At 44.4% G+C, this 134,875-nt stretch overlaps 1 protein-coding gene and 1 pseudogene across 4 annotated transcripts; one reads left to right on the forward strand and one right to left on the reverse strand.

The window, feature by feature from the left end:
• Nucleotides 1-1,378: 1,378 nt before the first annotated feature.
• Nucleotides 1,379-2,057, reverse strand: LOC308417526 (large ribosomal subunit protein eL14-like; annotated as a pseudogene). The gene has a single exon. The product of its transcript is annotated as a large ribosomal subunit protein eL14-like (transcript).
• Nucleotides 2,058-8,178: 6,121 nt separating this feature from the next.
• On the forward strand, nt 8,179-102,476 carry TJP2 (tight junction protein 2). 3 transcript variants are annotated; one of them, XM_080911479.1, is made up of 23 exons: nt 8,179-8,300; nt 61,156-61,209; nt 64,657-64,781; nt 66,572-66,674; nt 67,638-68,259; nt 73,690-73,793; nt 74,751-74,904; nt 76,591-76,699; nt 76,829-76,962; nt 78,151-78,217; nt 78,981-79,131; nt 85,005-85,113; nt 85,752-85,962; nt 86,925-87,112; nt 87,389-87,484; nt 88,700-88,779; nt 89,598-89,808; nt 95,380-95,480; nt 96,483-96,695; nt 97,890-98,000; nt 99,170-99,484; nt 100,754-100,839; nt 101,437-102,476. In XM_080911479.1, the coding sequence occupies exons 2-23, from the start codon at nt 61,165-61,167 to the stop codon at nt 101,600-101,602; spliced, it is 3,501 nt and encodes a 1,166-aa protein (XP_080767605.1). In that variant the 5' UTR covers nt 8,179-8,300; nt 61,156-61,164; the 3' UTR covers nt 101,603-102,476. The 3 variants fall into 3 exon arrangements, with proteins under 3 accessions (XP_080767605.1, XP_080767604.1, XP_080767606.1); XM_080911478.1 differs by lacking the exon at nt 8,179-8,300 and adding an exon at nt 25,834-25,909; XM_080911480.1 differs by lacking the exons at nt 8,179-8,300; nt 97,890-98,000 and adding an exon at nt 25,834-25,909.
• The last annotated feature ends 32,399 nt before the right edge of the window (nt 102,477-134,875 follow it).

Genomic DNA, 134,875 nt, shown 5'->3' on the forward strand with positions numbered 1-134,875 from the left:
TTCCATATCCTAGTCAGCACTCCCTGAGCCTCGGTAGGAAGAGCTTTGATATAATTGTCCCATTTAAGGCTAAATATTCTCAACACTTTGGCCAAGTATATGTATTTGTATTAATCTCTACTCAGTGCAAGAAGAGGCCTCTCTGACCAGAGCTCGGATCAGCACTAGTTTACAGGTGTAAACATATTGGGTTGAACCCTAGGCCTATAACTTTTTGAGGCAGGAGCTTTTGAGTAGATTTACAGTACTAGATTTACATGAATTTGTCTTGTAGAGCAGGCCTCAAATCAGTCAGAAAGCAACTGGTTACCCCCATGTCTTAGTTAGGGTTTTATTGCTGTGAACAGACACTATGACCAAGGCAAGTCTTATAAATGGCAACATTTAATTGGGGCTGGCTTACAGGTTCAGAGGTTTGGTCCATTATCCTCAAGGCAGGAACATGGCAGCATCCAGGCAGACATGGTGCAGGCAGAGCTGAGAGTTCTACATCTTCATCTGAAAGCTGCTAGCAGAATACTGACTTCCAGGTAGCTAGGACTAGGGTATTATAGCCCACGCCCACTGTGACACACCTACACCAACAAAGTCACACCTCCTCATAGTGCTACTCCCTGGCCCAAGCATATACAAACCATCACACCTGATAACCTTCATGCATCTGTGGCACTAGTGGTGGCCATTAGGCATCCTGGCAGAGGTCAGTTTTGTACAATCGTCATTGCTGGGTAGCCCTATTTGGTCACACTGTCAGAAAAAAAGAAAAAAATACACATGGCTTAATGTTTTCTTACTGAATTCCAAGGAATTTGAGAAACCACTAATTTTAAGTATGGGGAGGTCCGGGGGGAGGGAGACAGAGGGGGGAGAACATTTATAGAAATAGAGTTCAAGAGAGGAAGGGGCAGGGAGGCTGAGACGCCTGGACACCTGTGCTGATCTGAATTGCTATTCGATAGTTCCTCCTGGTTTTATTTTCCCTGTATATGTGGGTTTGCTTAGACAAGGACAACATGGTTCCTATATGTTGCTATAGCATAGCAAATGGGAAAAACCTCAAACCCTCACAACTTGAAGAAGCTGGTGAGGGAGGAGTGTGTGAGACGTCTCTTTCAGAGTGACAGGACACAGCTGAAATCAAAGTTCATGAAAGTCAGCTTGTTAGCTTTAACGCAGGTCTAACGGGGAAATCTCCTGGGATGGAGTTGCCTTACACATAGCTGAATCTTGCCCAAAGGATGCTGTTTCTTTTGATGGTGTTTTTCTCAACCTCTTGCCTTTACGAGGTAGGATGTGTGACTGCTGTTCTGTCTACCTGCCAGCTTTCATTACTGACTCTAATGCAAGAAGGCAGTCCTTTTTTTTTTTTTTTTTCCAGTCAAAAAGAACCTTTATTCCTTGTGTAGCCAGCTGACTTTGGAGCAGGTGTTTTCTGGTCTGGGGTCTTCTGACCCTTCTGACCTCTAGCAGGGGCCGCTGCCTTCTTGGCCTGCAGCCTTCTGCACAGGAGCCTTCTGGGCTGCAGCCTTCTTGCCTGGTCCTGTGGCCTTCTTGGCTGGGACTTTAGCTTTCGCAACCACTGCTACCGTTGCTGCCTCAATGGCAGCCTTAGCAACAGCTGCTTTTTTAGGAGAAGCTTTCAGGATAGCCGCTCTTTGAAGTTTTCTTTTTTTTACTTCAGTCTTGATTATTCTGTTTCTCGTTTTCTTTGCCTTCATGACTTTAAACCGACTAAAGTCTGTCCTCTTGGCTTTCCTTTCTCTGGCAGCAATTTTCTTGGCCCTTCTTGTGGCCACACATTTTGTATTGGTATCTGCCTTCTCCCAGGCTTTCTGTACATACTTCTGGTAGGCACTTTGTGGGAACCTGAGGATGAAGTCAGTGAGCTGCATCATGCATTTGAAAGGCATGGCCTGTCTCCTCACTGGAGTGCAGGGTCCATCCACTGAAGCCCTGTTCTGATCAATAACATCTACAGTTGTGACCAGCTTTTCAGCATGGGGCCCAAAGGAGATGGAAGCAACCTAGACAACATCCACAAAATACCTGAACACCATGTAGGAGGCACTCAGTGAGAAGGGACAGCCCCCTCTTCAAGATTTATTTATTTTCTTTTAAGTGTATGGGTGTTTTGATTATATGCATATGTGGACCACATGCATACACGCATGCTGGTACTCATGGAGGTTACAAGAAGGCACCAGGTCCCCTGGAACTGGAATCATGAGCCACAATGTGGGCACTGAGATCCAAATCCAGGTCCTCCTCAAGTGCCCGTAAGCACTGAGTTGTCTCCCCAGTCTTGGCATTCCTCTTTTAAAGTCATGTTCATCTCAGAAAGGATCGATGATAAAGTCCGGGTCGTGTGTACCTACCATGAGCCACAAAGTGGCTGGATGGAGTCCACAGAGGGTGAGGAAGGGCCTTCAAAGGGGAAGTCTTAACGAAGAGGAGGAGGGAGTCGGTTTCTGAGTATCTCTAGTCCAGATATTTTCATTCAAACAGGGCTCACCTATCTTGGGTTTTATGATAGTTCAAAAGATACTAAGAAGGATCAGACAAGATGGGGTACACAGACCTGTAATCGCATCACTTAGGAAGCTGAGCTGAGATACTCTCCATGAGTCTGAGGCTAGCCTGGGCTACCTAATGAGGCCCTGTCTCAAAACAAACTAGTAATCATAAAATAGTCTGAAAATACCACGGTGACACCTTATTTACAAATTAATATACATTTTTTTAAATGAAAAAGATAAAAATAGTCATTCAATTAAAAACAAACCAGAATTGTTTGCAATTAATTAGACTTTGCTGTTGGTCTGAGTAAGCAGTTCATAGCAGAGGTATATTGCTATAAAATGGCAGATGGAATTCCTTCCTCATTTGCCAAAGCACAGCTTTCTGGGAGGGATTTGCAGAAAGAGCAAATCTGTTTCTGACTTTAATACATCCAGAGGCAAGTAGGCTTTTGACCAATTACTACCAGGTCCCGAGATCAATCACCTCCTACGCCATTAGTACGTGAAGGATTAGTGGCCTCAAAGATTTATGTGCGGATTAATCGGGGAGTGTACATTAGATGCTGTGTTTAAAGCCGCCCGCATCCCTGCAGATCATTTCTGTTAGTGCTTTTTGCAGACTCTTTAGCTTTACCTAATACTGACGTCGTGGGATCTGAAAGACCTCTGGCCTGGCTTCCCCTCACCCCTACCCTCATTGACTGGACAGGTCCAGCTAAGGAGACACAGAGCACAGGGAGGACAGGAGCAGGAGCATCGAGTAGAGCAAATGTTGAGTTGCTCTAGTTGAACAGTGACCAAAATTTGTGGGACTGTGTACCGAGAGAGACAAGATGAGATACAAGAAATACATGGCTGTTCTGGAAGCGGCGGTGGGCATTACCCCACTTAACAAAAGAGAGCTTCTCCCCGAGAGCCGGAGACACGTAAACCTTTGGCAGCACCCTGGGTAAGCAGAGGAGGCCCGAGCTTCTCTCCTAATGATGGAAAGCAGTTTTGGCTGTGTGGGGAATGAGAGAGAAAAGAGCCTCTCCTGGGCATGACAGTGTTGAGTTCAGCACCGAGAATGGTTTTTCCTTCTTCCTTGATATACACAGTGCCCTCAAACAGATTGCAAATATCAAAAGCAGACAGCTGAACACCAGAGAAGGTGAAGTAATGGGCGTGTTGAGAACCTCTTTTACTACCTAGCCTTTTAATGTTCTAAGTGTGTGTGCCTTGGGACATCCATGGCATAAAACACATGTAGAAGTCAGGAGACAACCTCGTGAGTACATTCTTCCCCACCGCCCTTCCATGGGTACTGGGGATTTGCCAGGCTTGCATAGCAAACACTTATGTGCTGAGCCATCTTCCCCCGTCCTGTTTTTGAAAACAAACATAACATAGTCTACATATATATATAGCAATGCTTATGGCCAAAGACAGCGTTCATATCTGTCCTTTTTTCTTTGTGTGTACAGTGCGAATGTTTCATTATGGTGCAGTTGTGGGCTGTAACCCAGTATATTCTAACACTTGGTTAGCAGAATGGTGAGGGCCAGTGTGTGTGTGTGTGTGTGTGTGTGTGTGTGTGTGTTGAGTTCAAGTGTGTGTGTGTATGACTATACTGCAGGGACATTGGCCTGAAACAAGTCTTCCTGTTCCTATTCTTCGTAAAGCCTGTTGATTTGCCAAGCTGTTTTTTGTTTTGTTTTGTTTTGTTTTTTCAGGGTCACGGGTCTCAGTGCAAACATTTCTAAGGTCCTTCTTTTGTTTCTTTGCATGATGAACAGCTGTTGCCTGCAGGTAGACAGTAATTTTAGGGCCCTGGATTTTATTTTTAAGCTGCATGAGTTACACAGCAGCAGTCAGCATCCCACGAGGTGTCGTTAATAACTGGGATTTCTCCTTAAAAATTAAAATTACCAGCTTCAACATACACTCACCATGGAAGATGTAGAAAATATAGAAACATGCGTGGATTATTTATAGTTTCAAGTCTTGAAGAGAATATTTAGAATCATGAAAGTCAGTGCTTTTCAGCATAAGAAAGGAATTTTGCTGCTCCTCCCCACCCCAAGGACATTTTGAACTGTGTTGGGGCATGTTTGGTTGTGAGAATTCGAGGTTGGTGCTGGCACTGGGTAGAGAATGACCAGGCCATGCCTACCTCCTACCCTGCGTACCACAACTGCTCCACCACCTGAGACTCAGCTTCAGATGCTCTCGAGAGACTTCTCTCTGTCTATAAAGAGAGTTTTTATTAGATAGATTCCCCCCACACCACACTTTGGTAATCCAGGTCCCCAGTTGAATTTGGAGACATTATTATTTATTATTTTATCACATACCGTTTTCCTTTCTAAAGTGCAGAGAGGTCATGTTGTAATGAAAAACAGATGTTTGTTGTTGTTTCTTGTCTTTGAGTCAGGTTCCCCTATGTAGCCTGACTACCTAAGGACTACCTCAGGACTAACTATGTAGCTCACGTTGCTCTCAAACTCGTCCATGTCTGTCTGCCTCAGCCTCCTGAGCACTGGGTCTGAGGGGCACACTGTCACACCTAGCATTTTTTTTTAAGGTTTATTTTTATGCCAAGCAGTGGTGGCTCACGACTTTAATCCCAATGGGAGACAGAGGCAGGAGGATCTCTGAGTTTGAGACCAGTCTGGTTTATAGAGCTAGTTCCAAGACAGGGCTACACAGAGAAACCTTGTCTTGAAGAGCCAAAAAAAAAAAAAAAAGGTGTATTTTTATTATTGTTGCTTTCTTCCTAACCAAATGTAGCTTTACTGGAGTCCTATCAAATTTATTTTCTCTAATTTTTCAGAAGTATTTGTGTGTCTGTGTGTGTTTTGCCTGCGTTTATTTCTATATATCACAGGCATGCCTGGTACCCATAGAGGTCAGAAGAGGTTGTTGCATTCCAAGTACAGCTGGATTCACAGAGAGAGTTGAGAGCCACACTGGGTGCTGGGAATTGAACTTGGATCCTCTGGAAGAGTAGCCAGTGCTCTTAACCACTGAGGTATCTCTTCAGCCCCCAGATTTTTCTTAATAAAGCTTTGAAGCATCTGAGCAGGAGCAAGGCCACAGGCAGCACCAGATTCTGCAACCTGGACCAAACTTTCAGCTCACACTAAGCTTAGTGTCTACTCCTTTCTGGGTAGCCTAAGAGGGTTGATTTCCTGTCTATGTGTTAATTGATTTTGGTTAATTTTTATGTGTGTTGGCATTTTGTTTGCATATATGTCTGCACCATAGGTGTGCCTGATGCCTTTGGGAGAGAGGAGAGGGTATTAGACCCCCTACTATTGAAATGGTTGTGAGCCATCATATGGGTGCTGGGAAACGAACTAGTTCCTCTGGGAGAACAACCACTGAGCATCTCTCCAGACTAGTACTCTTAACCACTGAGCATCTCTGTCAATCACTCTGCTGAAATTTAGATTCCGGCTGTATCTGCCAGGGAGCCTTACAGTCCGTCCGCCTGTCGGCTCTGCCATCCCTGATCTTTGCAGCACAGATTTACTGTGCGGTGTAAGTTGGGCTTGAACTCTCAGTGGTTCTTCAACCTGTTATTCTGCATTTGCAACACACTCGAAGAGGCTGCTGAAGAGCCAGGTGCTGATAGGGGTTTGGTCCATGGGTCACACAGGAAGCAGCATCAACTGGCTGGCTGTCAGCCTTGAGACCTTGTACTTTCAAATTATCCTGCTGGCTTTTTATCCCAATTTCCTCTCTTCCAAAAGCTGTTCAAGATCTCAGAGGTAGGAAGGTAGATTGTTGGTGGCACAGGTAAAATTTCCCATGAACATTCCCCACAAACTGGGTGTATTGGTGTTGGTGTGTAGCACCAAGAGGACCATTTATTCTCAAAAGCTACAGAGTAGGTTTGAGGTCAGCCTGGACTATATGAGATTGTTTCCAAATTAAAAAAAAAAAAAGTTAAATCCAGGATGTTATAGAAATACAAACACACAGAAACACACACACACACACACACACACACAGAGAGAGAGACACGTTTAGAACTGATACTGGCAGGAGAAAAAAAAAAACTCACATCCAGGCCAAAGGCGTAACCAAGCTCATCTTGATTTGCCTGCGTTTATTTATCTTTGGAAGTAATAATAGAAAGTACAAATGGGTTGGGCTTGATCTGCTGCTTGCTTTGTAGGATGTCCAGATGACCTCAGGTTAGCCTCAGCCTACATTTCCTGCTGATCCTTGGAGAGGGGAAATGGGCCTCTTGTCTGAACAAATAAAATCAACACGGTTCCTCACTTCTGGTTTGGCGGTATTGGAAGGAGAGTACGAGTGAAGATAGCCCTCCTGCCCCCACAATGCAGGATTCCCCAGGACTGCCTCAGGGGCCCCAGTGCAGTCACCCTTGGGGCAGTGGGCAGGCTTGTGTAGGGCTAAATGTTTTTGTATTGAGAGATAAAAAGAACCTGTCTCTTGAGAAGATGGTGGTCAGTAACATAGATCTAAAGCTCAGCCAGTTTTACTGAGGCCATGCAAAGGAAATCCCTTCTTGGTCAGTTTAAGTGTCTTCTCTTTGCATGCTTTAAAATGCAAATTTTTATGTACTTTTTACCATCTTAAAGTCTTCTTACCAGGCCTGGGAGATGCAGCTGTAACCCCAGCCCTTGAGGGAGGGAAGGGGAGGATTATGCGTTTGAGGCCAGGCTATGCTACATATTGAGACCCTGTTTTAAAAGGGAAAAAGGTTTTTCTACTCCTTGGTTGTTTTCCTTCTTTCTTTTTCAAGATTTATTTATTATATATAAATACACTGTAGATGTCTTCAGACACACCAGAAGAGGGCACCAGATCTCATTACAGATTTGCTGTGAGCCACCATGTGGTTGCTGGGATTTGAACGCAGGACCTCTGGAAGAGCAGTCAGTGCTCTTAACCACTGAGCCAACTCTCCAGCCCCTCTCAGTTGTTTTCTTATCTGCTAAGTTTCCTCTCCACCCCACCCTCCATGCACCAAGAAGGAAAAATTTCTGAAATTCTTGTACTTGACGATTATACTCAGGTTGGTCGGGGCCTTGCCCAGTGTTTATCTGATAAATAAACTAATGGACTGTGGTATGTCTATGTGGTGGAATGTTATTTGGCTGTTAGAAGTAATGGGTTATTGAGGGCTGGAGAGAGAGCTCAGTGGTTAAGACTGTATACTGCTCTTGCCAAGGACGGGTGCTCAGTTCTTAGCACCAATATCGGGACACTTGCAACCTGTTGTAACTCTAGTACAAGGGACTCCAACACCCTCTTGTGGCCCCCACAGGTATTGCATACACACAGTGCCCAGTCAAACATGCCAGCCAGAAGAAACCCATACACATGAAATAACAACGAATAGATTTTTAAAAATGATTTAAAAAAAAAAATCAGGTAAATCTCCAGAAATATAAATAAGATTGGGAATTGCCTAGGGTCAGAGGGCAGGAGCAAACTGTGGGGCTGTGGAATGACTATTCACGGATGCTGAGTTTCTTTTTGGGATAATAGGTGTTGGGTGATATTACAGTGCCTGCTGTATAAGTCTGTGTCTAGTTACAAGCCATCCTATGGGATGAACTATGATATTCAGACTTCAGTGTATTCTCCAGGAGCTCATCAAGCTAAGGGTGAACGCTTACATCTAACCCATCTATCTTCTCCAGGGCGCGGAGTACTGCCTTACTCTCTTCTCCCTGTGAGTGGGACTGGTACCCAGGCTGCAGTTCCAGGCCCAAGCACTCAGCGGGTCACAGACCGGTATCCACCTACAGCCTGCTCTCCCAGGTACTTGATGACTTGTGTCTTAGTAACCCAGTCACTGCGTCACACCAAATTCGATATATTATTTCACAACATAGATAAAGAGAAGGCCACTATTTTCCAGGTTGCCAGATGTTTATGCATGTTTTCTGAAAAAAATCTGATTGCAATAGCTTTTTTGTTTGTTTGTTTGTTTTTCTCTTTTTGAATTAGATTTCCCTGTTTGGTTCTGGTCACCCTGGCACTTACTCTGTAATGAAGCTGGTGTTGAAATCAGAGATCTACCTGCTTCTGCCTCCCTAGTGCCAGGATCAAAGGTGTGCCACCACTCTCTGCCCACTGGCAGTAGCTTCTTTACTGGGTGGAGAGCTGAAGTCCTATCTGGGCTGTTCTGGCCCTAGGCTCAGTCTCCTCAGTGAAGGAGGAGGAAGGATGGCTTAGCCTTGAAAAGTGCTGTATCCTGCCAAGGTTGGGTGATGATGCATTGTCTTGGCTGAGGCATGTATGCAGGTAGATCTCTTATGGTTCATGATAAACCAGCTACGACTGCTGGGAGTAGCTTTTGGTATACCTGGGGTCTGGAGTTGGAGATCATTTTGGTCGGTCACATTTAGTTCATCCTCATTGAGATGGAAAATTATTTTGATACTGAGAGCTACTTGGGAGTAGATTTTAAAAAAGAACACATTGGCTTCTAAAGATAGCATTTGTACTCAGTTTTAGCGAGTACTAAGTGTGGGTATTACCTATTTACTGACTCACTTTTAAGGATGATTTATACAATTTACAAGGTATTATTTCGACAGATGTTTGGGTATATTTACTCTTAGTTGGGGTTTAGCCCTGAGGTAGCCTATCTGTGGCCCAAATGGGGTTGGATTTTCCTTCATGTACTTGGTTCATAATTCCATCTGCTCTAGCGGGTATCTCCTGCCTGGGTGGAGAACTGGGGTCTAGTAGTGTGTGCACTGCACACTCTTGAATGACAAGTCACTATTCGGGGTCCAGGCTGTATTGTGTGGTCTTAGATACAGGCCTTAAACCTCATGCCTATGAGCCTCAGAACCACAGCAAAGTCAGCATGGAGCTAATGACTTACCCATCAGCAAGGACCAGGCACATACCAAGGTCTTTCTTGGAGTCTGGCTACCTGTAAAAGAAATGATGACCCAGAGGTTGTTCGATTATGTGATGAGGAGTCTGACACAAACAATTAAAGAGGAGAAATACATTGATTTTGCCTTACATTTTTAAAGATTTTAGTTCATATTCATCCTGCTCCATGGTTCTGGGTCTGTCTGTGGTGAAATAGAACATCGTAGTAAAGGCTGTTCATGTCACAGCAGCCAGGAAACAGAGAGATGGGATGGACACAGGACAAGATACAGTCACAAGGACTTGTCCCCATCATCGAGTTCCCACAGGCAGGTCCTACCTCCTAAAGCGCTGGTTTCCAACCTCTGGGTCATCACTCCTTTTTCAGGGGCCACACAGCAGATCTCCTGCACATCGGATATTAACATTACAGTTCAAAACAGTAACAAGATTACAGTTGGGAAGTAGCAACGAAATAATGTTATGGTTGGGGAGTCAGCACAGCATGGAGAATTGTTATTAAAGGGCCGCAGCATTAGGAAGGTTGGGGAGCACTGTGCTAAAGCTTCTAGCACCTCTCAAATCTAGAGATAGTTTCTTTAATACATGGAAATGTGGTGGACATTTCATATTTAGATCCAGTGAGCACACTTGGATGGAAGTAGGTCTCCACTGAGTCACCAGGGGTATGAGTGAGGTTTGCTTGTTGGGGTGTCCTGTATAGGGTTCTGAAACGTCTCAAATCTGCTTATCCAGACTGCAGAAGTACTTTTTCTGAAGTGAGAATTGAGAGTTCTATATGGAATCTGCTAATTTAGTCAAATCGGTTGGAAGGATGATATAGACTATGGTAGAGTGTGTCTTGGTCATTCCGAGATGCTGTAACAAAACTTAAGCTGAGTAACTTTAAAAACAATACATCTTTCCCTTTTTCCCCTCCCCTCGTTGTCCTCCCTCCCCCTTCCTCTTTGTCCTTCCCTCTCCGTCCCCCCACCTCTCTCTCTCTCTCTCTCTCTCTCTGTGTGTGTGTGTGTGTGTGTGTTTGTGTGTGTGTGTGTTGAAGATTGATTCCAGGGCCTTGTGCCTGCTAGGCAAACTCTCCAGCCCACAGAACCAATATCAAGTCAATTGTATTCTTAAATCTGGTGAAGGACCACTTTTTGAGAACCTTTTTTTTTTTTTGTGTGTGTTGTATGTAGTTTTCTGAGACAGGGTTTCACTGTGTAGCCCTAACTGTCCTGACATGCACTCTGAAGACCAGGCTGTCTTTGAACTCACAGAGATCAGCTAGCCTCTGCCTCCTGAGTGTTGGGTTTAAAGGTATACATCACCACTGCCTGGAATCTCCTCCTCTCCCCTCCCCACCTGACTCACTCTGGTTGACCTAGAACTCAAGTAGGCTGAGTGGCCTCGAATTATCAAGATCTGCCTGTTTCTGCCTCCCGAGTACTAGGATAAAGGTTTATGCCACCATCCCCTTTATGACTTTTGAGATAGGTCCTCACTGTGTACTCTTGGCTGACCTGGAACTCTGTTGTAGATCAGGCTAGCCTTCCTGCTTGACTCTGAAATAGCATCTCTACAGCACACAATGGTAACTCACCTCAACCACAGTGTGCTTGTCCAAACACACACATTTTAGCCACCTGGGCGTGATGGCACTAGGAGGTGGCTTAAGAGGTGGTTAGTTTATAGGGACTCTGCCCTCAAAACTAATGCTCTTATAAAGGGGGCTCCAAGCTGGCTATGGGAGCATCTCAGAAGGCAGGCTTTCTTAAAAGTTGATCAGGAGAACTGAGTTTTAGGAAAGCCTGGCTGCTATGGGGAAGACTTGTAAGTCACAGATGCAAAAAAAAAAAAAAAAAAAAAAACAGAACAAGGAAGGACTTCCCAGAATGGAAGCTGCCAGGAGGTAAGGATTCCTAGATGCTCCCAAGTTCTCTGAGCAAGGACACTATGATTAGCTACCATTGTCTGGCCCGAGGGGAGGAGGGTGTATGTAGAGCCTGCTCTGGATAACCATCTATCTTGTTCTTGGGCTTTCCTCTAATCAGCACGGTTTGAAGGTGGATTTCTGACTTCCACCAGCCTGTCTACCTAGTGAATTTCTGTCTATAAGAAAGAAAGGGGCAGCGTTGTTAAAGGTTGGTATAGTTTTATGGCCTGCATGTTTGAGGCCCTGGTTTGGGTTGATGATGGTGGCTATGTTCTTCCAGAAGATCCTCTTGCTGAGTTTTAGGTGATTTTGGTTTTTGTTTTGGTGTCTGTGTGTTTCTATCTGTGTATGCTCACAGAGGCCAGAACGCTGAATCCTCCTAGAGCTGAAATCACAGGCAGAAGTGAATTGTCCAACTGGGGTCATCTTGACTGCCGAGCCATCTCCCCAGCCCTACACTTGCATAGAGATAGTGTCTTGTTGAGTTGCTCAGGCTGACATTGAGCTTCTTCTGCCTCCGTTTCCCCTGTAGTTGGGATGGTAAGCCTGTGTGCACCAGTCCTATCCCTTTTCCTTTTCATCACTGGTCACTTGTAATGTTTTTTTCCTCCACCAACGCCAGCTATGTTGGGTACCTGCCACTGGATTGGGATCACCTACAGGCCACGCCCAGTTCTGTCTGAGGAACTTCAGATGGACAGGACACGCACTTAGAGCTGTGGTAACGTGCTGTGTGCAGCTGTCCTTTGGGTCCCTCTTATGGTGGCTCTGTGTAGGAGCCTAGAAGAGGCTGTTCTATAATTTCACCTGGGAAAATGGCACCAAAGCTTCTGGCTGTTAGCAGGTCATCACTGACCCCTGGTTTTGATATGGCCCATAAAGCAGTTGGTGACAACAGTTTTCAGTTTGACCCCAGTTTGGATTAATCAGAGGTCATGTGTTACAGTGAGGGTAGAAATGACCACAGGCAGATGCTCTCTCACACCTTATCCCAATTATTAATTTGAATTTTGACCAAACATGTAAGACAATTTGATTGTAATTATTGTTGTTTGATATTGATGTTAAGATTGTAATAGTTGATATTAAGAAGTCAAAGTAATAGCATATGACTAAATTTTGTTTTTTTTTTTTTTTAATTTAAGCTTTGTTGCTAAAATAATTAACTCCATTAATATACTTTGCAAGAGGCTTCTTGTACAGGCTCATGTCTACAATCCCAGCACCCAGGAGTTAGAACAGGAAAACAACTGCAAATTCAAAACCCATAGTGAATTGCAGGCCATCCAGAGCTATGTAGTGACACCCACATTCCAAAAATCACAGCTCCCAGCAAACAACAGCAAACAAAAAAAAGAAAGAGGCTTCCTCTTGTATAAAACTGGTCTTTTCTGATAGTGGCTTGTGACAGGAGATAGACGCTTTCTCAGCCTTTTCTGAATGAGAGATGCTAAAGGAAGCCTTTAACTGGATTATGGTTTCAGAAGATGCCAAACTAGATATGGAAGAAAAAAGATACACAAACAATAAGACCACTAGGATAGTAGCTAGACTTAATTCTGACAAAAATAGCAAGATACTGGTTTTGGTTTGGTGTTTAGAATGTAAATCTCAAGGAGTTTGGGGATCTCTTGGAAGTCACCCTTGGCTAGTTTGTTTTAAAACACAGCCAGGTGGTGGAGAAGCGTCCCTTTGATCCTGGCATGCAGAGGCAGGGGTGGAGGCAAATGGTTCTCTCTTGAGTTTAAGACCAGCCTGGTGTAAGAGTTCCAGGACAGCTGGGACTCTACAGAGAAACCCTGTCTCAGGAAACAAACAAACAAACAAAAGCTAGTAGTAGTGCTGGCAGTGGTGTGCTAGAGGCAAGCAAAGTGGGTGCCCAGGACAAACAAAACAACACTAATTATCACAGACCAAAGAAGATTCTCCTCTGATTGGCTGGGACCGCCCTTGGGTTTGTCTTATTTTCTCAAGTCTCTTAGAGGTACTCCTGGGTGTGTCATAGCTGACTTCCAGAGCACCTTCCTTAACCCTTGTGCTGAAACCTATGTCAGACATCTTTGTTAAGTCCCAGCTGCATTTACAAACCACTAGACCGTAAGCTGGGAGGCGGGAAAGGTGGCCCTGCATTTTGGAACTTGAATAACTTTTTTATTACTGAAGTAAATGTGATAGTACATGCCTGCGAACTCATCACTCAGGAGGAAGATTGCTGTGAGTCTGAGGCCAATCTGGGGTACATAATGCCATCCTGTCTAGGGAAAAATGTTCTATTGTATCTTTAACCTAGCCTACACATCCTGGATTAGGAAAGAATGGATTTGACCTCTTGCACACCTTTCTTAGGGCCCTTACCCTACCCACTCCAGGAGCGTGGGAGTAGCTCGGTACAGTCAGCCTCTGAGAACATGTGAATACTGCCAAGCAAGCTCTCCCAGAAGTCCCTGGGGCAGAGACAAAGACACTCAAACTAGTCATCCCAATTCCCATTTATTCCACTTAAATGCACTTGGAGGAGAAGCAAGGAGAGAGATGGGCCTTTTGATACAATTAGGATGCAAATGGGACGGTCATTTTATAAAACCCCACCTTTCCAAGTTGGCATGGACCACAAAGACTAGATTAGCCTGGGCCACCAGTCCTGGCTCTGTTATTCTTCCTTATCCATCACTCACCCTTCTTTGTAATGGTTTTTCCTCCGACAATGCCAGCCATATTGGGTACCTGCCACTGGTTTAAAATCCCCTGAAGGCCACGCCCAGTTCTGTCTGAGGAACTTCAGATGGACAGGCTGTGGTAACATGCACTCCAGCACACAGTCATGCTGCTGTGTGCAGCTGTCCTTTGGGTCCCTCTTATGGTGGCTCTGTGTAGGAGCCTTGAAGATTTTCTTCTATGATTTCACTTAACCTGGATAAATGGCACCAAAGCTTCTGGCTGTTAGCATGTCATCACTGACCCCTGGTTTTGATATGGCCCATAATGCAGCTGGTGACAACAGTTTTCAGTTTGGCCCCAGTTTGGATTCATTCAGAGGTCATGTGTTACAGTGAGGGTAGAAATGACCACAGGCAGATGCTCTCTCACACCTTATCCCAATTATTTATTTGAATTTTGACCAAACATGTAAGACTGTTTGATTGTAATTATTGCTATTGGACAAGAGGCTTTAGCAGAGGGCAGGTGTCTGAGGCCAACTTTGCTTACCTTGTGGTAAAGACACAGGACAGCCTGCCTGGTCAACAGCTGTGACCCAACAAGAATCAGTGTTTTGTCTGCAGTTTAGGGAGGGAAGTCTATTTGGGGCCAGGATATGATGTGGGCCCTCAGTGGGTAGCCATTGTAGGGATATCAGCTGTCAATCTGGAGACAGTATGAGTTTGGTTTTATTATAATACTAATGCTTATGAAATATGTTAACACTTTAAATAGTGGGCTGCGGAAATGGCTCAGTAGTTAAGAGCACTGACTGCTCTTCCAGAGAGCCTGAGTTCAATTCCCAGCAACCACATGGTGGCTCATAACCATCTGTAATAGGATCTGATGCCCTCTTCTGGTGTGTTTGAAGACAGCTACACTGTAATCATATAAATTAAATGAATAATTTTTTTTTTAAAAAAAGCATTTGCTACCACATCTGGCTATTCTGTTATCATGAGATATTACACTTAAATACAAATACAGTTATCAGCTGGAGAGATGGCTCAGTAGCAAAGAGCACTGGCTGCTTTGACAGAGGTCCCAGGTTTTATTCCTAACCTCTTCAGTCCTCCATTAGCAGCAGGCCACACATAACACACAGACATACATACTGGCAAAGCACCCAGACACAGAACAGTTTTAAAACATAATTATAAGTAAAGTGTCTAGTAAATTATTTAAACTTACTGAATAAATATTATAAGATTTGAGGTTTATTTTCTTGTTATATCCCTTCTGTTATAACATCTGGTACAGTCTTTAAATATATATCCCATAGGTTATTAACTTATTTAATTAGGTTATTGTACACACTTATCTAACCATATTGCTTATGCCTGATTCTTAAAACTGCTTCTACACTATCTGTATTAAAATAAATCTGAAGAGTGTCTTACATCTTTTCTTCTAGGTTTTCATGCTAGCTTATTTCTCTATGTTTAAATTTTTTATTTATTATTATTGTGTGTGGCTCTCAACAACTAGGTAGAGTTGTTTTTTCCTTTTACCTTTAAGAGGGGATCAAACTCAGGCCATCAGGCTTATGTAGCAATTGTTTCATATTCCATGTGCTAGTCTATGACCATCATGGTAGGGAACAGGTAGCAGGCAGCAGGCATGGTGCTGGAGCCATAGCTGAGAATTTATATCCTTATCCGCAAGGAGAAGGCTAACTAGGAATGGTGCTAGCCCTTTGAAACCTCATGGCCCTCCCCAGTGACATACTTCCTAATCAAGGCCTCACCTCCTAATCCTTCCATAACAGTTCCACCAACTGGAGACCAAGCATTTAAACACATAAGCCTATGGGGGCCATTCTCATTCAAACCACCACAGCTCCCCATCACTGGAGTTGACTCAAGCCATAGCCCCAGAGCCTTACAGACAAGACTGAGTAGTACTTTGGCCTCTGTCTACAGCCTGAACAAATCTGATACTTTGCCTTGGAAGTCTCCCCAAAGCAAGGGCCTATAAAGACTATAGCTGCCTCTTTCCAACTTAAAATGTCCTCCAAATAGCAGTATAGACCTCCTCAGAGGGTTTAAAAATATGTATGTATGTATATATGTATGTATGTATGAAAGAGCACACATGTGTCATGGTTCATATATGGTCAGAGGACAACTTTCAGGGGTCTGTTGTAGCTATGGATTTTGCCACCTATATTCAAATTCCTCAAAATAATGACTCTGAGACTTAATATTTTATGAATAAATGTCTAAGTCAATAGATTTGGTTTGTTCCCTGATTAGCTCATAAGTTAATTACCCATTTATTCTATTTTATGACTGTCATATGGTTGGTTACCTCTCTTCAATTTCAAATGACCATCTCCTTTCCCTGCCTTTCTCTATCTTAAAATGCTCTTTCTCTCTGCCTCAGCTTATTGGCCATGGGCTTTTTTTATTGACAGATGAAGCTTCCATATATTGCACAAGAGATTCTCTCTAAAGCCCAGTCTCTCGTTCTACCATGTGGGTCCTGGGGATAGAACTCAGGTTGTCAGGCTTAGCTACAGGACAAGCCTTGCCCACTGAGCCATCTTGGCAGGCCTCTTTCCCAGATTCTTAAAGGACCCAGGCCAAAGCGGAATCTGAACTGCTAGACCAATTCTTTTGTTACTTTTGAAGTTAACTAAACCCGCCATACTCAGAAATATTACTGATCCTTAACACCAAGCGGTAGATGCTGGGGTTGGAGATATTTCCTATGGGCAGGTGTAGGAGAAGGCGGTGGAAAGGTATCATCTGCTAAGAAGTTATCCCTGTGAGTCTGACTTCGTACTTACAGTAACATTTCTTCACCACAGCAGTATCATTCATGGTGATATTCTGCCAGTGATAACAATGAGGTTCAAAAGAGGGAGACATGGATAACCAGCTCCTTTGCTTTCTTTGGCCACAGCCTTTATATTGTGCTCCTTAGACTGAACTTTCCCTAGCCAGACCACCCAGGGCTTCTGGCCATTTCATACCGGTCCTGTGTTCCAGAAAGGCTTGTTTATTAGACTCTATTAACTGTATCTATAACTTAGATCTTTATTCTGGGCATGGCTTGCTGGTATCCACTCAAGTGGGTGCTTCTGACTTCATGCAGAGAAAGGAATCAGAGCAGGATTCATGCCCACTTGTAAATGTGGAAGACTCAGGCGGGAAGATCACAAGTTGTAAGCCAGCCTGGGTTACGAAGACCTTGTGCCCCAAACACAAACCAAGAAGGAGGAAAGGAAAAAAAGGAAGGAAGGGAGGGAGGGAGGGAGAAAGGAAGGAAAGAAGGAAGGAAGGAAGGAAAGAAGGAAGGAAAGAAGGAAGAAGGGAAGGAAGAAAAGAAGGAAGGAAGGAAGGAAGGAAAGAAAGGCCTAGTGAAAAGATTCTGGAGCAGGAACAAGTAGGGCAGAGAATCAGAAACCACAGCCACAAAGAAAGCCAACTGTAACTATAGCTTGCCCATGAAAATGGATAAGGTGGGGTCACCTCATGCAGGTTGTTTTAGATCTGGCTGCTGTAGCAATGGGGAGGTGGGGGACTCAAGGCTCAGATGTTTCTCACAGTCCTGGAGATGAGGCAGTCCAAGATCAACATGCTGGATTTTTAAATTAAAAATTTTAAGTGTAATTTTATTAGTTTGTGAATTTTTAACCTGCATGTATGTCTGCACACCACTAGTGTGCAGTGGATACCCTTGGAGGCTAGAGAAGGGCCGTCGATCCCCTGCACCAGGAGTTGTAGGTAGTCGTGAGCTGTCCTGTGGGTACTGGGGACTGAACCCAGGTCCCTGGAAGAGCAGTGTTGTGTTCTTAATTGCTGAGCCATCCTTCCAGTACCTCAGATTCAATTCTTGATGAAGACCGTCGTATTTTGCATGCCTGTGTATGCGCACATGTGCATGCGCGCGCGCGCGCGCGCGCGTGTGTGTGTGTGTGTGTGTGTGTGTGTGTGTGTATGTGTGTGTGAATTCATGGTGCATGTGTACAGAGGTTGATGTTCGGTTTCATTCTTGATTGTTTTCTACCTTATTTACTGAGATGCTTCTTACTGGGCTCACAGCTTGCTGATTTAGCTGAGTTATCCAGCTTGTTATTAATTTCCAAAGTACTGCAAAACTGTCTAGGGGATCCCTTTCTTTATTCTTATATTTTTTGGACATTCATCATGTTTTGATCAAATTTCATTGTAGTGGTGGGTCATGTGTGTGTGTGTGTGCGCGCGCACGCGCGCGTGCGTGTGTGTTTGTGTGTGTTTCTCGCAGCCTCTGTTGGTACAGATTGAGCCTCAAGCCTCACAGAAGACTTTTCTAGTGAGCTATAACCTCAGCCCACACCCAGGTTTCCTTTTTCCATCACATCAAATAAAGTTCTATTTACTATTTTTAAGTAAAATAGTATAATCTTATTTTTGCTAGTTATTCAGCTTTTCTGGGTAGTCATCCTGTGACCTTTCTGTTTGTGTTTATGTCTAGAATATTTCTAATTTCAGATAAATTATTAGGTCTTAGATGAGTTGTAAAAGGTTCTTGGGCAAGTAATGGTTCCTCTTGTAAAGAAGCTGGCCAGTAAGCCTGACCGTCTGGGCTGGAACCCAGGACCCACAGGGCAGAAAGAGAACATTGACTCCTACAGGTTGACCTCTGACCTCCGTACCTGTGCCACGGCCTGCGCAAATGTGTGTCAAATCACATACAGATCACAAACGCACAAATCACATGCAGATCGATAAATGTATAAAAAGAGGAAAACTTGCCTGTGTTTTTTTAGTGAGGATTAACCATTTTTCACAGAACTCACTGGTATAAAAGTTTAACAAAAAATGTAAATCGTCCATAGCAACTATTACACAGTGTGAGCATTCTGACTTATCGGCCAGAAGAATGTTCTTGTTGGGGGAGGGGGAGCTGCACTGTGCTTTGAAATATCTGGACGGCTTTCTGTTCTTTCCCTGTATAATGACAGGAGAGCGATCAGGAAGGTAGGCAGCTGCAAATTACTCCCCAGCCAACTAGAAACACTGCAAAGGTGAATCAACCATTTTCAGTCAGTCAAAACAGCAGGGAGGGGGGGAGGAAGGCTTAGAACATTCTAGTACTTTATAATGTGCTCATGCTTAGTTTGCCTACTTCTAACGACTGCAAATGAGTTTTGTCTGCTGTCTTTAAAACCCAATGACTCAGAATTCAAGTAAGCTCTGCCACACTGTCTTATTTCCAGAGCCATTTTTTAACTTGACATATTTATAATCATGTTAGATGACTTAATGACCATAAAACATATTGATTTTTGTATAATGAAAGGGTATTTGTATAATGAAAGGGTAGTTCTAACTTACTTTGGAATCTCCAGTGTGTTGTGTACAGACACCTGGGCAGAACTTTTCTTATCTATTTGAATGCTGTGTCTTCACGAACACCTGAATGTTAGCAGAGGGCATTGGATCCCATTACAGATGGCTGTGAGCCACCGTGTGGTTGCTGGGAACTGAATTCAGGAGCCTTAGAAGAGCACCCAGTGCTCATAACTACTGAGCTATCTCTCCAGCTCCCTCTTTTCTTAATGTTTAAAAAAAAGATTTATTTATCTTATTTTATGTATATGAGTATGTTTGTATATGTTTGTGTATGTGTATATGTATATGTATATGTATATGTATATGTATATGTATATGTATATGTACTGTGTGCCTGTCTTTGGAGGTCAGAAGAGGGCATCAGGTCTATTGTAGTTCTAGATGGTTGTGAGTTCTAGATGGATGTGGATGCTGGGAGTTGAGCTTAGGCAACAACTCCTCTGCAAGAGCAGCAACAAGTGCTCTTAACCACTGAGCCATCTCTCAGTCTATGGGCAGAAGTTTTCATCACTTAATAGATAACATACTTTATTTTTAGACGCTAGGAGAATTTTTTTTTTTTTTTTAATTGCAAGGTTTGGGACACAGCAGTTGAAAGCATGTATTACTCTTAAAGAGGATCTGTCAGAGGGCTCACAACCACATTTAACTTCAGCTCCAGGGGATCTAATGCCCTTTTCTGGCCTCTGAGGGCACTGTATTCATGTCTTTGTCTGTCTCTGTCTCTCTCTTTCTCTCTGTCCCTCTCTCTGTCCCTCTCCCTGTCTTCCTGTCTCTCTCTCTCACACACACAGAATAAAAATAAAATCTATAAAATCTTAAACATTTTTAGTGTCTTTTAAATTCTAGCCAGGATATCATGTAGCCTGAAATCCTACCCAGCATAGTTCTAGCAGGTGTGAAATCACAACAGACTACATCAATTAAAATATAGCCAACAAGTATTCTCCAGCCATGCACCTTGTAATCTTTTTTGTTGAATGTGGACCATTATGTATGACATAATGGCTTTACTTTGGGAATTAGATCATCTCCCTTCCTCTGGCTTTCTCTGGGTATTTATCATGAATTTACTTTCTTAATTCTCCACCTCTATTTTTAAGTTTTTAGCCAGTGTGCAAAAAACTGAATTTCACTGACACACACACACACACACACACACACACACACACACACACACACATTATATCTTGCTCATATTTGCAGAAATATGGAATACTTCATGGTTCTTTGTCCTGGGGTTGTGCCCATCTCTGTTCATCTCTGACGTTGACTTGAATGAGGACCACAAAGTTCTAAAGCCTGAGGATGTAGCTCAGGTCGGGTGCATGTCTGGTATGGATGTGCTGAGGCCCCAGGTTCTGTCTCTGGCACCATGGAGATGGGAAGGGAGGAATACATCATTATTCTGCCAGGATCAACAGGTTGGGCAAGAACTACAAGTTCCACGTTCAAGTAAACAGTTCTTTAGGAATGTAGGATTTAGAAAGCTAGATAGCCAGTCACCAGCCTCTAGTCTCCACAAAAGAAAACAAAATGAATCATAGATGAGTAGTTTAACCACTTTAGGGAGTAAAAGAACCAATGTGTGATAACGAGCCAGGAATGGTAAAGTTGAGATGCCCCACCCCACCCCACCCCCAAGTAACTTTAGCAGGTGTGGTAAGGTGGCGCTGTAGAAGCCATCCTGAAAGGCTAATGTTTGGAGTGAGGAGGTGCAGGAGCCAGGGTATGTGTTCAGCAGGAAGGTAAGGGAGGCATGTCATCATTTTGAGAAGTGTCAGGGATCACATGGGGCTTTAGCTGCTGCTTGGGCAATTCTTTTGGCCTGTCATTTGTCATCTTTTATGTGTTGATCTTTCCCTTCATCATACTGTAGGCACTCTGTTATGTGTGGTCCTTATCTCTCTCTGCCTACCCTAGGGGACAGTGTAGGCATTTCAAAAATGTTTGTGGAAGGGGTGGGTCTGTATGATTCCAATCTGTCTTAGGTGCAGAAAGCAGCCTAGAGACTTTTCAGTGTGAGTTTACATTGTTCCCAACTGAAGAAAGAAACTAGGTAGCCATGTTGTAAATATACACACAGAGATACATATGTATATAAATACATTCTCTGTATATGTGTCTGTGTGTATGTGTGTCTGACCTTGAACTGGAGACTTTTCTGCTTCAGCTAGTATGAATGACCTGGTTTCTTGCTTAGAGTCCTTTCTCTGCCTGGTAAGAAAATCTTAACATCCCATGGGAATCTGACTAAATGCATTTTGTTACATTTGATTGAGTTGATTTATTTATTTATTTATTTGGGATGGAATCTTACTTCATAGTCCTGTCTGACTTGGAGTTCACCATGGGGACCAGGCTGTCCTGCTCTGCCTCCAGAGGGCTGACGCAGACTTGTTTTAACTAATTTATTTCAGAAACCTTTATACATCATAATTTACAAACTACAGAAGCATTAATTTTAAGAGGAAAATTCTATTCATAATGCTGTCATCAAAACTCTTACTTATTACGCTTTCTGATTCTTTTATGAATTTTTTATGCTTTATTATTGTTATCACAACTTAGATAAAACGTGTGTTCATTTTCATTGACAGTTTTTTTTTTTTTTTTTTTTTTGGTTTGTTCGTTTCTCAAGACATAAGTTTCTCTGTGTAGCCCAGGCTATCCTGGAATTCGCTCTGTAGACCAGGTTGGCCTCAAACTCACAGAAATGTGCCTGCTTCTGCTGGGATTAAAGGCTGCGCCACCAGCGCCTGGCCATTGACAGTTAACATTGTCATTATTCTTTTTGCTCTATAATTTTTCTCATACTGTAGTTAAGCCCCTCCCCTTTTGTCTCTACTGATGACTAAACTTGGCCTCATACATGCTAGGCAAGCATTCCACCTCTGAACTACATCCCCTGTCCTTGAGACAGGATCTTACTAAACTGCTCAAGCCAGACTTGAAGTAACTCTCTAGCCTATGTAGGCCGTGACCTTGAACAGCTCCCTCCCAAGTAGCTGAACAGCTAGGATCACAGGCCTGACTGGTTTATGTGTTTGTATTTATATTTTTGTTTTGTTTTTCATTAAGGCAGATCCTCTCGGGGAAATTGAGGCTGATCTGTAACTCAAAATTCTCCAGCATAAGTGACAGGATTATAGAGATCAGTCACTCCTGCTTCCATTAAGTTGGGCTTGATAGCTCTTTATCACTGGGCACGGATGACTTCCATCTCGCCTGACATCTTGGAAGTGATGAACCTTTGGGATAGAACAGCTTTGGCCAACCTCAGCAGTGGGTCTCTCTGAAGCAATTAGGTTCAGATTCAGTATTTCCTTTTTTCATTTTTGAAAGAGAGATGATGTCATATAGCCCAGGCTGGCCTGCATGACATCACTGTATAGCAAAGGTGACATCTAATTCTCCTGTCCCTACCTCCTGAGTGTGCAGTCACATTGTGTATGTTGTGCTGGGTATTAAACTCAGGACTTCCTGGGCAGCCTAAGCAGTCTACCGTCCGAGCCTCCAGTCCCAGTCAAGACCGATTTCCTCCCAGTTTTGTGTTAATTATTCCTAAAACTCACTCTTCCCATGGCTTTTTGACCACTCTTTTCCACAAAGTGTCTTCTGTCCTTTCACTCAGGTTTGCTCTGATTTTTGTCCTGCAGAGTCCGTGATATAGGCATTCTTACAGGCAGGCCCTGTCTTTGGTCCACCTTGGCCTCTAACTACATCAGCTGTCCAAATGGCCTCATCCCTTCTCCTGACGGCAACTTTCACAGCTAACTCACTGATGATCTCCAGAGCTCTCTAGCCAGGTGCTCATTAGTCCCTCCTGTGGCTGACACTTGCTCAGTGGGGAATTACTGAGCATTCCACCTGGATAGTGCATAGCCCTGGACTGTTGTGTGCCCATAAACTCATTCATTATCCTTCCTCGGGCCCCTCCCAAGGTAAGCTCCCGCTCCGAATCTCCACTGTGGTCAAAGCACTGTCTACTTAAATAGGCTACTCACCTGAGAGTCACACTGGGCTCACTTCCCTCTTGTCTCTCACAGCTGATCCGAGTTATCCAGCCTATTGAGCCACTTCCTCAATTTCTTTGGGGTCTGGCTTCCTTTCATCTAATACCTCTGACTTCAGAGCTGCATCCCATTTTGCCTGCTTGCCCACTATGGTAGTATGTACAGATTAAATTCTTACCCTGCTCCGCAGACCATAACTGAGAACACCATCTTCCCAGAATACAGCAGAGAGATCTATAAAATGCTTACTAAAGCCCACTTCAGGAAGGGTGCTCAGCACCTGCTGACCTGGCTCACTTCACCTCGTCGTACACGCAGGGAAGCCTGGGGGCTGTGGTCTTTGTTTCTTCACATTATTTTCACCAGGAAGACCTTTTCCTTTAACTTTGTCTCACACCTGCATCCTTACTTCTTAGTTTGTATTAGCTAGCCATATCCGGGAAGATTCCCATGAACCCAATCTTCCCATATCAGTAGGGAAGCACTGCTATTTTCTCTTTGCTTGCTGACTGCGTGCTGTGTGGACTATCTGAGGCAGGAGGAAGGCTAGCCTGATCCGAATGGTGACATTCTGCCTCTAAGGGGCAGGGGGGATTCCAGGAGTAGGTTTGAGATATTGTATCACTATAAAAACATTGCTTCTCAGGAAAGTGCAGTTAATTTCACTGTAATCTCAATACTCCAACTCCTCAGGCAGGCACATCTCTAGGTTGGGGGTAGCCTGTGCTACATCACAAGAGCTTGTCACACATACCAGAGTTGTATGGCTTATACTGCCATCACAAAGCCGGTGTAGCAACCATTTGTGAGATGCCTCCGTTCAGGTGCTGTGTCAGAAGAATTGGTATTAAGGTCATCATTTGCCACGATGTGAATATTCTTTATTCGTTCTGCCTAGTCCAGTCATTAGGCACATGTGGTTGTCATCCCTGGAACTGTAGGTAGTATAACCGAGAATTGGAACGTCCATTGCCTCTAATTTTAGTTAAGTGAAAGTGGAATGTAAGTAAAGGCAGGTAGCAAAGGTCTGCTCAAATCGGACAGCCCCACTCCCGGGAGGAAAAGGTAACCATTCAACAGGCATAACTGCTGCGCTCTGGGCCCTTTCCTCCTTTGTTGATGCTTTGTTGACGTAATAAGCTCATGAAAGTAAGGTGTGATCAGTTTATAAGTGTAGTCAGTCATTACCACCGTAAGTCAGCACCCCCTAATTTGGAGAGCCATTTTTAAATAGGTGCTTAGATCAGGAGGAGAGTAACACAATGTGCCAGTCAGAAAGACCAGCCGGCGTCCCTGTGGAAACTGGAGATAAAGTGGGAAATGTTACTCACGGCGCTTACTCAGAGGCGTGGACTTCCTACTCCAAAGGAGGCCAGCAGCAGCAGAACGCTTTGAGGGCAGCATCTGCAGGACTTGTTTTTCCACATATACTGCCAAACTTGTTCTGATTAGACAGGAAGTGAAGCCACTTTTCAGAGAGCCCGCCAGCATCTGGATCTCGTCATGGGACTATCCAGACCTTTCTACCTTTTACCTTTCTATGTGGACCAAAGCTAGGGGTTGCTTTCCAATTTAAGGGAAGAACGGCGCGGGTTAGGGGCGCAACTCTGTCTTTTCTAATCTCAAATCACGTGTATCAGTTTTGACTCTCAAAATAGTCAACGTGTTTCTTTAATATGACAGTTTATTTGAGTCTCACGATTCATGCACAAGGGGGACTCTGAATAAATCTTGTTAGATCAGCCTTGAGGCCACCTGTCTTTTATACCAGGCGACGGAGAGGGATTTCAATCCTTTTATTGGAGTTGCTGTTCATAAGCCAAGGAGGTAACCTGGCCAGCACTGCCCTAAAAAGTCCTGCTTTACTATTTAATCCAAACACCTTTGTATCCTTGGAATCTGGGTCAACAGTGGAGCTGCGAAATTTGGGGTGCAACACTTGTTCAGGGCTGGCTGGCCCCGCAGGCCACCTCCAAAGCAAAGCTTCGGGGTTTCCCCAGTTGTTCTCCGAAAGAGAACGCAAGCGCTGCCTGTGAGAAGCCCCGCGATGCTCTTTAAACTGTGTTCCCTCCGGACGCGCAGCGCTTCCCCGGGCGCGCGCTCGGCCGGACCTGCTGGCTTCTAAGCGCGCGGCGGAGCGAACCATCCGGCCAGCGAGGCGGGGGTGCAGGCGGGACGCGAGAGCTCGGGAGCCTCCTGTCGCTTCAGGTTTTTTGCCGCCGGCCGGGAGGCAGAGCGCATGACGCTGTCCGCCGCGGGGCCCCGGGCGCGGCGCCGGCGAGCTCTCCCCCGGCGGCGGGGGTGGTAGCGGCCGTTGGAGTTTCCCCGGCGGGGTGGCCGGCGTGGGCGCTGCTAGGCGCGGGGCGGGCCGGCTGCGCCGCGGGAGGAGGGACAAAGGGGAGGCTCCCCGTGGTGGCGAACGGGGTCCGCCACTGCACTCAAGTACTTCTTGAGCCGCGGCGAGGAGGACGTGCGGGCAGCGCGCGCGAGATGCCGGTGCGGGGAGACCGCGGGTTCCCACCGCGGCGGGAGCTTTCGGGCTGGCGCGTAAGTTTCCTCCCGGGCCAGGCGGCGAGCGGTTGCGTGGGAGCTGGTGGATTCCGTGAGGCTCTCCACTATCCGCCGGCAACTCTTTGGGCTGTAGTTAGCAAGGGTCCTCTCGGAGGGGAGGATTGGAAAGACTGCGCCGATGGCTCATGGCCTCTTGAAGTCACTTGGCTTTGAGTTGAAGTCGCAAGTAGGGGAAAGTGTGGAGTCCAGCGCCCTGGTGTCGGCTCCCGGGACTTTCTGTGTCTCTGGTCACCGACTGGACGCCTGTGTATGTGTGTGTGCTCTTTTCAACTTCATGCAGAGGGTCTAAGCCTTGTACCGTGAGAAACGGAGGACTCTTTGGTACCCAAGTCCTCACTCCTTTTCAGTCAGCTGCCTCTGCGTTACAGCTTATTTTGCAGTAGGGAATGGAGAGGGGGTTTTGGAAGAAGCCCCAGAAGGGAGTGATGAATGGTTTGTATTCCGGTAGTATCTTACCTGTCATCGGCCCCTTTTATTTTATGCCTCCATTTGTTAAGTTTCCGCTTTTACACAGTAGTTTATTTTAAGGTTTAAATAATCAGGGGTTTCGGCCTCAGTCTTTTTCACATTCTTGAAATGTAAAGAACTTGGGAGGGAACCTGCCAGGACCCAGTAATGGAATACAGCCTTCCCCTCAATTTGAGTTTGAGTTCTAAGGCTGAGTTGCTTCTCTGACGACTGTCTGACCTGAGTAATAATGGTTGTGGCTTTCCTGAGGTTCCCAGTGAAGAGTCATCCCCTCCCAGAAACTGCCCTGCACCGCACACTCCCTGCCTCCACTTTGGAATCTCAGCAGAGGCAAAGGCGCCTGTGTGGTCTGTGTTTGCTGCGCCCACAACCCTTTACAGAAAACAGGTCGGTCCTGGGAAGAAGGTAGTTTTGGCTGACAAATTAGTAAGTAGTAATTGTATTTGTCCCAGAGGGCCATTCAATAATCCTAGCTAGGATAAGGATTACTAGCCAATTCAATGCATTTTCTTGAATAATGCCCCTTCGCTGTGGGGAATGCAAAGGTAACTAAAGGCCTTGTGTTTGGTCCACAGTTTTGTTAGGGAGATGTGCAAGGAATGGATGCTCAGTAGTGCCATTTAGGGAGCTGGAGAGATGACTCAGTGGTTAAGAGCACTGACTGCTCTTCCAGAGGTCCTGAGTTCAAATCCCAGCAACCGAGTGGTGGTTCACAACCATCTGTAATGGAATTTGATGCCCTCTTCTGGTGTGTTTGAGGACAGCTACAGTGTACTCATAAATAAATCTTAAAAACAAACAAACAAACAAACAAACAAAAAAAACCCAAAACCACCAAACCAGTGCCAGTTAGGAATCTGGGCAGGGTGCTGGTCTTGGGAAGAAGAGAAGAGAGCGCTTTAGTCAAGTTAACGGTGGCCTTTGAGTATTTTGTTCTTGTTTTCCCTCTACAGAGATTCTTGCAAAGACTGAGTAAAGGGAGGATTTTTCCTTTTGAGATTCTGCTACAACCCTGTGTGTACCAGGATGGTCTGACTTAATACCAGCTTGGTGTGTGTGTGTGTGTGTGTGTGTGTGTGTGTGTGTGTGTGAGATTGTAATTGTTTTTGTATGTTTTGTAATTGTATTACAATTGTAATTGTAAGTACTGGGGATTGAACCCAGGTCCTTAAACGTAGTTTGTTGAGTTGTATCCCAGCTGCAGCCTTTCAGTACCAGTGAGCTACCATTTAATGAGCACCTACTTAGTGCTAGTCACTTGGAGGATTGACTGGATTTCTGCTTGCAGGAGTCTAGTGCACATCAGTGTGGCACACTGCTGTAGTTGGCTCTGGCACTGAGGGAGGAATTTGTAACGCAGATGCACACCCTGCTATTCAGAGATGCAACAAAGGGTGGGATTGTCTTCTCTTCCTCCCTTCGGGGATTCTTTCGGGGAAGAAAGCATGTGAGTAGATACTTCCTGATGTCAGTCACTAGAGAGAATGGCTGGAGATGCATTTGCCTCACTGTGCACTGACAGTGAGTGGGTGCCAGGGACACAGTGATCATGGGACCCAAAACTTAAGTGTGGGCGTTAAGTGAAGGGCTTTGAGTTGATAAGGGAGGTGAGGTCTAGAAATTTTGGTAGGAAGTGCCAGATCGTTGCCAATGAACAATCTGAGATTCAAAAGGGTGGTGCAGCTCTCTCTTTGGAAGGCCTCGGATGGTTGTCACAGAACCTAGGGAGGGAGAAGCACAGAAACTCCTGATGTACTAATTAGTGGCTCGGCTCTCCTAACAGCCCAGCGAGCTGCGTTCATAGTAAAGGGCTCTCCACTCCCAACACTCTAATGGAATGGTTCTAGTTTTGAGGTGTGCTTAGGACTAAGACCAGTTTCATCTTTGTATTGCCCTCTGGGGAGTTAGTTCATTTGCAGTGACTAATGCCTTGCTTAACCCTTGATCTAGTTCCTTGCACCAGCGTGCTCCTGTCTGAGTGGTGAGCAGTTCTGGAACGTCTCTGAGTGACACTGTTCCCACCATTAGTTTTCTTTTCACTCAATTTTCTTTCCCTCCTTTGGAGGTTATCTTTTAAGGAGACAGGTTCTTGAAAGTAGGTGGTGAGGGGGTCACTTTAGGTTACTGTCGCTGTGTGCTATAGTAGTTGTTTAAAAAAGACCTTTCGATTTGATTGGGCTGTAGCTTGAGATGTAGGTGCTGTAGGGCAGCTGTGGAACTGGGGGAGGACCAACAATCATTCGCCTTTCAACATCTTTTAAGATAACTAGCCATTAGGGAATTCCTTGCCTAATCCCCTAAACAAATTCTTAAGCCAGCCTGGCCATATTAAAGATTTATCTCAGTTGAGAGCTATCTCCCAATAAAATGCCTGGTTGGTTACATCCTAAGCAACAAGCAAGGATGCAAAAACTTGTGGCCACAGTGACCTTGATGTTTCAAGATAAAGGTGTTATTGGTGTGGTGCTATCTTGTGCTTCCTTTCCCCAGTCTTGGGTGGAGGGAAGATGAGTTATTGAGTTAGCTGGTTCATCGGGAGTTACCAGATCCCAAGTCCTAGAGTCAAGGCCATAGATTGAGAGGTCCAACTTAATACCAGTTTGGTGAGTTTAAGCACATCCGGTTTAAGAATTAAGAGCTGGGGGGCTGGAGAGATCGCTCAGTGGTTAAGAGCACTGACTGCTCTTCCAGAGGTCCCGAGTTCAAGTCCCAGTAACCACTTGGTGGCTCACAACCATCAGTAATGTGATCTGATGCCCTCTTCTGGTGTGTCTGAAGGGAGTGACAGTGTACTCATAACATATAAAATAAATAAATCTTAAAAAAAAAATAGAGAACCATTTAGTGGCCACTTAACCAGTATAGAGAATATTGTGATGCCCCGCTCTCCTTTTTAGTAGCAGCTCATACACCTGAGACGTTCTATGGAGGTGTTAGTTTTAACTGCTAAAAAGAACCATCCCTGGTATCCATTACTGTAACGGCTAGTGCTTATTTGGGAGGGTACCTGGGAAATCAGTCAGGCTTGCAAGGTTTTGTGTAATGCTGGACTGTGAGTTGGAAGTCTTCTCTTTCCACTTGATTCAGACTGTACTTCTTAGAGTCTGGCTACTAAACTCATTTCCTAAGCCCCAGGAGGTCATTGTGTGCTTGGGCAGTGGTGTTGCTAATCAGAAGATAGAGTCTGCCTTGTGATACTGGGCTGCACCCTCAGGCCTCTGTCCTGGTGTTTCTGCTGGCATTTTGTTGGTTTTTGTTTTTGTTGTGATGGGTGCCTATTATCTTGGCCATTATCCCCAAGCCTCTCAGAAAAAACACTAAGGACTTTGACACCTCCGAATACTTAGCCATTTGATTTTCCCCCCCAGAGTATTTTATCATTCGTTGTTCATAAAAACTTGCAGTAAAAAATATTTTTAAAAATATAATTGTTAATTTTATTTGTATGCTGCCTTGTTAGTATGGATGCCTGTATATCACTTATATGTTTGGTGCCAGAAGAAGTGGGGATTGGATTTCCCAGGACCATAGTTACAGATGGTTTTGAGTAGCCACATGGGGACTGGGTCCTTTTCAAGAGCAGCAAGTGCTTTTAATGTTGAGCCATCTCTTCAGCCCCATTTTTGTTTTGTTTTTGTCTTTCTGAGACAGGGTTTCTCTGTGGAGCCCTGGCTGTCCTGGAACTCCATAGACCAGGCTGGCCTCGAACTCAGATCTGTCTGCCTCTGCTTCCGTGAGTGCTGGGATTAAAAGTAACACCTTTAATTTAAATAATTAATAATGTAATTTAAATAATGAACCGGCAATAAGGAAGTAAGCCAGCCACTTGTGGTAGCACATGCCTTCAGTCCTACCACTCCTGGATGCAGAAGTTCACAGATCTCTGTGAGTTCTTGGCCAGCCTAGGCAATATAATAAGATCCTGTATCAAAACAAACACAAGCAGAAAACCAAAACAACAACCACCACCACCACCAAAACTAACCCAATAATTCTCCTCCATAGGGATTACATTTTATCTTTTTTATTAGTTTCTTGGATGAGCCATAATTCTGTTTTCCACATTACTATCATTTTAGGAATAGAAAGCAAGGCCAATCACCAGCTCCACTCATTTGAAGATCGGGTAGCTTAGGACAAAACGAAAATAATTGTGAAGTAAAACGGTATTAAGATTTGTGACCTTACCTCGGTAAGTTAGTAGTAGACTGTAAACATTGAGAGTGTGAAGTTTACTGCTATCTGAGCCCTGGGCGTTACTGTGTAAGACACATGTGACTTGATTCTGGAGAACTCTGAGTGTACCCTGACCCCCCAACCCCCCATACCTTCAAGAGCAGCACATGCAGAATTGTCCTGGGAGACCAGAAGTGTTGAACACCATGGCCTCTTGTCTTGAGCCTATGGACAACCCCCATTTCTGCACTTCTTTTGTCTGTGTGGCTCGTTTAACATCTGGCTGGATTCCCTTCCTTTCTCTGCTTTCTCCAAGTTGGTGTTGCATGGCCAAATGCTGTTCATTCTTTTGTGATAAAGTGGAGGGGCAGGGAGGAGGTGCTTCGGGGAATATCGCTTTGTTTTCAAGTGGGGCCTGAAGAATGCAGATCCCCAAATAGCTGCCATATAAATGGTTTAAACTTGTCAGGGTCTTTCCAAGATGTGTTGTATGGAGGGATCTTTATTTTCAGTTAATGAATTAGCTTTATGGTGCTGAGGATGGGAACCCATTTTTATACTTCTGGTGCATATTTTGGGCTGTAAAAAGGGCTCTAACAAGGATGCTGTAGGAACTGGAAAGTTTGAGGTAGAAACCAAGTCCTTGCTTTGACTTAAAAAGAGTAGTTGAGATGCACGTTGATGTGAGTCAGAATGAAGAGGAGACCCTCGGAATCACAGGCGTTCTCTAGGTGTGTGCCTGTTTGTTTTGTGTCCTAAGCCTTTGCCTAGTGACTTGTATTTAGTCATTTCATATCTGCACTTGCTGTTTGTTGAGTGCCACCTGCCAGATGGTTACAGTTGTGTCTTGAACTCAGATGCAGGCTGGCATCCTTCCTCAGTAGGTTACATTTTGTAATGTGTTTACTTGAACTTTAGACTAATGTTTTAGCCTAACTAGACTTTGATGGGTGTGGCTTTTATTTATGTTTCTCCTCTTCCTGTCCTATGTGAGGAATAAATATAGTAATGATGAAAATGTAATCTTGACACATCTCTGAATGAATACCTCCAGTCCCCTTTGTTGTTCCTGGGAGCTGGGGGTGGAACCTGGGGCCTGGAATATGCTAAGGACCTGCTGTGCCAGGTACTTATTAAAATTAAAATTATTTTATTATATGCCTGCACTTATATTGTACAACAATGGGTACCTGCTCCCTTGGAGGCCGGAAGAGGGTGGCAGATCCTCTGGGTCTGGGCTAACAGGTGATTATGAGCAGAGAAGTAAGTTCTGGAACCAAACCCTGGTCCTCTGCAAGAACCACCAGTCCTTTTAACTGCCGAGACACCTGTCCCGACCAGGTTTGTAGTTTTTCATGGTTGTTACAGCGTTTAGACTATATACCTGTCTAAAAAGAAAGTTACATTTTTGCCATCATAGGAAAACTTTGATAATGTTAACAGAAGCTTTAGTTCCTTGAGTTGAAGATAAGGTTGTGTGATAGAATTTTTTATTGGGTAGACAAAACACTGCTCAGTCCCAGATCGGGAACCCGTGATAGACCCCCAGTTTTTTTAGTGGTAAGGATACCACCAAAGTTCTATTTGGAGATCCAATGAGTTTTATTGGGGTTCCCTACAGGAATATGGATTCAGGATTACAAATGAGCCCTCATAGGGATGAGCACAAATCACTCCAGAACAACTCCATCACCAAAGCTCACCCCAGGATGGGTGACAGCTCACAAAAGCTGGGGACCTGGACCACCCTGGACAGCCTGCAGGCAGCTCAGCAGATTGAAGGGTTCTTTGCAGCTGCAGTAGCTGAAATGTCTTCCAAGCAGCTCTTCTTGCCTGGGAGTCTTCTTCCCTGCTGGGCTCTGCTTACTCGGGCAGAAAGGGCCTGGTGAATCTGGTTAATTTCAGTGAACTTCTGAAGAGTGCTTGCGTGGGTGTGCTCTTTCTCTTCCCCCACCTCCCCAGTGTGTGTGTGTGTGTGTGTGTGTGTGTGTGTGTGTGTGTGTGTGTGAGCGTGTGTGAGCGCGCACGCGAGCGTGGATGTGTGTTTGTTTATCTCCCTGCAGGATGGAATGTTTTTAATCTCTAAATTGACTGTTACACAACACAAGGAGATAATGCTTTCTAGTAGTATTTGGTCCTTCCAGGGCTTGGAGGTTCTAGGGCCTTTGTTCTCAGGAGGAAGGAAAAAGAAATTTGTCAGCCGGCCTAACTGCTTTAATGTCCAACTGTGGCAATTTGTTTACACAATCTGAGAGCTGATCCTACCCACGTCCGGAAGGAAGGCTCGGCTCTACTTGTCTCTTCTCTTTGCCTTACAAGGCTAGCAGGAGCACCTGAGAACCTGGGTGGGTGGAGTTTCACCCTGGAGAGTCATCCACGGATCCCCGAGACGTCACCCGCCACTCTCGGGTCTCTGGAGGATCCGACCGACCGGGCAGATGAGATTACTGAGGGAGTTGCTTAGCAAAACTAAAGGACTTCCTGGTGAGCTCAGTTTCGGGGGAGCAGGCTTCCTCCTCTCTGGCCCTCTGCAGTCGCCTGTGTGGGATTGGCCGGTGTACACCTGCCGCGTTTCACTCCAGCCCCGCATACCGCCGGTCCCTTCCCATTAGCTGTGAGCCCTGCCCTTGTGTGAGTCAGAGCGGCAGGCACAAGGGCTTTCGGGGCAGGGCATCGGATGTATTCACTGTGTACTTATCAGACTGACTCAATTTGGAAAGGCATGAGCATGAATCAGACTAATGGAGAGCTTAATTGAGAGCATTCCTCATATTTATGTAGCAAATGGATGATAGATGATGAACAGAAAAGTCAACAACAACAAAAAAGTGCTTTTGGACTTCTCTGTGCTGTTGTTGAGATGGGGCTGTGTTTAGCTCAGGTTGGTCTCAATTAAAATTGTTACCTTGTTGCAGAACTTTTGGCTTAGGCCGGGAAGCAGCAGGAACTGCAGTGCTAATGAACGGGTCGCTTTATGGGAGTCGCAGACCTAAGCTCTACTTAGCTTCGATGGCTAATAAAGTCATCTGTGGCCTCCAACTTTCTGAGGGCTCTCAGTGCTTGAGTAGAGAACATTCTAAGGAACTTGGAGCAAGATACTCCAGATTACTTGCTCTTTCAGCTATATTTGTGTGTGTGTGTGTGTTTATTGTTGTTGTTATTTTTTTCTTTTAAAAAGAGATCCATTGGATTCTTTCAAAAACACATTTTAAAAAAAACATACTGTTGAAAGGCAAAGGTCTCAGAGTGCCTGGTAGTTGCTTAGTTCACAAAGCAACGGAAAGATCTGTTATTAAATCGCAGCTTGAATAATGTACTATCCCAGAGCCGGCAGGTTCTCTTCCCTCCTCAAGCCAGAAGCATCTGTTTTGTCCTCCTCCCTCTTCCAGATCTTAACTTTTTTTTTTCCCTGAATGTATGCTTTGCCTTCTTAAATGTCTGTGTATTGTGTATTTGTGCCTGGTACTCTCAGAGGCCAGATAAGAAGGCCACATCTTTGGAACTGGAGTTAGAGATTTGCTTTCCCCCCACCTCTGGATGTAGTTGGGGCTGTGTGTCCTGCAGCTCACTACGTAGATATGAGGCATCGAACTCAGAGATCCTTCTGACTGGGATTAAAGGTCTGTACCACCACAGTCAGTTTATAGACACAGACTTGTTAAAAGGAAAAGTGTGGACCCAGGACCCCCAAAACCAAATTCTCAGCACAAAGGATATAAGGAAATGCATTTGCTCTGGAGAGACAGAGGGCAGAGGTAAGGGATAAGACAGGAGCTAGAGGAAGAGGGAGAACAAAGAGGAAAGAAAGAAGAGGGGGAAGGGGTATTTGTCCCAGAGTGGGAAAAAGGACTGCTCTGGATGGAAAGGGGACAGGCAGGTGATGGTTTATAAAGGTAAAATGGGAAGCCCTGTGTTAGGATAAATGCTTTAATTCTAATTGTTCATGTTAATTAGGTGCTTCGAAGGGAACTTTAGATTGCTTGACTATAAAGCCTCGGGAAGAGAAATGGGCAAATAAGAAAATAGACCTTGGGGATTAGCCTTAGGAATGTAATCTAACATTTGTTGTTTGGTTGTTTTTATCAAGGCAGAGGGGGTGGGAGAGAAGGGCAAGAGGTCTGCTAGAGCCATGCTCACTCAAGGTAGCCAGAGTTCCTTCAGTTGTGAGCTGCCGTGTGGGTACTAGAAAACGAACCCAGCTTCTCTGTAAGAGCAGAATCTCTTAACCACTGAGTAGTCATTTCAACCCGTATTGTTTTAAAAAATGAGTTTGGTTTATTTTTAATGTATCGGTGCGCGCACACACACACATGTTCCTGGAGGCCAGAAGACATGTCAGATTCCCCGGAGCTGGAGTTAATAACAGGCAATTGGGATCCACCTGATGGAGTGCTGGGACCTGAACTCAGGTCCCCTGGAAGAGGAGGAAGCACTCTTAATCAGTCCTGGAGCTGCAGTTAGAAGCAGTTGTGAGCTGTCTGCTGTGGGTCCTGGGACCCGAACTTGGGTCCTCTAACAAGCAGGAAGCGTTCCTTTCTGCCCAGCCACTCTCCAGCCCCACTCCAGCCTCCTTGGAGGGCTACTTGAGACTCCCATCTTCATTCTCCTCTCCACCCTTTCCAAGGCAAAGCTGCTTCGGGGGAACCTCTCACATACCCTTGCCTTTTGCCATAGGCTTTTCCCCAGGGATGTGCACCAGGATGTGCACTGGGAGCCTTTTCTGACCCCTTCCAGCCAGACCAGAAACCAGACCCCTGATGGATGGTTGGGAGAGGAGCTTCCTCCTTCACCGGCTGCTGTGAAAGTGCGTGCGTGCGCTCTGTCGCATGGCCGCCCGGGGAAGCACTGCCCCAGCCTCAGGCTGCTCTGGTTAGTGTCTGGGTGAGTTTTAAGAGGGGAGAGAGATTTGTGGCATCTTAGACACTCCCTGAAGTTTCCCAGGTATGAAACTGAAAAACGTTTTGTTTCTTTGTTCCCAATGTTATTGTTACCGGGCAAACCGGCAGCTGGAGACTCTTGGAAAGTAAGAGGCCTCCAGGTGGCCCAGAGTTGCCTATGGCCTGTAGCAGGATTTATTTTCTTTCCTTTTTGGGCTGCTGGGAAAAACTCTGGGCTCTTCTCCTGTGAGGCAAGTTTTCTTCCTCAGAGCTACTCCCCACCCCTAAGCAAAGCTTGGGGTTTTTTGTTTGTTTGTTTGTTTGGTTGGTTGGTTTTTTTGTTTTGTTTTCATCCTAAGACAGTTTTCATGTGTAGCCCTGGCTGTTTGGAACTCACTCTGTAGACTTCAAGCTCAAGAGATTCGCCTGCCTCGGCTCCCAGAGTACTGGAATTAAAGGCGACCCAGCCTAAATGAAGATTTGAATCTAAGGACTGGAGGAAGACTAGTTGGATGCATTGTTCAGATTCCCAGTGTGGCAGATGACTCTAGGAGGGAGTGGTTGGGAAGGGGAAGGAAAGATACTCTGAGTTTTCTTAAGAACTGGAGTTGAAAACAGTTTGTCTGGAATGTTTACATACAGAAAGAATTTACCAAAGAAGCAGAAGAATCCAGGAAAGATCTACCCTTTACTGTTTACATAGTCATTATCAAACATTTTCTATATTGTCATGTTTATGGTGTTGAAGTATCATTTAGATACAGATTTGTGTTTAAATTTCAAATAAAAGGCTTAATTTTTTTTTGTTTTGGATTTGGTGCTGAAAGTAAGGGTATTTTATTGCAGTAAAATATAATATTAAATTTAATATTTTAAATATGATTCAGTTAGTACTTGTTCTGTGTTGTGCCGTCTAGTCATAAGCTTCCAGGAAGTCAGTGGTGTGCTTACCTTTTGGATAGAAAGATAGAACCTTATTTGATTCCCCTCTGCAGGGACTAGTTTTGTTTGATATGAAGAAGTCAGTATGTCTTCCTTCTTTCCTGGGAGTCTCTATGCCATCTGTCTGTGTTGTTGTGTAAAACTCACTAGTTCTTTTGTTGCTCACTAACATTCCGTGTGTATGCATGTGCATGTTCAACCTCAGTCCACGTGTGCAATTCAGCATCATTCTATGCATATGTACATGCAACGTCATCCCATGTGTGGGTTTGCACACTCAACATTTCATGTATATACATACATTGTCATTCCATGTGTGTGTGCACACTCCACATCATCCTGTGCACGTGTGTGTGTGTGTGTGTGTGTGTGTGATCAGTATCATCCTGTGTGTGCATATTCTGTGTGTGTGTGTGTGTGTGTGTGATCAGTACCATCCTGTGTGTGCATATTCTGCATCATTCCATGTGTGTGCACACTCAACATTCTATGTGTACACACACTCAGCATTTTATTCTTTTGATGTTTTTAAAAGTTGCTATTATGAATAAAGCTCTTTTTAAAAATAATTCCTGCACATTATATTGCGCACATGTGCATATTTTTCTTGTGTGAATTACAAGTACTAGAATTCTTGTGTTGTGAACTAGGGATGGTTAAGTGTCAGTCTGTAACTCAGACATCGCGTAGACCTGACCATGGATTATTTTATCTTGCTGCTTCTTACCCTGATCTTAAGCAGTTGATTATTTTATTGTGTCCAGTCCTTGCATCTAAAAACCAAGCACTGTGTTCAGAGCCTGTAGGTCAGGGTTTAGTGTGTGTGTGTGTGTGTGTGTGTGTGTGTGTGTGTGTGTGTGTGTGCTGCTGGCATAAAAGCCAGGGTCCCATCACCAGCATTCAGATTTGCCTCACAGACTCAGTGTTGTGGAAGGCTCCTGAGAACCCGGCACCTCCTCAGCCTTGGCGGTTCTGAGGCTGCTGAGGGGAAGGGAGGTGAGGACCAGCATGCTGCTGCTGGCGAAGGAAAGAACACGGAAGGCTTCTGCTGTCATGCTTTCAGATCGTCCATGTGTACTTCCCTTGCCCGAGGTTCCTCAGCCAGAGATTTGGAGGTGTCTGGCCTCTGGTAAGAGCTCTCTGTGCCGGAAAGGCCTGGGTGCCTCTTGCTATGAGGTACTCGGTAGTCAGTGGAAGTGGCTGTCATTTCTTATTTCCTTCATCATTTCGGGGGAGCACTAGACTTTGTGTTTCCATGCTCCCAAGTTTGTCCTTTGATACAGTCCAGGTGGCCGGTGACAGCTACCTTCTCCTTAAGGTATCCTACCTTGGGAAGGGCCTACATCCTATAGTTTAACTCTGTTTCCTGCCTCCCATCACACTATATTGCTTGCCTAGGCTGGCCTCAAATTCTGTGTTTGGGACTACTGTCATGTGCCGCCATTTCTAGCTCTGGTTACTTTGCTCTAGGAAGAGTAAGTTTGAAAAGTGAGTGACATTTAAAGGCCTGAGGGTGTTGCTTAGTGACGGAGCTCTTGCCTAGCATTGTGCTAGGCCCGGATTCATCCCTAGAACTGGAAGAAAAAGGGAACAGATAGCCTTGTAATATCAGCACCTGGGAAAGCTAAGGAGAATTAAGAGCTTGACATTAGCCTGCGCTACCTAGCAATTTTAGGCTATCGAGTGAGACCAAAGATATAATGATTTTGAAGCTTACAAGTTAATGAAGAAATAGAAGATGGCTTAATCCTACTCACTTAATTCTTTGATGAGTAACTTATCAACCCCAGTGAGTTGTCTTAGACGACTTTCTCATCTGATAGTGTAAGTGAAAGGTAGTATATAAATCTGACTTTTTTTTGGTAATGGGCTCCACCCATCTTTAGCTTCTTTGGAATTTTGTCAAAGGAAATGTGAGGAATTCTATTTTTCCCAGTGTGTGCTTCAAATCTCATGCTGACGGAATAGTCTGTCAAGACCTTGGGCAGTGAGCTCAACCACTGAGTTTGTTTTATAAAATGTAAGTTTTAAAGGTCTTTAGTCCTTTTGACAATGCCCTCTTTGACCCCTGGAGAAAACTTGACTTGTTCCCCCCCCCCCCCAACTTTGGAATATTGGTGAATTTTCTGCCTTCATTCAAATTATCTTCTCTACCACTCCAACATCCTCTACCCTGCCTGTCCATTACTACTTACTACTAATTATCAGCTGGAAACAGTGGTCATGTGATTCACCAAATACCGTTTGTGGCTCCTGGCCACAACACTGCTTCTCGAGAAACTGGAAGTGCTGCTTGGAGAATAGTCATGCGAGCACACCGAGAATGAGAAGCACAGGACCCTTGACTTTGCTCCAGCCCTGGATTAGCTGGAACTGGCTATTTGCAGAGCTTGTGTGTAGATGTGAAAGTACCAGAACTCTAGTCACAGAATCCCATTTTATCTCTTCAGACTTGGAGTCAGCCAGAGCTCACAATAGATGTGCAAACAGTTTACAGTGCCTCAGACAATGAACAAAGGGTCTCACTGTGTGGAGGGTAGAAAGTGGAGCTGGAGGGAAACTTCTGGGTAGTGACCTAGTTCATTCCCTGGCACTACTCCCTGTGCCAGAGCTTAAATATATGTGTGTACTTTATTTTATTTTACTATTTTATTTTATTTTATTGCTGGCGATGAGACCCCAAGGCCTCATGCATGCCAGGGAAGCATTCTGCTACTGCATTGCATCTCTAGCCTCCTGCACATACACATGAGTGTGTATTCAATCGTTCATATTCCCCCCTCCCTAGATAACTAAATATTTAGGCTTAGTGTTATAACTCGAAGAGGGATCTGACCTGTGGCTTTATATATTTTTGTATAGTACAGTATTTATTTTTATCTTTATTTATTTTAAATCAAGTTCTGGAATTGACTGGTCTTCGCTGCACAAAAGTCAGGAACTTAAGAAAGGCAGCTGAGCTTCTCCTCAGTTTCTGCAACTTAGTCCCTGTTGGGAACGAGGCATCTGTTGTTCAAAGGAAAAAACATTTGCTGGGCTTTTCTGCTGAAAAAGATGGCCGAACAGAAATGGGTTAAAAATAAGTTTAGCTTGGGTATTGCCAAGTTTCTAAGTGTCGTGTTTGTGATTGACTTGTCTGGCAAACATAGGAGGTCAGCTTGTGGTCCACACTCTTGGCAGAGAGCACTCACTGTCATCTGGGTAGCACCAGCAAGTCTCTCTGGCCTCCAAATAGTAAAAAGCAAAAGAACATCCATTTAGTGTGGGTTCAGACCGTCACTAAAAACAACTTGGGCCGGGGAGATGGCTTGCTAATTAAGAGCATTAGCTACGTCGAGGTCTCTTCCACTCTGAATCACCGCTACACAGTCTCCTGCATCATCTGGAGTGTAATTTGAAGAATAAATGTCAGGACTGGCTCACTCGGATCATGTCCTAGCAATGAACTCTCCTAAGGACACAGCGGTAGCTTATCCTTTCCGACAGTTCCCAGGCGTACGCCTTTGGCCTCATGCTTGGGATAGCAGTTTATGGATTGACGTGTTATACACTAGGAAGCTGTCATCCCTGTCTTTCCCTGCGTCTCGATTGTTCCCACCTGGCTATCACTCATCTCGTAAACAGCAGAAACCCTTTGACAGGGGAGAAGTTGATTATAACTTGCTCTTTGAGATGATGGATTATAAAAATGTCCTCAAAAGTAGAAACCCGAATATCCTTCGGAATGTGTGAATATAATCAGGAGATGAGTTTTTTTTTATTATATTTTATGTGTATATGTGTGTGCCCGAGCGTCTGTACATGAAGTCTGTGGCAGTCAGAAGAGGGTGTTGGGTCCCCCAGAACTGAAGACACAGGTGGTTGTGGGCAGCCATGTGGCTGTTGAGAATTGAGTCTAAGTCCTTTGTAAGAGCAGCCAGTACCCTTAGCTCATCTCTCCAGCCCATCTTTCTAGTCTCTGCGCTGAGTGTTTTAAATGAGGGTCTGAACTGCACTGGATCTACATAATCCTGTTGGAGGAGGCTTGCTTTTATAGTAGGAGGGATTGTTTGGGGGAAGCGGGCAGATCTGTGTCTTTGCAGTCCTAGGGCAGACTTACCCTAGTTACGGCTCAGGAAATGAAGGAATATGAAAGGAAGAGAAAGGAGGATATGGATCCCAAGGATTGGGATCTCTCACTCTCCTCCCTGCTCTCCTGCCTCAGCTTCTTTCTTTTAGACTGACAAATAAAAAAGTGTGTACGGTATTCATATGCTTATGTGTATAAATATGTACACATACATATATGTATAGATATGTGTATGTATAGGCATATATATGTATATATGTTTATGGCCTGCATACAGGTCAGTTCACCCATCCCCAGCCCTACCCCCATACCTACTCCCACATCCCCCCTTCCTAAGAAGAACCTTGCAGAAGGCATCTCTGGGGTGACAGGTCTCAGATGCTCCTGAGAGAAGCTTGCAGACGACTCCGAGTCCATGTCCTGGTTTTCACAGATGCTGTGGTGTTCACTGAGGAAAGGTTCATCTCAGCTCAGCTTCCAAGCAAGCCTTGGGCAGAACTCTGCAGAGATGCCTCGTCAGATACCCACAGAACAGGGTGAGGCGCCCTTCTTGCCTGGTGCTCTCACACTGCATTTGGTTGTGTGGTTTTATTGGTGAAGCTGGGCCAGGAGGTCTCAGGGCTTAGTAATGGTGGGTCCTGGGTTTAGATTTCACTGAATTCTCCCAGACAGTTGGGAAGAAGGGGTTGTATTCATTTTATAAGCTAGGAAACAAGGCTCAGAAACAGTGAACACTTGCTTGATGTATGTTACGGGAAGAAATGTGAGCCCAGGTTCATTCGAAACCTGCAGGTAATCTTGATTCTATCAGCTTCTGTGTCTTACCCTTAGACTGGGAGGAAGTGTGGGGGGAGCTCTTCTAGCACATTGAACCTTCAGCCCAGGGTACTGTGAATACAGCCTATAAATTGTAAACATTTTTAATACAAGATCCTCCTCCCCTCACCTCAGTATCTCAGGAGGGTCCTAAACTTTGTAGCTAAGGATGGCCTAGAACTTCCCATGTGCTAGGCTGACAGGCATAGACCACACAGCAAGCTTAAGTGTACTGGGATTGGAGCCTAGGGCTTTGTGCACACTTTGCAAGCAATCTAACTAACTGATCATGTCCATGATATGAGATATATTTTGATTTGCTTTTATTATTTGGTAACTCAGTTGTGCAATATTTAGATATGCAGTTTGTAAATGACAGTTCTGTCTCAGGTCAAAAGGTTTCATATTCCCTGTTAATCTCTAGGCTATAAGCATTATTCCTGAAAATATATAGGAGAAATTTTTACCACTGGGCAATCATCTGTGAAAATTATACATTAATACTCCTTTTTTTTTTTTTAAATAAATGAAACAGGGTTTCTTTGTGTAGCCCTAGCTGTTCTGGAACTTTCTGTAGACCAGGCTGGCCTTGAACTCACAGATTCACCTGCCTCTGCGTCCTCAGTGGTGGAACTTAAGCCATGAGCCACCACAGCCTGGCTAATATGTCAATATTTTCCTGTTTTAAAGACTTATTTATTTTATGTATATGAGTGCTCTATTTGTATAGTGCATCAGATCCCATTATAGACGTTTGTGAGCCACCCACCATGTGGTTGCTGGGAATTGAACTCAACCTCTGGAAGAGGAACCAGTGCTCTTAACCGCTGAGCCATCTCTCTGGCCTGATACAACATTTTTAAGCGCTGTTTTCTTCCAGAGACTCTGTGTCTCCATTACTTTATGAGGTCCCAGAGACTCAGAGATGAGTGAGATGCAGCCTAGAGGAGGTAGGTTACACAGACACCTGGCTAAAACCATACCTTTATTACAGAAATATTGTCAGCCCAGTGTGCTTTCTTCAGGTCTTCACGGCTTCTGCCAGAAATAACTGTGCACCCCTCAACACAGTTTGAAAAGTATTATTGACAGCAAGGTGTGTTGTGGCTACAAAATGTGGATTGAGAAATAGAAAAAAATAACTTATGTGTGCTGGCGTGGCTTGTGTATTGAAGGTCACAGTTCTGTAAGTTGTATTGACATCAGAGTATAGCTCATAGAACATCAGATGCCACTAGGAGATTTATGTCCGTCAGACACTAATACTTTACAGCAGAGCTGCCTGATTTCTTCTCATTGAGCTGAAAGCTCGATGTGTGTTTGAGATGTTTGTTTGAGACGTGGTCTTACAATGTAACCCTGGCTGGCCTGGAACTTACTCTGTAGACCAGGCTGGCCTCGAACTCACAGATCTACCTGCCTCTGCCTCCTGAATGCTAGAATTAAAGGTGCATGGTCTCACCACAGCACTGGGCTATAGTGGGAATTTTGACTGGAGCCAGGTCATTGTGGTGACAGAGCAGATACAGACACCAGTTGCTGCCCTAGGGTCCAGGAAGGAGGCCCATGAAACCTGGGCCAGCCAATCCAGGGGCTAGGAGGAAGTAGGAAGACTTTCCTTGGAACTTAGCCAAGGCTGTTTGTATTTCTTCCTGGTTTTCTCACAGCATGGTTCTCTTCGTGAGTTAGTGGGTTAATTGTGTTTGCATGGGCTGCTTACAGTTGTTGCACTATTTAGAATGTTGCTTCTCAGTTCTAAACTCTGCTGTGGCCATCAGTGGACATCCAGTTATGACCGGATTCTTGGGTGGACTTCATGGAGAGCAGAGGCAACAGCTAGATTTATGCTTCTTCTTTAACTGTGTCATCTAAGGCTTTGGGTTGTGAATGTCACTTCTTTAGTGTCTTTATTTGAGAGAATAACAACCACACTCTGGCTTGGGATCAAGAAACGAAGGTTTGTTGAAATGGGTCAGAGGGTAAAATGCTGCATTGCCTTGTAAGCCCAGTGACCTAAGAAAGTTCCATCTCCAGGACCTCTGTAAAGGTGGAAGGGGAGAGCCAACCCCAGGAAGTTGTCCTTTGACCTTGTGTCTGTTCATGCATGCATGGTGGCGGGCACACACACACACACACACACACACACACACACACACACACACACACGTACGTCGCACATAAACTTAACGTGTTTTTAAAGACCAATGTATATAATATGTATGTATGTATTTTTACTTATTTGCACCCAGTGTGTTTCTTCCACAGAGTGAGTGCCTTGCTGAACCCATGTGTAGTGACAGGAGTTAATGATCTACCTGGAGGATTATGTAAAGCAAGATTTTGCTCTCAGCTAGCCTTCTCTTGCAGTATGTGTTTAGAAGCTGTGCACACTTTGGATTTTAGTTTAAGGGCAAAACCATCCGGAACTTGCATTGTTACCCAAACCAAGGGAGTTTACTTAATTTTGGTGGATTATCTACACACTGAGAATTTATCCCTTGATAGACAAATGAATGAACAAATAAAACCATTGACAACAGGATTATCACTTAACGGCTGTACCTTAAGGACAGATAAGCTGTTTTTGGGTGTAAGTTGGAAAGAAAGCAGCATGGAGGAGCCCCGAGGTCCTCTTGTCGGTGGGCACTGCATCTTGGAAGGTGATAGCTTGTGTGTCCATCAAGTCTTGCTGAGTTCTGTCATAGATGTCTGCCAGGGCCTGCCAACCCATAGCCTGTCCCTTGCCTTTCTTCTTGTCCTCTTAGTAAGAAACACCCTCAAATGGTTTTTGAATTAAATTTTAGTTTAAGTTTTTAAAATGTGTATGCTTGCCTCTGTGTGTGTGTGCATGTGTGTGTGCGCATGTGTGTGTACGCATGTGTGTGTGTGTGTGTGCATAGTGTGGGTGCCAGTCTCCACCTTACTTGAGATAGTCTCATTTATTTCTCCACATACCAGGCTATTGCACACATCATGTTAGCTGCTGCTCCACGAACATCTGGAGTCCTCATGTCTCCGCCTCCCATCCAGGAGCTCTGGGATTGTAAACACAAGCCAGTACAACAGGCTTTTAGGTGGGTTCTGGAGATCCAAACCCAGATCACAGTTTCTGTGGCAAGTGCTTTACCCACTGAGCCATTTGTCCTTCATTAAAGCGTTAAATTTGAAATGGTCATGTTTGAAATGGCCATGTTTGTACCTGCGGTAGCTTACACTCTCTCTGTGGTTTCAATTTTAAGTCTGGTATCTGAGAGTATCTAATGAAAAATTCAAGAAAGAAACAAGTTTTGAGTAATCTTTAGGGCATACTGTTTTGGTTGTTATTATATTTTTAAAAATAGTTCCATTTGACTATTAGTAGTGGCAATCTCTTACTGTTCCTTAATTTAGAAATTGCATTTTATCATGTACATGCGCTCTGGATGGGCAGGAAGAAACATCATATTTAGGATTTTGTGCTGTCTGGGGTTACGGGCATCTACCTGGAGTCTTAGAATGTGTACCCTAAGGATGAGGAGGATCAACTGCCCCCAAGTGCCAGAAAAGCAGGATGTATGTGGCTCAGTTCCGAGCCATGGCCTAAGGACAGAGGGGAGATCTCGGGGCTCAGCTGCTTTGTGATGGGGTTTGCCGACTCCATCTTGTTGTGCAAGTCAGTTACCCTCTGTCTCCTTCACACTGTGCATGATGGTCGTGACAGTCTCCACCACGGAATGCTTGATGACAGCCTGGAGCATCAGGTCCCGGTCGATCATTCCTCCGACCGTCCCTCCGCAGCAGGTCACTCTTGCTGGCTGCAGGGAGTTCACTTACTCGAGGATCTTGAGTCAGTTGTCCCCTTCAAGTTTGCAAGGTTGGAGTTGGCACTGGGATTGTACGTATGTCCTTTGGCAGTCGGATGCCTCACTTCTGCTGGTGCTCCGCCACGCCTGTTGCTGCTGTACCAGGGAGTGAAGGTGCTTAATGTAGCTGTGGCTTGGTCGCTCATCTTTGGGCATCTCCAGGCTGTACTGGATCCTCCAAGACGCCACTGCAAATAGGGCAGATGAGATTTTTCACCAGCGCCCCTTGGAAACAGGTGACATCATACCTCATGTGTCATCTCGGACACATGGGTCCAGTTAAGTGTTGGGGGCAGGGTCCCTTTTTACAGAGTTCCCACCCCTTGACACGTCCGCACAGTGCCACTCAGGAGATGCTCCAAGTATCCCACCTTGTTGGTCATTCCCCGGCTGAGTTTCCTAGTGACAAGTTTCACGGCCAAGGGATGGGTGTGATGTCGCAAGCAGGAACACTTGCCCCAGATAAAGCAGGAAACTGACTTGCTTGCCCTAGCCTTTCTTAGATGGCTTCTGTCAGAGGCCGGGTGGTCAGCAGGTGAGGTGGGTGCTAGGTCTCAGGCTTTCCCCATGGAGGAAGAAGGTTGAAGATTCTGACCGATTCTGACTGTCTTGGACGAGCCCTGTAATAGCTCTCATGTTTACTGGGGCACATTCGTGCTGGTGTACACGGATGTTAATCATAACATCTTTTTCCTTTTTCTTGTGCTATTTGTGAGTCTGACCTTTGATCTTGTGAGAGTTTTTAGTGTACTCAGTGAAAGCCCATTTCTAATTTCTTCTCAATTGACTTTGAAATTCTGCATTTGGTAAACCAGTAGACTCAGTTTCTGCATTCCTGCGCCCCCTAGTGGACTTTTACATCAGTGACCAGGCAGTGGCCTTTTCCAGGTTTCTGGTGAAGGTGAATCCCACCAACAGGAGAGGTTGGTGGGTGTCTTCTTAGGTTCTAAAGTGATGTGCTCATTCTGTGTGCTAGCTTTGTTGCCAGCCATGTATGGATTCTTTGAGAGGAATTTAGTAATGTGTAACTGGGAATTGAAAAAAAAACGGCCCCTGTTGGCAAAATCTCTCATGATAACCTAAACCAAAGAAACCTGTGCAGAGACGGCTAGCCACTGGCTCGTGTGCTAATGCCATTCAGAGTGCTAGATTCCTTTTATTTTATGTGTGTGGTTATGCTACCTGCATTATATATGTGTACCACGTGTGGCTCAGGTGCTCAAGCCACCATACGGTGACAAGTGCTCTAAACCACTGAGCTGTTTTGACAGCGCATACAGTCCAGGATCAGGGCTATTTCAAGCTCGTGGGTTTTTGTTTGTTTGTTTGTTTGTTTGTTTAAATTTTGTCATGAAAACTTTGCTGTTTGTTTTCTGAAGTCCTGGTCATTAGCAAGACAGGCTGGTGTGCAGGCCCAGTATCTTCAGCAGCTTAGACTCTGAGCCTCTCTCTGTGGAGGAAGCCTCAAGGTTCCCCTCCCCACCTCTCTACAGTCTCCTCCCCTGATCTGACCCTTAACCTGCAGCTCTTCATTGGTTTTCCTAATTGGTTTGGTAGGCCCTCATCCTTGTAATGTGTGCCCTTCCCTTCCCGCCAGAATACATTCACTTATGAATCAAGTTAGGGCTTTTCCTTTTTCTAGGTAGTGATTAGTCTTTGAAAAATCTTACACAATGTGTGTTATTCATGTACATCACACTTTATTGTTTTTTGAGACAGGAATTTACTAGGAATCCCAGGCTGGCCTCACATTTTCCTGGTAGCTCAGGCTAGCCTTCTTGAACTCACAGTAATCATCCTGTCTCAGTCCTTCCTGCTCAGCAGTAGTTCTAGGATTATAGATGTGTGTTATCTTGCTCAGCTAACATACGACATTTTAATTACATCACAAATACTTATACAGTTGAAACCACAAGCTTTAAAAAATATCATAGGGTAATGGTTTAAAATAAAGTTAATGAGTCTTTTTTCCCCTTGTGCTGTTTGAACCTAGGGCATTATACATGCCAGAAAAATACTTCTTCACTGAGTTATATCCCCAATTTTATTTACAACTTTCAGAAACACCATTTGCTAAATTTTGTCAGCGTATCTACATTTTTTTTATTTTGAGGCTTGGAGGGACAACCTTAATATTACTAAAAGCAATCTTAAAATGCTAAACTGTTTTCAAAAGGTCTTTTCCCTCCCTTTGTGGATAAAGCACAGGAAACATCACATTTAGTTCATGATGTCTATAAATTGCTAGAACCTGTCTCATATTGATTGATTGAATTTTGAGATAGGGTCTCATTTATGTAGCCCTGGCCAGCCCAGAACTTCTATGTAGATCTGGCCTCAAAACGTTGATTTCCCTCCCTCTGTTCCCTTGTGCTGAAGTTACAGGTGTGTGTCACCAAGCCAGGCTAATACTCGGTGAGCGTTGCTTTTTGATTTATTTATGTTTTGGCAGAAGTGGGAATTGAACCCCAGATCTTGGCATGTTGGGAAGCAACTTCTGACTATGAGTTCCGTCACAGCCCTCGGAGCTCCCTTTGAATGCAGGGCAGCTTTTCACAAGTGGTTAGGAACAACTGCTTTTTAATCTACACATGGCTAGCCTTGGAAGGGGAGTGCGAAGCCGTCCATTCACGTATGTGTTAATATTTTTGTAAGGATGTGTTTTATATCTGTGAGTATTGGGCTTACGTGGATGTGTGTGTACTTTGTGTGCCTCTGGAGGTCAGAAGAGGGTGTCTGGTGCCCTGGAACAGCAGTGATCACTGTGAGCTACTGGGAACTGCACTTGAGTCTTCTGGAAGGGCATAAGTGTTGAGCTATCTTTCTAGCCCCTGTAATATATATTTTAGTAGTAAAGCATTAGAAACCACTTAAGCCATTGTTTTGGTTAACAGTTTGTAGTAGGTTTGGCTATTTAAAGCTTTTTAACTAACTGAAATTAAATTAAATTGTATAATTCAGTTATCTGGTCACAGTGGCCCAATGAGGTTAGTGGGCTCCACTTTGGACAATACTACTGTGCAACATTGTCAGGGCAGAAAATTCTTGGGTGCAAAAAAAATATAAATAAATAAAATGGTTAAGCGCGGAGGTCTTCAATGTTAATATGCTATGCAGGGGCTCTAGTGGCCCTCCGTAAGTCCAGGGCAGGTTGGAGGCTCTGCAGTTCCAGCAACTTCCATCTCTTGGTACTGCATGCAGTGCAAGGGTGTGTTTTCAACTTTCCTGGATCTCAACCTCCAGTAGGAAAGTGTTTGTTGCAGGCACCAGCTTGGCAGCCTTAACCAGACTCATTGATAAAGGAGAGGCACAAGGTGTCTCTTTTCTGTGTGAGCCATCCTTGGATGGTGCCTCGGGTCTGGGAGGATCAGTTTACCTTGTGTGTGTCACTTGGGGCCAGCCCTGCAAAGCAGCACTTAGGGTGGTTTCTAAACCTGCCTTTGCACAAGGCAGTTTATAATTTTCTTTATCTTAGTGTCGATTATGGGGTGGTGGTTTATATGTGTGTTTGCTGTTCTTTAAGTGAAGCTGTATTTTAATGATAAACGGGCTGAGTCAGATTGAAAATCACACCTTGGACAAGGGCTGTGCCTTTGTTGCCAAATTAGCACCTTTCTTTTGGGCTTATTAATGGCTTCTTTGTAATTACAAATAAGGATGGTCTGTTTAAATTATGCCCTGCAGCTTCGTGTAGGAGAGCTGTGAACATAGAAGTCTTACGTGTAATTATCTGCAGGGGCGGGCGTGTGCCTTTGCGTGTTTGTGTGTGTCTGTGTGTTATTCAAATGGGATATTTGCAGATTCGTGATCAAATTCTCACCAGTCTCTATTATGGGGCCTCACCGTGAACAATCACAGGACCCATTGTCTGGGTCTGAAGTCCAGTTCCGTTCAGCAGTAGTTTTTCAGGCTATGGTGGGTATGTGGTGGAAGTGCTAGCTTCTTCCGTGGGGAAGAGACAGGCTGTGTGGCCCCACTCTGCGTTTAGTCCCTAGCCACTGTTTACTTATATGGCTGCCAGCAGGTTTCTTTAATTTTACATGCACTTGTGCGTGTGTGTGTGTGTGTGTGTGTGTGTGTGTGTGTGTGTGTGTATGTGTGTGTGTGTGTGTGTGTTGGGGGAGGAGGTTGTGTGTGGATACCAGAGGACAATGATGAATATAGTTCATGTGGAGCCATGTATCAGTTTTTGGTACAGGGTCTCACCTGGAGCTCACTGAACATGCCTAGACATACTGATGTGCGATGAGCCCCTTCCTGTCACCAGCTCCCTGGTCCTGGGATCACAGACCATAAAGCCCCACCTGGCCTTCTTACAAAGCTTCTGAAGATGAAACTCAGGATTTCAGGCTTACATGGAAGCATTTTACTGACTGCGCCATGTCCTAGCTCAAGCTCCTGACTTCAGTCTCCTTTCTATGTAACCTGTCTGATACCCTGAATGTAGTGCCTGCATTGTCGGAGGGGAATCTTACAAGAGACCTAGGAGGGTGTGAAACAGGCAGAGGAAGGGTAAGTGACTGGCTCATGGCATAGGTTTGAGACCCCGCTTTCAGATGCACAACCTGGGAGACATAGCTGTTTTGTTTTGAGACAGTTTCATGGAGTTTCGACTGGCCCCAATTTTTACTTAGCAGAGACTGGTCTTGAATTCCTGATCTCTTGCCTCTACTTCCCACGTGCTAGAATTATGGGTGTGCACGATTATACCTTGTGTGTTGTTTATTAAAACCCATTTTTATTAAGGTAGTAGTTAATTTACTGTATCATCAGACGTGCAGTTAAGAGCTTTTGCTTCATTCACGGTTGTGTGGCCATCACCACGCACACAGAGGCCATGAGTAATCATGTTCTAGGCAGCTACTCTACCTGGCTTCCGATGCAAAGAGAATCATTTGGTGCATCCTTTTACAAGGTTTCAATACTACTGAAAGTTTATCTGTGTCTTAGCATGTGAAGTCATGGCCTTCCTTCTTATGCTTAGACAGTAGGGTGTGATAAGAATAGATTACTTGTGTGCCCAGCCATGAATTGTACACACTTGGGCAGTTCCCACTAGTTTGTTCCTTCTTATAATGCTTTTAGGAACATTGTGTGTGTGTGTGTGTGTGTGTGTGTGTGTGTGTGCACGCGCGTGTGCGCACATGCATGCACGTTTTCAGTTCTTTTGGGTTCTAGGGTGATCTTAGTACTCTCATGAGAACAAACATGAGAGTACTAGAGAACGTTCTAGCCTGGCTGCAGTGTCGTGACGGGTAGTTATGGAGGCCACTTCATCTGCAGTGGGCATGGAATACACTCTGTACAAAGGCCATGTCATCCAGTCTTCATGGTTCTGCAAGGGCCAGGATCTTGACCCCATCTTAAAGCTGAGGCAGCCGCCCCATTGTGTGTGTGCTTTACAATGTGAGGATGGAGCAGGGGGCTGTTCTGAAGCTGGGTATGTGTTACCTGCAGAGTGTGCAGCCGTGAGCAGGCACTAAGCTTACAGGCGTATGGAGAAGTCTTGACTGGAAGTCTAGGGTGTTTGTTTGCTTTAGTTGTTTAACTTTTGAGACAGAGTCTCAGGTAACCCAGCCTGGCCTGAAACTCAAAACACAACCCAGCCTGGTCTCACGTTCCTGACTCTCTTGCCTTAACCTCTGAAGTACTGGGGTTGCAAGCCTGAACCATCACAGCTGGCTTTAGAAGTCTTAGCTAGGGTGCTATTGTTGTGAAGAGACACCATAACCAAGGCAACTCTTATAAAGGAAAGCATTTAACTGGGGCTGGCTTGCAGTTTCAGAGGTTCAGTTTATTATGAACATGGTGGGGAGCAAGGCATCCTGCAGGCAGGCAGACTTGGTGCTTAAGGAGCCAAGAGTTCTACATCTTGAAAAGGCAGCCAGGAGGGACTCCTCTGCGCTGGGCAGAGCTTAAAGCCAGCATGCAAGGTGACACACTTCCTCCAACAAGGCCATACCTCCTAATAGTGCCACTTTCCTTGGCCCAAGTATATCCAAACCATCACCACACTAAGCTAGTAGCTTTTTTCAACATATATAATTTTATTTATTTATCTATCTATCTATCTATGTGTGTGTGTGTGTGTGTGTACGCACATGCGTTCAGTGACCAGAAAAGGTTGTTACATCTCCTAAAGCTGACGTTCCAGGAGGTTGTGACCCTCCCAAGAGATTTCTGATAATTCAGCTTGGCTCCTTTGAAGAAAACAAGTACTCTTAGCCCTGGCAGACCTGGAACTCACTCTGTAGACCAGGCTGTCCTTGAATTCAGAGATCCACCTGCCTCTGCCTGCTTTGTGCTGGGTTTAAAGACGTGTGTCACCATGTCCTGCTCGCCCCTAACGTTTCTTAGAAAGCATGGTTACTTCAATACTAGTGATCGTGTCCTGTGTGATGGTTTGTATATGCTGGGCCTAGGGAGTGAAGGTGTGGCTGTTAGAGTGGGTGTGTCACTGTGGGTGTGGGCTTTAAGACCCTCATCCTAGCTGCCTGGAAGCCAAATGAAGATGTAGAAAGAACTCTCAGCTTCCCCTGCACCATGACTGACTAGATGTCTCCATGTTCCCACCTTGATGACAATGAACCTCTGAACCTGTAAGCAAGCCCCAAACCCAATAAAATGTTGTCTTTATAAGAGTTGCCTTGGTCGTGGTGTCTGTTCATAGCAGTAAAACCTTAACTAAGACAGTAGGATTAGGTTAAAGAGGAAAACTTCATAACAGTTGTGCTCAGCAGTTGGTCAGAAATGCCTATCGTTTATGCTGGGGACCTGCCAGGAAGCCTTCTCTAATACTGTTTTGAGAAATAGGTCTTGCTGTCTTGAGACTTTGTCTCAAGAGGCCTGCTGCCTCTGCACCCGGCTGCCACCTTTTGTGTGTACCTTTACATGTTCTCTGTTCTTTTAAGAAAACATGGAGTTGGTCCTCTGGTCACACATGCAGTCCTACAAGAAGGGTGTTGCTGTGGACCTCAAGGGGATGGGTACTGTTTAGAAAGGAACACTCCATAAAGGTTACCATGGTGAAATCGGAAGAGTCTACAGTGTCTCTCAGCGTGCTGTTGACATTGTTGTAAACCAGCCATGTCACAAGATTTCAAGCCAAGGAAATTGTTATGCAGATCAAGCCTGTGAAGGCACTCCAAGAGCTGAGATAGCTTCCAGAAATGGGTGAAAGAAAATGACCAGGGAAGAAGGAAGGAAGGAGAAGATGCCTGGGTTCTGCCACAGCAGCACCAGCTTGCTCAACCTAGGCCCAGAAAGAAAGCAGGATCTGAGAACCACTGGGAAGGTTCGAGAGGGTGGAAGCTTCTTCTTCCCAGTGACCTAATGAATAAGAGATACAGAAGGCAGGTGCTCTAGATTACACATGGTCTTTTCTTACTAAACAGAACCAAAGTCGGGTAAAAATCCTGCTCATTTTAGGACGAAGAATAATTAGAGTAGTTTTCTATCTTGGGAGTGGGGCGTGGTATGTGTTGATTTATTTGACAGGTGCTTCAAAATTGTATCTCATCAGCAGAAGTTTTATTTTTCAGACATAGCCCCAGACTGGCCCAGAGTCCTCTGAGATCTTCCTGCCTCAACCCACTGAGTGCTGGGATTATGGTTTGTGAGGGTGCAGTACCCTGGGTTATAGGTAGAGACTCCCAGTTTTCCCAGCTAGAGGGAGGTGGGCTGTGGCTAGCAGGTGGTTCTTTGCAATCCTGTAGATTGCAGTTGATCTCCTAATGATCCAGCTGGCACGGATAAAAATGCCACAGGGGTGCTGTATATGCAGAGTACATGGATGGTGTCATGGGGTTTCCACTTCAGGGTTAGTTAGGTCGGTGGAGGACCTTGATGATTCAGTTTGTGCTCCCCTCCCTTCCCCCTTTATTTTGAGGCAGGATCTGAATATGTCGCCCAGGCTGTTCTTGAATTGTTGGTCCTACTGATTCTGTGTCTCTCCCAAGAGCTGGGACTATGGGCGTGGTCAGCATACCCAATCTGCTCTCCTCCACTCTTCCTTCCTTCTCCCCAGCCTCTTCCCCACACCCTTTCCTCAGTTCCTTCTTTATAGCCACTCTAATATTCACCAAAGGCTTGGTGTGTGCAGCGTTCCCATCACCTCCTGTAGTCAGACTCAGATTCATCTGTGCCAATGGCAAACCACGGAAAGTCTGTGTAGAAGCCTTGAGTGTGATGCTTTGCTCAGTGCTGGTGTCTTCCTTCCCTCCCAGTCTTTGTAATCATCTTGTGGTCTATTGCCTGAGCAGATTTATATTTCCAGGGCGCCCAGGATGTAGACTAAGCTGTTTCAGTCTGTTCACACAGAGAACGTGCTAATAAAGTGTACTCCCCAGCCACCCTCTTGAACACACCTCATGGGTTTGTGACCTTGGATCAGAACATACTGTTCCCTCGTCACAGAATGCCTTTCTAGTGTGTCCTCCTTCAGCCAGGAGCTGCTGTGAACTTGGGAGAAGGTGGTTCTATGGTCGATGCCTTCCTCCACCCCAGCTCTCTCCAGTTCACTTTCTCTACTTGTTCTTATCCCAACAATTTACCTGCCACAGCCAATCCCACCTCAGAGAGCTGCCTTCTTCTGTCTTCTTCATCATCTTTTTCATCTTCTCCTCCTTCTCCTTCTTCTTCATTGAATATTTTCTTTATTTACATTTTACATGTTATATTCTTTCCAGGTTTTCCCTCTGGATTCTTCCTATTCCTTCCCACCTCCCCCTGCCTCCCCCACCCACCCATTTACTCCCTCTCATCTCCCTGCCCTGGCATTCCCCTACACTGGGGCATCCAGCCTTCACAGGGCCAAGGGCCTCTCCTCTCGCTGATGCCCAATAAGGCCATCCTCGGCTACATATGCATCTGGAGCCCTGGGTTCCTCCGTGTGTGCTCTTTGGTTGGTGGTTTAGTCTCTGGGAGCTCTGGGGAATCTGGTTGATATTGTTCTTCCTGTGGGGTTAAACCCCTTCAGTTCCTTCAGTCCTTTTCTAACTTGTCCATTGGGGACCCCAGTCCAATGGTTGGTTGAGAGCATCCGACTCTGTATTTCTCAGGCTCAGGTACAGCCTCTCAGGAGACAGCTATGTCAGACTCCTGTCAGCGAGCACTTCTTGGCATCCACAATAGCGTCTGGGTTTGTTGACTGTATATGGGATGGATCTCCAGGTAGGGCATTCTCTGGATGACATTTTCTTCAGTCTCTGCTCCACACTTTGTGTTTCCCTCAGAGAGCCTTTGTACCTACCTGCTGGTGCCTTTCCCTGGACAGCTCTCCAGACTTGCTTATGAGTGATTAATTCTTCTCCCTTTCATATCCATAGCATTCATGGGACATGGCAGCTATGCATATGATCCCAGCTCATGGGAGGGAGACAGAAACAGGAACATAGTTCGAGACCAGCCTGGGACACAGGTTCAAATCCTGCCTCAAAATAATATGCAGATACTGGTAGAGAGAGAGAGAGAGAGAGAGAGAGAGAGAGAGAGTAAGAAAAAGTTGCATTGCTTCCTCAGTTAAAACCTTCCTTCCCTCCAAGGGAAGGGCATTTGGTGCATATCCCTCAGTGTTTGCAGCAGGGTCTGCCATCAGGTTGGTAGTGGCAGAGTATGTTGAGTGAATGAGTGTTGTGTTTTCCCTTGCTGTTGCCCTTACACTGGGCTAGAATAATTTGTAAACAGCCCACCTCCCCACTGACCGGGACTGCCATAGGAGAGTGACTCACAGTGTATGGAACCAGTGGAAGGCCTGTGGCAACAGGCTGTGGTGGTCCTGATGTTCCCAAGGCTGGGCTCTGCTGTTCTACACAGTTGCAGGGGACTTGCCTCATTTGTGACTGTTGCTGATCCTCTGAGGTGTATGTGGGGAAGGGCGTAGCACGTCTGTGTTCTAGAACAAGAATCGTACCTCAGGATTATGGCTTTACTTCTTAGGGCCTGAAGAGATGGCTTAGCAATCAAGGGCACTGGCCTGCTCCTCCATAAGGCCTGGCTTCAGTGTTTAGCACCTACACAGCGGCTAACAAAGTGGCTGACTTTGGTTCCAGAGGAGCTTATGCCCTTTTCTGGCCTCCATGGGTAACCCTCAGGAATACAGTTGGTACACGGACATGCATGTAGACAAAGCGCTTTACACATGAAAATAAAATAAATCTAATAAACACACAAACAAAATCAAAATTCTCAGACTTAAATTGCAGCCGGTACTTCAAGTTGTCTCCATGATGTGGTTCCAATTTAGATAGTGTTCCAGTTTCAGACAAACCAGGAGGCACATTCTTGGCTTGCAGACAGCTCAGCCTGTTGACATGACACTCAGTGTTGGCAGCAGGAGTTTCCCGGGACTGCCTAATACCACCCTTTTGAAAACCTGGCCTTGGGTTGCAAGCCTGGGCATCCTGGTGTTCAGAGTCCAAAACTACATAAGAAACAGTGACAGGGCTCTCTGTCCTTTATCTATGTTTATGGTAAGGTTGGGAAAAGCAAGAACTTTCTGAGCTCGCTCTCCTTCCCCGACGTGGTGCCCACCTGTACCAGCTTTTCTTGTTACCACCAGGAATATACAGTTTCTCTGTTTTGCCTTTTGATTGGTTGAGACCAGTATTCTAGCAGGTCAGTTTACCTGATAGTTTCCTGCTCTTCGATCCTTCCGGGATGGAGTGTCAGTGGACAAGTGTTTCTTCTCCATTCCTTTCTGTAGCCTTGCTCTTGTTCAGTCGTTCCCTGTTCCCCTGGTTCCAGGAGTCCCCTGCACACTAAAACCTGCAGAAACGAGGCCCTTATAGAAATCGGTGTAGCGTTGGTGGAACGCTGTAGATCTTCCAGCTAAGCTCAGGGTCCTTATAACACCCAGTGTGGTAGAAATGGTGCTTAAATAGTTATATTATCTAGGGACTAATCACCCAAAAAGGCTGTACATCACAGGGTACAGTCGGGCCTCACATTCCCATTGCCTCATCCTACCCAGATCCAAGGGGTAAGGGGGTAAGGGTGTTTTGTTTTGTTTTGTTTGGTTTTTTTTTGTCTTGTGTGTGTATGTGTGTCTTAAATTTTAAAAGGTCACTTATATTTTCATTCATACGCACTTCTGTCCGAATGTATGCCACATATATGTCCGAATGCATGCCACGGAGAGAGAGTTCTGGAAATCAAACTCAGGTCTGTGAATTACTAAATCACCTCTCTAGCTCCTAAGACTAGTTTTGAATCATACTCATAGGATTTATGGATATGGAAGGTTAGTGGTACTTAATAAGTTAGAACTAAATACCCAATGATTTTGTGTGGCTGGAAGAAATCCATACCCCAGGGCCACGGTCCCTGTGCGGAAGAAGGGCAGGAAAGGCTGTTGGAGTGGTGTGGACCCAGACGGCTTTCTTTTTGCCTCACAAGGAGAGCTTTTCAAAGCACTTGGCGTCCCTGCTCTATGGATGTGTCACTGTGAGATGACAACAGGATTTGCTGGGAATGTGGGCTACTATTGTATCCGCCTTACGTAACCACGTGGAGTGGTGGAAATGGGTGAGCAGCCCAGAAGGTAGGCAGTGGCCAGCCCCGACTCTGCGGAGCCATGAGGGCCGCTCAGGTCTTCCAGAGGATGTGGATCCAGGCAGTTAAAAAGTTGGAGAGATGGAAAGGCCACGTGAGTCCCGTTTAAGCTTTCCCCTTTCTTCCCCCTGCCTTCTCTGCCGGGAGAGGAACAAGCCCTACACACAGTGGCACAGTGACTCCTTTATCCTCGGATTTATTTGTGTCTTGGCAGCTTTCAGTAACAAATTGTGAGATTGCAGAATGTGGCTTGCGGTCAATGGTAGAATTTTAAATACTGGTCTTATTTTGAGCAGACCTGGGTGGGATTGATAGCCGGTTACTGGATTTGCGCACCAAAGACTGCCGCTTCCCATGTGTTGGCAATCCGCTGCTGAGCCTGGCTTCTCGGTACAGGTTAACATACCACTTTGTGTGCGTTCGAGAATTTTGTATTTAGGATCAAACACTTAACCTTATCCCGTAGAAGCCCATATCCCTATGTGGGGGCTTCTATGTTCCAGAAGAGATTTCTCACGTTACTTTCGGCATACAGGGTGGTGTGGTGTGGTATTTGTTGCATTTGCGGTATGGCTTGGACTATGGGACAAGCAGCTTGGGATGAATCTTTGTTCTTTTTGGTCTCTCTCACCGGGAAGCAGCCGTGTAAGGACGCAGAGCTTAAAAGTTGGCTGTTCAGGGTCACTACAGGCAGTCAGGACTTAGTTATCTGCCTGCGTTTGTTTTTAAATGTTTCCTTCTGTGTGCCTTGGGAGGCGGAGTGCTCGTGTGTGTGAAGGGGGCTTGTGTGTGGAGTCCAGGGGTCTGTTTCCAGTACGAATCCTCAGGAGCTGGTGTTTGAGACAGGGTCTCCTAGAGCCAGGAGTGTGCACATCGGCTAGACTGGCTATAGTCACCAGGTCCTTCTGTCTCAGCTCCCCTGTGTGGAGATTTCTGGGTGCTTTGTCCTCAGTTCTTGGGATTGAACGCAGGTCTTTATGCTTGAACCGCAAGCACTTTTACCAACCGAATTGTCTTCCCAGGCTTAAAGGACAGTTATCTGTGTAGTCAAGGTTTTCCCAAGAAAGTGAGCTCTGCAGAAGGCATACAAATAACAGGCCGAGAAACTCCCTGCCCCAGTTCAGGGTCATTCTTAAAATAACCTGTACAGAGAACTCCCTATTTGCACGAGGTCACATAGTTCTGAACTTTCCATGGCTTCTAGGAATGACTTGTTCTAATGTGGAGGGTGTTATCATTAATGTTCCTTCTGTGGAAAGTCAAGTCACCAGAGAAAAGTCACAGAATGCACGCGGAAGCTGCTTTCTGGCGGATGCAGTCTTATCCCCAAGGTTGACAAGGAACCTGGGCCTGTCAGTGGAGTCCAGATCTTTGCGGACATTGGAATTGCACATCCTTCTGGGACTTCCCTGTTCACGATTCCATGCCACCCTCATTTTTCTAATAATAAGTTGATTTTAGCCTTTAAAAACTGCCAGGTGCTGAGGTGTGAGACGTCCCAACCCTCCGATGCTCTTGTTTTCCTCTGTCCTCTGTCCCTGTCCCTGTCCCTGTTCACTGCTCACACTGTGCCTACCTTCCTTCCCTCAGGGGAAGCTGTTAAATGCTCCTTTTCCCCCCGTAGAATTGAAATTGTATTAAAATGTCTGGAATCAGGTACGACCTTGGATGTTATGTTCTCAGCAGCCCAGTACCCCTTGGTGTCCTGAGCCCCCAGCCACCCCTACTCTTGGACTTTTGAAATGACTGGTTTCTACAGAATGCTCAAATATTGAATGTCTGATGCATCCCCCCTCCTCACAAGATGTAAAACTCAGTCCCCCTTGTGTCCTACCTCTGCCTCCCTCCCAGGCCACTTCATCTTCAGTTTTGTGGTACAATTCTTTGGTTTTTCTTCTTTTGAGACAGACTCTCCCTGTGTAGCCCCAGTGGGTCTGAAACTCACAGTTTCTGTCTCTGCCTCATGAGCGCTGTGATTAAAGTTGTATGTCATCATGATCAGCTGACTTTCATTTATTAAAATAGAAAAACTGGGCTGGGAGTATATCTCAGGGTAACACATGCTGCATGTGTACAAGACCTTGGGTTTGAGCACCCAGCATGGTGAAAGAAAAGGACACCCCACCCTGACATAAGCACCATATATCAAAACAAAGTACAAGCACGAGTGTGCGCATGCACACACACACACACACACACACACACACACACACACACACACACACGTTTCTTCATTTCTTGATCGGCTTTTTAGAGCCTATTGCATCGTGAGGACCCACGTGAGCTCTTTCTTAACTTCAGAACCCTGCCAACCCCACCACCCCGCCCAGTCCCATGCACACTGAGACCCATGACTTGGCATGTCCTCCTACATCTTCTTACCTTTGTATCGTTTTGACCCTAGATGTAATATAAATTGTAGTTTTTCTAATCTTTGAGAATTTTGATTTCCTGGAGCCAGACGGCATGAGCCATGGGAATGTCCCAGAATTGAGTAGACTGGGAGCGGGAGTGGGGAGCAGGAGGGAGGAGCGGGAGTGGGGAGCAGGAGGGAGGAGCGGGAGGGGGGAGCGGGAGGGAGGAGCGGGAGGGGGGAGCGGGAGGGGGGAGCGGGAGGGAGGAGCGGGAGGGGGGAGCGGGAGGGGGGAGCAGGAGGGGGGAGCGGGAGGGGGGAGCGGGAGGGGGAGCGGGAGGGGGGAGCGGGAGGGGGGAGCGGGAGGGAGGAGCGGGAGGGGGGAGCGGGAGGGGGAGCAGGAGACAAATACCCCTCAGTCTGAGTAATCAGTCAAGTCACCCAGCAGTTGACTGTTCCATCTTCTGTGCAAACGGGACTGTGGCTTCTTAACCTCCTGCTTCCAGAGGGAATGAGTTCCCTGGTCAAGCGAATCAGTTGGCATCACCGTTTCTGTGAACAGGGAGAAACCATAATATCTGGGGTTATTTTAGTACGTGTTCATCTCTGATGATCAGTGCAGGATGAATCTCCTGAATGTTCTTATTCATGGCCTTCTGTGTGACACCTCCATGGCCTTTTATGTGACACCTCCCAGCCTGGCCTCGAGCTGTGTTACGAATATGTCTCTTTGGATCTGTTTCTAATTGCTGTCTTCAGCTGCGTATAGTATGCAGTTATTTTTGTTTTTAAAAATTATGTTTCAGATCTGTTTGCTTGGTTCTTCTGATGGTCTGTTTATCACAGATAGCTATACTTTCAATGAGGTCTTCTAATTCCTTAAAACTTGGATTGTTTTATTTACTTTTGGGGTTGCTATTGATGTTTCTAATATAGCCATTAATCCTATAGTTTGTTTCTTTTAACTTTCCCCATGTGTGTGTGCGTGTGTGTCTACAAGTATGTGTGTGGCATGTACATGCACGTGTGCATGAGTGCATGTGAACGGTGAACTCAGGTTTCTTATATATCTGAATTCCCCAAAGCCTTTGTTTAAACAGTCCCTTGGAGAGGAGCCCTGCATTTTGTATGTGGTGACATTATCAGTGCCACTTGATGTGTTTTGGGAGGATGCGCAGCCCCTTTCTGGAAAAGGACTTGTTTCCAAGTTCAGATTTCACAAGCCCAATGGTAGGATTCTTTCAGAGTGATAATTTCTAGTTATTTTCACACTATTATGAGCTGGGAAAGTGTCTCCGTGCTCCTTATTTTAAGTATTTTTCCTTCTACTGTGTCCCTCTGACCCTGCATTCCTTTACATGTATTTCTCTCTCCTTATTTACCTGCTTCCCTGCTTGCTGGATTGTCTTGTCACCTTGTGCTCACTGGACTTTTCTAGCTTTAAGACTGCATGGGTTTACCGGATCGTTTAGTCTTAAAGTGGCACCACTGTATTAAGGGTCTCCCTGGAACATCTCTTGGAATTCCAGAAGTCCCAAGGTCTGTTCTGCACCACCTAACAATGAGGAAAAACCAGACGATCCCAGAGTTCACTCAGTTTGACGTCCTATTGCACAAAGGCCAAGGGTATCTTTAGTTTAAGATGTTTAAAAAAATGTCAAAAGGTCATTTTTGACAGGAGAGAGAAATGGGAGGATATTTTAAAATACAATTAAAATTCTTTTACATTTTATTTAAGGTATGTATGTGTTCACGATTCATTATTACCATGGTACATGAATGGAGGGAGGTCCGAGAGCAACTTTCAGGTGTTGGTTCTCGCTGGTCCCCAAATAAGATGTCATTAACACGTAACAGTGGTGCTTCGGAGTGTTTGTAAAAACACTCAGAACCTAACACTTTCTTTTTAAAGGCTTCTCGCTATCTTTCATTTATCTTAGTAATAAGACTATCATTTCCTAGAAGGTCTTACATGATTATGGGCACTGTAAGATTTTGAGCAAGTGTCTGCTCTTTTTCACACGTGGAAAGTGTGAGCTGGAGTTACGCTGATGCGTGTAGAGCTAACAGTTCTGTTTCCGGCAGTGGGGTGCTCCTTGTTCACTCGTGTTGCCTTTGTTGTCACGCAGGGCGCAGGCATGGAGGAGGTGACATGGGAACAGTACACCGTGACCCTGCAGAAGGTGAGTTCTGCATCTCCCGTGCATCCTCCACTTGCGTGTCAGCTCATGGATCACTTTTGCCTACAGAGTTTTGTTTTTAATGTCTCTGAGGGGGCAGGGCATTGTTGGAACTGGCTGGCAGTGGTGCCTGAAAAATGACACCTAAGGTTGTCCTCTGGGTTTCACATGTACATCTATGCACCGTCCACACATGCACTGTATATACAACATACCCCTACACACACACACACACACACACACACACACACAATAACTCACAACTCCACCCCACACACACAATGACACATACCCCAACCTCATCCCACGAAATGACACATAACTCTACCTTCTCCACACGAAAAGTTTCTGTTTACTCCTTGCTTGGGATTGAAAGTAGAACACTACTTATATTTTTGTTCTTTAAAATCACTCCACAGATGTCACCTTTTATTTTTTTCTTTTTAGAACTTTTTATCGATCCTTTGTAAATTTCATAGCATGTCCCATTTATCTCCCCGTCTGTCCACATCTGCCTTCTGCCCTTGAGGTGCCCCCCATTCCCATATACACACAAAGAGAACAAACACAAAATCTCACTGTGGAAACTGCAGTCTGTCACACAGTAACTCTTTTGAGCAAACAGCTTTTCTTGCAAACGTTCATTGCAGTGAGTCACTGGCCTCCTTCAAGGCCGATGGCTTCCACTACACTATCAATACTGGATCCTCACGGGGACTTTTATCAGATAATACCGTTGTCGTCCTGTGTTGTGGAGAATTGACTTCTTCATGAGCTGCAGCAGTTCCTAGATGGGCCAGCTCAAAGCCCTGGTTCTGGGCCTGCCTGGGTGGTAGCTGAGTCGGTCACCCTGACAACTCTCCCATGCTCATGCCATTGTGGGGGGCAGCTCTACCACACTGTCCAGGCCACGCCCACAGGGCTGGCCCACCTGAGCCCCCACTAGCAGGCTCAGTTCTGCTGTGCTGCCCAGGGAAGTTGCCCCTCACCACCAGCTCTCCCAGAGTCCTGCAGCCCAGCCCAGGGATGTCCAGATGGCCTTTGTGGTAACAGGCTCCCACTGTTGCAGGGTCACAGACCCAAACATGGCCTCAGGCGGCACCTTCAGTCACTCACATCACTGCCCTCAACTCTGGTTCCGTCCCTTCACTCCGCCACACAGTTCAGCCTCTCTTCCTCTCCACCTCTCCACCGCCTACTTGCTCATCTCAGTGGCACCAGACCTCTGTTGTCTGGGGATGTTTCAGACATGCTGTTCCCGAGGGTGCCTCATGGCGACAGGTGGGAGTTGCTGCAGACGTTCCCCTCCCAACCCACTTTTGGTTTTTTAAGACAGTTTCTCTGTGTAGCAGAGCCCTGGCTGTCCTGGACTCACTTGTTAACCAGGCTGGCCTCAAACTCACAGAGATCCACCTGCCTCCGCCTCTGCCTCCGGAGTGGTGCCACCACACCTGGCCCCAGTGAGAAAATACATGCAGCTTCGTTTATTTCATATACGCTGACATGTAATTGCTTCTTAATAAATACATGTTATTTTCAATTCTTTTCTATCCTGATAATAATATGCTAGGCATTATTAGCATGTTGTCATTTTGCTTGGGCTGACTACTCTAGAACTGTCATGCTTTCATCCCCAAACGCATGCCCTCCTCATCACATACTCTCTCTCTCTCTCTCTCTCTCACACACACACACACACACACACACACACTGACACATATGTGTGCTGCACACATGCGCACATGGTCTCACACTCTAGGCAAGCCTGCTCTCACCCTGCCTCACAGCTGTGGTCTACAGTCCTTCTCTGAGCAAGCTGTCCCCATCCTGGCAGCAGGCTGTGGGCATCAGTGTGCACTTTCTGGGCTCCACAGAGCTCATCCTGCTCCGAATCTAAGTTCTGCCGCTTTGTAGAAAGATGCTCAGCTCCTCAGAGGGAGAATTGTCCTTTGGCCCTTGGAACGTCATCACTGGGTGTATCCATGTGTCCCCATCAGTCATCAGACTCCTCAGTTGCCGTGTGCCCATTTACCTCCAGACATCTCTCACTCTCATCTGTGCCCTTTGTGCCAGAGATTTTATTTCCCTGGAGATGGGGTCCACAGATTTCAAACATAAGGGATCCAAGGCTCGGTTTAGAAGATGGAGCTGCCTCCCAGGTCCCAGGTGTTGGTGCTGGTAAATCTGAAGCCATGTAGGGACAACTGGACAGATTTGCGATTATAAGCAGTCTGAACATTGGGCCTCCTCTAACTTGTCTTTGGATAAAGACTTTCTCTTATTCTGTGTGTAGTTTTGTTTCATCACCCCTGATGTGGGATGGTAATGTCATTGGTCCCCACTGTGTGGGACAGCCTCTTAAACACTGAAGTAAAATGATGAGTTTCCTAGGTTCACTTGTATACATTGCTAAATCATGATGGATGATAAAACTTTATTTCCCATCTTGTTTGAATATTGGGAAGCATTTAATGCTTTGCTCTTTCGGGATCACAATACTAGCTTTTTATTTATTTGTCTAATTAAATGTTCTATTCACGTATATACTTTTGTATTCCCACGCTACAGCATGTTATGGGGTCCGAGGATGTGTGGATGTGATTTATTTATTTTCACCCTGGTCTCGGGGATTGAGCTTGGGTTGTCAGACTTGGCTGCATGTTCCTTTGTCCATGGGACTATCTTCCCATTGAGCCCCCATCTCCCCAACCCATAATACCAGATTTCTGTCTAGGTTTAGGTTTCATTTTCAAAGTCAGTGACCCTCCTTTCACTGTAAATTAAAATGCAATTGCTGTCCCTTCTAACTTGAATTTAAAGATACGCCGTAGTGCTGTTGCTTGTGGGTTTTTTTTTTTTTGTTTTGTTTTGTTTTGTTTTGTTTTGTTTTGTTTTTTTGACAAAGGGACACATGTAGACCTGGTCAGACACCAACACCCCACGTAGTCATGGCTAGCCTCGGATTCCTGATTCTGTTTCCTCTACCTCCCAAGTACTGGAATTACAGGCATGACCACATTCAGCTAAAGAAACTTTAAAAGTATATTTTCACACAGAATCAATTTTTACTGAAGTTGTTCCAGCTCAGATGAAACGATGCTGTGAATTGGGCCTACCTGGCACCTAAAACAGCTCCTCCCCGTTTAGACAGCCTTTGCTCTCCTGCCTCTTGTCGTAATATCAGCCTGGGCTGCCAGTCTTTTCCGATTTCCACAGGACTGCTCCCTCAGATAAGCAGTTTTTCCCTTTAGGAACCTGTCAGCTGACCACCGCGTGTGGCTTTATTTTGTTTTTCATTTGTTTCTGTAAGCCCATCTGCTCCTGAGCTGACTCTGGTTATTGATTTGACCTTTATTTTATTGAGTGCTTGTAATAAATCCTGAAAGCCACTTATGGAAGGATTGTTTCATACTGTTTTTTTTTTTTTTTCTTTCTAATTCCAATGAACAGGATTCCAAAAGAGGATTTGGAATTGCAGTGTCGGGAGGCAGAGACAACCCCCACTTTGAAAATGGGGAGACGTCCATTGTCATCTCAGATGTGCTCCCGGGGGGACCTGCTGATGGCTTGCTTCAGTAAGTGTCCTCAGCCCCTCCCTACCCCCACCCCTGCCCACCCTGCACACAGACACTCAATGGGGGCGTTATGATTTGTTTATTTGTGCTACAAGTCCTTGAGTGAGAATTAGGGTCACACCAATGCATTCATTAAGCTTTAACAGTCACCGAACTTTGGGGAAAATCCAAACTTAGAAAGAGGAGGAAAATCTTGGGTGTGGAACCTCCCATAAGAAGGCAGCAAGAATGATCACTTGTGGGCTCTAGAACCTTGTAAATGTTCTGTGCCCCCTTCTTTCCCCCTCTCCCTTTCTCCTTTACTTTGTTAACATTGTCTGTCGCCCAGGCTGCTCTCCCAGTTCCCCACATGGATGACTTTGTAGTTTACAGACCTTCACCACCACACAGTCTATGCAGTGCTGGGAACAGGACCCAGGGCTTCGTGCGTGCTAGAAGCACACCGAATGAGCTGCATTCTCAGTCCCTGGGAACCGTTTCTGAATGTGTAGCTTATATTACCATAACAAAACGCTGGAGAAAATAATTTAAGAGAAGTGCTCACTTATTTTGGCTCACCTTCTCAGAGCGTTTAGTCTGTTGTGCTAGAACAGAGCAGCTAACAACATGGTGGCTGAGCAGGAGAGCGCAGACAGAGACGGTACCCTTCCTGACTTTCCCCTTTATTTTCTCAAGCATATAGGATGGGGTCACCCACATTCAGGGTGGGTCTAGCACCCCTTAATGTTCTTGAAAACATCCCTATACACTAAGAGTGAGCTTTACTAAGCTTCTGGGTGTTTTTCAATCCAACCACGTTGGCAGAATTGGTTACCTCAGTCCCCACAATCCTCAGTGTCTTAGTGTATATTGTTTTAGAATTTAATGAGGATGGTTAGGCGTGTAGGTCAGTAGTAGAGCACTTAGCATATATAAGGCCTTGGGTTAATCTTTAGCAGAATCCCCACAAATAAAAAACTATTATCTCCCCCCCAAGAGATTTTAATAGAAAAATTTACGATAGTTAAACCCAAGTTATCCAAGTGTTAGCTTTCCGTTATGAAGAGATAACCCACCTTAAAAGATGAATTCTGAACCTATCAGGAGAGGAATTAGGGTAACTCTGTGGCTCCATCAGCCAGATTATTCAAAAGTTGAATCTTCGTGAGATTTAAAATCCTATTAGTTGGTAGTCTTATCAAAGTTAGTCTGTTATTTAGAGTAATATAAAAATTTAAGATACCATTGGATGAACCTAAACAATGGGATTCTGTGGTTTTAAAGTTTCTTCAAGAATCTTGAGGTAAAGAAGCCAAGCCTGATTGCACACATTTGTAGTCCACATATTCAGGGGATGGAGCCAGACACAGATTGGTAGGTCATAGCCATGGCTGGCAAAACAGTGAATTAAAAGCCAGCTTGACCTACCTGAGACCCTCTCTCTATACAGTAAAAGAACCTGAGGCAAGCTTTTGACCTCTTTCCCTGCCAACATTACACAGGTGGATGTTTGCCTGTTTCAGGGCTTACGAGAGGGCTTTTTGCAGCACATGGGGATGACCACTGAATTCCTATTACTTTCCAGGCCACTTCATGCTTTCTGGAGTATGGTGTGGGTAGACAGGCCTTTTACACAAACAGAAGCTGAGCGTGTGGCTTCTGGTTTCTTACCTCTGAAGAGCTCAGACCAAGGTGGCCTGGCTTGCGAGCCGTTGCACCATGAGCTCCTTAACAAACTTCTTGGGCACATTTGCTGCCGCTTTTCTGTCTCCAGGGTTCAGGATGGCTGATGCTTGTTCTTTTGTCCACAGAGAAAATGACAGGGTGGTCATGGTCAATGGCACCCCCATGGAGGATGTGCTCCATTCGTTTGCCGTTCAGCAGCTCAGGAAAAGTGGGAAGATCGCGGCCATCGTAAGTCCTGGGATGTCCCTGGATGTGGCATGAACATGCAAGCCAACATCCTTACACATAGACTTCTTCAAAAATTACTGTTTTTTATTTATCAGAACGTAAAGGGGCTGAAGAGATGGTTCTGTGGTTAAGAGCCCATATTGTTCTTGCAGAGGACCCGAGTTTAACTCTAGAACATTTGTTTTCTGTTCCCAAAGAAAATGACCATTTGCTTCTGAGCATTTGGGCAGAGTTCTATGACCCGGGGCCAGCGTACTTTTGCAGCCTTGGTGGTTTTCTAGGCTGGTGTTACAGACGTGGTGAAGCTGTGTCCAAGGTTCCACCCCTTGAAGAAGGTTGCAAGCATCCTACTTAATGACTGCTGCATGCATGTCCTAAGAGTAGGGCCATCCTGACAACAAACCCAAGAACACAGTAGCTGTGCAGGACCCTCTAATGCCCACTCCACTTCTCAGGTCCGAGTGTACTCACGGTCCTTTTTAGTCCAGAAGGGGTACCTTCCCCCCATTCCCTACCCCTCTTCCTGTAACTGCAGGAATGTCAGCAATTATACACATAATATCTCATTTCCTGGCTGTTCATTTGACATTCATGAACTGGCCTGAGCCTTTGGGGCTTTGCGTACTCAGTTGGAAGTGGATTTGGAGGTGTTTAAAAGCTTCAAAGCCACAGTAATTTTTCTCTTATTCTAACTAAGTGAGGTTTACTATTGTCCTTGGGTCCAAAACAGGGGCTTGGAGGGTTGACAGGGATACAGATGTTTAAGGGATGTAGGGTTTTCTTGTTTGTTTTGTGTTTGTATGACCCTCCCACTCTACACACACACACACACACACACACACACACACACACACACACACACACACACACACGAGAGGAACAGTTTTATTAGAACTGGAACCAGGCCCAGTGCCCTCTCGGGTGTCTTTGTACCTTCCTGCATCATCTACTCTGTCCGAACAGGTGGTCAAGAGGCCCCGGAAGGTTCAGGTGGCCCCGCTGCAGGGCAGCCCCCCTCTCAGTCACGATGACCGAGGTTTTGAAGTGATTGATGAATTTGATGGCAGAAGTTTCCGCAGCGGCTACAGTGAGAGGAGCCGGCACAGCAGCCACGATATGCTCAGCCACAGCTGGGAGGACGGCAGGGAGAGGGGGCGTCCCCATCAGCACATACAACAGAGCCGCGAGCGGGAGCGCAGCCGTGGCCGGAGCCTGGAACGTGGCCTGGACCGCGAAGACTATGGGCGCAGCCGCGAGCGCAGCCGTGGCCGGAGCCTGGAGCGCGGTCTAGACCACGACTTTGTGTCCCGGGACCACAGCCGTGGCCGGAGCATTGACAGGGACTACGACCGAGACTATGAGCGCTCTTACCACCAAGCCTATGAGCCTGACTACGAACGGGGCTACAGCCCATCATATGACCGCAGAGCCCACCCAGAGACCCGCTATGAACGGAGCCGCAGCCGAGAACATCTGCGTTCCCGAAGCCCCAGCCCCGAGTCTAGGTCCCGGCAGGAACGCAAGGGCCAGCATGATCCCGATAAGCCCATCGGGGTCCTTCTGACCAAAAGCAAAGCAAACGAAGGTAGGCACACGTGATGTGGGGATGCAAGCAGTACCTGGCGCGTATCACACTGAACTGGCCAGCACCCATGGGCTTGTTTATTTATCACTGCCATAAAAGATTCAGATGCAGAAAGGGTCCATTGATCTGGACTCGGTTGTCTCCGTGGCAGCCAGATCTTAAGAGATGTTCTTCTCCTCCACACTTGTAAATGTAACTTTTATTTGCCGGATGGTTTTGCTTACTGCCTCCATCTGTTAATCTAGACCTAGTCATGGAAGCTTCTAGTCTTTGTACAATCGACTCCAGGCCTAGAATGTTTTCAGCTTCTGAGATTTACTGTTGAATAAGCTCACCCTTTCTAGTTCTTCCCGGACTCTGGCTGGCTAGTTCAGCTCAGCTGTTCTGGTTTAAACACCCCTCCCCCAACCTGACTGCTTTAATCTGGCTTCTCTTAAGTTTCTTAGTGAATTGCTCTGTGGGCCTCCCACTAGCTTCGGCAATCTGTTCTAATCTTCCGCTCCTTCTCATTCTCTGGCTTCTGTCTTCACCTGTGTCTACCTTGTTCCATCTGCAAATTGTCTGTAAAACTCTCCTAGTAAATCTGCCTTTCTTTTTCCTCTCTCTGCACTGCCCCCTAAGTAGCTTCCCTCCCCCCCCCCTTTCTCTCTCTCCCTTTCTCTCTTTTTTATCGTGAGAGTTGGGCATATCCTATTCTATCAAATTTTTCTCTGATTTGTCCCTTTGCCTGCCTCTCAGATATGAGCGCTTCTAAAAAAATAACTTTATCTTCATTGTTTGGGATTAAAGGTGTATGCTAAGGGCAGAGCCACACCACAACTAGAAACAGGGCTTTAGATTAAATAACACAATCTTGGGGTTCACAGTGTGATTGTTATAGTGAGGATTCTCAGTCTCCGCCCAGCTCCCAGCACCAGGAACTATGGGGTCTGTGTGTGAACAGGCTCCGCTGGTGAGCCTGGTGTGGGCAAACAAGGCCAAAGCTTACCTTGATGGAGTTCTCTTTAGGCTGTTGAGTAAATAGTCTTCTTTCTTAATCCCCACAAGAATCTTGGAGGTAGGAGGTCTCATTCCTGTGTTAGAGCTCAGGGGTTTTGGTGTGTGTGTGGAAGCTGGCTCTGGCTTAGTCAGCTTTCCCTACACTGCATTTCTGGAGAAGTGGGCACACCTAATCCCATCCAGGACTCATTACATTCTGTGCAGTGGGGCTGTTAGCGCTGTTCATATATAGGAGGATTCTGAAGCGAGCGGATGTGGAAGCTGGAACTCGGTCTTAGTTGATCTGAATCGAGGAGATGAACAGGAGTTGTGCCCTTTCCCACCTGGGGTCTTGTCTACCTGCTTCTCGGTTTTCTTATAACTCTCATTGATTCTATTACTAATCAAAGAAAAAGGTGAAGAACTTCTGACAATACAAAGTGAAAGGTTCATTGTTCTTTAGCTCGGGATTTGCATTTTGTAGTAGGATTTTAGAGGAAAAGAGTCTGTTTCCTAAGTTTTTCCTACTTAAATGTCTGGAGTGATCTAAGGTCAATAATGGGGTGCCAGGAGCAGGAGGCAGATGGAGGGTAACAAGCTGAGATTGCACCTCTGCTGAGGACAGGAGCATCCTTGTTAGCAACTTTGGGGGCATGAGGGTATCACCTAATCCTTATAGCTGTTAGGCCCTTCCCTGGTCCCTAAGCCAGATCCAGATCAAAGGGTGGAGTACAGACACGTTTGAGGGAGAGCGCCTGGCAGGAGTCCTTCCAAGAAGTTTGACCCATTCTGAGGGGCGTTGCTTTTGAAACCCTTCCTCCTCATTTCTTGTTCCTCCTCTGCCGCTGACCTTCTGTCATAGGAAAAACCACATCACGCATTGCAAAGACACCTTGTATGAGTCAGGGCTCTCTAAAGGAATAGAACCTATAGAATGAGCGTGTGTGTGTGTGTGTGTGTGTGTGTGTGTGCTTGTATATACACACGTGTGTGTAAAGGGATTACAGCCTGTGTCCGGTTAGTCTTATAGTCCACGAGACTGGATGTCTTATCACAGCAGTCACAATCTGGGGTCTACTAGACTCTGGGAGGAATTTATCTACATTAGAATCTGGGTGTAGCAGTGGGAAAATGGCTGCCAGTCTGTGAGGTCCAGCAGACAAAGTCAAGGCTTCCTGCTTCTGTTTAACAAATTGGCACCCAGCTTGGGGCTTTAGCCTGCAACACTTCCATGCCTTGTTATGTGAGCTGCTACTAGAAGGTGTAGCTCAGATTTAGGGTGTCCTAAAATTTCTCAATAGTGTGACCAGCAGCTTGGGTTTTAGTTGATTGCAGATGATGTCAAGTTGACATGCAAGATTAGCTACCATACGCCTACATATAAAAAGCTTAAACAGAAATCTCATGGAATATTACTTATTCTGTGTGATTTACTGAGAGTTTCCATCACAATGAAAATTTAAAATACTTTTAGAAACTCATGAAATCAATTTAAGATCCATTAATGAATTGTGATCCATGATTTAAGGAAACATGGTTGGGCTAGAGAAATAACTCAGTGCTTAAGCGTGTTCAGTGTTCTTCCAGAGGGTCAGAGTTTCGTTCCCAGCACCCATGTCAGGCTGTTTATAACTATCTGTAACTCCAGTTCCAAGGGATCTGATGCCATTTTTACCCCCACCCCCAACATTTTAATACACAAGAGGGAATAAAAAAGCAAAACCTCAAATAAAATAAAGGAAAGGGACTATCTTATGATTGCCCAGGTCATGACCGGTCTTGGTTAAGGACAGAAATAAAGGACTTACATTCCTCCCCTGATGGGCTGTTTTTCTTTTCTTTTCTTTTTTTTTTTTTTTTTGTGACACATGTTTTATTTATAGGGGATTAAAATTTTGGCATATACATGACACAGACATTAAATACACTTTCCATGATAAAAATTATAATATTGTCCACTAAAATGCCTCAATCTCAATCACATAATGCATATGCTAAAATGATACACCTGGAGAGAGGAGGTCTGAATGGCATTTTTGTTTTCTAAGTAACTTTTAAATGCACTGAAGAAATAATAATTTAATGTTCAAAAAGCTTTTAATAAACAAATTCAGAGTAAAATTAGTTGAAATATTTATAATATGACTTCATCATTACACAGTATTTTCAATATACAATCAGATGACACTGCAAAGGAATAAGAAGGAATCTATTGCACCCACAAGTAGAAAGGCTTTATTTTAGTGATGCTGTTCTGTGTCCGTAGAAACATTTACACTGTAGTAAACACTGTAATGCAGCATTGTGGGGAAGAAGTGCCCCATGAGTTCCTCATGCACAGGCTCATCTTGCCAGTGTCCTACCAGGCTGTTTTTCTTTTAACTGTTTTGTTCTCCAAACTTGGAAACCAATAAACAACTTTTGGTGGTGATGAAGATCAAACCCAGGGCCTAGCGTATGCCGGACAAGTGTTCTTGCCTGATAGCACTGTAACCAACAACAGACATCCCTCCTGTGATTTTCCTTCTGTATGTTTAAGTGTATGGATGTTTGTTTTGTTTGAATGTAGAGCTGGAGTGGTGGATATCTCTGAGCCACCACGTAGGTGCTGGGAATCGAACCTGCGTCTTCTGGAAGAACAGTCATCCTTTGAGCCATCACCAGCCTCTCCACTGGGGGACAGAACTGTTGTTATTTATAATTTTGTCCATGAGGAAGGCCATGTGTACTACAGTGTTTGTGTGGAGCTCTGTCCTCTCCTCCTGTGGGTTCAGGGTTTGAACTCAACCATCTTTGTTACTGAGTGATCTCACTGGCCCCAATTTTGCCTTTTCTTTTTTCAAGATATATTTATTTTTATTTTATATATGAACGTTTTGCGCGCGCGCGCGTGTGTGTGTGTGTGTGTGTGTGTGTGTGTGTGTGTTTTCCACATTCCTGCTTGGTGCCTGAGGAGATCAGACTCCCTGGAACAGGAGTTACAATTGACTGTGAGCTACGTGGGTGCTAGAAACCGAACCAGGTCCTCCGAGAGAGTGTCAGGTACTCTTAGACTGCTCAGCCTTCTTTCCAGCTCAGGATTCCACTTGTGTGCTCATCAATTTATGTATCTTTTCACTTTACATCCTAATATTCACTCTCTATCCCCTTCTTCATGATTCCATCTTTTAAAAGAAAAAAAATCGCTACCTTTTGCTACAATTACCCCATAACTTAGCTCTTTCTGGGTAGGTTAAGTGAAAGTGGTTACATGAAAACGAATCTAGTAAGAAACTCAGTAATAGGCAGGAGCAGCTGTAGGTTAAGACTGAACACCTCCAGTTCCTGTCAGCAGGGTCCTCGCTGTGTCTCCAAGCTCATTATTTTTTTTTAATTTGAGAAGTGTTCATACAGACCCGAGTGAGCCTGTTTGCAGAAGCTCCTATGATACAGTGGGAGGATTAGGCTCTTAGGCGACTAGGTGGAATGTTGGTGTGTGAGGAAAGTTAATCAGATTTGTCTAGGCCCTCTGCGCACTCTCTAACCATCCATAGGAGAGAGGGAAATGAGCTCCAGTACTTCTTTTTCTTGTTTCTGGTGCTAACGATAAACCTAGAACCTTGCAAATAGCAGATCTCTGCACCACTGAAGACCGGAGCAGCTAAGCAGTCTGTATGTATCTTTGTAATAAGATCAGATGCTAATAAGTTTACTGTCGTTTATTAAAATTGATTTTCCCCCAAACTACTACTTTTGTGACCACAAGAAGGTGCTCTCTCTATGTAGTAAAAAATGTTTGAAGAAGGTGACTATTTTGTAAACGTGCCGTTTTCCGTTTTGTCAAACACTCGTAATAATAACTTAAAAACTGAATGTGTGTGCTCTCAAGCTCATTTGACTGTGATGACTTTCAAAGTCACTACAGTTTACTCTTAAAAATCTCTTTTTACAGCTTAATACATAAAATCACAATAATCTATAGAAGACTTGCAATATTAAAATATGTGTATCCTTTCTAACGGCAGCATTGCTTTTCTTTTTATTATTATTTTTATTGGATATTCTCTGCATTTGCATTTTAGATATTATGCTCCTCTCCCCAATCCCAACCTCCCCCCACCCCCAGCATTGTTTTTCTTTTGAGAACAGTTCTAAGTGCTGCCGGCTCTCCCTGCCTTGCCCCAGCTCAAACCCTGGTCAGTGTGAAATGTCATAGAGGCACACTATGTCCACAGTTTCGTGTGGGCTACCTTAGGGTCAGCACGATTTCCTATTAAGATGGATGGAGCAGACTGTTGTCACCAACCTTTTATTTGAAATGTGGTCATTTTACATCAGACATCCACATAGCCTCCGCCATGTTTGGCCAGTTAACATTTTGCAACATTGTGTTCTTTAATCCTCCCTCGTTTGTTGTGTTTTGAAGTTTTCTGAGCCAGTTGAGAATGCCTGTGTCCCCTTTTTGTCTGCCAGAGTATGGACTGAGGCTCGGGAGTCAGATCTTCATCAAGGAAATGACCAGAACAGGACTGGCAACCAAAGATGGCAATCTTCACGAGGGGGACATCATTCTCAAGGTAAGACCGGGACAGGGAACAGTGTGTGCCTGATGCATTCCTAGTCTGCACCCCCACATCTGTATACCAGAGCAGAATCTTTTAACCTCAGGAGCGAGGTGGAGACAGGAGGTGCAGCTCCATGAGGTTATCTTTGTCTTATATAAGCACAAAAATAAACAGATATAAACAGGATGCGTGTGTGTGCCCGCTCCCATGCGTGTGTGTATGTGTGCGCACACGTGCACACACGTGCGTGGGGCCCTACCCCCTAAAAACACTTTTTAAAAGAAATGGAGAAACAAGCCTCAGGATCCCTACTTACTCAGTAACAAAGGAAAAACCTCAAGGAATACTTTCCCTTCTTCCTGTTGATACAAAGTTAAAGTTCCTGTTCCCAGACCAGGGAAAGAAAAGTCTTCAAGCCATTGATCTGCACTTGCTAATTGTGTTTGATAGGGTTTTGTTGTTGTTGTTTTGGCTTGTTTTTGTTTTGTTTGAAACATGGTTTCTCTGAGTAGTCCTTCTGTCTTAGAACTCACTTCGCAGACTAGGCTGGCTTTGAACTCAGAGGTCCACCTGCTCCTTCCTTCCCCATAGTTACTGGAATTAAAGGCTTGTGCCACCACCCGCGGATATGTTTGATAGTGTTTTTTTTTTTTTTTTTTTTTTTTTTTTTTAAATCCTCTCCAATCAGGAAGCATGTTCCAGCAGGAAACCAAGCTGTAGACGTGAACTTGGTTGTTAAATAGATTAGCAGAGTAACCTAGATATTACTCCGACTCCCCCACGCCTGCTTTGGGCATGCGGTTACATGTAATTTGAAGGCTAAATCACATTCATTAAGTCATCCTGAAGTCTGCTCTGAGTGTCTTAGCACGTTCTTTCCAGCTCTGTAAAGGGAAAATCAAAGTTCTGAACTTAGCTGTGAGCAGTTATCCTGCTTATGAATAACATTGCCATTCTTCATGTGTTCAGATCAACGGAACTGTTACTGAGAACATGTCTTTAACTGATGCTCGGAAGTTAATAGAAAAGTCTCGAGGAAAACTGCAGCTTGTGGTGTTGAGAGACAGCAAGCAGACCCTCATCAACATCCCATCCCTAAATGACAGTGACTCTGAAGTGGAGGGTAAGAAGGGGCTGCATTCTGGGCTGGGTGTCGGGAGGCCAGTCCCGAGGGGCAAAGAAGCCTTCCTTCAAACTTTGACTCAAAAGGAGAAGTATTCCTGATCTTTGTTCATTTGTTTATTAAAGCCTCTTTTGAAATTAAATTTCTAAGAGGAAATTCTTAGCACACATCATTAGGCCACCAAGGAGAAAACATACTAGTAAAGTGTTCCTGAGCTAAACATACCACTTACACATTTGCTGTGTGCTCATGCAGATACTAATAAAGTACAGACTTTTGTGTGTCTTTGAAAAGGACAGAAGCCAAGCATGGAAAAGCCTTTAATAATCCCTCTGTCAGCAAGGCGGAGTCAGGACCAGACTATCTACCTAGCAAGTTTCAGGCTTAAAAAAAAAAAAAAAAGGCTGTGGCCATACCTGTGCTGGTGGCTGTGTTTTCTTTTTCCACGTGGGTTTGTTTTTTAATCTTAACTCTAAGTGCTTAAAGTCTGTATTAACATCTCTTAATAAATTCCAACTCTGCTTAAGGAGAAATAAAAGGCAGTTAGTATTCTGACCTAGTTTGAAGCGTGTAGGTACTACAGAATGGGACAGTGTTATGGTAGTTGTTGCTTATTCATAGATGTCCCTGTCTCTGGTTGTTTGCTTGGTTTTAAACTGAGATAAATGCATCTGTTCCTGCTCCGCATGTTCCTTGCAAAGGAAGGAACCAGCTGCCCTTTCATACTGATACACACTTAATGTTGAATTACAGGGACCAGCTCTAAATGCACAGAAACAGTTGCGAGAGCAGGCGTGGTGTGTTCAAGTTGCAGAGTTAGGATTGCTGCCTTATCTTTACAGGGTATCTTAGAAAAGTAACAAGATTAAGAAGGCTACAAAAGGGTGCCATACTCCCTCACATGCATCTCCTCAGCCATGCTAACTAGAGGATGGGCTCTTGTAATACTTCCAGACTGGGGAAATGGCTCAGGAGAGGACTTTCATCCTGTGTACCAGCTCCTGGGGTGTGGCTCCATCCCAGGCCCCACAGTTGGCTTTCCCACTGGTCTCTTGTTTAGACTACTGGGTGACAATAGCCCTGGGGTAGGAGTGCAGCAGCAGGATGGCTCAGCAGGCCAAGGCGCTTCCCTAAGATTGTTACTGTGCACCATGCTGTACCAACATGCCTCGTTTGAAAATTATTTTCCTTTCTGGTCTATCAGAAGGTTAAGGTTTTTCTTACTCTATCAGCAGTATACTGTAGCCACAGTTGATCCAGCATTTGTAATATGTTAAATATGTTATGAATTATAGATAAAACATGCAGGACATTATGGATAGCCTGTGTGCTCACATTTAACACCTTATATAAAGGACTTACTCACTTGCTGAATTTGGTTGGGGAAATGGTTCTAGAACCAATTTATACAGTAGTAATGGAGGGACCCTATTTTGTAGCTGGATCATGGCCTCTTTAAGACAGCTTTAAAAGCTAGTGGGCTGAAAGAAGTGTACAGTTCAGAATTTGACCATCTTTTCATTCAGTACTATCCCTCTGAAAATGAGGAAGGTTTTCCTCCTCCCTTAGTAAAAGGAAAAACCGCTAAACTGATAGCCTCCCCTCACGCTTCCGACTCTTAGAGACAAGTGGAATTTTGGTGCGCCTGTATCTCACTGAATTAGTCTTTCCTTCTTTTGGAACCAGATATCTCGGAAATAGAGTCCAACCGGTCTTTTTCTCCAGAGGAGAGACGCCAGCAGTATTCTGATCAGGATTATCATTCCTCCACTGAGAAGCTGAAGGAGAGGCCGAGGTAAGGCTTCTGTTTCTGGTGCATGCACTTGGGTTTGTATCACGACTGTTTCTGTTAGTCACTGGTACATGCACTTGGGTGTGTATCACAACTGTGTTATCTGAGACATGATCATGGTGTATGCTTCAGCTCAAGAGAGGAAACCTCAGGCCGACTGTCCAGGATGGGTGCCACACCCACGCCGTTCAAGTCCACGGGGGACATCACAGTTGCGGGTGTCACAGAGGGCAACAAAGAGCCCAGGTACCAGGAAGAATCCCCAGGTAAGGCGTTGAGGTCATTCTTTTGTATGTGTCTGCTGTACACAAGCTGGTTCATGTTTCCAGCGCAGAGCCACTGATAGGAAGAATTGAGTTCAGAAGTATGTGCTTGATGTTTCTGGAATGTGCTTGAAAATAAAAAGCAATGTTATTTTTAAAATAATTTGTCCAGTAGAGGAAGCCCTCTTAATGTGAGAGGTAAGATCTATCCTAATATGTGATCAGAATGAGTCACATTTTGACACATTTGAATACCTCCTCTTGCCCTCTCTCCATGTGATTATCATCATAATGCTAGGTACATAAATATTTATATGTGGGGAAAACAATATTTTCTAGCTATAAAGTGCACTGCTTTGTGCATGAGTACCTTGTGTTAGGGTGTTTCTTTTCTCCAACTTAGAGGAACTGTGATAACTGTAAATGCCAGGAAGTTAAGCTTCATCTCTAAGTCTTTCTTCTTCTTCTCCTTCTCCTTCTCCTCCTCCTCCTCCTCCTCCTCCTCCTCCTCCTCCTCCTCCTCCTCCTCCTCTTCCTCCTCCTCCTCCTCTTCCTCCTCCTCCTCCTCCTCCACCTCCTCCTCCTCTTCCTCCTCCTCCTCCCCCTCCCCTCCCCCTCCTTCTCCCTCCCCCCCTCCCCTACCCCTACCCCCCTTCTTCTCCTTCTTCTTTTTCTTCCTCTCTCTAAGTGAAAATGAAGACACTTTAAGAAAGGAGTGCGCTAGGGAGCAGGAAAGGCTGTTGTTAGCTAGGGTGGTAGATACAGTGTGGTACCACAGTACATAGTTACACTCAAAGCCTGTGGATTTTGCTGTCTTTATATTAAAAAAACAAGCTCTGGGTCCAGGTGGTGAAGGTTTTTGTCTGGATTTGCTGTGATTTATTTAGTGGTACAGGGACTGAATTCACACCATGCTGCATGTGAGGCAGAGCCACACATTTAAGCTACACATGAAGCCCACACTAAACTTTCTTAAAATCCACAGTGCCTGGTGACCAGAGTCACTCAAGGGTTAAGAGTTTCTCATCATCCACATGGTGACTCACAACCCTCTGTAACTCCACTGCTAGGGGGTCTAATGCCCCCTTCTGGCTTCCACAAGCACTAGGCACCCACATGGTGAGTTTGTGTGCATGAAAAAAAAACCTCCTCTGTATAAAATAAAAACAAATAAAATCTTTAAATCCACAGTTCCTCAACCCAGAACAGCTCCAAGAAGTTTTCTTCGTCCTAATCCGGAAGATGAAGCAATATACGGGTATGTACCTCCATTACTCTGCCCCCCACCCCATACCCCTCCTTCCCCATTCGGCATATGTCTTAGCTGAAATCCACACGGTGGTGCTGTTTCCACTCCCACCCCAATGGTGAGTTTCTCTTGAGCCCCCGTTAAGCAACTCTAATTCCTAATGGTCACTAGAAGGAGGGATGATCTGTGAGAAAGCGAACTTTGGGATTGGGTGGACTTGACAGCTTTGGTATCTGTCATTTACCCACCTGTCATTGCTTGTCCTGAGTATTTTTCTGAATATTTACATCACTCAGATGTTTAACTCCAAAAAGGGGGAGCAGCTTCAGAATGTAGTGCTTCAGTAGAGACTGTAGGGGTGCGATGGTCCCGGCACAGTGGGAGTAAGAAGGGGACCATGTTGAATGCTGTCTAGACGGTAGTTGGTGGATTTGTCCTGGCCTCCTTGGATCTGGACTGTCTTCGTTGGACTAAACTTGTGGTGGGCTGCATTTGGGAGGGCATCCTTGTACCTGAGCTAGGATCAATCCCTAATTACATACTCATCTTAGATGCATTAACTGGTCAATCTGGTAGTTTGTTCTGTTATAGGCTGGTAGACATTTCCCATCACTGTCCCAGGGAGATTAAATTACGAGACGGATGAGAAAAGTGAGAGGGAAGTCACTCCTGAGCTGGAAAATAGTTCAATAGCTCTTTAAGCTCTCGATGAGAATTCTTCATTTTAAACAGTATATTCTGTCTTTCCTTTCTTAAACCAAAACTACTTCAGCCCTAACACCAAAATGGTGAGGTTCAAGAAGGGAGACAGCGTGGGCCTCCGGTTGGCTGGTGGAAATGATGTTGGGATATTTGTGGCCGGCATTCAGGAAGGCACCTCTGCAGAGCAGGAGGGCCTGCAAGAGGGAGACCAGATTCTGAAGGTAAGGAAGCCTGCCCTCAGTAGCCCAGCAAGGCGCTTTGGTGGATGTTTTTCAGTATAGAGGTTTTCTTTATATTTCTGGCTGTGCACACAGAGAGACTTTGGTGGAAAATCCAAAAGGCATTAACTGAGGGGTCTGGTAAGCATTTCTGTGCCAAAAGCAGATGACTGAAGAAGTTGCAGAATCCTCCAGGGAATCAGACCTCAAGACACAAGGGTGTGCCCCCTTTGCACTCTGATGATGTGGTCTAGAGTGAGAGGTACCAAGCCTTACTCATGAGCATTACTAAGCTTTCCAGTAAAATTCTGGGACCTTGTTTGGGTCCCGGAAGGTTCACCTGAGTAAACCTGAGGTAACACATGATCCTAGGACATCTTTCCATCCCCAGCTTCCCATGCTACTGATGAAAATCTTTCCAAATGCCAACACTTATTAATTTGTACTCAGTGAGCGGATGTACAGGTGAAGAGAAAGCATGCTTTCGGCTACCGGGAAGCCAGAGGCTTAGAGCCTTGCTCATTAAAAATTGGAGAAGTTTTCTTGTGGACAGGATAGTACCTATGAATTTTTAATGAGAGAGAAGTCAAGAATTCACCTAGGGTTTCAGACATCCAGTTTCTGTATAAAACATTGTTAAAGACAAGAATTGCTTCCATAGTCAAAACTTTTCTTGAAAGGTTTTTTTTTTTTTTTTTTTTTTGGTTTCCTGCCATCATTATGGTGACCAGGGAGATGCTGGTAGTAGACATCAGGCAACAGGTAGCCTTGATCATCACTCAAGCCCGACAGCAAAAAGGTCTCTTTTTTTATAGAAGGCTGAGAAAAATCGAGCTCCCCAAGCTGGGCAGAGAGGCATCTGTGGCACAGTGAGCCGGAGCTGATACCGAATCCTCCCCAGGCTCCCAGCACACTGAGCCCAGCCCTGCACACTGCTCTCAGATAATGAAAGGCGATATTTGTCTGTCGGGAAGGACTGACCTTGAAGTACCGGAATACTGGCCTAAGCGTTTTCACTGTAGTTGCGTTCCATACTCCTCTGTCAGCCTGAAGACAAGGGACCTGTGGGCATAGCCTGGCCAGTTCCTTTTGTTGGTGGGTTTTTAAGAATGCCTCTGCCTTTTGTAGGTAAGCCCTGACGTGGATTGTGTGCTGCTGTTCTGTGGCTGAACCCAGCAGGTCTTACAGATAACAGAAATATGATTGCTTTTATTTTTATTCATCTTTCCCTGCTTGGTTTAACTGCTTCTTTGTTATTTATATGGTGTGGCTGGTATCTCTCCTTCAAAATCTGAAAAGGCAAAAAGAAAACCAGACACATTTGCGGGAGTGGTTGTGGTTGTTAAATCACATGGATTTTTAAAACTACTTCTATTTGTGGTATGTGGGGGTTGGGGTAAGGGGAGCCAGAGGAACACTCGTGCCATGTCATGCATGGGAGGAAAGAGGACAACTTTTAGGAGACATTTCTGTCCTTCCACCACATGGATTATAGGGCTCAGGTTTGGTAGCAAGTGCCTTAATGCATTGAGCCACACCGCTGGCCCTGGAGTTTTAAACTGTAGCTTGCAGAGTATGTTTTAATTTTGACAGTTATAGCTTTGCTCCCAACAGAAGGTCGTGGAGATGGATAGAGGCCCTGAAGCCCTGTGTGTGCCCTTTCATGTTTAAATAAGCAGATAAATATGAGCATCTGCAGTGTGCATAGAAAGCATTCATAGATACAGGTGAAGCTCTGCGAATGGCACAAGAAAGAGTTTGACAGCGAAGTTCTATCCATGACCTTTGGGGACAGAGGCCAGAATGACAGCACCTTACGTGGTAACATTGTGTCAAAGAGGAGCTGATTGCCTTTGCAAATCACTTTCTTCTCACCTTTATTTTTTGCTCTCTCTTCCATTATGATCCCTGAGCCTTTTGGGAAGGAGAATATAGTATAGATGTTCCATTTAGAGCTGAGTGCTCCACACTATTCAGACCTCAGTGCTCCACACTCTTCAGGCCTCAGTGCTCCACACTCTTCAGACCTCAGTGCTCCACACTCTTCAGACCTCAGTGCTCCACAATCTTCAGGCCTCAGTGCTCCACACTCTTCAAAGCTCAGTGGTCCACACTCTTCAGACCTCAGTGCTCCACACTCTTCAAAGCTCAGTGCTCCACACTCTTCAGACCTCAGTGCTCCACACTCTTCAGGTCTCAGTTCTCCACACTCTTCAGACCTCAGTGCTCCACACTCTTCAGACCTCAGTGCTCCACACTCTTTTGAGCTTAGTGCTCCACACTCTTCAGACCTCAGTGCTCCACACTCTGCAGGTCTCAGTTCTCCACACTCTTCAGATCTCAGTGCTCCACACTCTTTTGAGCTGAGTGCTCCACACTCTTCAGGCCTCAGTGCTCCACACTCTTCAGGCCTCAGTGCTCCACACTCTTCAGGCCTCAGTGCTCCACACTCTTCAGATCTCAGTGCTCCACACTCTTTAGAGCTGAGTGCGCCACAGTCTGTTAATTTCCATATGCTGACAAGTTATGGGTCTTTTATCACTGACTGCATAATGAAACTTCTCTGAGTCAGGCGTGGTGTTACGTGCCTTTTATCCTAGCACTCCAGGACTCAAGAGAGAAGAGATCTCAGTTCAAAGCCAGCCTGATCTACAAATCAAGTTACAGGACAGCTAGGACTACATAGAGAAATCTTGTTTTAGAAAAAAAAAAGAAACTTTTCTGTTCAGTATGGACAAGTGGCACACTAATGTATAGACATGACGGTAAGAACTTAGTGGTCAGTTTATGGTATTTCCACTTAGTACAGTTTAGTATTGAGTTCTTCCTAGGCTCCATCACAGACCAGCCATAGGCTTTTAGCCTAGTTAGAAGTATCAGATTGGGTTCTAAATCCAAGCAGAGGTTGGTCACTGCCATATTACTTGTGCCATTGTCTATCAGTGTGCCTGTTTTCCCAGCTAGCTGTTATTGTGGGGTTCACGGCTGCTAGAGCCTGGATGACTTTTCTCCCCTGGTGGTGTGCAGTGAACTTCCAGCACTCTGAAAACCTATAGCTGGTAGGCAGTGCATCTTCCAGCTCAGTACACAATTGATTTCCCTGCATCCTATGACTCAAGTATGTTCCATCTTCAGTGGTAGGATCTTATGTCATGTTATTAGATACATTAAAGACCGAAAATCTTCTAAAGCTAATTAAACACATTCAGACAAATATCTAAGCACAAGATAAACATACAAAAATTACTAGCCTTTTGTATATCAGCAACAAACATAAACAAAAAGAAACAAATAAAACAATCCCATTTACTATAGCCTAAAGAGAAAAATCTTGGGTTGAATCTAACCAAGGAAGGTAAATACTTGTACAATGAAAATTTTAATACACCAGAGAAAGACTATTGAAGATATCAAAAGATAGAAGGGCCTCCCATGTTCATGGGTTTGCAGGGTTAATATTGTGAAAATGGCCATCCTACCAAAAGTAATCTATAGATTCAACATAATCCCTATCAAAATTCCAATGTAATTCTTACCAGAAACTGGGAGGGGGTGTCTCAAAATTCATATGAAATCGCAAAAGACCTATGATAGAATAATCCTAAAGAATAAAAACTTTCCTGGAGGGATCACCATCTCTGATTTCAAGTTACACTACAGAGCTCTGAAAGTAAAAACAGCATGGTTTTGCACAAAAGAGACACGTTGACCAGTGGAATAGAATTAGAAACCAGGAAAGCTCATGATAAACCTAGAGCCACACAAGTTTTGAGAGTCCAGAAATACACGCTGGAGAAAAGACAACGTCTTCAACAACAAACAGTGCTGGTCAAACTGGCTGTTCAACAATGAACATAGATTGTCCTCTGTTACTTTTTGCAAGACTCCATTTCAGATGGATCATGGATCTCAACCTTAAAGCCTGACACCCCGAATATGACAGAGAAGGAGGCAGAGGACGCGGTGCAGTTTATAGGCACAGGAAAGGACTCTCTGAACAGGACCCTGGCAGCCCAGGCGTAAGACCAACATGGGATTTCATGAAACTAAGAAGCATCAAGAGCTTCTACACCAAGAATGCCATCATCTGAGTGAAGAGGCCGCATACAGCAGGGGGAAGTCTTTACAAGCTGCATATCTGATGGAGCGTTGGCGTCTGGAGCATACTGAGAATTCAAAAGAAGAAGTAAACACAACAAAAATAACGTCTTAATTTAAAATCAAGCATGCGGGCTGGAGAGGTGGTTCAGCAGTTACGTCTGCTCTTCCAGAGGACCTGCGTTGGATTTGCAGCCCCAAACAACCATCTGTAACTTCGGTTCCAGGGCATCCAGTGCCCCTCTCTGACCTTTGCACTTAGCAGACAAACATGTAATGCAAAGAAATAGGAGCAGGCAAAGTACTGTACGCATAATACATAATTTTTATATGTTTGAGTGTGAAACTAAATAGAATCTTCAACAGAAGAAATGCTAATGGACAAGGTTTTTTTTTTCTCCAAATATTCAACATCTTTAGCCATCAAGAAAGTGCAAATTAAAAGTTCTTACAGGCTTTCTAAGTTCTCTTACAGCATCCTTCTCTAGTGTGCACCCAGTCATTGTGGGATAAACGTTGACTAGACGGACATATAGACCAGCAGTTTAATGATTCAATGCCCGGTGTCTCCCATTGTAAGACTAATGCACCTGATTTCACAAATGTGTGTTAAACATTTTTCTTCTGCTTTTAGAGACAGAATCCTACTGACCTTGAACTCATAATCATCTTGCCTCAGCCGAAAACATAGGGATTAGTATCTATTGTTAGATAGCTTTCGAGAGATTGGGGTTACAGAAGGAAGGATGAATTGAACTATGCATGTGCCTTCAAGGTTTTATTCCAATTAATTTTAAAGAAATATGGTTCCAGGTCTGCTTATTACAGACCCCACTGTTTTACATTGGTTAAAGTTATCAGTTTATTACTTAAATATTGTACCTTTTTGGTTACCTCTTGGGAGACTTAAAGGGGGGGGGTCAGGTCAGAGAGGATGATAAATTCTAATCAGTTCAGTGACAAAGTCTTCATCTGAAGGATTGGCAGGTGTGATGGTAGTAAGAGCGCCGAAGAAGGTTGGTAGAGAAATATTTGTAGTCACCTGGGCTTATTTACTAGGTCAAGGTCACCTGATAGGACGTCCCTGAATTAAATCAGGCCTGTTGGAGGGGCCACACAAGACTGAAGCTGTGACAATTTTGTTGAGAGCACTCAGACTTTTGTATATCCTTATCAGAAGCAGACTATAATGGCAGCCACCAGGACCAATACAGTTGTAGTTGCCAGGATACAATGAAGTATGTAAGCTATGCCGGGTACACAGGATTCATGTCTAAGACCAATTGTCCCGGCCATCTTCCATGTTTCCTCGACTTGCAAGGAAACAGACGAACACAAAGTGGCCAGAGTGCTTCGCTGCCTGAGGGACTACACCAGTGTCTCGGGAACAGGAAGGCACATCGTATCCTGGGAGCCATGAACTCCAACCTGAGAAACCTGCCTCTCAAGGCAGCTAGGCAGGCTAACCCCATGGCTCCCTGTGAGTACTCACATAACCCAGGACATTAGAAAGGTGCGGGGCAAATGGACTGAGCGGCAACCGTACAGACTTGTGCACCTTGCATTTGCTGTGGACAGGCCCCTTGGGAACAAACTGAAGTTTAGGAGTTACCTTTTAAAATTTTTGGTACTGCTGGGTATTAGTCCTAGAGCTTTGTGCATGCTAATAAGTAAGTACTCGACCACTAAGTTATTTCCCCGGCCCCATCGAGACTTTACCAGAGTGAGTTTGTCTGTCTGTCTCTCAGTTTTGACTTCTGGTTTTTACCTCCGGCCAGGTGAACACACAGGACTTCAGAGGGCTAGTCCGGGAAGATGCGGTCCTCTACCTGTTAGAAATCCCCAAGGGCGAAACTGTGACCATTTTGGCTCAGAGCCGAGCAGACGGTGAGTGAGTTTGGTCATCTGTTTTATTTAAGGGGAGTGGGAAAAATGAGTGGGGTATCACAAGTTGCTTCACCCTCTTCTGGAAACTGGGGGGACAAGACTAGTCCCTTCCTGTTTGCATCAGAAGATTGATGGGCAGCTGTATTAGGCAGAGCTCTTCAGGGAAACAGAATCTATGAGGTAAAAGACACTGAATGTGCAGGTTGTCGAGTCCCCTGTGGGACAGACCTAGCAGAATCGAAGACTCAGTTTTGGGGTTAGCCCGAAGGCCTGATGGTATGGAGACAGTAAGAACTCCGGGAGAAGAGCAGATGTCCCTGCTAGAAGGCCATGGGGTGGGAGCCGTAACTCCCTCTGACTTCACTGAGTCTTCTACTCAGGCTTTCAGTTACGTGGTTAAGGAACAGTTTGCTTTCTTCAGTTTCCTATTTGAATGTTAATCTCATTCTCCCAACACCCACCAGGTCCTCTGAGAAAGGCCTAGTGTAATGTTTAATCGATTATATAGGCCCCACCATCACAGCACTTCAGGAAGTTAGTGGTTCTTCCTTCCTCCCATAATGCACTACAATGGAGGAACCCAGAAGGGGTGATCTTCAGTTGAGCACAACACAGCCAACATTGCTTTTATTCTCCAGTGTACAGAGACATCCTGGCTTGTGGCAGGGGAGATTCGTTTTTTATAAGAAGCCACTTTGAATGTGAGAAGGAAACTCCACAGAGCCTGGCCTTCACCAGGGGAGAGGTCTTCCGAGTAGTAGATACATTGTACGATGGCAAACTCGGCCACTGGCTGGCTGTGAGGATCGGGAACGAACTGGAGAAAGGCTTAATCCCTAACAAGAGCAGGTAACTGAGCCTACTTCCTACACATATCTTTTAACCCTCTCTATCCCCTAAAGGTAAGATAGAGCTGCCTCCCAGGAAGTCAGTCCCATGTGACCTTCATCAGTTCTTTATGGAGACAGAGATTGAAGCTCTTTAGTCTTGAGCACCTCTGGCCTGGTTGCTGCACTTGGCTTATTTGAGGCTAGCCTGCTGCTGCCTTGGTTTTGGGAAACACTGTGTGGCCATAGCCCCTCAGCACTCCAGGTCTCCATCCTTAGGAGAGTCTTGTACATCCTAGGGAGCACTTGCTGGTGTGTGGCTATGGGACTTAAGAACGGTGATCTGTTTGCTACATACGTTCATATTACACACCATAGGAGCCACCCATGGCATGTTCTGTACTAAGCTATTGCTTGTGGAATTCAGAGACCCTGTGGACTTTTCTCGTCCCTCTGACAGAACACCCAAGGAGGGGCAGTGGGAATGTTGGTCCTCAGCTTGCTTCCTCCCTTGTGTTCAGTGTGGACCCCAACCCATGGGAAAATGCCATCTCTTCAGGTGGTTAGAAACACCCCCATAGGCTGGCCCAGAGGTTCCATGGTAATTCTAAATTCTGTCAGGTTAACAGTGATGTTTACACACAGTGTTTTCTGGCTCCACGGTCCCCTTTATTGTCCCCATTGTCAATTTAAGTCTGTCCTGGGTTCTTCTTTTTAAGATTTTAAAATTTATATATACGAGTACTTTATCTGCATATATCCCTACACACCAGAAGAGGGCATCAGATCCCATTACAGATGGTTGTGAGTCACCATGTGGTTGCTGGGATTTGAACTCAGGACCTCTGGAAGAGCAGACAGTGCTCTTAACCACTGAGCCATCTCTCCATCCCTGCCCTGGGTTCTCACATGACTGTGACTGTATCTCAATAATAACCCGTTCCCGTGCTGTGGAGAATGAGTTCTTCTGGTTTCTTCTCTCAGAGCTGAGCAAATGGCCAGTGTCCAGAATGCCCAGCGAGAGAACGCCGGGGACCGAGCAGACTTCTGGCGGATGCGTGGCCAGAGATCCGGGGTCAAGAAGAACATTCGCAAGAGCCGGGAAGACCTGGCAGCGGCTGTATCAGTTAGCACCAAGTTCCCTGCCTACGAGAAGGTTCTGCTTCGGGAAGGTAAGGCAACTGCACGGGCTCTGAGCCATTTCCACCAGTGTCTCTGTAACCAAACAGTTCTGGCTTCACCAAGGGTGTGGTGAGGGAATCGTATTCAACAGGGAGCCTGAATGGTTTAGGGTCCTCAATGGAGGCAAATCCTCAAAATGTAGAAGATAATTTTAATGCTGACACTCAGGTATCCTAATGCTGAGATGGCAGAAGTATAGACAGTGCACTTGCCTCTCGTCTGGACACTATAGGTGCACATCTGATAGCCTCTTGTTTCCATTTCAGCTGGCTTCAAGAGACCCGTGGTTCTGTTTGGCCCCATAGCAGATATCGCAATGGAAAGGCTGGCAAATGAGTTACCTGACCTGTTTCAAACTGCAAGTAAGTTGATTCATAGAGTTTTACTCCCAGGGTGTTTAATGTGCAAAGGCCCTGGCACACAGAAGTTGGGAGAATAATGAGTATCCACACACTCTGCCTGGAGTCACTGTATCACATTGTCGGATACACTCTCTCTCCTCCATCTGCTCATAGACAGACACATCCCCAGGTTTTGAAACTGTCTCCTGAGCCAGTTGAGAGTTTCAATTGCAGAGCTGTGAGACTTCATGCAAGGGGATGTCTGTGAGTCTCGTCATAGGAATACTTCTCCACATAAGGAAAATAACACCGTCCCCTCAGTAACAAAGAGATTTAACATTCATGGTACAGTTACAATATACATGAACATTGCTAATCTGAAATATCCCAAAAATTGAACCATTTTGGGCATCAGCTTGATACAGCACAAGAGGAAAATTCCACATTTGCTCTCACGTGAGTAATCAGCATCTAAATGCACGTGTACTAAAGATACTCCATAAAATTACCTGTCTGGGTGTATGAGGGATGACAGGAATATATTTGGGTGGGGCGGGGAGCAGGGTCCTTCAGATAGCCCAGGCTGGCCCTGAAATTACTGTGTAGCCAAGGAAGACCTTTCCTTTCTGATCTTCCTGACATCATCTTGCATGTGCTGATATAACAGGAACATATAACCAAGAATGAATCTTATATTTAGGCCCGAGTCTTCTCTTTTTGTAGATATTTTAAGTATGCATATGTAAATATTTAGAAATTGATAACAGTTCTGGTCCCAAACATTTTTTTTCTTTTTTAAGTTCAGCCCATCTATTACGGTTGATATTTATAACTTTTTAGGACTTTTATATTTCTAGATCCATTCTTTTAGAAATAATTACTTGGGGTATTGATTGTTGGAGAGCATCAAGTACTCCTTGTTGTCAGGTTGACCTAACAATTTCTTCTGATTAGTTTCCATTTAATAGGGCTGAGGTTGTAGCTCAGTGGTATGGTACTTGTTTCAGATGAGTAAAACCCTGGTGTTTGATATGTAAAACGCATGCACACAAGCACACACACATGTGCACATTCTTGGGTACATACAAACACAGAAGAATGTACACACTGTTTCATCTCACTGTGTGCACAAGATGGTGCCCAGTGTCATTTGTCACTTTGTGCTGATGTTAGGCTGTGGCATTTGGTTGTCAACTGCTTTCCAGCAGTATTACTTAGCCTTGTTTTCTTTTACAGAGACAGAACCCAAAGATGCAGGATCTGAGAAATCCAGTGGAGTGGTTCGGTTGAATACTGTGAGGCAAATTATTGAGCAGGTGAGAAAAGTCATCAGAAGCTCATGTTGTCAGCGAACCGGACCATGGCTTGAAATAGAATGTGTATTTTAATAAGGTGCTAATGACCAAAGCTCGTGTAGATAGAAGCCTTTTCACTGTGTAAGCCAGGTGCCATTCTTTTCAGAGTTCCCATTATTAAACCAAGTAACACTTACTAGTGGTCCCTCTTTTTTGGAGGGGACTATATCCTAGGACCCTTGTCGGGTGACTGGAACCATGAGCGTACCAACAGCCTCTGTGTGTGTGTGTGTGTGTGTGTGTGTGTGTGTGTGTGTGTGTGTGCATGCATAGACTACTTTTTCTTCACAGGTATATCTGTGATAATTTAATATATAAATTGGAATGGTGGGAAATACACAGCAATAACCGAGAACAAAGTGGGCCAGTCATAACAGTATACTCTGATAAAGCTTGTACAGATGTGACCTGTACCCTCATTCCCACTGAGAACCTTGTACTGCCCTCACTCTTTCTGCCTTACTGTTGACCTCGGGGGAGACTGGAGCATGAAGGCATGCAGAGGAGGGGCACTGCAGTCCTGAAAGAAGTTCTAACTGATCGGATGGAAGTGGATGTAATACAGAAAGAAATATTCTTGGGTTTTTGTACATCTTTAATCTCAGAACTAGAAGGCCGTGAGTTCAAGGCTAGCCTGAGTAACATAATAACAGAGTTATACAGCGAGACTCTTGTCTTAAAAAATACATCTTATCTGGTACAGTCTTTACCTGGGAAAACAAACCCCTCCATGATGTTTTTGATGTCACCATGTGCCACCCTTTGTCCATCTGTGACAGGACAAGCATGCCCTGCTTGACGTTACCCCCAAAGCTGTGGACCTGCTCAATTACACTCAGTGGTTCCCTATCGTGATTTTCTTCAACCCGGATTCCAGACAAGGTGTTAAAACCATAAGGCAGAGGTTGAGTCCAACGTCCAATAAAAGTTCTCGAAAGTTATTTGATCAAGCCAACAAGCTCAAAAAAACCTGTTCTCATCTTTTTACAGGTAAGTGAAGTTCAAAGGGCCCATGCTCAGAAAGAGAAATAAGGAAATCATTGCGAGTGTGGATGTGCAGTCATGCTCGAGTGGATATGTAGACCTGTGGCAATTGTGTGTTAAACTGTGATTTCGTTAGCCGGAGATAATTGTCAAGATACAAAATCTGGTACTAGCCGGTCACCTTCATGATGCTTGTCTTTTGTGATAGACTCAAGGCTAATGAGTCCCATGTCTTTGTTTACTGTGCGTTGCCTTTGTCTTAGTGTGGGTGATGTATTAACTATGTGACAGGAACTTAATGCAGTGATTGACAGCATCACCCAGATAGAGTCCCAAGCAGTCTGAATGTGGAATATGTAAACATTTCTACTTCTACTCTTGAGGTGTAATGATACTGTGAATAGTTTTTTTCTTAATGATCACCCTTTTACAGGTAAATACTATATAAGAATCTTTGTAAACCATCTCATAGTCTTTGTAGAATTTGCATAGCTAATCTGCAATGAGGGGAGAAGATGGATTCTGATAGACTAGCCAAGCACCAGACGTGGGCACAGGACACTTTAGAGCTGACCTATACTTAAGCTGCATATGAACTCTTCTGAAATAAGATATTATTAAAGTGGCAAAAATAAAAGCCACATTGCAGCCATTGCTTATGATAGTGAGATGGTCTAAAAATAGGACCTTTCCTGTACTGTCTGCGTGAGCAAGCGGTGTGAGTATGATATGATTGAGAGTCTAAGAGAGCTACACAGTTCTTTTTGGTTGTGCAGTGCTCTGTTTTGCGTGTGTGGGAATACCATGAGGATACTACATAGATGCCATTTTTTTCCTTCAGTAACTTTAGAGTCAGTGATAGTTGTCTCAAACTTTGATGTTTGGGGAAAAGGTCAAGATGAATGGATGTGTGTCCACATTCTAACATTCTTTTGTTTCAGTCTCTTGTTAGAGATGTAGGTCTGAACATCATGGTCAAAGTTGTAGCTAGGATAGAGTGTAGCCAAATGCACAGGAAAAAAGTGTGACCCAACAATCACTTGGTTTCTAAGTGGGTTTCTAAACTGAATATTGTGCTTTTTTTTTTTTTTTAAAGCTTGTTTTTATATGTCTTGATAATGTGGGTTTTTTTTTTTTTTTTTTTTTTGGTTGTTGCTGTTCATTTTGTTGTTTGTTTTCTTGCTTGTTTGTTTTTTGCCTGTGTGCATATCTCTGTAGGTGCCAGATTCCCTGGGAATAGAGTTTCAGACAGTTGTGAGCTGCCATACGGGTGCTGGGAGTTGAATGCTAGTCTGACCTGTGTTCAGCATAATCGGGCAGGTAGAAACCATTGCAGGTTCACAGATCCAAGCCCACACTAAAATTGGTTTTTCTGACTATATCTCATATCCCTTTTAACCCAGCTAGATAATTCACATGCCTGAAGGGATTGTGCATAGGTTGGCTATCCCTTGTCTAAAGTGCTTACAACTAGAAATAATTCATATTTTAGATTTTGGAGTGCTTTTATAAGCATTTTAGAGATGAGACTCAAGTCTGAACATGAGATTCACGTATTTTTTTTACATGTAGTCATAGATCCTGCAGGTGATTTGCTATGACCATTTTGACAGTTCTGTATATGACCGTTTCACAGTGTGGAATTTTTCCTTGGATGTTGTGTGCATGCTCAGAAAGTTCCAGACTTCCAAGCAGAATCTGATTTGAGATTTTGAATTAACCAGTACTATATTAATAATTTCTCATTTTAACAGATGAGAAATGGAACCCTGCATGATTATGAACCTGAGAACAGGAAACACATGAATCTCTCCAATCCCCGTATTTTGGTTCAAGCCCAGTGAATGGCTGGGAGCTTCCCTTAGAGGGTCAGATTTGAGTTTTATGCAAGGATGTGAGAAATCAGTAGGGGAGTCTAGGGTTGTAGAGGAAGAGATGCGCTTCTGAAGACTAGACGAGGAGGAGAGCTTGTAGAGGAAGCTGGTCTCTGTGGGTGCTTCCTGTCCTAGCTAGGAGTCAGCATTGTTGGTACAGGCCACAGTCAAGGGTGGAATCTGTTGAGGATCCAGAGGAACGGCATGAGTAGAAGGGTTCACCCTGGAGTGGATCATAAGATGCTTGAGGGATGGCATGTGTGGAAGGGTTTGCCCTGGAGTGGATCACAAGATACTTGAAGGGAGAGAGATGACTGAGGTCACTATCAGGCCTCAGAAATATGCTCTGACACAGCACAGTGTTTTCTCTCTTTTTAAAAAATTTACTTATTTTATGTGTATGGTGTCTTGCTTATGTGTGCATATGTATACCACATGTGAGCAGTGCCCAAGTAGGCCAAGGAATCAAACACGGGTCCTCTGGAAGAGCAGCCAGTGTGCCTTGTCTGTAGCTCCAAGCATATCCTTTCTGATGTAGGCTGATTGAGAAGCAAGAAATTCAGAACTAAAGCTAGAGGGGGCTGTGGATATACACTGAGTGTTGAAGGTCGGAGTCAGGTCTCACTGTACATTGTATACATGCGTACATTGCACGCCTGATACCGTGAGCCATGTAATCTTCAGGGCTGAAGATACAGGCTCATTGATGGCTTGGACTGAGAAGCCTGTTTCTGTGCAACTCTTTTATACGGTTCTTCCACTGTTAAGCTCAACCCCTAAAAGCCATGTAGAGGCTACACAAAGCCTTTTTATTGCCCTTTCACCCCAAGTCCATCCACAGGCTGAGACTGTTTTTTAGGCCTAACCATGAGCAGATTTAGCATCTTTATGAATTAGTAAGTGGGAATACTAGATTTGCTTTGGTGAGCACAGTTTGAAGTCATATTTTCTGTCTTATGTGGTCTCCTCAGGCCCAGTATTGTATTGCCTGTTTCCCTTTTTGTATAGTAATAAGAAAATACTCCCACAGAGAAGATTTCCATTATGACAGTATTAAAATCTTTTCTATTGTGATCTTGATAGACTCATTAAGACACACTTTACTTAGAGACTTGCTCAAAAGCAAGTTGGCTTGTCAAAATACTTTAAAATGTTATGCCTGCACACACCTTTCTCAGGGAAAATACTTAGTATGAAATGCATTTGTGCATATATATATATATATATATATATATATATCATAAAAATGAAATTTGAATTTTATGTGTTCTTAGAACCTTTAAAATGCTCCGTTGATGGTTTAAAGACTCTCTTACAGACTTAGAGACCCAAACTCGGCCACTTTTGTGATATACTAGCACATCAACGCGACACAGGATAGGCTGGCTGTTTGATCTGCTTCCTAGGCTTTGTCAAAATGACAGTTTTGGTGTTCGACTCTGGAATTTTGGAGGAGCTTATGAGTGCTATTACTGTAATTGTTCTCTTTCTACATCACGTTCTTGAAAAACGTCTTACTTTATGTGGTATTTTTGTTTGTTTGTTTTGGTCATTCTTTAGTCTTTGAAAAGTACCAGGGAAAATGAATCTTGTACCAGCTGAGAAAAATGCAGACTTCAGCAGTACTTGAATTCCTAGGGAACTGTAGGTAGTGTTGAGCATGGGAAAAAGTAGGCTGTGGGGTGGCTTGCCTATTATGCTGGTGCCAGAATGTGAGTGTTAGTGACCACAGGCTAGCCCTCCTGGGATGTAATTTGTATACTGTGCCATTGACCCATTTGAGGCCCGTTTCTGTGGGTTTTAGATCCTTCAGACTGTTTAGAACTTCAGTCAGGAACCTCATTCGTCAGCAACCCCTTGCAGCTTGCATGGTGCCTTTTGGTGCCTCTGTGACTAGGGGCGGGAAGGTACTGCCACACATACCAGAGCTGGGCATGGCTGCCCTGAGGTATGAGCATACTCTAGCAGGGACGTTGGCAGCAGGAGGATCCTTTCAGAATGTCAGTTCCTTGAGTTTGACAGTCCTAGTAAGCCTCTTTAGAAAGAGGTAACGTGCATGGATTGGATACTGCCTCCGACTGGAGCCAGAAAGGTAGTTAGTGTCTCTGGAACTTTGATATCAGAGTTCCAGCCCTCAGTTGCCAGTGAGACTCTGGGGTTCTGTTACATCCACCTTGGCGGAGGCACAAATGTGTTTCTACATTTCTTGGCCCCTAAACCTCAAGTTTTCTTTGTGATGAATTCAGACTGTATCAGATAGCTGCTAATAGAAACCTGTAAAAGGCCACTTAAACTTTCTTTGTACACCTAGTACACGTCACTTGTTTAGTCCCTGGGGTGCACAGCCTCACTTCTGTGTTTGCATCTTGGATCATACGCTATCTGTGATTACAATAATCTTTGTAAAATGCCATAAGTAAGGACACAAGAAAATTCATGACATCAAGGTTAACTTGGGCTAGCCAGTGTATCAGTTCTGTCTGGTGCTGTGAATAATTAATAACTAAGGAAATTGTAAGCTCATTCACAGTTGCCCAAGGTCAGAGGTGGAACTTATTCAGGTTTTCTCATGTATCCCTAGGCTGGCCTCAGACTTACTGTATAGCCACTGACGGTCTTGAACCTCAGGTTCTTGCCTCTACCTTCCAGGTTGTACTTCACCAAACCTGGCTTCAAGATTAAAGTTCCTTAATGAAAGAAAGTCAAATTTGATTAAAAAAAAAAAACAACTTGAAGCGTAATTCTTCAACCTGTAGACTGTTTGCGTTTTAGATGTTATATATCGCTGTAACGTTTGTATATGTGCATGCATGTGCACATGCATGTGTGTGTGTGTGGTGTCCATCAGGCTGATTGGCTGTTGGGTGCCCAGGAGCTGTCTGTCTTCACTTCCTGTGCTGAGGTCATGAGCACGCATACTGTGCCTACTTTTTTATACCTCGGACTTGAATTCATGTCCTCCTGCTTTCAAAGCAAGTGGACTTAGCTGTTTTTGGAGCCATTTTTCTTGCCTAGTTTATCTCTACTACATCCATAAAAACAGATTGACAAGCAGATGCGGGTCACGCTTCTGTTAGCATCTTGTGTCTGTGCTGCAGGTTGGTGTCTTTACATGAGCTGTGTAGTGCAGTGGCCCTTGCTGCAAGCTCAGAAAACCATGTTCCACGTTTGCACTTAGGTTTCTTTATTTGCTTGGTGTGAAGTATAAGGCTCTTTGTCCCCGTCCCCTGGCCCCCACCCTATGACAAAAATACCCTAACAAAAAGTAGCTCAAGGGAATAGGTTTATTTTAGCTCACAGTTCAAAGTATAGTTCATTCTTTTTTCTTTTTTTTTTTTTTTTTTTTTTTTTTTTTGGGGGGGGGGTGGAGCTGTGACTCAGCGGTGCAAAGCACATGTGACATTTGTGATGACCTGAATTCTGTTCTTGACATTGCAAAATAAATAAATAAATAAAACCACATGTGTACACACACACTGTAGCTCTTCTGAAGAAATATGTGTTGTGAAACAAGCTCATACAGTCTTTAATGTAAGCTAAAACGGCTTTAGCTGCATTTGACCGAAAAGGTTTTGTGTTTAAACAACATTCAGACTTCTGAATCTGGCAAGTTTTTCTTCAAATAAGATATAAGTAGACATCGAGTGAGCAGAGTAAAGGTGGCTCTGAGAATTGGCGCTGACCTTTTGGCTTATGTCTGTAGCTACGATCAACTTGAATTCAGCCAATGATAGCTGGTTTGGCAGCTTGAAGGACAGCATTCAGCAGCAGCAGAACGAAGCAGTCTGGGTCTCTGAAGGAAAGGTATGTGGCGTAGAGTTGCTGCTGTGAGGTGGGAGTCTGTGTTCTCGATGCTTCCTCCAGAGGGCAGTGAATGTAGTAAACTCTGAAACAAAAGGGATTTCAATGTGTCCATCAAGCCGGAAGCTTTATCATCCTCCAACAGAGCGATAAAATGAAGGGAGCGAGCGAGGCAGAACTCGATGAACGCTCACCTACATTCACTTCCCCTCTACTTCTAATGTAGTAACTAGAGTTGCCTTCCGAGTACTCTAATCAGAGCTTACAAGTTCTCCTTCCTAATGCCACACCTTACTAAGGACATGGGAAACTCGGAGTGGAGATGAGAGGCAAGGTTGAGAACCATGGGGAATGCAGTTACCAAGATACCAAGAGAGGTGCTTACAGCTGGGATTACGTGCTTAGGAAAGACATCAGTGGGGAATGCAACCCGACTCTGAGCTTGGGTGCGTGATGTAAAAACACTAGTGATCTTTTCTAGCGTTCTCAAGTCAGGTGCTGTCCCAGATGTTCAGTTGACGTATAGAGCATCAGCCAAATAAATGCTTATGGTCTCCACTGTTCTTCCCTCTAGAAGACAAGTTGAGCAGAGTGTAGTTTTTGTCCTCAAGGTTCTGAGAATACTTTTTTCCTCACCTTGGGGATTGAACCCACCTGGGTCTGAGAGTCTTGGACATGAATAGGATTGTGAATAGCATGAGACGGAGACAGAGACCAGAAGAAAAGCTGGGAAGAAGCTGATCCTGCAGACGGAGGAAGCTCGGCTCAGCTGGGATAGAGGATGGACCCGTAGCAAGGATAGACTAGAAGGGCTTCAGTTCATGTCCCTGTGCAGAAATTAGCCCAGCATCTACAAAGCCAAGTGACAGCAGGAAGTGAGGTCCCTTCCCTTCTAGCACATGTCAAGGGTCCCAACACATGGCTCAGCCCTTGGGAGTTTTCTCAAGTCCCCACTCCCAAGAGCCACGCCAGATCCCACTCACCCTTCAAAACAAATTCCTCCAGATGGAAGGGATGGATGATGACGCTGAAGACCGCATGTCCTACTTAACCGCCATGGGCGCGGACTATCTGAGTTGTGACAGCCGTCTCATCAGTGACTTTGAAGATACCGACGGCGAGGGAGGCGCCTACACTGACAATGAGCTGGATGAGCCGGCTGAGGAGCCTCTGGTGTCTTCCATCACCCGCTCCTCGGAGCCGGTGCAGCATGAGGAGGTGAGGCGAGGCACAGCGCACCCTGGGCAGCTCGCTGCAGGCTGTGAGGCCATGAGGGTGCTGTAGAAAGTATCCTCAAGGATTGGAGCGGAGGACTGCTAGGAAGGCCTATCGTGAGCCCGAGCCTACATGGCTGTGGCTGTGATCCATGGGAAGTGGAGCCAGAACTTGACGTTGGGAAAAGGCTGAGTTACGGTACCATTCACCACTCTCTTGTCCCCAGGGGTGATAGATAAATAGATCGGTTTTATGTCCGATGCGACTGTCCAAATTACAGATGGAACTTTATGAATACGTTATGGCTGCATTTGCTTGTAACCTTTGATTAGGCCTCTCTCTGTACTCTTAGGAGCCCTGCTTTTCTCCTTGTGACCTTTAACCTCCTAATGCTATCAAGGTTCCTGAGTGTTTCCCCATCAGTTTCCTTCTCTCTGTGTGTCACCTTTTAAATGCGCTTCAGACATCTGATCAGATGTGTATCCAGTAGCTCACACAGTCCTCAAAAAACTACCAGTGGGCATTAGTATAGGGCAGAGCGATTATTAGTTGCACGTCAGAGAAATCGGAATGATGATCTCTGTGGACAATATCTAAATCATTGTGGGTGATAATTATGTCCTACCCCTTAGCAGACTAGCTCATTCAGGTAAATGATAAATGATAGACGTACTCCCCCAGAAAAAAAACAAGGGAGAGAAAGCCTAACACACACACACTCACACACACACTCACACACATACACACTCACACACACACACTCACACACTCACACACACACTCATACACACACACACACACACTCACACACATACACACATGCACACTCATACACACACACACATTTAATATATAGTTGATCAGTAGTAAAGAGTAAGTCTGCAGACAAAGGAGGAGCTAATGCTTAGGAATACTGCAGGTAGTGACACAGACCGTTAGACTTTGGAAGTATTTGGTTTGGCTTCTCCTCCTTCCTTGAAAGGTAGAACATGCTGCCTGTACTCCACCAGTTTAGTGAAGTGTGTCCTAAGGTTTCTCTAGGGAAGCATGGTTGGTGTCTCTCTTCCAAGTAAGAGAGAACTGCCTTAGCTCTTCAGCTTCTTAGTTTCCACGGGTTTTCAGAAATCCAGCAGAGCAGAGGGCTCTTGTCTCTCTGCTTGGGTGTTCTTGGTGCAAATGAACTTTTGTGTTTTGTAGAGCATAAGGAAATCCAGCCCAGAGCCACGAGCTCAGATGAGGAGGGCTGCTAGCCGAGATCAACTTAGGGATGGTAGCCCGCCCCCAGCATTCAAGCCAGAGCCGCCCAAGGTATGTGGCTGGGATGCCCAGGATGGGAAGGACACAGGTGCCTAGGAGCCCCTGGGCACCCCGGGGGCCACACAAGAGGCTGTGTGGGATTGACATGTGCTGTTAGAGCTTGTCCCACAGACCACTGAGTGAGCCCGAGAAACCGGGGAAGGAGGAGAGAGGCCCAAAAGCCCTTAGGAAAAATCTATGATTTGAGGCTTCATAGTGAACGAGTTAACCTAATTTATTTACTTAGTATTTATTTATTTATCCATTTATTTTGGTAGAAAAGTGAGATTTGGTCAAATGCTGCACACCAGAATCACTAATCTTCGAGGTTTTGTTTGTTTTCCTTTTCTAGCCAGTAAAATTTTTCTGCCCACAGTCTAATTTGGACATACCAGAAACTCCTTACTGGTGATCTGCTGAGAAAAACCAGGCATCGCTGTTGTGTAGAATGCCTCTCACCATAAAAGCATCTTAAGTTATTGATTTAGTAAATTATTATCTAGAATCAACATAAGGGCTGCAGGATGTGAGTCTTGTGGTTTCTTTCCCCAGATCACAATCAGCCAATAACGGGAGGCTTTTCCTTATAGCTCAGTACATTTTTTTTTCTTTAACTCAGTAGCTTGGATGGGAAGGATTAGTGACTGTGTAGGCTGTCAGCTGTCATTGTGACTTGATATAAGAAGGCACCAAAAGCCTGCACCAGGTCTAGAGCAGAAAGTGAAGGAACAGTGGTTGTGGCTTGGGGCCCTGCCTGTGTCATGCCCACTCCAGCTCAGCCTCAGTCTCATTACCCCATAGCCAAGTACAACTCTCACGTTTTGGTCCATGCTTGTACCCTTCAGGCGGGTTGACCTCAGAAAAACCTACTTTTTCATCTCCAAAATTGATTTCTTCTGGGGTCTTCCTCGAGATTCCATCTTCTCCACTGTGAAGTGAGTTTGTTCCACCTCTAGCTGTTGCTGGCCACCCCACCTCTGCCAACACTTCTGTCCCCCTCGGGTGGGGCTCAAGATGCCTGACTGGTGGCTGTCTGCCCTGTCATAGGTGGTTCTTTGTCAAGATGGTTACATTGCCCACCTTTGGAAACTGATCAGGAAACACGATGTATTAAATCACTAACGTAGTTCTGAAAAGAAACTAAAAGCCCCAGGTCAAAGACATGCTATTGCTCTCTGCAGGCCAGAACCCAGAACAGAGAAGACTCTTACGACTACGCCAAGTCAAACCTCTCCGCTGTGGCTGGCGGTGAGATCCCGGGGGGATCCACCAAAGGGTGTCCTCCCCCTGTTGCAGTGAAACCTGCCTTTGGGCGATCCATCCTGAAGCCTTCCACTCCGGTCCCCATGCCTGAGAGTGAGGAGGTTGGGGAAAGCACCGAGGAGCAGGAAGATGCTCCCAGATCAGTCCTGGGCAGAGTGAAAATATTCGAGAAGATGGACCACAAGGCAAAACTACAGAGGATGCAGGAGCTCCAAGAAGCGCAGAATGCGAGGGTAATTAGCTTGCCCCATGTGATGTTTGCTCTCAGTGTAACAATACACACCCTTTCTCCCACTGCCAGAGTCATGCCAGGCACAGCCCCTTTCCCCCCAGTTCTCTTGTGCTGCTTCCAAATGGCTTGCTGGCAGCACATCCTTTCTGCTTCCAATCAAGAACCCATCAGAGCCGGTATGGTGGGGCACACCTTTAATCCTAGCACTTGGGAGGCAGAAGCAGGTGGCTCTCTCTGAGTCTGAGGCCAGTGTAAGCATAATCTGTAAAGTGAGTTCCGGGACAGCCAGGGTTATACTGAGAAACCCTGTCTTGGAAAACAAAAATAAACAAGCAAACACCGAAGCCGTAACAGTCTCGATGAGCAAGATTCAGCTCCCTGTTCTGCAGATCTGGGCGGGACTGGGCTGGGCTGGCGGTTAAAGTCAGTACCCCTCAGATGGTACAGTAGCTGGAATATGTGTGGTGGTTATTTGGTCCTCTGGCCTTTCATGTGTTCCCACATTTGCTTGTAGCATACTAGTAGCCATTGGACCTGGGGGCCTTAGTTTTTGTAGTGTGTTTGAGACGCATGTGAAACATTTCTCTAGCAAAGAACCCACAACAACAGAAGTGGGAGCACAGCTGTAGTCGCAGCAGCTTGGAGGCCAGGGCTGGAGAGTCACTGGAGCCTAGGAGGTAGAGATTAGATTGGGTGACACATTGTGACCTTCCCTTAAAAGTGGTGGCGACCAAGGCAGGACAGGCTTTCTCCCAGTCACCCTCCCTCTTCCCTCTCCTTTTCTTGAGAGCTCACTGATGTTGCCCTGGGTGACCCGGACACAAGATGTGCTCCAGCGTCAGTCTCCTAGGTTGTTGGGACAAGTCCTGCTTAACATACGATTTATCATGTCAGTCGTTTGTAAGGGGGCAGCTCAGTGGAGTTAAGCATACCACACCCACTCTGCAGCCGACACTTCCATTACTTGCAGGAACATCTCCAATTCCCAAGTGCAAGTGTACCCCTCTGACCGTGGTCTCTGTCCCCTTCCTCCAGCCACTGCCACAGCGTTCTATGGTCTGTCTTTTGGAATTTGATGGTTTAGTGTACTGTCTCAGGGCTCCCCATTCCTCACCATTTGGTGTGTTCCACTAGGCCACAGGCTTGCATCTATTTTTCTCTTTTGCTGGAAACAAACTGGAAGGTGGTAGGACCCGGGGACAGGGTAGGGACTGACCAGCAAGAGGTCCATGCAGTTACCCGTTCTCTCCCTGTTTCCTCATTGCTGCAGATTGAAATAGCTCAGAAGCATCCTGACATCTATGCGGTTCCAATCAAAGCCCCCAAGCCGGATGGCGGCCTGCCCCCACACATGAGGTAAGGGCTACTTGGTGGATTGGCAAGAGGAGGAGGCTTCTCCAGCATCTGTATTTGGAGAAAAAAAGTGCCCAGGTGTCAGAGCGCTAAGAACTTTCTTCCTAGGCTGACTATTTACCTTACCCTGTCAGTCAAACTTAACTACTAAGATTACAGAATCAAAAGCCAGGCAGAGGCAGACAGATCTCTGAGTTCGAGGCCAGCCTGGTCTTCACAGTGTGTTCCAGGACAGCCAGGGCTATGTCGAGAGACCCTGTCTCACAAAGATGACAGAATCAGAAGTTTCTGTCCACTTGCCCTGTGTGCCCAGTGCCACCTTAGAGCCTTACAGTGTGTTAGAGCACTTGAGCAGGTTCCTAGGTTTCTTTTGTTACTGAAGCACACCACTGCCCAAATAGGCCATGGCCTTGACCCATATTATATCTCTGCCCTTATCACCCTGTGAACCAGAAGAGGGGCCGTCAGTGCCCTGGCTGGTAGTAGAATGTTCTTGGAGGGTCAGGAAACTATCCACCTCCTGGGCTTATAGTTTCGGTGACCCCCGTGGGCATCTAAGACCCGATATGGGCTATGTATTTAATATCCTCATTTTGTTAGTTCTAGACCTCCAGAGCCACAGAAAGCTCCTTCTAGACTTTACCAGGACACCAGAGGAAGCTACGGAAGTGACCCCGAGGAAGAGGAGTACCGCCAACAGTTGGCGGCACACTCGAAGCGCGGTTACTACAGCCAGCCCTCCCGGTACCGAGACACAGAATTATAGAGGTCTGTGCACGGACTCCTTCGAGACCACCTGGAGATTTTCTCCAGTTAAAATGCACTGCTGAGATACAGTGGGGACCCAGGCAGCAGACAGCACGAATTGTCAACTCAAGGCTCTGTTTGTGGGACTGGAGTAAAGTTGATGGTGGCTTTTCGAATGAAGAGAAACACTGCAGTCTGATAACTGTTACTTGCTTTGGTGTGGACCAAAAATCTGTATTAATCTCTCTGTATTTTTAATATGTATATTGAGCAATAACTATTTTTCCTCATCCATAGCTGCCTTCCAGCACTGCTTCAGTGTGAAGCAAATGTGAACAGGGAGTAGAAAAGTACTCCTGTCTCAAACGAAATTCCGAAGTATTTTGATCACGACTCTCTAAGTGCCTTTGACAAGATGTGTCTTATGTTGGCTTCCCTGAAGCTTTATGCAAAGCTGTAATGGACTAAAACTTGTATTTTGACTAAATTTTTATACCAGTTTAGCAGCAGTAACTGCCCACTGCACCATGCCACCTTTTCAGGGCATTGTCTTTGTAATATTTTCCATAAACTCTGGCCGTACACAGGACAGCTACACTTGGGGGTGTGGCTGTCAGTTCTCTAGAGTTCGGAGGCCAAGACTTCAGAGTGTTTGTCATTGTTTGTCTGAAACCACATGCTCCACCAAGTCAGAGACTTGAGAAAAGGGTATTTTATTTCCTTCATCTCAGCGTGTGTCCTGACATCAGGTGGTTTTATAATTTAATAAAAGAAGTACCTTGTAGTGAAGAAAGAGCTTTGTGTTGGACCTCTACACACCTTCCTTTCGGGCAATGTGGGGTGGAACCCAAGATCCCTCTCCATTCAGAGTGCTACTCCATCACTGCACTATACCCCAGTCTTTCTCATTTATTTTATTTTCATTAAAAAATTTAAAAAAGACTTTTAAAAATGTGTATGAATGTTTTTCCTGCAAGCATCTATGTGCACCACATGTGTGTCCAGTGCCTGCAGAGGTCAAAGAAGGCATCAGATCCACCCAGAACTGGAGTTACATTGGTTGTGCTCCACCATGTGGGTGCTGGGAATCAGATCTGGGTCCTCTGGAAGAATCTAAATTATTCTAAAGCACTAGTTCTTTTCCTGTTGGGATCACACAAGGGAGAACTTAAACAATGGGAAATGGGGACACAGAAAGAAGAAAATAACCTCATCACAGGTCTGATCATTCTCGGGCAGTTCTGTTGTGTGTCTTTGGGAGACCCCTAGGCTGTGCTGTGTTGTGTACAGTTTTATACTATGTCTGCCTTTGCTCCACGAAGTGACTACGCTACCAGCCCCCTCCCAGCCTCTCTTGAATCCTCAGACAAAAGACACAGGCACACAGTTGTTCCTTTTCAACTTGCCTTAAGACACAATTGCTTGGCACTGCTGTGTCACACCTGGAAAAGCATGCCCTTCAAAGTTTTTTTTTTTTTTTTTTTATCTCAAGTCTCATCCACCTGCCTTAAACTTCAGTTGCTAAACTCCCCTGACCACCGCCTGTAGGAGTAGCCTGCGTGGCCACTTCGTTTTGAGATCTCTCACGGTTGCCTGGTTCTTTTCTCTCCAAAACATGGCAAACTCCTCCTTCCCTGTCTCTCTGCTTGCCTCCTGGGATTTGGAAGTCCCACCTGTCCCTTCTGTCCAATAGTTGACCCATGGCTTTCTTTACTGACAGATCAAGAACCAATTGGGGAACAGGACCTTAACATCAGAACCACCTCGTGTGCTTGCGTTCCCTATTCAGGTTTTATAAAAAATGTTCTCTTACACAGTGAAGAACTCATGCCCATTGTGACTCATCACTGCACTGTGTCCATTTTTTTCTCTATTGCATTCGATGCACCCCTTTTTCTGAGCTGTGCTTTGTGTGTCGGCCTTCCTGCAGGTAGTCTCAGCACTGGAAGTAACAAGGGGAAGTGGTGGGCTTTTAAGGCTTGTATTTACTATTAGATTGCTTCCTTGAAAAAAATCCATCTGTTTCTACCCTCTTGAAAGAATAAAAATAGGTGCAAAATATAAACGTGACATTTTAGGAACTTAAGCTCGTATGAATGAGAAGCACCCTGATTTTGGGAGAGGAAGCCTGAGAAGGATGGGCTCCGTTAAGGGTCCTGTATGTTATGTACAGCAGTAAGCTTAGGTTTGGTGGAATTAGAAACTGGGGTTTAACGAACCGTGCTCTAAACTCGTTCTTTTTCCTCCCTGTCAGTTTGGGTGCTGTGCCTCCAAGCCATCTCTTACTGTAGCTTAAATTTCTGAGCTGTCATCAAGGCAGTGACTAAAGATGCTCTTTCCACGAATAAAAGCCACCAGCTGCGACAGCAGCTGAAAACGGAGCAATAACTCATGTGGGAAATCATTTAGGGACGGTTAGGAAGTGTCCCTGTAAGCACTGGCACAAGCCGGTATCAGAATGATCTCTGCGCTAGAATGCAAATGAGGACAACCCCACTTACCTTTTCAGTTCTAGTTAATACACGTCCTACCACAGCTTCTCTCATTTCCCCTGTCAAACTTAACTCCTCTAGCAACCTCCATGACTCTTCACCTATGTCCATCCATCTATGTATGCTCAGGAGTACGGGTATCCACACACATTTAGCATTTATACACACACACACACACACACACACACACACACACACACAACAAGATTATTCAAAATAAAATACTCTAACCATCGATCACAGATCTATTCTCCACCTGATTCTATTTACACTAAGGAAGGGGCGTCAGCATTTGCTTTCATAGTGACCACAGTTTGTGGGAAATGTTTATATTTTATTACTGTCATGGCTTGATAGGAAGTGTCCCTCATGTGTTTCGAATGCTTGCTGCCTAGCTGATGGCAGTGCTAGGGGAGGTGTTGGAAATTTTAGGAAGTAAGATCTATCTTGAATATGGTGACTGGGAGCTGTATCCACCCCGGCCTCTTTCTGCATCCTCTGTATTCTCAGTATCTTTCTGTGTTCCCTGCCTTTAGTCTGCCCTGAAGAAGTTCCGCCAACACACACTCACAGTAGGTAAAGAGCCAGTGACTACAACTGAACCCTCTGAAAAGGTGAGTCAAAATTCATAATTCTTCCATGACATTGTTTCTGTGAGGTCTTAACTATGGGGGTAAAAAACAATCTCAAAGTAGAGTGAAGCCGGTAACAAACTTCTCTCACTGTTCATGTCAACATCATGGGGTGACACTGGAATGATCCATACAAGATAAATATTGGCAACTATGTTTATAAAGTCAGTTAAAAGCTTTAAGTTCTTTTTACTGACAGCCAGTCCAAGAAGAGCAGAGTTGTGCATATGCAATCTCTTGGTACCCAAGCTCAGAGGTACAGAGTTTTATAGACAAAAGCCACAGGCCATAATTTACATCGAAGTTGGAGGAGGGTCAGAGTAACTTTGAAATGTTCATTCCTGGCAGAGCATGGAAGTTATTTTAGACACAACATGCCAGTTATTATTTTGTTGCTTATATATTTTTCTAGTTACTCTAGTTTAATTATTTTGGTTAACACATCTGGATGGATCATGGTCAAGGCCATGAAAATATCAGATGTGTTGCCAAGGCAGATGTGACCACTTCGGAAAGGTCAGAGGGCTGAGAATTGCCTAAGCAAACATAAAATGGAGTCATAACAGGGCCGAGTTACCTTAGTCATTTCAGCACCAGCTTATGAACTGGAAGTGATTAGAGGAAGATGTGGAGAACAGCTGTCGTGCTTTGGGACACATTCCCATAATCCCAGCCCTGGGGAGGCTGAGTCAGAATTGCATGTTTTAGGGAAGCTTGGGTTACAAAGTGACCTAATAAACCAACGAAAATTAAAACAACTGTCATGAACTTAGCACGACCAGGCAAAGCCTGGCTAGTGTGTAGAGTCAGGATAACTGGTCACATCAAACATTTCACTCAGCTCACTATGAGGGGACATGAGTCATAGCATTTGGGTGTAGGAGAGATGGCTCAGCAGTAAAGGACATTCATGCTCTTGTGGAGAACCCAGCTTCCATTAGCAGCACCCACAAGGAAATTCACGAAAACCCATAACTCCAGAACCGGGGGAAATCTATCTGACTCCTTCTTCTGACCTCTGCCGGCACCAGGCACTCCTAATGTAGTGCACGTACATACATGTAGGCAAAACACTTAGGCAAGATATATCTAAAAGAAAAATGGAAAAGATTGGCATGTGAACAAGGTACATACAAAATTAATGTCCTACAGAGCAGTAGGTGAAAACCTGTAAGTATGTATTCCACCACACAGGAAACAAACATCTGCACACCAGTGTTTAGGTTTAGGAACGTAGATCAATGGTGATAGCTTCTGTCCTTGGTTGTGTGAGTCCTACTCACATACTGATAATACTGAGTAATCTCACATGCTATTCTGCAGCTTGTTAAAAAAAAATCCTTTGCATTTGGGTTGTAGCAGGAAGGAGTGTTAATTAAAAACGCTTACTGCATGCTTCTTTCAATAAACCCAGATATTGTGGGCTGGCTCTGACTTATTCTCTGCTTTTGAGAAGTTCACATTGTAGATACTTTTTGTTTGAGTCTGAGATTTTTCTGAGCTGAAACTTGGCCTTGGTTTATAGCCATGCACGGCAGGATTCAAAACGGTTTCTGGTTTCTGAGTTTAATTTCCTCTCTCCGCATCTAGAGGTCTTTTCTAGGGGGTTTCTAAAGGAAATGGTGTGTTGAATCTATTGTATAGGTTGATGTGCTTCAGAGAACCCAGTTTACAGAATGGCAAAAAGCAACTTTTAACAGCCATGGAACAAATCTAGCTCAGGAACAGGAATTTCTTGGCCTGCATGGAACAGTGATCTTCACAATGAAGGGCTGGTGTGCTGCCTCAGCAGGCAGAGGGACCTGCTGCCAAATCTGATAGCACAAGTTCCACTTCTGGGTCCCACGTGGTGGAAGAAGAGGACCGACTCTCACAAATTGTCCCCTGGCCTCACATACACACTGTGGCTCACATGTGTGCTCATATATATACTCAAAATAAATGCAAAGACATTTGAAGGATTTATTTTAACTTTAAACATATGGGGTTTTTTGTTTTTGTTTTGTTTTATTTTTGCCTACAGGCATTGTACTGGCTGGTTTTGTGTCAGCTTGACACAAGCTGGTGTTATCACAGAGAAAGGAGCCTCCGTTGAGGAAATGCCTCCATGAGATCCAGCTGTAAGGCATTTTCTCAGCTAGTGATCAAGGGGGAGGACCCATCCCATTGTGGTTGATGCCATCCCTGGGCTGGTAGACCTGGGTTCTATAATAAAGCAAGCTGAGCAAGCCAGGGGAAGCAAGCCAGTAAGTAATCTCCCTCCATGGCCTCTGCATCAGCTCCTGCTTCTTGACCTTCTTGGGTTCCAGTCCTCACTTCCTTTGGTGATGTACAGCAATGTGGAAAGTGTAAGCTGAATAAACCCCTTTCCTCCCTAACTTGCTTCTTGGTCATGTTGTTTTGTGCAGTAAGGGAAACAGAGACAGGCATGTTGGTGTATCACGTGCATGCAGCGTCTGAAAAGGATGTCAACCCCTTGAAACTGGAGTTACAAATAGTGATCTACCATGTGAGTTCTGGGGATTGAATCTGATCATCTGAAAGAGCAACAAGTGCTCTTAACCATGGAGCCATTTCTTAAGTGTATATGTGTGTGTGTGTGTGTGTGTGTGTGTGTGTGTGTGCACATGCATATTATACAAACATACACATTATATATACACACATATAACATTAAGGTTCAAAGTCACTGTTTCCATTACCCCTTTGTTAATATTCCTTGTCTACTACTCCAGAATTAATAGATTACTTTCAACAAGATGAAGATTTCCTTAATGAGTCCTTTGTCATTTGTGTGTGTGTGTGCTATGTGTGCAGGTACTCCCAGAGGCCAGAGGAAGGTATCAGATCCCCTTGAGCTGGAGTTACAGGTAGTTGCAAACCACCCATTGTAGGGCTAAGAGCTGAATTCTGGTCCTCTGAAAGAACAGAAAACACTTCTGACCCCTGAGTCATCTCTCCAGCCACAAGATTTTTTAAAAAAAGAAAAAAAAAACAAACAAACAAACAAAAAAAAAAAACAAGGGAACAAAACCAATTAAAATGTTCTTTAGGGCAGATGGAGTCTCTTTCTCTGTAAGTCTATGTTTGTGATTCTGGACTCAGTGGGAAGGAAAGATGTTCCCAGTTTGTTGGAACTCCATGGAGGTTCAGAGACAGGGTTGGCTGTACTGCTCTATGAGGAAGGAAGGTCCAGAGGATGGTGTCTTGCCAGAGTTGCTATATCTGAGACTGGCAGGGAAACCCTGCCCTTAAGAACTGGAATGGGAGCCTGCCTGAGAATCTGCACTTCCACAGATCTCTCTGGCCAATGTCATGCAGGAGGGACTGCGGTGGGCAGGTGAGCCTTGGAGATGGTCCATCGTTTTGCGTAGGTGTGATGGAACAGTCCCTAGGGGTGGGATGGGGGTTGTCTCTGGATTGCTACTTGCTGCTGCTATGGCTTTTCGTGTTTGTCATTGCTATATTCCTCCTGTGTGGAGCATGGTGTGAATGGGCATGGGGGGGGGTGTCATTGTGATTGCTTCATTGGAGGCAGCTCACTTTATTGGACAATTTTCCCGGAGATCAATATGAAGATGGGCATTCATAAAATAATGTTTAAAATGATGTTTAAATAATGATCTTACAGAATTTCTGATTTGATTTAAATAGTTTTAGGAAGTTAGGGTAGTTGATAAGGAAGGTTCAGGTGTGGTTTGGGTGATTTACTAGGAAGATAAAACACAGAATGAACCCCCTCTTTGAAGAGCAGTGAGGGCCATACAGGCTAGAAACAGCACGGTGAGCTCTCATGCGTTACAAGCACATGGTTGTACTTGTGAATGGGTTTGAGGCAGGTTAATGATCAAAGAAAACATTCGTTCTAGGTTGGCTCTGAGTCCCTTGATCTTATGATCTTGGAATGTGGTCACAGGTCTTTGTGTCCACCATGAAAAGGCAGGGTTATGAACAAAAAGGAAACGGTCCTATTATGAGGATAAGAATAGAGAACAGATGGCTATAAGATGGATAGTGATTGGTTTCTCGGTAAATACAAACTGTCGTCAGCTAGCACAGGGAAACGAGCTACAATAGACTTGGCTTGACTAATCTTCATTAATCAATGACAAAAGAATTATATTGTCTTGAGGTTAGGATGGATTTGTGGGGAATTGTTCAGTTAGGTGTGGGTTTCACAAGAAGAATATATAATCAGTAATCATGTGGTAATTTCCCTTTGTGTAATGATTTTAAATCTGTTTTTGTTTTGTTTTGTTTTGTTTTGTGGTGTTTTTGTAAAATATGTAATTTGTGGCTATGAGATGTTTTTCTTTTCTTTCTTTTAAAAACAATACCTTTATCTACTTTATGTCCGTTGTTGTTTTGCCTACATGTATGTCAGTGTGAGAGCATCAGATCCCCTGAAACTGGAGTTACAGACAGCTTTGAGCTGCCATGAGGATTCTACCAACTGAACCCCGTCCTCGGGAACGGCAGCCAGTGCTCTTAATTGCTGAGCCATCTCTCCAGCTCAGAATCTTTTTTATTCCTTACATAGAGATTTTTGTCTTAGGTGGTTTAAAAAGGATGAGAGAATAAATAGAATTAGAATAAAGTAGATTTTGAGCATGCTTCAACAGTAGGACATACATGTGTGTATATGTATGTACATGTGTGTATGTGTAGATGTATATGTGTATATGTGAGTGTTTATGTGTGTATGTATCTGTGTATGTGTGTGCATATGTGTATAGATGTATATGTATATATGTGCCTGTGTGTGTGTTTGTATGTGTGTGTGTGTGTGTGTGTGTGTTTGTATGTGTGTTTTCCCTTTCACCAGCTCCAGAGAATTAAGTGTTGCTCCCTCAGAGTAAAGGACAGCTACTATGTGATTAGCCACCGACTCCATATATCTGGTTCTGTACAGGTCCTGTCAAAGCTGCCCTTTGCCATCTCTCCATTCTGAGGACCGAGGCAGGTGCTGAGCACTGGGCTAGGAACCTAAGAAGGCCACCTGGAACACAAGAATGCAGGGGAACCCTGCAAAGACAGCCCAAAGCTCACCCACAAGACAAGCCTTTTAAATGAATGTCATCTGTGTGACAAAGCAGTCACAAGTCTGCCTTGTCACATGCACTTACTGGGCATGTGGCTTCTGGGACTGCAGAAAAGATGGGAAAGGAATTGCTAAGAGGCCTCTGTCTTGAGGTATGAGCGAGTGAGTCCTCCTGCAGGACTGGCCCAAAGAACACAGTAGGCGGGTGTTAGCTGTTGGCATTACTGCTACTGCTATAGAGACTTGTATGATGGGCAGTTGTCAGGTTATTGCACTCATAGTAGATGGGTAGCTGCAAGGGCAGTTCCTGGGGTGAGGGATGGGATGTGGGGATTATGTCAGATGCTGGCGTCCCTGTTCCAATTATGCATCACCTAAATAGGTGGTTCTCAACCTTTCTTTTTCTTTTTCTTTTTTCTGTCTTTTTTTTTTTTTTAAAGACTTATTATATATAAGTACACTGTAGCTGTCTTCAAACACACCAGAAGAGGGCATTAGATCTCATTGCAGACGATTGTGAGCCACCATGTGGTTGCTGGGATTTGAACTCAGGACCTCTGGAAGAGCAGCCAGTGCTCTTAACTGCTGAGCTATCTCTCCTATGGCTCTTTAATATAGTTCTTCCTGTTGTGGTATTCTCCAACCATAAAAATTATTTGTTGCTACTTTATAACTGCAATGTTGCTACTGTTAAGAATCATAATATAAATATCTGATATATGACCCCTATGAAAAGTTCATTCAACTCCTGAAAGAGTTGTGACACACAGGTTGAGAACCATTTCTCAAGAGAAGTTACCTTAGGTAGGTCAGAGATCTCCAGGACCTGAACCCCAGTGATCATCAGCCCTTCACAGGTCTTCACTAACTGGGCAACAGGGGCATTTGGGTCCCCAGAAAGTATTGACAAGGAAAAGCCAGTAGCCAGCCTGATTCACTTTGAAAATGGCCTCAGTCCCCTTGGGGGACAGATGTAAGCTACAGATGTCAGGAAGTCAGAGAATTCTTCCCTCCAGGGGCCCATCCTGGAAAAGGGACAGCATCTCTCTACTCTGATGGTTTAAACGACAGTTCTCTATAGCAAACCCAGATCTTTCTATATATTATAGATGAAACAAGAACTAGGTAGCAAGTCACTTGTATCAGTTCTGGGGACAGTATAATCAACTAGTCCACATCAAAATCTATGCTGACTTGGATCCAGTCTGCTGTATGCCTCCACCATGTTCCTGGCCACTTGACCTTGGCTACCTGAGAGCCCCACTTTTCTGTCTGAGGAGCCATCCAGCAAGATAGGACACCAAACCACAGCTGGACTTTTAGGAGGTAGATCTAGTTTCCTAGCCACTGATGTAAAAGTGTGGCTAAGAACCTTGATCTACTCTTGTGTGTGTGTGTGTGTGTGTGTGTGTGTGTGTGTGTGTGTGTTTGCATGTTTGTGAGGAAGGCATGCACATCTGTAGGTAGGTGAGCATCCATGAAGGCCAGAGGACAATCTTGGCTGCCATCCCTTGGGTGCCATTCACTTCTTTCTTCTTTGTTTCTTTTTCCTTTTTTTTTTAAGGTAGCATCTCTTGTTGGTCTGAACCCAGCACTTGACTTACCTGGTTCACTTGATGCCCTAGAGACCCTGTTTTCCTGTCTCTCTCATTTGCATCCCATGGGACCCCTTTATCCCCCATGATCTCAGTTTTCATCACGTTGAAAACTGTTCCCAGAACAACTTTTCCATGTCCCTGTCCCAGAAAGAGAGAGAGAGAGAGAGAGAGAGAGAGAGAGAGAGAGAGAGAGAGAGAGAGAGAGAGAGAGAGAGAGATGCAGTTTGGCTTGGATCATATGACTGCTTCAATCAGTTTCTTTAGCCAGGCAGTGGGCAGTGATGGGTAGCATGTACCAGCGAGGGCCCAATAGCCCCCGACCCACTGCTGAGAACTGGAGAGTGGAGGGAACAAACATGCTGTTCAGGAAGTCTAGAGGAACTTTTTTTAGGGGAAGAAGTGAATAACAGATACCAGTGCTGAGCTGGGAAAACACAGAAAACAGCAGGTTGTCTCTGAGCTGTGAATCATGGGGTTAATGAAGAGAGTGGAGATTGCTACCTTCTTTTCTGTGTGTTGCCAGATCTTGACTCTTTAGCACTGAGAAATAGATTCACTTTACAACTACGAGACAATATAGCTGCCTCTACTTGTTAAATTCAGTAAATAGGACTTTATATAGATCACGAATGTTTTTTCTTTTTTTTTTTTTTTCTTTCCTTTTTGGCTTTGAGCTTCCTGTTCTCCTAAAGCATGTTCCACAGCATTATTCTGGCATTCTCCTAGGAATAAAAAAGAAGGTACTGCTGCAGGCGTGCTGGGGGTGGGGACAGTGGGATCTTCAGTCCTGTAGACTCCCTGCTGTCCACACTGGTTCGGCAGCTCTTGTCTGGCTTGCCCTTTCCTGCTTCAGATGTGCTATTCTGAGTCATGGTAATTATTCAGCCAGTGAGCATGCTCTTCTGTGACAACTGAGATACCTCAAACTAAGAATAGGATCCTGACTGATGGAAGAAGGTGACAAGCCCGGGCTGGGAGGGACTCTGCTCTCTGTCAGAGCTTCTGTGAAAGACCTGAGACTCAGATTTCTTCTCTGCTGATGAACTGGCTACTGCTCTGTGCTATTTCTATTCCACATTTCCTGTGAACTCTTGTCGGCTGTGGAACCATTAAGATATTATCCAGGGCTAGAAGTTTCTGGGGGTGGGGTGGAGAGTGCATCCTAGGGAGTGTCCCTTCCTGACTGCTCTCAGCTGGGTTCCCTGGGTTTAAGTGTTGCCAGACAATGCTCAGTGATACACTTGGACCTCCTGCCTCTGCAGTACCATTCTGGTTTGAAACCAAATGGATACTGTTCATATTTTCTAAGAGCTTGTAAAAGAAACAGTAAAACTCTGTCACCTTTCAGACATAAATTGGCAAAAGATTTTGAAGGAAGAGAATGGGCATACCTTGATGGCCTTGCTTTGTGGCCTGGGCAGTTTAAGGTTTTTTGGCCTCTGATTTCTCATCTATGTAGCACAAAGGGAAGCTGAGGATAATTAATGCTCAGCCCCAGAGCCTAGCATGTGTAAGAACATGGGATCAATATCCAGCACAGCAAAATAAAATGGGGGATGTACTGGAGTTCACCTCTTGATGTGACAATAAACTGAATTTGGAAAGCACAATGAATACTTCACAGATGTCAGCCCATCTTTTTTCTCAGAAAGTCCCATGGAGTCAATTTCTAAGACCCTGAATAGTGACAGAAAGTATAGGTTGACACTGGATTTTCCTTCTGCTGGACCTCCTCCCTGAGCCACCTTGCACACAGATCACCTTGCATGTAGTCATTGGGTTGGTTTCTGCCTTGGGGAACCCAGGATAAGATGGTTACAAATGTATACATCCAGGATAGTGGCCTGGAACAGATTCTAATCATGCCTTCTTGATATTAGACATCAGATGCTTCTGTGTGACTGTGACCACAGCACTGCTCACAGGCTTTGGGGTTACTGGGGTGGGGTTGTTGGTAGTGCCTCTACTATGGTTTTCTGTTTGTTGGTTTCCACAGATTCAGTTTTTAGCAAACTAATTAGTAAGGATCAGATATCTACAAACTGGAGAGATGCAGCCAAGAAACCCAGAAAACTGGAGGTGATAAGGTAGATAGATCAGTATGGGCTGATTCAAATTCCCACTTCCTATGCAACTTCCCCCCTTCCTTAAAAAAGCAGGGAGAAAGCTATAACATGCCAGAGTCCTAGAGCTGGAGAGATGCCTTGCTGTGGTCCGGGAAGGACAAAATAGCAGCATTCATTGCTGTCAGTTTACCTCTTTAAATCCCCTGCCATTGGCTAATTCTTATCTTTGTCATTTGTTACAAGCAGCTATGGTTCTTTATCATTCACAGAAAAGTGGATGCTTGCTTGTTTTTAATCTAGCATAGAAGACCAATGGATGAAAAGGACTTACAAGCAGTTTGGAGATTTTTGTTTAAAATCTGCCTCCTTTAAAAATTATTAATTTCCTTTAAGGAGATTACTGATTGATTCCTGATCATCGTTGTTTCAGGGGAAACTAAAATAGTGATAGTCATGCATCTCAGATGATGCCTGGCAGGGGATGCCACCAGGGTCACTGTCAAGGTTGGCTTGGACTTTCAGAATGGAGACTGGGTTCTTAAGCATTTAAGAGACAACCTGGGAGGAAGCTCTCTCCTTTTGTGATCTTCTGTGATGGTTAGCTTTAACTGTTAACTCTTCCCTACCCAAAACCTCTTGAGAAGGTAGCTTAAGTTGAGAAATTGTTTAGCTTATGTTAGCCCGTCAGCATGTCTGTAGAGGACTACCTTGTCTTGATTATCATTATTGTAGAAAAGCCCAGCTCACTGAAAGGTGGCACCCTTCCTAGGCACGAGTACCTGAAATGTGTAAGAAGGCTAGCTGAGGACAAGCCAGTCTGCAAGCCAGTTTTCAAATATCCTCTGCCATGGTAACTGTTGTACTTGCTCAGAAATAATGCTGTGTGGAACAGCAGCAAGTTCCTGCTTTTGTATCCCTTCTCCAAATAAGTACTTTCCTTCCCAAAGTTTCTTTATTTACCAATTATTACAGCAACAGAAATCAAACTAGAACACCTGCATTCACACAGGTCATACATCATTCTTTCCACAGAAGTATCCACAGGTCCTTGAGCAGTTTCAGGAAGACTTTTGGTGGGAAGACTGTAGGCCAGAAATACTGCTGTAATCAGTTTTGGAAAGTCCTTTGCAATATGTGCACATAGGTCCCCAGGGGGATATGCTTGCCCTACCCATTGTCTTTTGAAATAGAAACTGGGTGATGGAGTTGGGAAGAAAAATGGACGTCTTTGCTACAGTAAACACAGACAAATGTTTGGAGTGGGGCAGAGAGAGAGAGAAAGAGAGAGAGAGAGAGAGAGAGAGAGAGAGAGAGAGAGGGAGTGAGGGAGGGAGAGAGAGAGGTCAATGGAAGAATCTTAGATTAAAAAACAAACAAGCAAATGCAGCTAAAGCAATGAAAGTCACTCAATGGCACATGCTGCTCACGACAGAGTCCTTTAGTGGGTCTGCTTGATATTGGTTGGATCTCATTATGACACCTAGGCTGGCCTCGAACTTTTAGTAATCTTCCGTCATAGCTGGAACCACAGGCATACATGGCCACATCTACCTTCGAGTCCTTACTTTTAATTTCTGAATCTCCTGCTGAATCCTAATTTTCCTCCTGGCAACTTAGTGAACACGGTACTGTGAGGGGTCAGATCAAGTCTGCCTCTCTCAAAGACAGTTTGCAGGAGCCTCACGTATCTAGCCCCAGTGACGTGTGGGGACAGGAGCATTACAGGCAGGGTTGGGTGCTGGCAAAGATCTGAGAGCGAAGTTTGTATCCCTTGCTTGACTAGTAGGGGTACATTCCTAATGGTCCACGTGAGAGCTTGTGCCATCAGCATACAGACATCCCAGGAGAGGAGTACAAGCACCTCACAGCTCTGTGGACACCAAAAACGTGCACACATTCATTGGCCCAATGTCTAACTCACATGGATTTGCTCATATTTATTAATAGTCAGCACCTGGTGTTAGACAGGCATGAACTTGTGTCGGGCTGACCCCGTAGCTTGGGCAGTCCACTAGAATCAAATGGGAAAATGCAGAGAAAAGGAAACAATACCCAGAAACATCCAGGATTTGGGACAGGTAACCTATAGATAAAGTAGCCAAGAGTGGGTGGAGGCTTTGGCTCCAGTGTTATCCTGAATGCTCATTTCCTTCTTCTTCCCTCCCCCACACATACACACAGAAAATTGAGACAGACAGACAGACAGACACAGACACACATAGACACATAGACACACAGACACACACAGACACACATACACACACACACTCGGCCCCAAAGCAGAGCAGACTGAGAAGCTGTTTATCTTCTCAATCTCAGACTTTACAAACACTCCCTTCTGCAGCACACACGCCTTCCTCAGGCTGCCACAAGCCCAAGAAGCTGGAGGCATACGTAGTATTGCACAGCTGGGGAGGAGTCCCCAGTTGCTCAAGACTCTTGGCTCTGATTGAGGCATTTCTCCACTTCTTCCAAGCATCCCCTTAGGCAGATGTTATCTTTGGCTCAGGTCTTCTCATTCATAGCCACTCTTTCCTGCCCAGACCTCAGCTGAAACATCTTCCCGTGCAGTGGGTGCAACTTTCCAAGCGTCGTAGAATCTTAGATGGGGCTGGATAGGGAAAGAGGAGAAAATGTGAGAAAGCCTTGGCCTTGAGATACTGGGAGAAGCCAGCAGAGAGCAAGGTAGTGTCCTAGGTGCCTCCAGGAAGTCTTCTGAGGCCTGTAACTGTCCTCTTCCTAGCAGATACCATAGCATTATCTATGTGCCTCTCCAGATCCCAAGTTTGTAATATAGAGATGCTTTCTTCTGCTTCTGCCTTAACATCAGCATTGTACACATGTGTTGGAATCATAAGGAAAAGAGCGGAAATACTTCTCTTTCTTCTCCCTTCGGCTTTCTGTAGAACTAGAGATGGAGGAGATTTAGAGGAAAGGACATTCCAAGGGTTTTGTTTCACACATTTCCACCACCGTGGGGGCTATTACGTCATCGAACATGGAGCTAAAAACAGAGGCAGTCATCCATTTTTGTGACGGTTCTGGGAAATGGCAGTCTGCTACTCTGTGCTCCCTCTGTCAGATACACAGGGGACACATCTGTCAGCTAGATACTCTGCCTTGTCTCTTTACCTGCATGGCCAGTGCTGAGTTTCCCGTGTGTGCCCCTTAAAAGAACATATTTTCCTGGCTGCTTGGCCATCCCTTAAAGGATGTAATTTCTATTATCATTCCAGCACCCCATCTCTACAGCTAAAAGCCGTTTTCTTAAAAATGTCTGTACCAAAAGGAAGTGGCACCTACCTTCCCCTTTACCTTAGCTTGTTCCGTTCTCTGAGCCAAACTCTGAAACCCACTTAGCTTTTGTTCCTGGTCTCCACTGTCCTGCCCAACCCATGCGGTTTTGGTACATCTGGTAAAAAAATGTCATCCCATTGTCAGCCCCCTTCCTGTACCTCAGTGGTTATTTTTATCTGTAAAGATAAAATTGTGTTTCCCATTTCCTATTCAAGATACCAACGATTTAAATAGAAATTTCTGCTTTCTTGCATAGAAGAAGGTGGGAGTTGGTTGATGCAGTGGCTCCATATGCATCCTGAAGGAGGCTTTCTCACTCTTAATAGCTCTACCTTCTATTTTTCATTTTATTTGGTTATCTGATACAGGATCTTACTATGTGACCTTAGTTGTCCTGGAACTCACTCTGTAGACCATGCTGGCCATGAACTCAGAAATCTACCTGCCTCTGCCTCCTGAGTGCTAGAATTAAAGGCATGTAAGCCACTATAACCAACCAATTTCCATTTCTAAAAATAAATAAAACAACAACAACAACAATAAAACCCTTACTTTTACTATTATTATTTTTTATGTATAGGGACATTTTGCCTGCATGTTTGTGCATCATGTATGTACCTGGTGCCCACAGAGGCCAGAAGAGGGTATTGGGTCCTCTGGAACTGGAGTTACAGATGGTTGTCAGCCTTCATGTGGGTACTAGGAATCAAACCCATGACCTCTGGAAGAAAAGCTAGTGTTCTTAACCCCTAAGCCATCTCTCCGGCTCTGTAGCTTCCATTTTCAAGGAGTAGGAAGGAAGTGGCTGAATTAGCCAGGATCACTCGGTTGTGCTACAGCAACTGGGTTGTGCCTCCAGACTCCTGGCTAAGAACAGGATCTGCTTCCCTCCATGACACAGCTCCTCCCTCAGCAGGCCACTGCTCTGGTTTTCTCACCTTCTTCCTGCAACTCAGGGCAATGGGGTGATTTCTTCTCAGGCCAGTGTGCGTCATCATGGCCGACAGATAAAGAAGCAGAAACTGTATCTTCTATTTTCAGTTACTATCTTTTTGGGTGACATATGAAATGAGTTCCATTTTTAAAGATTTATTTATTTATTATGCATAGAGTGTTCTGCCTGGGTGTATGCCCGCAGGCCAGAATAGGGCACCGGATCTCACTACGGATCGTTATGAGCCACTATGTGGTTGCTGGGAATTGAGTTCAGGGCCAATGGAAGAACAGACAGTGCTTTTAACTGCAGTCATCTCTCTAGCCTGGGTTTCATTTTAAAACATGTACATCACTGAACTTTGCTCATCCTCATCCCCCCATTGTCTTTTCCTGATCTCCTTTCTCCTCCACAGTCCTCTTCTCCTCTAAGCTTCCATTGACAAATGTTTAAATCCAGCCTCCACATATGAGAGGAAACACACAATGTTTTTTTGAGTCTGACTTAGTCCCTTTACCGTGGTTCTGTGCAGTTCCACTCACTTCACTCTAAGTGACTTAATGTCCTTCTTCATAGCTGAGTGCAATTCCACTACACCTACACAGACAACACCTGCCCATATAAATCCATTGATGGCCACCTAGGCCAATTCTACCTTTTTGCTATCAACAGGGTAGATTTCGGTGCTAAATTCTCAGTGCCAGTGAAAATAATCTTAAGTCTTACATCTCATTGGCAATATTCACAATGATATTTAGTTTAGTTTAGTTTTTTAATTATATTGTGTTTTGGTCACTGTCTGTCTTTTCTCTGTTGCCTTGTTTCCAAGTTCTTGGTTTTGCTTGTTGTAGGCCTTTCTGAAGTATCGGATAGTCAACAGTGATGTACTTGTTTCTGAGAATGAGTTCCACTGGAGGTGGGGTAGAAGCCATAGCTAGTAGCAAAGATATACCGAGTCCAGCAACATAGATCTGAAACGAAAAACACCAGGAAGATTGACTTCATTGATCTGCCGTACTTTGTTCTGGAAGCAGACGTAGTTAGCTATGAGTTCAACTCCGAGACAGTGGGGACAAGAAAACATGTTCTACATGAATGATGTCATAATTTTCTTATTCAGCTCAACCACCAAAGAGTGAGAGCAATATGGACATCACTCAGGGATACACAAACCCAGTTTATCCAGGCGTGCCAGCTCATGCTCCTCACTGCAGCCCTTGGGAGGCTGAGGCAGGAGGATTTCCAGTTTCAGCTGGTTTTGAGTTACATAGTGAGACCCTGTTTCACACAAGCCAACAGGACTCAAGCAATGGCTCAGCACATAAATCACATCCTACAACCGGTGAGCATGAGGGTCAGGCTTCAAATCATTAGACCCACACAGATGTGATATCAGGTGGGCGTGAAGGCCCACCGGTAATTCAGCACTCAGAGGCAAGAAGATCCCTACAGCAAGCTGACTTCGTACACTAGCTTCATCTGAGAGCTCCGGGTTCAGTGGACATGTCTGAATGGGTGATGTGGTGAGTGACTGAGGAAGACTTTTGACATCCACTTCTGCTCTTCCCCCAGATGAGACAAAAAGTGTCCTGAGTTTAATACTCCCAGATTTTCCCAAGAGGATTATTATAAGATGTGTCTTGTTGAAAGTAAAATTAATAATAAAAAAACAACCAATAGGATGCAAAAATAGTGCAGCCATGGGACATCGTCAAAGGTACTACCCACCAATCTGCTATAAGTGCTGGGAGAGGTTTCATTTATTCTTTAAGGTAGCTTTTATTGGGGTACAATTTACACATCATAAAGCTCAACCCAGCTTAGGGAATTTCAGGAAATTGGACCAGATTCCCCACCCGGCTAGGTTTAGAATGCTCCCATCACCTGCCAGTTGTCATGGCTGCGTGCAGTGATCCTGGCTCCCATTCTGAGCCACAGGCAAGCATCAGCCTGCTTTCTGTCTCTTTCTTATTTCCTTTTCTAGAAACTTCATGCAAATGGAGTTAGATGAGAGACAATCTTTTCTGTTAGGCTTCTCTCACTGACCATAATATTTAAGGATTCCTCTGAGATTTTACATTACTTCATGTACTTTTAATATAGGATTTAAATTTCAGAGTTGAATTTTAACATTTTTTGGTGGGGGGATAGCTACCACTGAACTGAGAATGTATTTTATCCCTTTTATAACTGATTTATATTCCATTATATGCTGGTATCATATTCATTTGTTAGTTGGACATTTGGGCTGTTCTTATATTTTAGCTACTGTGAATGATGAGGCTAAGCACTTGGCTGCAGTTTCACGTCTTTTGGATTTGCACTTAGGGAAGGCTTGCTAGTCCACGTGCCCTGTGGCCTTAATCAAGCGCTGAGTGCTGGCATTCGGGTTCGCTGAGGCATGCTGACTTCAGTTCCTTCACCCAGTGATGCTACAGCTGAATCACCTATGATATGGTAGTTCCAAACTCAGTTTTTGAAGAATTTTTACACTTATTTTTATAGTCATTGCACTAACTTACATCCCACCAGTGATGTATAAGAGTTTCTTTCTTTGCCTTTTTGCCAGAATTTTTGTTGTTTGTTTTCTTAAGGGTTGCCATTCTCCTTAGGGTGAGATAGAACACAATGTAATATTGATATAAATTTTTCTGAGAGCTAAATATATATACACACATATATTATATATATATTTATACAATACATACACGCACACATATACATACATGTATATATATATATATAAACATGTACATTTTTCCAGGTAATCAAGTCTGTTAATAACTCCAGTCACTCACAACAGGCTAGTGTGACAGAGGCAATTCCTCAATAGAAGGTCCCTCTTCACAGATGCCTATCTAGTTTTGTCAAGTTGGAAAATTAAACAAGAACACTCTCTTAGTCAGGGTTTCTATTCCTGCACAAACATCATGACCAAGAAGCAAGTTGGGGAGGAAAGGGTTTATTCAGCTTATACTTTCATATCGCTGTACATCACCAGAGGAAGTCAGGACTGGAACCCAAGCAGGTCAGGAAGCAGGAGCTGATGCAGAGGCCATGGAGGGATGTCACTTACTGGCTTGCTTCCCCTGGCTTGCTCAGCTTGCTTTCTTATAGAACCCAGGTCTACCAGCCCAGGGATGGCACCACCCACAATGGGCTGGGCTTTCCCCCCTTGATCACTAGCTGAGAAAATGCCTTACAGCTGGATATCATGGAGGCATTTCCTCAACGGAGGCTTCTTTCTCTGTGATAACTCCAGCTTGTATCAAGTTGACACAAAATCAGCCACTACAAACACCAATATATATTCTGGATATATATTTGTTACTTGAATAACTTTCAAAGATTTTCCTTTATTCCATGAGCTTCCTGTTCACTCTGGCAATTGTTTCTGTTGCTGTATAGAAATGTTTTAATTCCAATAATCTTATTTGTTGATTTGCTTTTACTTTCTGGTCTCAGGGTATCATTGCCTTTGGCATGCATTATCTTGAAGCACTTTTTCCCTGCTTCAGAGTTTTAGGACTTACATAAAGGTCTTTGGGTTTTTCTGAGGTGGTGTGTGTGTGTGTGTGTGTGTGTGTATTCAAATTTCTGTACATAGTTATTCAATTTTCCTACATCATTTGTTAAAGAGGCTGTCTTTTCTTCAACTTGTGTTTTTGGAACATTGGTTGAATATTAGATACCTGCAGCGTGTTTATTTCTGCCTCTCCATCCTTTTCCTCTGATGGACATGTCCGTTTTGTACCGGTCAGTACCATGCTGGTTTTGTTGCTGCAGCTCAGTGGTGGAATTTGAATCAAGCATTGTTACATCCCTAGCGGTACTCTGATTGTTAAAATTGCTTTGACTATTCAAGGTCTTTTTCTGATTGTGCATGAACTTTTGTTTTACTCCACCCTCACCCCCAAAACTTTTGTGAGGAATATCATTGGGGTTTTGATTGAGATTGTATTGAATCTGTAGGCTTTTTTTGATAATAGGGCAAATTTTATAGCATTATTAACTTTGTTAATCCAGGAACATGAGAGGTCTTTCCATCTCCTTTGCTTTCCTCAGTGTTTTATGATTTTCACTATAGAGATTTAGATTTCCTTGATCAAGTTTATTACTAGGTATTTTACTTAATTGTTTTGGGGGCTGTTATTAATAGGATTATTTTTATTCTCAGATTGCTCATTATTGACATATAGAAAAGTTACTTTTTCTGTAAGTTGACTTCACATCCTGCTACTTTGCTGAAGTTTATCAGATCTAGGAAATTTTGTGATGAAATCTTTAGGATCTTTTATATATAGAAATGTTTTTATCTGAAAGTAGATAAAATTTGCCTTTTAAAAACTTTGTATCCTTTATTTCTTTTCCTTGTCTTTCTGCTATAGGTAATCCAAGCACTACACTGCACAAGAGTGAGAAAATAGGCACTCTGTGTTGTTCCTGATTAAAAACATATTTGGCTTTTTTCCTTTTGGTATAATTTTGTCTATTCCTTCATTATATATGAACCTTATCATGTTAAAGTGTGGCTCTTTTATTCTTAGTTTTCTTAAAGTTTTTTTAATCATACATGGATGTTAAATTTTGTTAAAGTTTTTTTCCCTGCAACTACTAACATCATTATGTGATTTTAATCATTAATTCTATTTGTCATTTTTATGTTATTTTATTTTTTTAAGACTTATTTTTTTTTAAAAAAAGACTTATTTTTATCTATATGAGTATGCTGTAGCTGTCTTCAGACACAGCAGAAGAGGGCATCAGATCTCATTACAGATGGTTGTGAGCCACCATGTAGTTGCTGGGAATTGAACTCAGGACCCCTGGAAGAGCAGATTTACACATGTTGAACTATCTTTGCATTCTTGTACCAAAACCAAATTGTTCATGATGCATTATCTACTTAATGAACTGTTAAATTTAGTTTGCAAGGATTTTATTAAGGATTTTTTAATCAAATAAATTGGTGGGGGGTTTTGGTTTTTTTGTTTGTTTCAGTTTTGATTTTTTCAAGACAAGGTTTCTCTGTGTAGCCCTGACTGTCCTGGAACTCCGTAGACCAGGCCAGCCTCAGACTCAGAGATCCACCTGCTCTGCCTCCTGAGTGCTGGGATTAAGGGGTGGACCACCACCTCCCAGCTCTGATCTGTTTCTTATTGTTTCTGTCTGTTAATTTTGGATTTAATCTATTATTATTATTATTATTATTATAGTACAGAATAGAGTTTATTCAAGTCATGGGAGAGTCAAGAGGGTAGTAGAGGCAGAGAGAGAGAAGAATAGAGGAGCACCTGGAGAGAGAGGGGCGGAGGGAAGGGGAAGAGGAGGGGTGGGGGTGGAGCAAAAGCAAGAGCACAAGAGGCAAGAGAGGCGAGAGAGCAAGAGCTGTTATTATTTTTCTTAAGCTTTGAGGTATATCATTAGGTTATTTATTTGAAATTTAGTTTTCTTTTTCAATGGAGGTACCGATAATTATAAACTCCGCCTTACAACTTCCTTTGCTGTATCCCAAATGATTTAGTAAATTATGTTTTCTTTTGATGCTAGACATTTTAAAAGTTTCCCCTTTTAATGACCCACATATCATTCAAAGGTGTACTGTTCAATCTCAGTCTATCTACTTATGTAGTTTTTTACCCTGTTGATTTCTCATTTGGTTTTATAATGATCTGATAAGATTCAAGGAATTCTCTCTCTCTCTCTCTCTCTCTCTCTCTCTCTCTCTCTCTGTCTCTCTCTCTCTTTGTATTTGTTAAACATTCTTTATGGCCTAAAATGTAGTCCATTCTAGACAAAGTTCCATGGGCTGCTGAGAAAAAAAATGTATTCTACAGATGTTGGATGAAATATTGTTAAATCCCTTTGCATTGGTTTAACTCTGAAGTTTTATTGATTTATTTGAAGCGGCAGGGATGATCTGTGTCTTTTGAGAATAAGTACCAAAATAGCTGTTTATAGTTACACCAACTGTCTTAGTTAGGGTTTTACTGCTGTGAAAAGACACCATGATCAAGGCAGCTCTTATAAGGACAAGATTTAATTGGGACTGGCTTACAGGTTCAGAGGTTCAATCCATTATCATCTAGGAGGGAACTTGGCAGCATCCAGGCAGGCATGGTCCAGGAGGAGCTGAGAGTTCTACATCTTCATTTGAAGGCTGATAGCAGAATATTGACTCCCAGGCAGCTAGGATGAAGGTCTTAAACCCACAGTGACACACCTACTCCAACAGGGACACACATTCTAATAGTGCTATTCCCTAGTCCAAGCATATATGAACTATGACACCAACCTTGCATGCATATTTATAATAACTTGATAGATTGTTCTTTTTATTCACAGTATTACTCTTTGCTCCTTCCTACTACATTGGCTTGAGGTCTAGTTTATTGGATACCAGCATCACTACTGTTTGCTTTCACATTCTGTCTTGGAATGTCATATTCTGGCCTCTCCTTTTCAGTCGCATTTCCTTGCCACTGAGATACATTTCTTAGAGGCATCAAACAGCTAAATCTTTAAAAATAAGCCATTTAGCCAGCCTATGTTTTTTGTTTTACAAAGTTAAGACATTTTTTTCAATTTATAGTAATTACTCTTTTATTATTAGGGTGTACTAATTTCTTCCTTCAGTTTAGAGGATGATTGAATTGATAGTTTAAAATTATTTCCTAATCATCAATTTCTTTTTAAATAAATTCTTCCAATGAGATTTATTCTTTTCTCTTCTGAGTTCTCATAATTGCATATATTTTTCTTTTCCTTTAGTTTTTAGTATTCCTTTAAGTATCTCTTGCAATGTTGTCTTGGTGTTATAAGTTGCTTTGGTTTCTGCTTATTATGTAAGTTCTTTATTTCTCTCTAAAATACTAGTAGACTGTTTGTGTGTGTGTTTTCCTTTATTGTAGAATCTTAGCATTTTAACTATATGTTTCCTATAACTATATAGAAAGGTTTCTTTTGGTCATGTCAGTGAGATCATGGGACCGACACCTTTAGATATGGCCTGTAAGAGACCAGGTGTGAGATGCCAGGTATGGACAGAGGCCGCCATGGTCGAGACCACGAACTGCACTTGCAGAATTGGGTTTGGTTCCCAGCTCCGACATGGTATTTCACAACTTGTCTATGATAACTCTAGTCCCTGGGGAACTGATGCTGTTTTCTGGCCTCCATCACACCAGGGATACACATGGTGAGCACACATCTATTTAGGCAAAACATTCTGGTGGAGACAATTCCTTCATTGAGGTTCCCTCTCCATAGGTGATCCTTGTTTGTGTCAAAGTGACAAAACTCAACCAGGGTACCAATATTGTGTCAGGTGATATGTGTTTGTCAGGTGAATAGCTGTCAAAGGTTTTCTTTCATTTCATGGCGTTCACATTAAGGTAATTTGTAAGATCTAAGATATCTATGTAAAACTGAAAGTAGTTTAAAAAATGACTCTTTAAAAACATTTACGTCATTTTTTTCCTCATATAGGCCTGGCTATAACAAGGATTTAAAAGAAGTTTGTCTGTTTTTTAACAAGGCTGTTTTAATATTTTTTCTATCTATCTATCTATCTATCTATCTATCTATCTATCTATCTATCTATCTACATACCTTTTTCCCCCAAAATCATTGTGTGTGTCTCTGTGTATAATATTTTAAAAAGATCATAGACATAATCTATCTTCTTTATCTCAGGGGAGGGCAAACCCTATCAGAAAAAATTACATCTTGTAGCAAGAGTAACCAGTTCACAGTCAATTTATACCCCTAGGCAATATGAACCTTGCTATATAACCAGAATTAGGATAAGGATAAAAAAAATGGCATTTTGACCAGAATTGTGTGATTATGTACCTTTTGTCCCTAAAAGCAAATTTAATTTTTTTTAACTTAAAAACTTGCACACACCTTTAATCCCAGCACTTGGGAGGCAGAGGCAGGTGGAGCTCTATAACTTTGCAGCCAACCTGGCTTACTGAGTAAATTTCAGGACAGCTCAGGTTACACAGGGCTCTCTGTCTTGAAAAAACAAAACAGCACAATGCAAAACACAACAAAACACAACAACAAAAGCATATTGAGACAAATGAAGATGCAGAGACCGGACACAATTACATGAAATTAGGTACTCCCAGTTTACAAAGAAAGGTAGAAAGTTCATCTCCATTGTTTTTAAGATGTCAAAGGCCTAGGAACATAAAAGGCCAAAAAGGGAAGTTTGTTCTGTAGACTTAAGGTACACACACACACACACACTCATACACCACACACATACGTGCATACTCATAGTCACCACAAGCACACACACACACACACACACACACACACACACACTCACACACACACGGGCTGAGGAGAAAGGGTCCTGGTGCTGGTGCTGCCCTCCAGGGATCTGAGTCACATGAGACCTGTTTCACCTGCAACAGATCCACCTTCTGACCGCTGATCAATGGGCGAAATTTCCATCACTCAGCTGGTGTAAATGTACCTGAGCCTCTGGTACAAGTGTAGTTAGGCAGGCATTATCAGACTTGGACACCAGTGAGGATGAGCCTCATCCTTCTGGGGTCAGTTTTGGTCCCCAAGTTCTGTTACCTTAGTAACCAACTGCACAAAGGAAGTATAGCAATTGTCTGCTTCAGACTTCAGTCACCATTTGAAAAGGTATAGGGTGTTATTGAAGCTACTTTCTCAGTCATCCTCTCAATCACCTAGTCAGAAGTGCTCCTTCACAGCCCCCCCAACCTAATTTATCTAAAGACTTGTTAAGATGAAGGCTTCCTCCGCTTAGCAGTCACTCTCCTGTGGCTGCGCAGCACCTGCCAGATCTTCTGAGTTTGCTTGCTTTTGATCTTTTTCGTTTGGCTAATCATGTATTTGGATGACCTGGAGTTCTCACTTATCTGAAGCTCCCTTCTCTCTCTACCCTGTGACTACTCTCCAACCTCCACTGCTGAACCTCTCCATCTTCCTCCTGCAGCTGCCAAGGATGACAGCTCTCTCTCTGTTATCTTTCTCAAAGTCTCATAAGATTATTCACAAGCTTTCTTCTGAATATGTTTTTAGAAAATATTTTCCTGAGTGAGGTAACCTGATCACAAAAAAACAAAACAAACAAACAACAACAACAAAAAACCCACACATGGTATGCACTCACTGATAAGTGGATATTAGCTCCAAAGCTCAGATTAACCAATGTAGAGAACTGTGAGGTGCTGCGCCCTTGAAGATGGCGCTGGTTTCCACCTTCCACCTCCTAGATGGTGAGTGCTCTCAGTAGTAAACAACTCCTTATTTGGCTGTGCCTGGTCAGCTTGCCTGCTTCCACATTGAAGCAGCCTATCTGCAGGGCCCACGTGGCTTACAGGGGCTGGCGGGCACAAGGGGATTTAAGCCTGTGCGGACCTTCCCCCGGGAGCGGAGACAGAAGCAGAAGCTGAAGAAGCTTGTTCAAGGATCCTGAATAAACTGCTTGAAGAAGATCTTCCCTGGGTGGTGTCTTCCTTGCTGGTCGAGGTGGGGCGTGACAAACCAAAATACAATAACAGACCACATGAAGCTCAAGAAGAAGGAAGACTAAAGTGCAGATGTTTAGTCCTTCTTAGAAGGGGGAACAAAACCATTCACAGGAGGAAACACAGAGACAAAGTGTGGAGCAGAGACAGAAGCAAAGACCACCCAGAGACTGTTCCACCTGGAGATCCAGCCCATATACAGCCACCCAACCCAGACAATATTGCTGATCCAAGAAGTGCTTGCTGACAGGATCCTGATATAGCTGTCTCCTGAGAGGCTCTGCCAGATCATGACAAATACAGAGGTGGATGCTCACAGCCAACCATCATTAAACTGAGAACAGGGTCCCCAATGGAGGAGTTAGAGAAAGGATCGAAGGAGCTGAAGGGGTTTGCAACCCCATAAGAACAATACCAACCAACCAGAGCTCCCAGGGACTAACCACTATCTAAAGAGTACACACAGATAGACCCATGACTCCAGCTGCACATGTAGCAGAGGATGGCCTTGTTGGGCATCAATGTGAGGAGAAGCCCTTGGTTCTGCCAAGGCTCAGTGCCCCAGTGTAGGGGAATGTTAGGGCAGAGAGGTGGCAGGGGTGGGTAGGTGGATGGGTGGGTGAGCACCCTCATAGAAGCAGCGGGAGGGGATAAGGGGCTTATGGAGGTAAAACCGGGAGAGGGGATAACATTTGAAATGTAAATAAAATATATCCAATAATTTTATTTAAATTTCTTATATTAACATGGCTAAGAGCCCCGAAGGGAACCCTAAGTTTCCCTGTAACAAAGCTGCCCACGTTAGCTCACTTTCATAATGAAACTCTTCTTCAAACTGAAGGCTCTGCCTCGTTCTTCAGGGCCCTATCATTGCTGTCTGTGGTAACGGCACCGTCTGTAACTCTTCCAACAAAGCTTTTCTGGAGGGTAGGTTCTTCCTTTTTACCAAGCCAACACAACATCTTTTATAATGTCTATCTGGGGTTTGAAACAAGCCCCTGCTCTTGGATGTTTTACTTTCCCTCAAGGCTTTGGAATTGCCCTTCTGTTATTCCAAGTACTAAGTTTTACATACCTTTGGTTTTTATCTGAGCTCCTGTCCTAATTGGCTTTCTCTTGCTCTGACTAAAAAAAACCATGACCAAAAGCAACTTGGGGAGGACGGGGTTTAGTTGGCTTCTAGGTTAAAGCCCATCCCTGAGAGAAGCCAGGCAAGAACTCGAGGTAGGATTTGGAGACCTAATCTGGAGCAGAGCTGATGAAGGTGTTTATTTATTAGCTTGCTGCTTATTGGCTTGCTGAGCTACCTTTATTGTACAATCTGGACTACCTGCCCAGGATTAACACCTCGGCTCTCACAAAGGTTCGGGCCCTCCCACATTAACTGTCAATCAAGAAAATGATCCACAGCCATGTCCACAGGCCCATCTGTTAAGATGGGGGACATCTCAGCCCTCTAGTTTCAAATGGGGGCTTCTTAGTGGGCAGCCTTCTTTGAGAGTGGTAGAGTGCTTGCTTGACCAGTACACACAAGACCCTAGGGTCAACCACAGCACCATAAAAAACAAAAACAAAACCAAAAACCAAAACCAAAACAAAACAAATGAAAAAGCACTAGAAGAAAAAACAAATGAGAAAAGCAAAGATCTGAGAAGAGGCTCACTCAGTAAGGTGCTTTCTGTGCAACCGTGAAGACCTGAGTTTGAAACCTACTGACATTTTACAGGTCCCCAAGCTGGTTATGTGACCTGTTCTTACAATCCCATGGGGTGGCAGGGTGAGCCAGAAACTAGAGAAGTACACACCCAGCTTCAGAGCTAAATTCTCAGTAAGCAGTAGAAGATAACATGACTTAGGCACTCTTGTGGGGCCGTAAGAGATGCATAAAGATTGCTTAGCTGCCATTCCCAAGAGAGGCCTCAACGCATTTTTCAGATCTAGTATGTCAGCTCAAACAAGATTTTACTAGTCATGCTGAAACTCAGAAGACATTTTAAAATATCACACATGGATTAAAAGCCTTACAAATAATCTCTTGGGGCTGGAGATACAGCTGAGAAGGTGGAACATTTGCCTTAGATGTCTGATGCATACACAGAACCACATAAACCAGGCATGGCAGCATATCCCTGTAATCCCAGCATGTAGAAGGTAGAGGCAAGAGGATTAAGGATTTAGTTTCAAACCAACCAACCAAACAGACAAATAAATGTATCTCTTGGAAACCTGAATTTAAGAGGAACTCATTGGGAATCATAGAGTACTGAGAGCTTTTAAACAAGCGTAAGAATAGTATACATAAATTTATTTTCTCCAAAAAGCAGTATATATTGTTGTTGTTTGATTGTGCTGTTTGTTTGTTTGCTTGTTTCTGTTTTGTTTTTGTTGAGACAGAGTGTCACTATGTAGACCAGGTTAGCCTTGAACTCATAGACTGGATACTGGGATTACAGGCTTTGTTACTGTGCTTGGTTATTTTGTTGTTTAAGATATGAAAAAACAACCTTTATCTGTTTTCCCTCTCCAGATAACAGCACAGACTTCTTTATTTTTGGTCTTCCCAGTACATAGCAAATGGGCTGCACAAGGTCCTTCAGGGCTCAGTCCCACAAGACTGCTACCACTCAGTCATCAAGAGTTAAAGGAACTGTGCTCTAACCAACTGGTGGGGTGACGCCAAGTTCATGACCCTTCCTTGGGCTTAGAGAAATACATGGCTCACTCTTACTCACTTACTGAAAAGCTGACGACAAGACTGAAGATAGACCGGTAAGTAGAAGATTTGTATGTAGAGAGGGGTGAGGAGCAGTGGTGCAGGGACTTCCACTGATGCACGGATTCTTATGTTGTCTGCAGGATGCTTGTACAACTGCAAGCCAGCAATGTCCTTCATCTTCCCTTCTTCCTGGAAGATGAAGAGTAGGGCTGAGAGGTCCAAGGTCCTCCCTACTCTTTTGGGTGTACAGTCTGTATCTGTATCACCAAGACCCACCTCATTAGAACAAAAGATGCTCTTGTCCCCCAGGATATCACCAATAGATTAGGGGCTCAATACTAGGGGATGGAGCAGAGAGATAAGGTTTCATCATTCTATCTCAACAGTAAAATTTTATTATTCCTCTCGAAACCAAACCAAGTTATAATCAAGTAAGTTGTGTTTAGAATTGGAGGGAGCAAGAAGTAATGACATGAAATAAGAAAGAAAATACATTTTTGAATGCTTTATTTATTTTTATCTTATATGCATTGATTGGTGTTTTGCCTGTGAGGGTGTTTGTGTGAGGGTGTCTAAATCCCCTGGAACTGGAATTAGAAAACAGGCTGCCATATGGGTGGTAGGAATTGAACCTTTTGTCCCTGATCCTCACACCTGCCCTCTGAAGGATGTTTACAGGATCTTTATTAACTTGCTTGTTCCCTGTCTTAGAATTGATGTAATCTTTCTGCATGCAATTAAAGTGGTATATAAAAAAACTAATAAACAAAGGCTTAGGCCTCAAGTCCGGCCAAAGTCATATCGCAGCTTTAACTAACTTGTCTTTTTCTTTCAATCCTCGTTCCAGTTCTGGGTGGACCTCTTGAGAGTTTGAGCTGGTCTCGGACACTCCCCCTGCAGTCTCAGCTCTGCAACTGAGGTTTAAAAATAAGGAAAAGCTGGGGTTGCAGAGAGGACTCAGAAGTTAAGGGTTTATATTGCTCTTCCTGAGGACCCAAATTCAATTGTAACTCCAATTCTAGGAGATCCAACCCCCTCTCTGGCCTCAGTGGGCCTGCATGTGGCATCATTCATACAATTAAATAATGAAATAAATCTTTTTAAGCATAAACATAAAGGAATCTGGAAGCCAGTTTCACACCAGTAAGTCTGACAACTTTGATGTGATCAGGACTGCCATTTTCCCCAAAGCCATTCTTTTTATTTTTCTCAGTGGTGGGACCTCGGATTTGGAGTTGGCAGTGGCTGCTTGAATAAAGAGGGAGTTTTCCAGCACAACTTGGGGCTGGAAAGATGACTCAGTGGCCCCTCCTTCTTTCCTTCAGTCAGATGGATGGGATATGGCTAGGATGCTGTATCCATTAGATGGTGAGGTCGGAGTTGCATACAGAGGGTAGTAGAACAAGAGAAAAGAAACTACATCCCCAACAGCATCGGAAGCTGTCTAGGTGCCGTACAGGCTGCCTCCAGATGGGTTTTACGAGTAAGTGAGACAATCTGAGAGCTTTTCAGGGCAGTGCTATTTGAGGTTCTCTCAGGGGAGTACTCGGTGATTGCCTACATGTAGCTTAGTCATGCTTCTGACATTCACCGTGAGTAATTTTTTTGGCATGTGATGGGCAATTCTTTCACATGCATCTAAGTTACAGATTAGGGGCACTTCATCTTTTCTTGTAAAGTTCTACAAGGAAGTTTGAATATAAATAAAGGTATTTTTTTTCCTAACAGCTAAAATTAGTTTCACTAACGTTAATTTTCTATTTAAACAATCTGTCTTTAGCCCCTTTTGAGATACCCCAATAATTTCTTTCCATAACTGAGTATAGAGCAGTCATTTTGAGGATCACTCATCACACACATCTGTCCACACATTTCAACCAAAATAGTAAGATGAACATAGATGGCCAAGTTCAGTTAGTGAAGGCAGCAACAGCTATTTCATGACCTCCACTGAAGATCAAAGTGCCCTGTCTTGTAGACCGTTAGACGCAGCCTAATTTCACAGGTAATAAAATGCTAAGAATCAATGACAGAATAGTACTTCAAAGCTACTATATTTGGGGGATGATTTGTGATATGAATAGGGCCAAGTGATGAAGTTATAAAGAACACCAAGAAATGCCTCTGTCTCTGAAATTCTACCAATTCCTTATTAAGTGGCCACTGGACCCTACAGATGACCAGTATGTGACAGCCACTGCCTGTGGTTACCACAGAAGGAGAAACAGTGTCTGAGCCACTACTTTCTGTAAATAGCCACCTAGGCTGGGAAAGCTCAGCGTCACCCAGACTGTGGCCAGACAGGGAAGACAAGGGAGCTCAGACAAACCACAGTCACATTTGTGGCTGGGGTTTCAGGCTGGGAAATATTAGCATTTACAGCAAGAATTCAACCATCCCCTCCTTTCAAAATGTGCCTTCAGTAATGTGTCAGAACCTTTCCAGAAAGGACAGACTTCCCCTTGCTCTACCCCACCCTCTGTCTTCTCTAGCACATGGGGACTATCAGAATGCCACTAAAGTCATCTACTGTCTGTACTGTGTTTTATTTTAGTTTGTGTGTGTGTTGAGGATGACCTTGGGTACCTTTCTCAAATGCTTTCTACTGTATTTTTTGAGACAGGGTTTCTCAATGAGCCTGGAGTCACTAATTTGGGCACACCATGACTCTTTGCTTAATTTTTCTCTAGTCGTTAGTGTGTTTTACACTAGTATTTAGCAGGTAGGCATTCACCATGTATGTTACTTCCTAAGCAGTTTAGCCATTTCTGTCATAGACTCTGAGATACACAGAAATGAGGTGAGGCAGACTGCAGTCCACTTTAAAGCACTCCAGTGGATACATGTTACAAGTTGCCAGGCTCAGCTATAGTTCCTTATGTAACTATTTTTTTCTGCCTTTGTGGATGTAAATGCATTCTTTGTTTTGTGTGTTCTATTTTTTGAAATAGAATTATATTTTTGAGACAGAATTATATTTTTGAGATAGAATTTTCCTTATGAAAAATAATTTCAAACAGTTCATTGAAGTTTTAGAATGTTTTTTATGTTTCCATGAATGTTTTTTGCCTGCTTGTCTGAGCAGCATGTGCATGTAGTGCCTCTGGAAGCTAGAAGGGGGCGCTGGATCCCCTGGAACTGTAGTTACATAAAATTGTGAGCCTCCACATAGTTACTGGGAACCAAACCTGGATCCTTTGCAAGAGCCATTTCTGCAGCTTCAGAAAAGTTGTTTTGATTTTTTTTTTAAAGTTTGTCTAACGGAACTGGGTATGGTGGTGCATACCTTTAATCCCAGTACTGAGAAGGCAGAGGCAGTTGGATCTCTGTGAGTTCAAGGCCAGCCTGATCTACATATTGAGTTCCAGGACAGTAAGGGTACATAGTAAGACCTTGTCTAAGGTCTAGAAAGCATGCTTTTGGCTAAATATCTCTGAAATTGAAACCACACCTTCAGATGGTAATATAGATTTTTAAATAAAAGATTTATATATGTAATTATAAACACACAAACACACACACACACACACACACACACACACACACACACACACACCAGTGTGTGCCTGGTCCCTGCAAAGGTCAGAAGACAGTGTTGGATCCCCTGGAACTGGAGAGAACTGAGCCCTGACTTTTTGTAAGAGTGACAAGTACTTTGAACTGCTGAGCCATCTTTTCTGGTCTTGTACTTATCTTCTTAAATCCATTATTTGAAATACCTTAAAGATCAAAACAACCCAAATGTTCACCAACAGATTAAAGACATGAACTTTATGACATTATTGGTTTACCATATCAGATTGACCTGTGGTAATGTCTGTGGGGCATTTTTTTTTTATTGCTAATTGATATGGAGGGACCAGCCCACTGTGGGCAGCACCATTCCTAGGCAGAGGGATCTGGGATAAGTAGATAAAAATAAGCCTGGTAGCAAGCCAGTAAGCAGCATTTCTCTGTGGGTTCTGCTTCAATTGTTGGGTTCAGATTCCCGCTTGAGCTCCTGTCTTGGCTTCTCTCAGTGAGTCTGTTACCTGGAAGCTGAAATAAACGTTTTCCTCCCCAAGATGCTTTTGGTCATATTTGTCACAGCAACAGAAAGCAAACCTGGACAGAGGGTAACATTTCATATTCAAACCACAACACAGACTTGTTCTTCCCTATTCCTTTGTAGTGGTCCTTGACTTCCAGCCTTCCTCCACCTTTACCATTCTCCACACAAGGCCCTTTGGTTTCTCTGAGGAGAAACCTGAGACCCAAAAGAAGGGGTCCATTCCATATGACTGGGTGATAAAGAAAGGAAGAAGGGACCGATGACTCTTCACACACTTCCTTCAGACATCTGACATCTTCTACTGGGTCATGTGACCTTTGCTGATGCACAGTTTTCCCAGAGCCCCCAGAACCACCCAGAAGTCTGTTTTCCCCTGGGAAACTCTCTGAGCATGCTCTCACGACATTCAGGAGAAGCTCTTTATGACACATCATTTGGAAGAAGTCCACGAGTGGGAATAAATCCATCGGAGGTTAAAAATATCACTGGTCATTTAGAAACACATTCTTCACTCAATATAGCAGATGTTAGTTTGTAAACACAGCCATTTAAAGACAAAGGGTGGCCAGAGTAGAACAAAAAAGTGGGCTAAGAGTATTCTAAAACAAGCTGTTTGTCAAGCTTAGCCTTTGACTATATTCAAAGGGGATAGATGTGGGGGAGTTAAAAAAAAAAGATGCTGTCAGAGTAAAGAAAGTCTAATGTAGGAGAAGGCAAAGTGATCTTGTATGCATGTGTGCAAGTACATGTGTGTGAGTGTGTTTGTGTGTGTGTGTATGAGAAAATACAACAAACACCATAGGACCCTGTGTTCCTTGCTGGTGTTCGCTGTGTTCATTCTGAGCTTCTGTGCAGTCTAGTGTGGGCCATAGCATTGATAGCAATCATTAAGATCAAAATAAGTCCAAGGGAAACAGAAATTCTGGAATTTCCCATTACTCCGGGAGGCC

This window comes from Micromys minutus, assembly GCF_963924665.1.
Source record: "Micromys minutus genome assembly, chromosome: 2".
In the NCBI taxonomy this organism is placed as follows: Eukaryota; Metazoa; Chordata; class Mammalia; order Rodentia; family Muridae; genus Micromys; species Micromys minutus.

Excerpts from the sequence above, each read along its gene's own strand:
- TJP2 (XM_080911478.1), top strand. The coding sequence starts at position 25,853 with ATGCCGGTGCGGGGAGACCGCGGGTTCCCACCGCGGCGGGAGCTTTCG. Across the intron at positions 96,696-97,889 it reads AGCCGGTGCAGCATGAGGAG|AGCATAAGGAAATCCAGCCC; the intron begins GTGAGGCGAGGC and ends TGTGTTTTGTAG. Across the intron at positions 98,001-99,169 it reads TCAAGCCAGAGCCGCCCAAG|GCCAGAACCCAGAACAGAGA; the intron begins GTATGTGGCTGG and ends TGCTCTCTGCAG.